The 128,495-nt window shown below is 54.7% G+C and overlaps 1 protein-coding gene and 1 pseudogene across 4 annotated transcripts; both read right to left on the bottom strand.

Moving 5' to 3' along the window:
- Window positions 1-46,287: 46,287 nt before the first annotated feature.
- Window positions 46,288-50,432, bottom strand: LOC114234840 (ERBB receptor feedback inhibitor 1-like; annotated as a pseudogene).
- A 5,451-nt stretch (window positions 50,433-55,883) lies between these two features.
- Window positions 55,884-116,166, bottom strand: PTPRS (protein tyrosine phosphatase receptor type S). Of its 4 annotated transcripts, XM_054717480.1 has the most exons (32): window positions 115,994-116,166; window positions 109,858-110,003; window positions 109,124-109,265; window positions 106,125-106,313; window positions 100,682-100,792; window positions 89,511-89,780; window positions 87,476-88,057; window positions 86,447-86,580; window positions 85,834-85,978; window positions 79,043-79,348; window positions 77,695-77,888; window positions 75,280-75,397; window positions 72,911-73,519; window positions 72,407-72,504; window positions 71,827-72,080; window positions 71,135-71,228; window positions 70,815-71,030; window positions 70,245-70,402; window positions 69,405-69,517; window positions 68,155-68,202; window positions 66,332-66,429; window positions 66,126-66,249; window positions 65,407-65,582; window positions 65,207-65,326; window positions 62,469-62,623; window positions 61,947-62,232; window positions 61,601-61,779; window positions 60,477-60,603; window positions 60,232-60,357; window positions 57,939-58,093; window positions 57,655-57,790; window positions 55,884-57,068 (listed from the first exon to the last, which is right to left on the bottom strand). In XM_054717480.1, the coding sequence occupies exons 1-32, from the start codon at window positions 116,082-116,084 to the stop codon at window positions 57,000-57,002; spliced, it is 5,769 nt and encodes a 1,922-aa protein (XP_054573455.1). In that variant the 5' UTR covers window positions 116,085-116,166; the 3' UTR covers window positions 55,884-56,999. The 4 variants fall into 4 exon arrangements, with proteins under 4 accessions (XP_054573455.1, XP_028015000.2, XP_054573456.1 ...); XM_028159199.2 differs by lacking the exon at window positions 68,155-68,202; XM_054717481.1 differs by lacking the exons at window positions 72,911-73,519; window positions 75,280-75,397; window positions 77,695-77,888; window positions 79,043-79,348.
- Window positions 116,167-128,495: the final 12,329 nt, after the last annotated feature.

The raw sequence follows: 128,495 nt of genomic DNA, 5'->3' as shown, positions 1-128,495 counted from the left end.
GGCCAAATCTAGCCCTCCATTTGTTTTTGTTTTCATCCTTACCGAGTATTTCTAGAGAAAGGGGAAGGGAGGTAGGAGGGGGTCAGGGGGAAGAGAGAGAAACAGCCGTGTGCGAGAGACACATCGATTGGTTGCCTCCCACACGTGACTTTGACTGGGAATTGAACCCAAGACCTTCTGTCTGTGCGCCACTGCTCTAACCACCGAGAAAAACCAGTCAGGGCCTCCACTTGTTTTTTATAAATAAACCTTTATTAGCACAGCCACACCCACTCAATTAGCATCATCTATGGCGGCTTCCACTCTACAACAGCAGAGCTGAGCAGTAGCGACTGAGACCCCTTGGCCCCAAAAGTCAGACATGTTTAGCATCTGGCCCTTTACAGAACAAACATGGTCCTCATCCCAGACCTAGAGTAAGTGGGAGGTGGCTGCCTCCACGCCTACTGGGTGCCTCTGACAACATCCTCCTCCCATGGGGCAGCCCTCATGCCCAGACCCACCTCATCTCTCAAAGCTCCCTAATTCCTAGCACACTCCTCTCCTCCCCCCGTAGGAAGCATGGCAGAGAGAGAAGACTGACCAGGGACCCTCCACTCATCCGTCACCCATCCTCTGGGGCTCTGCCCTCCACAGCTCCGCCACCTCAGCTGGTCCTGCTCACCGTTGGCAAGAGAACCAAACTTGTCAGGTGTCCCAGCCCCGCAGGCTACCCCACCCCCAAGTGACCACCGCCGGCCCGCGCAGAAAAGGATTCGGGCCTCGGTTAGCCTCGGCAGGCCCGGTGTCCGTGGCTCTTACGCTGCTGACATGTGTGTGTCTGCTCCCACCCCCTCCCCCTCACCAGCTGTGCCTCCCGTCCCCAGGGCACCCTGTCCCCGTGAGACCGTGGGGAGCTCTGGCACCCTCCCCAGGGAGCGTTAATTTGTGGATTAGATTTACTTAGCACTTTGGCTGTTAATGGAGAAAATAAGAATTATTTGCTGTCACGGGCAGCATGAGGGGTGACACACGGCCCAGGCGAGGCAGGGAAGAGTGAGTATCTGGGTGCCTGCTGCTCCCCAGGGGACGGACAGATGCCTCCCAGCAGTTTCCTGGGGCGATGGGGGAGGGGCCTCTCCCCCCAGTCACCCCCCACTAGCTGCAGCAGTCTGTTTACTTTAAAAGCGCAAAGTGGGGCGTTTGGAAAGGGTTTATGTGGCACTGGCCCTTCTTAGTGGCCTCCGCCGACCCCCAAACACTGCTCTGTTGCCCCCATATTTATTTCAAAGGACCACAAGCTGGTGGCTTAACACAGCAGACATTCTCTCCCCGTCCTGGAGGCCAGAAGTCCCGAGATCCAGGTGTCTGGGCTGCACGCCTCCAGAGGCGCCAGGAGAGGGTCCTTCTGCCTCTTCCAGCTGCTGGTGGCCCCGGTGGCCTTGGCTGGTGGCCGCATCACTGCGTGTCTGCCTTCCCCACCTGGCCATCTCCCCGAGTCTCTGTCTTTTCTCTGTCTCCAGTGTCTCTCAGCCTTCTTCGTATAAGGACGCCAGTCACTGGATTTAGGGCCTGCCTGAATAATTCAGAATATTCTCTTCGTCGCAAGAACCTTAACTTGATTACATCTGCAAAGACTTTTTTTTTCCAAATAAGATCATAGTCACAGGTTTAGGAATTAGCACCTGGTGTATGTTTTTGGGGCCCCTAGGCCACTCCAGCATCCTTCCCCCATCATGGACCTAATGACCCTGATGTAACTGCCTGGTCCCACGACTGTCCCCTCACTTGGCACGAGCGCCTCGAGCTTAAGGACAAGGTCATAGTCCCCTTGGCATCTGCTGAGCTCTTACACTCACAGTCTTGTTTCACTTTCTTCCAACCGTAACTAACATCAACCAGGGTGTGTGGGAGCCCCCCACGGAAAATAGACAGTAATGTGTGGACCCAACTGTGCCACAAAGAGGGAGAGGAGAGAAAGAAGCTGATCGGTGGGACTTTGGAAAACAGTGTTTTGACCGGATACCGTTAGGCTGCAGACAAAGATACGTATGCAGCAACGCCGAACCCAAGCTAGGAACTGGTTCTCTCCGGGTAGCCACTCCGGAGCTACTTCAGTGAGTCCTGGGGTTGAACAAATGAGTAAATAAATTGTAGGTGATAGAGCCAGGTTCCTCTGAGTCCGAGAAAACAATTTAGGGAATACTAAAAAAAAGGATACAGTCAGTAGAAAAAACACAGGACCCAAACCTCAGCCAAGGCTAGAAAAATTTGAACAAGATAAATTACAGTATTGAATTATAACCAATAGAATAAAATATCCAAATTGCTACAAATAATTGAATTGGTAGGTAAATGGGCTGGGGGAGCCCTGGCTGGGGGGCTCAGTTGGTTGGAGCGTCATTCCGTCTACCAAAAGGTTGCGGGTTTGATCCCCAGTCAGGGCGCGCATACATGAGGCAACTGATCAATGTTTCTTTCTCACATCAATGTTTCTCTTTCTTCCTTCCTCTCTCTCTCTCTAAAAAAAAAAAAAAAAAAGAAAGAAAGAAAGAAAGAAAAGAAAATCAATGAAAACATATTCTTACCCTGGCCAGTGTGTTCAGTGGTTAGGGCATCGGCCCACACACCGGAAGGGCCATGGCTTCAGTTCCCAGTCAAGGGCATGTACCTGAGTTGCAAGTTCACTCCCTGTCCTGGGTCGGGGCACATGTGGGAGACAACCAGTCACTGTGTCTCTCACATCGATGTTTCTCTCTCCTCCCCCCTCCCTTCCACTCTCTCTAAAAAGCAATGGAAAAAAATATCCTCAGGTGAGGATTTACAAAAACAAACAAACAGCATATCCTTGGGTGAGGATTAAGATAAATAGGCTGGGGGAAGGGACAGCCTTTTCTCACAGGTGAATTCTGATGGATAAATGTAGGAGGGAAGAAAGGACAGGAGTTCACATCCAGATCCAGTCACTCAGCAAACGCCGACGGAGCGCTTCGTTGTCCTGGTTCGGTTCAGGGAGCCTGAGCTGCCCGGGGAAGAAGACAGCAAACACTGTCCCTGCCCCGGGGATCTCAGGCCCTCAGGGGAGGCAGACAGGATGAACAGTCCCGCTCTGGAGCTGGTTAGAAGATTGTAAATGTATGTGTCAAAAAGAAAGGGGGTTGGGGTACAATTTTATGTAAGGTGTTCAGGATCTCGCTCAGAAGGTGACATTTGAGCAAAGACCTGAAGGAAGTGAGGGAGTGAGTCAGTGTACATCTGGGAAAAGAGAGCTCCGAGGGGAACGCACAGCCTGTGCAAAGGTCCTGGGGCGGAACCGTGCCTGGGGTTAAAGGAACAGTGAGGAGAGCCGTGGGGCTGGAGCAGGATGAGGAGGGGGGGGAGGGAGGCGGTGAAGGGGTAAAGGGAGCAAGTCATGCAGGGCCTTGTGGGCTGTGGGAAGAGTTTGGGCAGGTGGGAGCCCTGGAGGGCTTATATGCAGGTGCTCACTGTGCCCTCTGGTGGCTGCGCTGGGGGACAGGCTGTATGGGGCAAGGGTAGGAGGGGAGGGAAGGGCTGGCCTGGGTCGAGGGGACTGTGCTGGTCCAGGCAGGCGATGATGGGGGCTGGGCTGGTGGAAGGAAAGAAGAGACCATTCTTTGGGGTTTCTGTGACCCTGAAAAGGGACAGTTAGGGTGGAGCAGGGGAGTGAAGGCCTGGTTGGAGGGGCGTCCACATTTCTGCACACAGAATGGCCCTGTTCTTTGGTAAAAATAATATTCCATTGTATAGATGGACTGTAATTTGTTTAATCAATACCCTATTGGTGGACATTCAAGTTATTTCCAAAATGTCCCAATTAGGGATAATGCTACAGCCAAGCAGTTTTCTTGAATGCATGTTTTTCTAGAATAAATTTCTTTTTAAAAGAGTGTGTGGGGGGTTTGGGTGGAAGCACCTATAGTTTCACTTTGAATTCTTGCAGCCAGATGACACCCCCAATGCCTGTGCCCCGCTGTGCGATGGCGAGAGTGCCACGTGCCCTCACCCTTCAGGACATAAGCTATAACCAGCCTGTGATCTTCGTCTATTGGATTAGCGCAAAGCAGCACCTGATCTTGGTTTAAATGTTCGTTCCTCTTATAAGCTGAGCACCGCTTCATATGATTAAAAGCCCTTTGTCAGGCCATCTTGAAACGAATTATTTAAAAAGTTCCCAGTGCCCATTGCCCATTGATGTGATGTTCAATCCTTCGCCCCCGATCCATCCGGCTCAGTGTCGCTTGCTGAGTCATGAGTCAGGGACCACCCCCAGGCCGACTCTTCTCCTGATTCTGGGAAATTAGAAAAGCCAAGCCCGTGATCACTGGGTAGTGAAAGCAGCGGCAAGCGGCCGGTGACTTCACAGCTGTTCAAACGAAGACCCAGAGCATGCAGGCCTGTCTCGCCAAAGACCCGTGTCCCTGCCATCCCTGGCAGTGGGCTGCAAAGGAGGACCGTCCCGGGGGGGGGGGGGAGGGGGGCGGCCACACGCTGCGCCCTCCTGCGGCTTCCCTAACACTGCGAGCACCCCACAGGTGTCTGCTGAAGCTCTTGGATCCAGGTTTAACGGATGCCCGCGATGCATCTTCCATCTCATCCTCCACCGGGACAAGAGGATCACCTGTGTCACCGAAGGGTCAGACCCCTGGCGACAGCCCCATTTGTGCAAAAGCTCAGTTTTCTTAAGGAAACCCAACTTGCTCTCGGAGGGAGGCATGTCAGCCCAAAGGGACACCCCAGGCTGCCAGAGGGTGCACACCTCCCTGCCACACGCCCAGCGCAGCCCCACGAGCAGCTGTCTGAGATCGTGGCCGTGGACGTGGGTGGAGTGATCGGCGTCACCAAAAAATTATCTCAAAATTGGTTTCAAAATTGCGTGAGCGCCTCTCCCCGGGAGCGCCTGCTTCCCTCAGCAAACAGAGCGAAGGAGGGTGCGGGGCCTGTCGCCATGATCACCCTGCGCTTCGTCGCCGGGTCCCAGAAGGGACATCGCAGGGCTGGCCCCTCCGGGTGTGCAAAGCTGCGCGCAGGCTGTGGCTGGCGCCCACCTTGGGTTTGTGCAGCGGTGGCTCCTCCCGGTTGTCCCCACGCTGACGGGCCTCCAGGACTGACTCCCCCCCTCCTTCCCCAGGCTCCTCGCAGCTCACAGAGCTCCACTGGGAAGACCCTCTTCCTCGGAGAAAAGGTTTCTGGCAACTAAACAGGGCAGATGCTCTGGCAGGAAAAGCCAACAGACACCCCTAACTGCTTCTGCTTCATTCTCTTCCTCTACGTTAAAGGCTGGGAAACCAAACCCTTGCCTTCCCCAACTCCCTTACAGCTAGCTACGCACGGTCATCGACATGTTCTGGCAATGAGACCTAAGTGATTGGGAAATTCTGGGCAAGTGTTTTTATTTCCTCATGGAAGGGACAGTGAGGGCTGGTGCCACCCCTTTTCCCATTCCTCTTACCGCTCCCTCCCATATGGGACGTGGGCGTGATGGCTGGAGCCACAGCAGCCATTTTACAATCATAAAAGCCAGAGCCTGAGAGATGTCTGACATCATTCATTCATTCATTCATTCATTGGATGGGTGGTGTTTTCCTGTTTCCATGGTGTAAATACTCCCACCAGGCAGACTTCCAGCCGCTCACATGTCACTGAGTGCAGAATTCAAAAGCGAAGCAGGGACGCACAGCATTATAAAATGTTTCCACCAAACAGATACAGTGAATATAAAGAAAACCTCAAGAGCATAGATAATAGCAAACTGCAGTAAAATAATTAGCAAACAATGAGTTTTGAATACTTAGCTTCAGTTTTAATACAATTTATTTAATTGTAAGCTTTTAGAATTTATTTTTCGTAATGGCTGTTTGACAACCTGTTTGCAAAATTCCCGAAAACCCAATGATTGACCCTTGCCAGCTGGGAGGAGCTGGCCCCTGCGCACACCAGTGACGTGAGCCGGCGTGTGTGTGAGCAGCACCGTGTGGAATGGGGCCTGGAATCAGGTTGACTTCGGTCCCTAGCAATCAAGTCTGTTCATTCGATACCGGAATTGCACCTTTGGCTGAGCCCAGAGGTCCCTGTGTTTAGTGGGCGAAGTGCTGTGTGGGGTTCTGTTATATTTGTGGCAGCTCAGACTGCCAGTGACCCCATGTCACCTGTTAGGAGCACCTCCCAACCATCGGCTCACCAAGAATGGGGCTGGCGTGGCTACCGATCTGATAAACGCAGCCTTGTCTCTGCACCCTCCGTTCACACTCTCTCCAGCGCTTGCCAGGATCCTCACGCTCACAGCTTGACGGGTCCCAGCGTGCACAGACCCTCTGCTTCCCACCGGGCTGACCTGTGGCCATCGCTCACGCGTACAGCCTGTTTCTAGGTTGAGTATTTACCCAGGTGGCTTATCAACTACAGACACAGTAAGTCCTCACTTAAGGTGGCTGGTAGGTTCTGCAACTTTAAGCAAAACCATGTATTATGGAACCAGGTCACCATCGATGATTGATATAAACAAGAGTTAAGTTCCTGTGGTACCTCCTCAACGTTATAATTGAACAAAATGCCGTTACTCGAGGGCCTGCTGTATTTCTCACGGTTCTGCAGGCTGGCAGTCCAAGACCAAGGCGCCAGCAGGTGCCTGCTGAGAGCGCTCCTGGTTCACCGACGCTGTCTTTTCACTGTGTCCTCACGTGGCAGAAGGGGCAAGCGAGCTCTCTGGGCTCTGTTCTAAGGGCGCTAATCCCATCCATGGAGGCTCCACCCTCTTGACCTAATTACCTCCCAATGGCCCCACCTCCATACACCATCGCGTTGGGTGTAGGATTCAATTGAATTTTGGGGTGACAAACATTCAGTCCGCAGCAGAGGTGTCTGTAATACGTGCCGTATGAAGTCATCTGGCTGTGACTGTCTTTGGGAACCGTGTGGAACTTAACTGTACACTGTGGACACTTTTCATCTCATTCAATATTCATGCTTCCCGTTTTAATGCCAATCTAATATTTCCAAATTTTTTATTGAGCCACAGTTTAGATTTCATAAACATACATTAAGTGGTACAGCCCCATAAATTTGGCAAGTGCACACCCTTGAATAACTACTGCCCCAAACAAAATATAGAGCATTTGCCTCCATCCAGAATATTCCCTTCGGCTCAGAGGCAACCGCTGACCTGCTTTCTGTCACTGGCTTAGTGCTGCCGCCCTAGAACGTCCTGTATATGGGACTGTCAGAATCCAGTCGCTGTGTGTGGCTTCCCTCCCTCAGCGCGGTGCACGCGAGACCCCCGTGCTGCTCCCTGCTGTGCAGTGCACTCCTTTCTCGCCGCCGTGAGGTGTTGCATCGCCCGGCTGGGTCCCAGCTCGTTAGTTGCTCACTAGTTGATGACCATTTGGTGATGGAAGTAAAGCCGCTATCGCCCGGCCGGCGCGGCTCAGCGGTTGAGCATGGCCCTATGAACCAGGAGGTCCCGGCTTGATTCCATGCCAGGGCACATGCCTGGGTTGCGGGCTCCATCCCCACTGTGGGGTGTGCAGGAGGCAGCTGGCCAATGATTCCCTCTCATCATTTCTATTTCTCTCTCCCTCTCTCCCTTCCTGTCTGAAATCAAGTAAAGCCACTGTGAACTCATTTATACGCACGGGTGTTTGTGGATATTTGTCCTGCTGGGGGGACTCATTGAAGTGGTTTCTGAAGAACATTGGGACAATGGTCCCTGCACTTAGCTGTGGAGCAGAGGAGAGACAAAGCCTGGAAGGTCAGGGCATTGCCGGCAGCCAGTAGCAACAGTGGGAGCAGGACCTGGAGGGGCCAAGGATCCAGGGGAGAGCTTTGCTTTTGTGCATTTTTCTGGAACAGCGTGGGGAGCACGGGGAGGATGCAGAGTGGGGAAACATTAGGACCCGTCCAGGGTTTGTTCTGGGGGACAGGAGTGGAAGGCAGGGGACCCTGCCATCTCCTGAAGGGCCACAGCGATGGAACCAGGTGGGGCTGACGGCCCACCTGCACTGGGGCCCCAGCTGGAGTGAGCGCTGCTGACATCAGGGCCACGGCCATCTGATAATGGAGTCTGTTCGCAACAGCTGCCTGGTGACAAGTATAATAAAGTGTATTAATGAGGCCATTATTACTCCCTAATTAAAAGCTAATAACTAAGAGTTAATTGCCTTTAAAAGATGAAGCTAGTCTGGGCTGGGATTTATATCTGTTTGCCTTTGCTTGCCTGGATAGGCTGATATTTGGGGACTAATTAATTGAATCAAATCTTACAGAAAACGAAATCTCCGTGTGCTGTTTGGGCCATTGAATTAAAAAGTGTTTGCAGCAGGTAAGGTGTCCTGGGCCCTCTGCTCCTGTGGGAGGAGGTGGGGGTTGGCAAGGCAAAGTGGGGGGTCTGGGTACTGCTTGCCGCCCTGATTCTTGGTCATTCTTGGCTGGTCGGGGCTAAGGTGTCCATTCAGGCCCGGAGTCAGGCCACCCAGAGGCCGTTCTAGGGATCCGACAGGCCCAGCTGAACCTCAGATCCACTTTCATCATCATCATCATCATCATCATCATCATCATCATCACCACCTTTTATTTAGAAATAGCTTAAGACTCACAAGAAATTGCAAAAAAAATAGTACAGATAAGTCCTGTGTACCCCCCACCCAACCTCCCCCAATAATTGTATTTTATACAACCACAGTATCTATTAAAATCAGGGAACTGGTATAATGCAATTAACTCAGACATAGCCTTATACAGACTTTACCATTTTCTTTTTAAATATTTTTTAATCTGTATTCTTTTTAAAAAATTTGGGATATATGTCACGTACCAGAAAGTTCAGCCAATTCAGTGGCTTTTATTGTGTTCACAAGACTGTGCAGCCAGGATTACCCAATTCCAGAACACACCGTCACCCACGAGAATCCTCGGCCCCGGGCAGTCACCCCATCTCCCCAGCCCAGGTAACCACCAGCCCACTTCCTGCCCCTGGACGTGCCTGTCCGGGACGTGTCACATGAATGGAATCACACGGTGTGGCCTTTGTGCCTGGCTTCTCTCACTGAGCATCGTGTGTTCAAGGTCCCTCCGTGTTGTAGCGAGTGTCAGTGCTACCCTCCATTCTGTGTGCAAGTTTTTGTGTGCACACGTTTCCGTTCTCTGTTTGCGCAAACACAAGGCTCAGCTGCCCCTGAACACTGAGCAAAGCAACGTCTTCTCCCCCTCCCGCCCTCCCGCCCTCCTGCCTTCCTGCCCTGCCTGGACCCTCCTCTCGAGAGGAGGACGCGCCACGCCTGTGGGGCCTCCTACACGCTGCTCTGTGTTTATCGACGTCTCCGTGTCCCCACGGGAATGCACACAGCGTCTCAGGCTTGTTTTCTCGAAGATGAAATCTCAGTTCTAACGAAATCTGGCCGTGCTCCTTGTTGTTTTCTAGAAAATCCCCATAGATTTACCTCCTTCGTTTTTCTTTCCTTTTGCTCTTACAAATTGAGTCACAACAAATGCAAACAGTGCTCTAACCGTAGGAGTGCAACTTGAATGATTTTGGGACATATATATATCTATATATCATTGGGATCCCCAAAGCAGGATATGTATGGTTACCACCACCCTAAAAATGTAGAACAGAGATCAGCAAACTCTGGCCCACCAAGAGACTAAGAATGTTTTTACATTTTTAAGTGGATTTTTAAAAATCAAAAGAAGACAAGTATCTCACCACACATGAAAATAGAATGAAATGCAAATTTCTGTGCCATAAAGTTTTATTGGAACACAGCCTCAGCCATTCGTTTTCCTAATGTCTGTGTCTCTGTTCACACCACAGGGTCAGCGCTGAGCACTGGGGACAGAGACCCTCCAGCCCACATGGCCTAAAGTATTTGTTCTCTGGCCCTTTATAGAAAACTAGAAGCCCGATGCACGAAGATTCATGCTAGAATGGGCTTTCCTTTCCCTGGCTGCCAGCACCACCTTTCCACTCCGGCCCAGCCCCTTTCCACTCAGGCCCCGGAGCCGCCTCTTTCTGCTCCGGGAGCCGCCTCTTTCCACTCCGGCCCCGCCTTCCCACGCTGCCCAGAGGCCCTGAGAGATTGGGGTGGGGCATCATCACCATTTCGACCACGCAAGCATCCCGCCCTCGTCACTCAGCACCCGTGTATGCAAATTAACTGCCATCTTTGTTGGGATAATTTGCATATCACTCCTGATTGGCTGGTGGCATAGCAGAAGTACGGTCAATTTACATGTTTGTCTATTATTAGGTAAGACTGGAGGCCCGGTGCACAAAATTCGTGCACAGGTATGGTCCCTAGACCTGGCCGGTGATCAGGGCCAATCGGGGCCTTCCTTCCCCCGGCTGCTGGCTGGGGCCTTCCTTTGTTTTGTGCTGCCCCCTGGTGGTCAGAGTATGTCATAGTGAGCAGTCAAACTCCCGGTTGGTCGAACTCCCGAGGGGACAATTTGCAGGTTAGCCTTTTATCATATAGGATGTTTGCTCACACCAGTTCTACTTGCACTGAGACTCCAAGAGGTTAAGAGCTGTGCTCAAGGTCACATAGCAAATACCCTTCTCCTTGGCTCTCACTGGATCATATTCAAACTTTTTGCTCAGTCATTTCTTTATGTAACAGATATTTAATGCTGTCACCTATGCCCTTCCTGTGCTGGTTGAAACCGGGGCCTCAGAGACAAACCAGAACCAGACACCCGTAGTCCTGTGGGGTCAGAGCTGGAGGAGGCCAGGGTGGGCGGCAGTGGAGCCCCCAGAAAGCTGCCAGTCTTTGGAGGAGGAGGAGGAGGAGGAGGAGTTCTCTGGGGAGAAGGGTGTCAGCAGGTACAAAGACACCACGATGCAAGGTGGGGCGTGGCGATCAGAGCCAGCAGACCTCTTGGTGCACGGATGACGTGCAACCACTGAGCCACACTGCCGGGCATTTCTCGCTTCTTTTCCTGCTGTCCTTCTGTGTGTTTTGATGTCTTTTGGTACCGGTATCCTTTTCCTGTTCCTTTGTGAAGTTATTCAGGATTTTCTCTTGTGGTGACCACGAGGCGCACATAAGTTCCTTAAAATGATACGTCCCTACTTTAAACTAATAACAACTTAACTTCGATCATGTTCCTAAACTTGACTTTTACTTCTCCCCTTCACATTTCAAGCTACCGATGTTACAGTTTATGTATGTTTTTATATTGTGTACCTACTAACAGATTATGGTAGCTATGGTTATTTTTACTACGTTTGCTTTCTAACTTTTAAACTAGAGTTGTGTGGCAATTATGCACCATTATCTTATTACAGAATCTTTGACATATACAGGGCGGGGCAAAACTAGGTTTTCAGCTGTTCTTATGGGAAATAATAATTAATAAATAATAATACAGAATAAACTCTGTTTTGTGTATTCAACTGTAACCCTACTTTTGCCCCACTCTGTATTCACCAGGCCCAGTGAGTGTTATGCCACTTGCTTATGTATTTACTAGAGGCCTGGTGCATGAAATTTGTGCACTTCGGGGCGGGGGGTTCCTCAGCCTGGCCTGTGCCCTCTCGCAGTCTGGGAGCCCTCGGGGGAGTGGGCCTAAGCCAGCAGTCAGACATCCTTAGCGCTGCCGTGAGCCCAGCTTCTGGCTGAGTGGCGCTCCCCCTGCGGGAGTGCACTGACTACCAAGGGGTAGCTCCTGCGTTGAGCATCTGCCCCCTGGTGGTCAGTGCGCGTCATAGCGACTGGTCGTTCTGCCATTTGGTCCATTTGCATTTTAGCCTTTTATTATATAGGATGATGCTGCTTAATGTCCCTTTACTTTCACTCAAAGAACTCCCTGTGCCTTTCTTGTAAGGCAGGTCTAGTGTTGATGAACGCCCTCGGCTGTTGTTTGTCCAGGAAAGCCTTTATCTCCTCTTCATTTCCGAAGGACAGCTTTGCCAGATACACAATGCTTGCTTGACAATTTTTTCCTTTCAGTATTTTGAATATATCATCTCACGCTCTTCTGGCCTGAAAAGTTTCTCTTGAGAAATCTGCTGATAGTTTTATGAGGGTTCCCTTGTGTGTGACATGTCGATTTTCTGCTCTCAGGGTCTATTTTTGGGTAAGACCATTGCCTGAGCTGAGAGGTCAGGGGGCGGGGTGCCACTGGCAGAGAACGGTTGGACAGGACGACTGGCTCAGTTCCCTGCCCAAGGAAGCCTGGGGTGGGCTCTGCAGCTGCCTGGCTCTCTGGTCAGACTGCCGTTTCCCCTGGGACTGGGTACCGTACTCGGCAGTAGGCGGAGCTATGAACTAGCTTCTCTGTCCTAACTGGGCAGCAGGTCGGGCCCTGAGGCCTGCAGAGGGGACCCAAATCAGGCCCGACTGTGCACCGAGTTCCCTGACAGATGGGGCCGCTGGTTTTGCTCTGTTCAAGTGCTACCGTAAGCTGGGCTATTGGATGGCCCATGCGGCCTCCCACGCGCTCTGGGCAGGTGCCCTGGCCAGGTGGGCTGAGCTATGAATTAGTTTTCCTTCCAGGTGGAGCAGGAGAACTGGCTCCAAGGCCGGCACTGATCACTGTGGTCTTGACTTAAGCCCAGCCACGCCCCAAGTTTCCTGGCTGAACAGGCTGCGGGCTTTGCTCTGTGGACGATCAGCTCCTCGTGCCAGACTCTGGGCTCCATCCTGGCTGGACCACATGGCTTTCCAGGTGCTCCCAGCCGGTCTCTCTGGCCAGGTGGGCGGGGAGCTAGCGCAGTGGGCAGGGCTGTGAGCGAGGGCCCTGCCTGGAGGGCCACGTGCCAGCAGCCTCCCAGGTGCGGCCAGTCGAGCTTTCAGGGAGGGGCCGGGCCTCCTTGCAGGTGAGTGGGCTGTACATCAGCTCCTCTGCTTGGGCAGGGGGCGGCCAGGCCAGGCCGCAGGGCCCGCCGACCTGCACCCCTGGCCCGGCCCGGCCAGCCTGGGCCGCTGCCGTGGCTCTGCAGGCGAGCAAAGCTGCTGGTGCTTCCCTGCTCCTCGGACTCTGCAGGTAGGAACGGGGTCTGCGAGACCACAGCACTGGTGCTTCCACGCCCCTCCCCCTTCACCGGCCTGTTCCCAGGGTCAAGCCCCACAGACTCCCCGGGGGTTGAGACCAGAGTGGGGGCTCCCAGGAAGTGAACCAGAGCGTGAGGTGCGCTGGATGTCCGTGTTCCCCCTGGAGGGACCACGGGCTCAGGGAGACCCCGGCGTGGTGCTGCCGGCTGGGGGAGGGGCGGTGCGGTCAGCCTGTGCTTGCTTTTCTTACCCTTTGGATGTGGTTTGCTTGGTCTCTGTGGTGAGGTGGGTGCTTCGGGCTCACCCCGTGCCCTAGGGTTTTCTCTGTGGGTTCTGAAAACATTGGGAATGTTGGTGGCGTCCTCCCTGATCCTCTGCTTTCACACCCCAGGCATGGCTGTTTGCAGGTGCCCAGACTCACCTCCTCCGGCCTTCGCACGCGCTGTGCCCTCTGCATGGGCACTGGCTCATCGTGTTTACCCCCCCCCCCTCTCCTGTTTATTCTTCGGCTCCCAGTTTGGGTGTCACCCCCTCCAGGAAGCCTTCTCTGCTTCCTGATTTTATGTGTTACGTACCGTCTCCCGGGGAGCCCTGGTTGCCAAGGACAGCCGTGTTTACGGCTTAGGTCTGGAGCTGCGGATGTGGTTTTGAGTGTGCGAGAGTTGTCTGAACTTTCAGAGGATTCACGGAGTCTTTGGAGGATTCCTGGAGAGAGGACGATGGATTTGTAAACTGGGATGAAAACCAGAAAAGGGCTGGGCAGGACAAGACAAAGAAAAAGGGCTCTCGGCAGAAGGACCAGGCCGAGCAAAGGCCGGGAGACAGCCTCACCAGCATCAGCCCGAGGGGGAGCGGTCCCACCTCTCTTCCTCTGGGCCCAGCACAGGTGGATGTGCTCTCCACGCCGCTTCGCCTGCCATGCATCTGTGCGCCGTGGCCACCTGCCAGGGCCCAGAGTGTCGAGAACAACTGGCAAGTGATGGACTGTGCTTCCGCTCGCCTTGTTGGCAAGGTTGGTTTAAACATAGCCTCTGCCAGGGTCGGGGCAACGCATGAGGTGGTGTGTCCCAGCTCTCAGCCCCGTGAAATTCACATGTACCCATTCTATGTAGGCGAGCCCCGCAGAGTCCGCCCCCTGAGTTGGCGCGTTCTTCATGATGGGTCTCCCAGGAAATCAATTGATCTGCACCGAGGCTCTGCTGTGGGAAGGCTGGTCATGTGGAAGGCTGGTCATGTAGAAGGCTGGTCATGTGGAAGGCTGGTCATGTAGAAGGCTGGTCATGTGGAAGGCTGGTCTGTAGAAGGCTGGTCATGTGGAAGGCTGGTCATGTGGAAGGCTGGTCATGTAGAAGGCTGGTCATGTGGAAGGCTGGTCATGTAGAAGACCGGTCATATGGAAGGCTGGTCATGTGGAAGGCTGGTCTGTAGAAGGCTGGTCATATGAAAGGCTGGTCATGTAGACGGCTAGTCATATGGAAGGCTGGTCATATGGAAGGCTGGTCATGTAGAAGGCTGGTCATGTAGAAGGCTGGTCATGTAGAAGGCTGGTCATATGGAAGGCTGGTCATGTAGAAGGCTGGTCATGTAGAAGGCTGGTCATATGGAAGGCAGGTCATATGGAAGGCTGGTCTGTAGAAGGCTGGTCATATGGAAGGCTGGTCTGTAGAAGGCTGGTCTGTAGAAGGCTGGTCATATGGAAGGCTGGTCATGTGGAAGGCTGGTCATGTAGAAGGCTGGTCATGTAGAAGGCTGGTCATATGGAAGGCTGGTCATATGGAAGGATGATCATGTAGAAGGCTGGTCATGTACGAGGCTGGTCATATGGAAGGCTGGTCATGTAGAAGGATGGTCAAGTAGAAGGCTGGTCATATGGAAGGCTGGTCATGTAGAAGGCTGGTCATGTAGAAGGCTGGTCATGTAGAAGGCTGGTCATGTGGAAGGCTGGTCATATGGAAGGCTGGTCATGTAGAAGGCTGGTCATGTAGAAGGCTGGTCATGTAGAAGGCTGGTCATATGGAAGGCTGGTCATGTAGAAGGCTGGTCATGTACGAGGCTGGTCATATGGAAGACTGGTCATGTAGAAGGGTGGTCATGTAGAAGGCTGGTCATATGGAAGGCTGATCATGTAGAAGGGTGGTCATGTAGAAGGCTGGTCATATGGAAGGCTGGTCATGTAGAAGGCTGGTCATATGGAAGACTGGTCATATGGAAGGCTGGTCATGTAGAAGGCTGGTCATGTGGAAGGCTGGTCATATGGAAGGCTGGTCAAGTAGAAGGCTGGTCATGTGGAAGGCTGGTCATGTGGAAGGCTGGTCATGTGGAAGGCTGGTCATGTGGAAGGCTGGTCATATGGAAGGCTGGTCATGTAGAAGGCTGGTCATATGGAAGGCTGGTCAAGTAGAAGGCTGGTCATGTGGAAGGCTGGTCATGTGGAAGGCTGGTCATGTAGAAGGCTGGTCATGTGGAAGGCTGGTCATGTGGAAGGCTAGTCATATGGAAGGCTGGTCATTAGCAGTACAATGCTTTTTATACATAAGCATATGTATAAATGTATGTAAATGCTTTTTATACAATGCTTTTTATTAGCAGTACAATGCTTTTTATACATAAGACACTAAGCAGGGAATCACTCACAAGGAAAACATTCTTTGTTTCTCTAAAATCACTACTGGGGGGATAAGTTGAAGGACAGGTTTCTTGTTACAATAAATCTCACTAGTTGGATACATATTTCTTGGTAAGCCATGAAAGTAGCTCTTATCCTACTGATAGCAGTCACATAAACAAACCTGGGAAAGCTCTGTAGACAGGGGCTGCTCTCGTTGTACTGATCAGTTGCCATCCAAACAGGCCTGGGAAATCTGTGCGGGTGGGTGCCAGCCTTGCTAGCCCCTACAGGTGCAAGGACCGGGTCAACTTATATCTGGCTCCCACCCGTTCCCACCCGCAGAGCCTGGGAGCTGGCTTCTCTGTCTCAGAGCATCTTTATCTCCAGCCAGGCTTTTCCTGGAAGCCCACGTCCCAGGCGTTGGGGAGAGGGGGTTCCTGGGCCTCAAAGGAAGCTTTTGGAAGAGGAGAAGGCGTGGCTCGGTGTTCTACTCTCCCCGGCACCTCCTGTGGACTGGATGTTGTCTCTTCACCCCGCTCCCCCCTCCCCACCTCCCCGGGGCCCCGGCCGCTTTATGTTGAAGTCCCAACCCCCCACGTGCCAGTATGTGGAGGGGCCTCTTGAGGTCATTGGGTTTGGATGAGGCTAGAGCCCCCACGAGGGGATAGGGGTCCCCGTGGGAGGCGGAAGGGAGCAGGCGCTCTCCGTGTGTGTCATGGGAGGACACAGGAGAACTGGTCATATGGAAGGCTGGTCATATGGAAGGCTGGTCATGTAGAAGGCCACAGATGTCAGTCCATCTTTTTTTTTTAAGTTCTTATTTTGAAGTAATTCTAGATTCATAGGCAGTTACAAAGGTAATACAGAGAGAAACGGTATGTGCTTCACCCAGCTTCCTCCAATGGCTACATCTTATGTGGTTAGTACGACATCAAAACCATGAAACTGACGGTGGTACGACATGCCTAATTCTATGCAGTGTTATCATGTGTGTAGTTTCGTGTGACCACCCGTGCAGTCCAGACACAGACCTGATTATCACCACAAAGCTCTGCCTGGCGCGGGCTCTTCGTTGTCACTGCGCTCCTCACCCGCAGCCGCGGAGCCCCCATCGCTGTGACACAGGAGACCGCCCCCTCTTCAAACCGCCCAGGGCTCTCACTGGAACCGGCCCTGGTGGCGGCCTCCAGCCTCCAGATCCGTGAGGGTATGTCCGCGTCTCAGCCACCCGCCGATGGGATTTTGTCACGGCAGCCTGAGCCGCCGATGGCAGCTTGGAGGGCGCCCAGCCGTGGCGCTGAGCCTCCCCGAGCTTCTGGGATCAAAGATGCACCGGGCAGGAAACCCGCCCAGATCAGGCGCCAGAGTTTGAAGCGGTCGTTGGAGGGGTTCAGCGACGAGGACGTGATCTTCCAAAACAAGCTCGCGCCTTGCTGCCGGCTCTCCTCTGGTCCTCACGGTGGAACTCACCGTGGCGTGGCGGCTCCGGGCACATCATCCGCATCACAAACCGCAGGTGTTTGGAGGGCAGTCTGGGCATGTTTCCTCCCAACAATTGTCACGCTCCGACCCTTTGGCGGCGCCGTGTGAATACTCAGCCACAGGGACACTCTGGGGAAGAAATGGAGGCTCCATTCGTTCCCCCGAAAGCCTCTCTCCTAATTCGTTACCAGACAGATCTTTCTCTCTTGGTCTTCTAATGTTTAACTTTGACATAATTATAGACTTCCAGGAAGTTACAAAAATAGCAGGTAGTCCCATGTAGCTTTCCCCAACGGCCCCCGTGGTGACATCTGTGGCTATAGGGCGGCATCGAAACGGGGAAATGACCGTGTGACAGGACTGCCAGTTTCTAAAACCTGCGTTCGCGCATGTGCACGTGTGTGTGGTTCCACGCAGTCTTATCCACGTGTGACTTCATGGACCCACCGCCGTCATCAAACCACAGAACTGCTCCCCCCGCAGAGTCATCCTCTCGCGCTGTTTCTCCCCGTTCACCTGCCTCCACGCCCTTGTCCCCGGGAAACCACCGCCCGCTCTCCGCCTCTATCGCTTCCTCCTTTCGAGGATGCTGTGTACAAAGGCAGGCAGCGTGCGGCCCCCGAGCCCGCCTGCGGCCACGCTGCCCCGCCAGGCTGCCGCGTGCAACCACCGTTTCCTTTTTATGGCCAAGTGATAGTCCAGGCACTGCTTGGCCGGAGATGGTCCCGCAGCCAATCCCTCAGGACGCCGGGTGCCCAGTGTTTGGCTGTTGCGATGGGAGCTGTGGCGAACACTGTGTGCGCTGTTTTGCAGGAGCATATGTTTTCGTGTCTCTGGGATGCATGCCCAGGGATGCCTTCGCTGGGGGTATGGCAGCTCCATGTTTACTTTGCAGAAGCTGAGGCGCCGTGTTCCAGAGCGGCTCTACCCCTTCCCGGCCCCGCCAGCCCGGCACGAGAGCCAGCTTCCCTCATCCTCCCCGGCGCGGGCGCCGTCTCGTTCTGTTGTGAGCTCTCCTCAGAGCTGTGGGGTGGTACCTCACTGTGGGTTGGGTTTGCGTTCCGGGGCGGCTGATGGTGTTGGACATCATTTCTTGAGCTTATTTGGTGTCAGGTCACTTGTTCTCTTTTGAAGTATGATTGAGCCCTGTCCGGTGTGGCTCAGCTGGTTGGAGCGTCCTCTTGCACACTGAAGGGTGGGGGATTTGATCCCCCGTCAGGGCACATGTCCAGGTTGTGAGTTTGATTCCTGGTCGGGGTGCATACAGGAGGCAGCCGATCGATGCTTCTCTCTCATCAACGTTTCTCTCCCTCTCCCTTCCTCTTTCTCTCTCTCTCAAATATCAATAAAAACATATTTTTAAAAAATGATCTATGTCTTTACATACCATACAGTAAAGAACATATATCTTTAGTGCATATCTCAATGAATTTTTACATGCGTGTAGCGCAAGCCTGTCAAACTCAAAGGCTAGCACGGGCCAAATAAACAAGTTTAAGTTTCTGTGGGCCGCGAAAAACAAAAGCTTCAGTTTTCATAGAAACGTAGGTTCATTTCGATAGAGACATGCTGAATACAAAGGGCTGAAATTAATGAGTAATCGTTAACATAAAATGAGAACATTTTAGCAAAAATTGATCTTTTTTCTTGAACATTAACTTACCAGACACTGAATAACTGCACAAATTAATAAGCGTAACGCAAATAAACCTATTTTTCTTGTTCTCCGAAAGTGAAACATTTCCTGTTGCGCACACCAAACAAGTCAGTCCAAGACTAATGACGTGTCAATCGGCTGCTAAAATATTCGCTGCTAGTATTAGTGGAGAGATGGTGCGCCTGCGTGTAAGGCGCGTAAGGGGAATGAATGCAACACGATTATAGTGATCAGTCATTAGCAAATGTTGTGGTTTGTTATTAATAATGATGTATAACAGGATATTGTAAAAATTAAGTTACAAAATTTTTATTAAAACGTTTCTTACATGCTGTTACGTCGGCTGGGCCACAAAAATATTCATCGTGGGCCGCGAGTTTGACGTGCTTGGTGTAGAGTGTTGTGACCACGCAGATCAAGACACGAAATGTAGCCGGCATCAGAGGCTCCCTGATGTCCCCCTGCCGGCTGTTTCCCGCCCCTCGCAGTCCCAGCGATCTGATTCAGTGTTTCAGTTTGTACAGAATGAGACCCCCTCCTCCCCCCACCCCCAGAGATGTCTGCAGCCTGGTCCCCGGGACCTGTGACTATGTTAGATTATGTGGCAAAGGGCAGTTAGGTTTCAGATGGACTGAAGGTTGCTAGTCAGCGACCTTAGCATAGAGAGATTATCGTGGATTATCAGGTAGACTTAAGGTGATCACCAAGGTTCTCAGAGTGGAAAAGGGAGGCAGAGAGATGAGATTTGAGCAGCCTGGACCCGCCATTGCTGGGTGTGAGGATGGAGGAAGGGGCCGTCACCAAGAGATCTGGAGCCAGAAAAGACAGACCCAGAGTCTCCCTGAGGGAAGCAGCCCTGCAGACACTGATTTTAGCTCCGTGAGACCCTCTGACCCTCTGACCCTCTGACCTCCAGAATTCTGAAAGAATATATCTGTGCTGTTTTAAGCCACTAAGTTTTGGGTAACACATTACAGCAGCAACAAGAAACCAGTACAGTGCTACAGCTGAGTTTGTTCTGTTCTTGAACGTTATATAAATGCAATCACAAAGAATGTCACCTTTGGCATCTAGCTTCTTTTAACATAATGTTTTGGAAATTCATCCATACTATGTGAATATTTTATTCATCTTTATTGATAAATGGTGCTCCATTTTATAGATGGACTAGTTTGATTATCTGTTAATTCACTTGTCAGTGGATGATTGGGTCTTTCAGGTTTGGGGCTATCCTATATAATAAAAGGCTAATATGCAAATAGACCAAAATGGCGGAACAACCGAACAACGGGTTGCTCTGACGTGTGCTGACCACCAGGGGGTGTGCATGGAACATGGCGGGCATCAGCTGCAGCAGGATGGTGGAGCAGGTGAGCAGGGGGTGCCAGACCAAGGCGGGGTGCGGTCGCTGTCATTGGGGCGAGCCTCTGGTGGTTACTGAAAATTCTTTGCTCCTGTGCACCACGGTCCCGCCCGGTGCTCATACCTGCTGCCGGCGCCAGAGCTGCCACTCACACCCACTGCCAGCGCCCAGTGCCCAGGGCCCAGCGCCCAGTGCCGGCCCTGATCACTCGGTGCCATCAGCGGGTGCGAGCTGCAGCTGCCGGCCCAGATCGCCCCTCCGGGCTTCTCCACCTCCCCCTGCTCCTGAGGGGAGATCAGGGCTGGCAGCCACCTCTTGCACCCACTGCCGGTGACGGCCCCGCTCACACCCACTGCCAGCACTGGCCCCACTTGCACCTGCAGCCGGTGCCAGAGCCGCTGCTCACACCCACTGCCGGTGCCCGGCACCGGTCCCGATTGCTTGGCACCATTAGTGGGTGTGAGCGGCGGCTGCTGACCCTGATCACCCCTGAGGGCTTCTTTACTTCCCCCTGCTCCTGAGGGGCAATCGGGGCAGCAGCTGCCACTCGCACCCGCTGATGGCGCCGGCCCTAATTGCTCTGCACCTTCAGCGGGTGTGAGCGGGGCCAGCACCATCAGCGTGTGGGAGCAGCGGTGGCGGGAGTGGGGCTGCCAGCAGACGGAGAACCAGGGGCCGTGGCGGCGGGAGGGGCCGGGCGGGGGTGTGGAGGATGGGCCGAGATCCGCCCCTGTGCCCACCGCAGCCTTGCAGCCCACAGTTCCTTTCAAGGTGCACGAATTCATGCACTGGTCCCCTAGTTATAAATAAGGCCACTGTAAACACTTGTCTGTTGGTTTTCATGTAAACACATGCTTTCCTTCCTCTTGAGTAAATACCTAGGAGTAGAGTGTATAAGTCCTAACTAAGCAAGTAATGAATTTTATAAAAGTCTGCTAAGCCAGTTCCAAAGTGGTTTCGCCACATTTCGCGCGCACACACACACACACACACACACACACACACACACCACCCCCCAGCAATGGCTGCATTTCAGCTGCTTCCCATCCTCACCAACGCTTGATGTGGTCCACCTTTTTAGGTATTCTAGAGCTGCACTGCCCAACACAGAAGCCACTAGCCACACGGGGCTATTTAAATTCAGGTGAAATAAAACAAAAGAAAGTCCAGCTCTTCAGTCATGCTGGTCCAATAGCCACGTCTAGGTAGCGGCCGCCACGTCGAACAGCACAGATGAAGACCGCGTTCATCGTCACAGAAAGGTCTGTTGTGATCTGCTAGTGGGTACGAGGAGGTGTCGCGTTATGGCTTTCATTCTCACTTCTCAGTGTCATTTCGTAAATCTCCCTTTTTCCTTAAAACCATCCACAGCTGGACTCTGTCACTGTTGGTCAAATCCCTGCCAATAGCATTTTCCATGAGGAGGAGAGACCAGCGTTGGTGATCCCTCCATCAAGCCTTCCCAGAGCATGTGCTCACATGCTTTGCTGTCATGCGCATGCGTGTGAGGGGGCAGGCAGAGGCTTGGGCATGGCCCACTTCCCTCCTCCTCTTTGGGCCACGACCTGGGATCCCAGTCTCCCTTGCCACCCTTATAACCAGCCCCGGCCACATCCTTCCTCCCTGGTAACTGCTCCTGCTCCCTGCTGCCAGCCCCCACCTCCTTCAGTACTTTCTCCAGGCAAAAGCCAAAGTGATGTTTTAAAAATATAAATCTGATCATATATCTCTGTGGCTAGAACGTCAGCTTCTTTGAAGGCAAAGATTTTGCTCTGATTTGCTGGATATCAAGTGCCTAGTATACAGTAGGTGCTCAATAAATGTTGATTGAATGAATAAATAGCTTACAACCATGACAGCAGAGATTGTAGGTGGCCCACCCAAAAACCATTTTCCCTCACTTCTTTAGTCAGAGAATCCTGGCTTTATTTGAGGTATCAACACATTAATTAAAAGACTAGATCCCTGAAAATGGGAACACAACAATCCAAAATCTATGGGGCACAGCAAAAGCAGTCCTAAGAGGAAAATTCATAGCATTGCAGCCCTACCTCAAGAAACAAGAAAAATCCTAAATAATCTAACTTTACACTTAAAAGTACTGGAAAAAGAACAACAAACAAAGCTCAAAGTGAGTAGGAGACAGTTAATAAAGATCAGAGCAGAAATAAATGTAATATAGAGTCTTAAAAAATAAAAAGATCAATGAAACCAAGAGCTGGTTCTTTGAAAAGATAAACAAGATTGACTCATCAAGAGAAACAGAGAGAGGACCCAAATAAATGAAATCAGAAATAAAAGAAGAAAATAAATAACTGATACCAAAGAAATACAAAGGGTTATAAGAAAATACTACAAACAACTATATGCCAACAAATTGGACAATCTGGGTGACATGGATAAATTCCTAGAAACACACATTCTTCCAAAACTGAATCAGAAAGAATCAGAGAATTGAAATAGATTACAACTAGTGAATGTGAAGCTGTAATAAAAAATCTCCCAACAAACAAAAGTCCTGGACTGGTGGCTGCACAGGTGAATTTTACCAAATAGTCAAAGAACTAACACCTCTCCTTCTCGAACTGCCCCCAAAAATTCAAGAGGAGCCAGCATTATCCTAATTCCAAGACCAGATAAAGACACTATAAAGAAAGAACATTATAGGCCAATATCTCTGATGAATATAGGCTAAAATCCTCAACAAAATATTAGCAAACTGGATGTAGCAATACATTAAAAAGATCACACACCATGGCTAAGTAGGATTTATTCCAGAGATTCAAGGTTGGTACAATATCTGCAAATCAATAAATATTATTGAAGGATAAACAAAATGAAGGATAAAAATCACATGATCATATCAATAGATGCAGAAAAAGTACCTGATAAAATCCAGCATCCATTGTACCTAATAAAGAGGGAATATGCTAATTGACTGCCATGCCCTCAAAGATGGTGGTGCCCACAGCCACAAGATGGCGACCCAGTCCCCTCAGCCCTGCTGGGGTGGCAGGTGCGTGGCAAGGCCGGGCCCGCCCCTGCCGCGTGCCTGCCTCCGGAGTCCCCCAGTCCTCTCAGCCCCCCAGCCGCCCAGTGCAAGCCTCGGCCGGCCCAAGGCGCAGGCAAGCCTTGGATGGCGGCTGCCCAGCCATCCAGGGCCACCTGAGGCTCAAGTAACCAGGGCCGGCCAAGGCTTGTGCTGACGGCAGTGGCAGCAGCAGAGGTGTGATGGGACGTTGCCTTCCCCTGATTGCTGGTTCGCCTCCTGCCCCTGAGAGCTCCTGGACTGTAAGAGGGGGCAGGCTGGGCTGAGGGACCCCCTTCCTGTGCATGAATTTTCATGCACCGGGCCTCTAGTTTATGATAAAAACACTCAGCCAAGTGGGAATAGAGGGAATATGCTGCGACACAATAAAGGCCATATATGACAAACCCACAACCAACATCATATTCAATGGGTAAAAATTAAAAGTGTTTCCCTTAAGATCAAAAACAAGATAGGGATGTCTGCTTTCGCCGCTCTTATAGTCCTGGAAGTCCTAGCCACAATGATTAGACAAGAAGAAGAAATAAAAGACATCCAAACAAAAGAGAAACAGATTCATAGATACAGAGAACAGACAGACAACTGTCAGAAGGGCGGGGACTGAGGGACTAGGTAAAAAAGGTGAAAGGATTGAACAAACTCATGGACACAGACGCCAGTATGGTGATCCCCAGGGGGGAGGGAGATGGGGAAGGTAAGAAAAGGTGAAGGGGGGATAAATGGGGAGGAAAGACTTGACTTTGGGTGGTGAACACCCATACAATATACAGATGATGTACCAGGTGTACCGGTTAATAATGCGGATTTTTTTTCAATAGATGGAGTTACACATATGTTGATATATATACGATTTGATATGTATGCTATTTTGTTGTATTGACAGCAAGCTTCAACACTTCATATGTCAAATTTGTTGAAGGTGTTAACATCATAGATATTTTTACACTTAAAAATGTCGAATTTCTTGCCAAAAAAGCATTTGTGGGAAGTTTTAATTCATTATTTTGAAGAAAAGTGCTGCTGAATACTTTGGGAAGCTTATGGTGAACATGCTCCATCTCAAGATACTTGTGAACGCTGGTTGAAACGCTTTAAAAGTGATGATTTCGATGTGAAAGACAAAGAATGTCCAGGTCAACCAAAAAAGTTTGAAGACCAACAATTACAAGCCTTATTGGGTGAAGATGCAGGTCAAACTAAAAAACAACTTGCAGAAAGATTAAACATTGCTCAGCAAACAATTTCTGATTGTTTACAAGCAATGGAAAAGATTTTAAAGGAAGGAAAATGGATGCCACATCAACTGAATGAAAGACAAATGGAAAACCGAAAAGTAATCAGTAAAATGTTGCTTCAACGGCATGAAAGAAAGTCTTTTTTGCATCGAATTGTGACTGGCGATGAAAAGTGGATTTATTTTGAGAATCCCAAACGCACAAAATCATGGGTTGAGCCAGGTCAACCATCAACACCGACTGCAAGGCCAAATCGCTTCGGAAAGAAGACAATGCTCTGCATTTGGTGGGATCAGGAAGGCGTGGTGTATTACGAGCTTCTAAAACCAGGTGAAACTGTTAATACTGATCACTATTGACAACAAATAATCAATGTGAACCACACTTCGATCGTGAAACGACCAGAATGGGCCAGAAGACACAGCAAAGTAATTTTGCTTCATGATGATGCACTATCACACACTTCAAAACCAGTTAAAGACACGTTAAAAGATCTTGCCTGGGAAGTATTAACCCACCCGCTGTTTTCACCAGACCTTGCTCCTTCAGATTACCACTTGTTCCGATCAATGGCACACGCACTTTCTGAGCAGCACTTCAAAACGTACGAAGAAGTGGAAAATTGGGTCTCTGAATGGTTTGCCTCAAAACAAGAAAAGTTCTATTGGGACAGTATCCAAAAATTACCTGAAAGATGGAGGAAATGTGTAGCTAGCGATGGACATTACTTTGAATAAAGCACTTTTGATGTTTCTCTTGAAATTATCGTGTTTTCTTTGATTACAAAATCTGCATTATTAACCAATACACCTACTATTATAGAACTGTACACTTGAAACATATAATTTTATTAACCAATGTCACCCCAATAAATTCAATAAAAATTAAACCCCTCCAACATATGCAACAAAGATGAGAATAACTGCAAAAAAGAAAGACTATATTTCCCAGTCTCTCCTGCAAGTAGATGTGAACTTTTCACTATGTTCTGGCCAATGAGATCCTAGCAGAAGTTTTATGTGGGGTTTCTAGGAAATCTCCTGTAAAAGAACCTGATTCAGATGAAACACACCATTTTTATCCTTCCCTCGTTTCTCCTTCCTGCGGTCTGGAATGTGGGTGTGATGGCTGGAGCTCTGGCAGCCACCTTGGGTCCTGAGGTGACTCTGAAAAATGTGGAGAGAAGAAGCCTGGGACCCTAATGCCACGGACGTGCTCACTTCAGATACCTGTTTCTCTTGTTTGAAGCACTATCACTTTGACATTTACTATTTATCTTAGTTTGGTTCCCCAAAAGGAGATCCTGAAACAAGGATTTGGGGGCAAGCGGTTTACATGAGAGGTGATCCTAGGAAGCTGGGGGGTGGGGGCGGGGGTGGCAAAGTGAGTTGGGGAAGGAAAGGAGCCAATACAGAATGCGTTTATGAGCAGGTGTGGGTAACGGGGGCTCAGTCCCACCTGAAGGGTGAGAGCTGGGGTTTTCCATCTACCAAATCCTGCCGTCCCGAGTGAGGGGTAAGTGAGCTTCAGGTTGCGGCCAGCAAATCCCCAGCACCCCTGGCTCACGCTGCACGGGCTGAGCTTGCTCCTGCAGCCAGAAAAAAATCCCCAAGATGGAGCTGGGCGTTTGCAATCAGCAGCTTTTGGTGTTGAGAGGAGCGTGGGGGTGTGAGCTGCATCTACTCACTTCACAGTGGCCGAGGCGTCTTCAGGGCTTCCCACTGCTCCCAGGACAACCTCCTCAACCTGGGTCTCCAAGTCCTGCCGCCCTGGCTCCCACATCCCGGACCTCGCTTCACGCTCCACTTCCCACCCCACATCCTTCGGATGACCAAGCCCTTCCGCCCCACAGGCCCCTGCTCAGGCTGCTCCCCAGAGCGCCTTTCACCCCTTCTCCTCCTGGCCAACTCCTACTTGTCCTCTGGGTCGCAGGTCAAACCACCTCCTCCAGGAAGCCTCCCCGGGTGCCATCCTGCAGTTTGATGGCTTCCATCGCTCTCCAGATTCCCACACCGTTCTGTGCTCACCTTTGGAGAACTTCTCACAGTCACGTTTATACGATGATTTGTAGAGGATAGCGTTTTGTCTCACCCACCTGCTCCCCTCAGGACAGAACACCCACCTGGCTGCATCTGAGGCACCCAGCCAGGGACCCGGTACACAGCAGGTGTTCAATATCTACAGGGAAACTCAAGGCTGCAGGTCGCGGCCAGGGCAGTGAAGTCACACACACAGCCAGCCCTCGTGCGTCCTTCCTAAGCTTCCACAGCGCCCCCTAGGGGCCCCTTCGCCCTTTCCCCCAGAACTCCCGTCATTGAAAGCAAATGTTCCTTCCAGAAGTTTACCCTATCTGTGCTCATCTTCTGTGCGGGCTAATTTTATTAAAGTTCCCCAAAGAGAGAATTGTAAATTCATTAGCACGCATCTTGGACCAGACCCTCCTGTACGCCGGGTAAAAGGAGATTAGAAGTCAGCTGGGCCCGACGATAATGAAACAGAAGACGCCGAGACATAATTCTTAATTAAACTGTAATGAGATAAGAAGTTGTCGCCGGCTTGCGGCCTGGCCCGAGTTACCCGTGTTCTCGCCATAATGCTGTGATTTACGATTCTCCTCCCTCCAAGATGTAATTAGTTTTTTCTTCCTTCTTAAAAAAACAAACAAACAACAAAACCCTAAACATTATTTAGATTATTAGAAAAAAAAAACACCGAAAAACCTGGACAACTATTGGGGATTGTTTTTATCCTAGTGGAATATTAACTTCAATTTAGAAAAAGCGGGTGTGGGAGGCTGAGGAGGAGGTTCAAGATGAGAAACCGGAAGGTGGTGGCAGGAGACTGTCCGGTTCTGTCCCGAGCCAGCCCCCTGCACCTGAGTCACTCAGGGGTCCCGCCTCCCTCAGAGCCTCCAGACCAGCCTGGCCTGAGGCCCGTGTGGCACTGCGGCGGGACGTGGGCCCCGGGGTGCAGCAGTATTTGGGTTGCAGTTGAGTTCTGCCTCCGGGTCACTGGACCCTGTGCTCAGGACACGCTCGTCTCTCGTGGGATTTTCCATTCGGTCGCTCACGCGCTCCTTCACTTGCTTATTCAACAAGTATTTACCGAGCACCTACTATGTGCCAGGCCCGTGTTGGGAACTCAGGGGTGACAGAAACCACGTCTAGCTGTCTTGGAGGGGAAGGGATTCCGCGGGAGGATGGGAGGGGGACGCACAGAATGGGAATGGGGGACAGTTAGCTTGACGCATGGCCTCTTGCCATCTCCCTCCCCTCATGTCACTGATACCAGCTTCATAGCCAGTCTAAAGAGTGACCCAGACTAACCCCTGACTGCCCCTCATGCTGACTGGCATGAGATGAGGGGAGGACCAGCCTCTTCATTAACAGAGGGTGCCATGGTACCTGCAAAGCCACGTGCGGTAAGAGCCTCCCTAAAACAGAACCCATGTGCGAGGGATACGGTGCTTGGACTCCACGTGGTGGTTGTCTGTAGGACTAAATGTAGTCTGTTTGAAGACAAGGGTGTGTGTGGGATCTGGGTCCCCACTAGGACATCTCATTCCTCTGGAGGTGACTCACAAGGTCCATCTGGACAGCCTACCCCATGTGAGGAGTAATTAAAACCACTAACATTTGCTGAACCCCTCTCTGCCCCCGACACAGTGGTCAAGCATTGTATCAGTCAGCTATTGCTGCATAACAAGTAATCCCAAAATGTAACAGCGTCAAACAACATTTATTCACACAGTTTCTGGGGGCCTGAACTCTGGGTGCAGCTTTGGTGGATCCCCTGCTTGAAGATTTCTCAGGCCATGACAAGGTTTTGGCAAGGGCTGCACCCTCCTTTGAAGGCTCATCTGCTCCCAAGCACACTCCTGTGGCTGTGGGCAGGAGTTAGTCCTTGTTGGCTGTTGGCTGTTGGCTGGGGTGGGGCGGGAATACCCTCTTTCCTTGTGACATGAACATTCCGTGCGGTTGTTCTCTTCACCACAGCAAGCAAACGAGTGGGCCAGAGAGTGTGAACAAGACAGAAGTCCTAGAAATTTATAACTTCATCTCAGAATGACAGTTCATCACTTTTGTCTTATTCTGTTTGTTTGAAGTCAGCCACAAGGTCCCATCCACACACAAGGGATGGGGATCACATAAAGGCAGAGATCAGGGGCCATGTCGGAAGCTGCCCAACCATACTCTATTGTCCTCTATGCCCAGTATTGTTCACTGCTGCGCCCTCATACCCAGCACAGTGCCTGGCACACACGTGTATGTCGAGTCAATGAATGGTCACCAGACTTCCAGATTCATTTACTCCTTCATTTTTCATTTGCCTATTCAACAAATATTTACTGAGCAACAGCTGTGTGCCAGGCCTGTGCTGCGGACTCAGGGGTGACCGAGAGGGACCAGATCCCTGCCTTTGGGGACCTTACAGTTAGTGGGAGGAAACCGGCATTTAATAAACAACCACACACAAAAATACAAAATCACAACTGTGATCGACGTTGAGAAGGAACAGGGAGCGAGGAGGATGTTTTAAGGGGGCTTGACTCGGGTTGTGGGGGGAGGAAGTGCAGTCCATGAAGAAGTCTGGGAGAAGTTTGAGCTGGGACCTGAAGGCTGGTGGGAAATGCAGAGCCGGGCAGGGGAGGGGAGGTGCTCCCGGCAGAGGGAACAGCCTAGGCAAAGGCTGTGAGTGGGACAGCAGGAGGGACGGGGGGTCGGGGGGGGGGGGGGTGGTGGGGAGGCTGGCAGGGAAGAGCCTGCCTGGGGCAGCCCTGAAAGGTTACAAAAGGGCTTTAAATTCAGGTAATTTACGGAGTATACCCTCCAATACCCTCCAGTGGTTTTTAGCACATCCACGGAGCTGTGCAACTATCATTAGTATCTAATTTCAGAACATTCTCCTCACCCCAAAAGAAACCCCACCCCCATTAGCAGTCACCCCCAATTCTCCCCGCCCCAGCCTCTGCCAACCACAAACCCACTTCCTGTCCATGTGGACGTGCCTGACCCGGACAGGTCACATGGATGGAACCACACACGTGTGGCCTGTGGTGTCTGGCTTCTCTCTCTGAGCGTCCTGTGTTCAAGGTCCATCCGCACTGGGTCAGTGCCTCACTCCTTTTCACGGCTGAGTGCTATCCCGGCGTGTGGGTGGGCACATCTTGCGACACACGTGACCTCGATGGACCTGTGGGTGGTTTCCGCGTGTGGCTATTGCGAATCATGCTGCCCTAACATCTGCCTACAAGTTCTTGCACAAACACGTCTTCAACGCCCAGGAGTGGCACGGCCGGGTGATGTGTTGACTCTGCGTTTCACCGTCTGAGGACCTTTCCAACGGTCCAAAGCGGCTGCACAATTTTAACCCCCCCAGCAGCAAACAAGGGGCTTGTTGTGTTTCTTTTGCAAGGGAGCCGCCCGAAGGCACTGGGTGTGGAGGCGCTGGCTGGGGTCTCGCCGCTTATTCACCGGGAGGGACGGGGCCTCGGAAGACGCTGGGGAGAGAGCTCAGACCTGGAGAGAGTGAGTGGGCGCCCGGGGAGGCGATGACCAGGGCCCGGCTCTGCCACTCTCCTGCCCAGGGTCCCCTACGAGGGCGCCCGGGGCGGGAGGGAGGGGGTTAAGCCAACCCAGTCATTCCAGACCTGGGAACCTTCCGCAGGGCGCCGGGCAAGGTTGGCTATTCAGAGGGTTTATTCAGCCGTGGCCCCCTCCCACTCCTTCCCAAAGGGCCGCCAAAGAGGTGGGAGCCGGGCACCACTTGGGAACAAAGCTCCCGGACGCAGGGCCCCTCTGGGGGGCGGCGGGGCCCAGTGGCTTCAGCTGCCCATTGTCCGCCCTGATTGAAATGCAAAGAGAAAATTGGAATTCGCCCTCTTCCTTTCTCCTCTTTCTTCTGGATTTTAATGAATTCCGTGGTTACAGGCAGAGCAGGTGAAGAAGTGGCTTTTGAGATGTTTTATAAAAGAAGGTTTTTCAATTCCAGGCTGGGCCCCACCCCCACCCCTACCCCCACCCCCCAGGTGGCGTGGATCTGGAAGGCGCTCTCTCCCCGCTTCTGGCTGTTCTGCCAGGGCCTCCACCAACCCGCTTCTCCTTTGGATCGTCCAGGAGACTTTACAGAGCCACACGTGTCACTCGTGTAACCAGACAGATCGTCACGAAAGTAAATACCTGGGAGAACATGTTTGCAGAAGATACCTCTGACAAAGGACCGTTGTCCAAAATACACAAAGAACTCGCAAAACTCAACAGTCCGCTCACATCAGACTCCACCGTGAGAAGCTAAAACCAGGGCCGCCTTTTCGTGTGGCCAACAGGACAAGGCCCACCCTCTCCGTCTCTATCCAGCGTAGTCCCAGGCGTCCCAGCAGAGCAATCAGGCAAGGAAGGGAAGTAGAAGCCACCCTAGGTGGAAAGGAGGGAGGGACATTGTCCGTTGGCGAGTGACCTTGATACTTACTCCGCATGGCAAGCTGGGACTCTCCTCAGGGTGCTTGTCCTACGAAGTTTGAAGAATAAAATTCGCGAACTAAAAGATTTTCAGCAAAAAGTGTGAAAGTTTATTGTAAGCGTATACACACTCCCCCTGGAGAGGGGTCCCCATAATGGGAGAGCCCCCACCCCTCTCTAAAAATGGGAAGGAAAAAAACAGTCCTGTGAGTTTCCTTGTCTACGGGTTTATAAATGCTGGTAGTTTCTTTGTCTGTTCATCCTACCTTGTAATTGGACCCTTCCTCATTTAATGTCCCCCGTGCTTTCCTAATTGGCCACTGTCTCCCTTTTCCCTACATGGTGTCAGTTTCAAAGCTTCCACGCTCACCCGGTGCCCCCTCTTCTTCTTCCCCTTACCTTTTTTTTTTTTTTTTTTTTTTTAACATACTAGTATTTTCATTGATTTCAGAGAGGAAGGGAGAGGGAGAGAGAGATAGAAACATCAATGATGAGAGAGAATCATTGATCTGCTGCCTCCTGCACGCCCCCTACTGGGGATTGAGCCCGCAACCCAGGCATGCGCCCTTGACTGGAATCAAACCTGGGACCCTTCAGTCCGCAGGCCGACGCTCTATCCACTGAGCCAAACCAGCTGGGGCTCTTCCCCTCACCTTGTAACATTCTTGTAAACAGTGTGGCGGCTTGGAGCTGTCTCTGCTGGCATGTGTGCATTCCTCTCCCATGGAGCCCCTTCCCTAAAACTGCCTCTCCTGTTTCTAAAAATCCTTTCATCAGGATACTATGCAGTAAAAACCCTAGAGACTCCACCAAAATAATGGTTAAAGCTAATAATAAGTGAATTCAGTACAGTTGTAGGATACAGAAATCAAAATACAGAAATCAGTTGTGTTTCTATATTAGTACCCTACCAATGAACGATCTGAATAAGAAATTAAGAAAACGTCCCATTGGCAATAGCATAAAAAAGAATGAATAAACCTAACCAAGAAGGTGAAAGACGTGTTCACTGAAAACTATAAACCACTGATGAAAAAACTGAGGAAGATACAAGTAAACAAATACTTTGTGTTCATGACTGGGGAGAGTTCATGTTACTTGTATGTCCGTATAACCCAAGCTGATCTATAGATTCAGTGCAACCCCTGTCAAAATCCCAACGGTACTTCTCAGAGAAATAGAGAAAAACAATCCTAGAATTCACAGGGAGCCAGAAAAGCCCTGGCTCTGGCCGGTGTGCTCAGCGGTTAGAGCGCCAGCCCCCACACACCAAAGGGTTGCAGGTTCGATTCCCAGTCAAAAGGGCGTGGCCTCGATTGCAGGTGCGATCCCTGGCCCCCGTCAGGGTACGCGCAGGAGGCAACCAATCGATGTGTCTCATGTGGATGTTGTGTTGTTGTGTTTTTATCTCTCTCTCCCTCCTCCTCTATCCCTCCCTCCCTTCCGCTCTCTCTAAAAAGCAACGGGGAAAATATCCTCAGATGAGGATTAACAACAACAACAAAAAGACCCTGGACAGTCAAAGCAATCTTGAACAAGAACAAAACTAAAGCTATCCTCTTCCTGACTTCAAACCATATTGCAAAGCTACCGTAATCAAACACCGTGGCATTGACACTGTCCTGGGGATTTGCTGAGAGGGCAGGTCTTACGTGTTCTCAGCGCACGCACGCCAGGGCGCTGTGTGAGGTGCTGGGCGTGTGCATTAGCTCGACTGTGGTGATGGCTTCAGTGTCACGGATATCAAACCCCGGGCGGTACCCCTTCGCTGTGGACAGTCTCTACGTGTCAGTTATGTCTCGGCCAGGCTGGCGGTGGAGACAGTCAGAACACAAACAGCCGAAGGCCAGAACAGCACTCCCCAGAGGGGAGACACGGATGGCAAATAAACATGTGAAGGAGGCCCCGCGGCACACGTCGTCAGGGGAAGAAATGCAAATTAAACCGCACCGAGCTGCCGCCACACGCCTGCCAGAGCGGCCAGAGTCCCAGACACCCGCACCAGCAAGTGCTGGCGAGGCCGTGGAGCCACAGGGACTCGCACTTGTGGCTGCCAGAGGGCGCGGCCGCGTGGGGAGACAGTCTGGCAATTTCCTACAGAACTGACCTACGTCTACCACACGTCCCAGCAACCCGGGCCCCTTGGTGTTCACCCAAAGGAGTTGAGAACGACTAGTCTGTCCACATGAAACCTGCGCGTCCATATTCACGGCAGCTTTACTCGCCATCGTCAACACCTGGACGCAGCCCCGTCCTCCGGTCGGTGGGGGATGAACGGACAGTGGGGCCTTCAGACAAAGGGCTGGTCCTCGGGGCTACAGAGAAATGAGCTCTCCAGCTGCAAAAAGACCTGAGGAAACTGTAACTGTATGGAACTGCGTGAAGGAAGCCAGCGTGGAAAAGCTACAAGTGCCGAAACCGGTTTGGCTCAGTGGATAGAGCTTCGGCCTGCGGACTCAAGGGTCCCGGGTTCGATTCCAGTCAAGGCATGTACCTTGGTTGCGTAGGGGGTGTGCAAGAGGCAGCTGATCGATGTTTCTCTCTCATCGATGTTTCTGGCTCTCTATCCCTCTCTCTTCCTCTCTGTAAAAAAAAAAAAAAAATCAATAAAATATATTTAAAAAAAAAAAAAAAAAGAAAAGCTACAAGTTACATGATTCCAACTCTATGACATTCTGGAAAAGGGGAAGCCATGGAGACAGCAGAGGGATCAGGGCTTGCCAGAGGGAGGGGGGTGCCTAAGCGGATCACAGAGGAATTTTAGGGCAGCGAACCTACTCTGTGTGACACTGTACATTTGTCCAAACCCACAAAATGTACAACCCCAAGAGCGAACCCTCATGTCAGCGATGGGCTCTGGGTGAGGGCGTCTCAGTGTTCGCTCAGCGCCTGAACACACGCCTCTCTCTGTGGGACACGTCCGTTGTGGGGGAGGCTGCGCATGCCTGGGGGCAGGGAGCTCGGGGAAATCTGTACCTTCCACTCAATTTTGCTGTGAACCTAAAACGTCTCTAAAAAATAAAATGTATTTAAATATATATATAAAGGAGCCTGGCCAGGGTGGCTCAGTTGGTTGAGTATCATCCTTTCTACTGTTTGATTCCCAGTCAGGGCACAGGTCCAGGTTCCAGATCTGATTCCCCATCAGGGCATGTGCAGAAGGCAACAATCGATGTTTCTCTCTCACATAGATGTTTTTCTCTATCTTTCCCTTCCTCTCTCTAAGCATATCCTATTTTTTCATATGTATGAAAAAGTTATGTGAATAAAATTTTTCCTGCCCAGGGACTTGAACGCCAGACCTGATGTCCTTTAAAAAAAGAAATAGGAGATTGGAGGATCCAACAATCCCACTCCTGGCTGGCTCTTTTTCATTGCTGTATAGTATTCCATCATCTTATGGAATACATATTCCATGATATTCCACATCTTTGTACAAGAATATTCACAGCAGCTTTGTTCCTAAACTAGAAGCAGCCCAATGCTCAGCAACAGCAGAATTGATAATCCAACCACAGAATATTATGTACGCAGCAACGAGAAAGAGGGAATCATGTGACAGAAGCAACACATATCACATGCGTGATAGAAGCCCGACCCCAAAGAGAACATGTTTCATGATTTCATTCCTATGAAGCTCAAGAAGAGGGAAGATTGCCATAGCCAGTTTGGCTCAGTGGATAGAGCATCAGCCTGTGGACTGAAGGGTCCCAGGTTTGATTCCGGTCAAGGGCACATGCTGGGGTTGCGGCCTCGGTCCCCAGTAGGGGGCGTGCAGGAGGCAGCCGATCAGTGATTCTCTCTCATTGTTGATGTTTCTATCTTTCTCTTCCTCTCCCTTCCTCTCTGAAATCAATAAAAATAGACTTAAAAAGAAGAGGGAAGATTAATTCATGGTGATGGAAATCAGAACCATAGTTCTCTCTGGGGGAGGGGGAGACATTGACTAAGAGGGGGCACCAGCGAGCTTTCGAGGGGGGGCTGCTGTGACAGAATATGAGATGAGGAGGCTTATAAACAACAGACACTTATTTCCCATAGTTCCGGAGGCTGGAGGCCCAAGGTCAAGGTGCAGCAGATTCTACGTCTGGTTTATAGACGGCACCTTCTCGCCGTATCCTCCTGTGGCCGAGGGGCGAGGGAGCTTGCGGGGGTCTCTTTTATCAGGACACTCATCCCAGTCAAGGGGCTCCACCCTGGCGACCTAATCACCCCCAAACGTGCCACCTCCTGACCCAGCACGTTGGGAGGTGGGATTTCAATGCACAGTTGGCCCTTGAACAACATGGGCTTGAGCTGCGTGTATCCACTCAGACATGGACCTGTTTTCCCAGTAAATACTCATAAATGTGTTTTCTCTGCCTTGTCATTTTCTTAATAATGCTTTCTTTTCTCTGGCTCACTTTATTGTAAGAATACAGTACATAATGCATAGAACATACGAAATATGTGTTCATGGACTGTTTATATTATAGGCAACGCTTCCTTCCGGTCAGCTGTAGACTATAGATTTTGGAGGAGTCTAAAGTTATGTGTGGGTTTTTGACTGTGCAGGAGCCACGCCCCAATGCTTTGCGTTATTCAAGGGGCCACTGTATACATTTTGAGGAGATACATTCATGGCACAGCAGGCTGGAAGCATCCTATTATCTTCACCCAACGGGTAAACAGATGTAAAAATTCATCCGATTGTACACAAATATGTGGCCTTTGACGACATGTAAATTATGCCTCCATTTTTTCAAAGGGGAGGGGAGGTTAGCAAGGTTAGGTGTTATGCAGTAGCACACGACTGAGTCTTTGAGCCTGGGCCCACACGGGAGAATTTTGAGAGAATTGAAACGGAACAGCCTCACTTGTGATCAGAGTTACTTGGCGCCACCCCTGTGCCGTCTGAAATCGCCGATTCCATTTGCCTCCTGAGAGGCTGGGAGGCCGCGGTCAGGGTGAAGGCAGGTTGGTTCCTCGCGAGCCCTCCCTCCTTGGCGTGCAGATGGCCATCCCCTCCTGTGTCCTCACATGCCGTCCCTCTGCGAGTCCGTGTCCTGGTCTCCTCCTCCTCAAAGGGCGCCGGTCACACTGGGTCAGGACCCACCCCCATGGCCTCATGGTCACTGGTCATCTCGGGGCAGACCCGATCCCCAAACCCAGTCACCTCTGAGGTCCCGGTAACAACACGGGTTTGGGAGGACACACTCAGCCCGTGAGACCTGGGCCACCTCAGTGCGGAACCGAAAGGAAAACTCAGCTCCCGGCGAAGCCCTGGGCGGGGCGTGTCCACGTGGGGACGCTATTGCGCTGCAGGTCTTCCCTCCCAGCAGCGCGCCCCTCGGTTCCGCTTTCGGTGGTTGTAGCCATCCATGGGCAGCTGTGGTCCGAAAAGATCAAGTGGAAAGTTCCAGAAAGAAACAATTCATAATTTTTTAAAATATATATTTTTATTGATTTAGAGAGAGAAAGAGAGAGAGAGACAGAGACAGACATCGATGTGAGAGTACAGCATCCACTGGCTGCCTCCCGAAACCTCCTGGTGCCTGGGACGACGCCCGACCCCCTGAGCCACGCGGCCAGGGCCGCAGTCGACCCGTTTGAGGCGGCACAGCGTTCTGAGTTACGGGACGACATCGGTTCCGCCCCAGGCGGGAAGTGAACCTTCCCTTTGTCTGGCGTCTCCACGGGGTGACGCTCCTGGTCCATTAGCCACCGAGTAGCGTCTAGGTGGCCAGATGGACCGCCCGGTGTCACCGGGCCTGGTCTCATCAGCCTTCTTTGACTCCGTCATGCCACGCTCACACAACTTACAGAGCCCTCATCACAGCTCCCGGTGATTGTGTCATTACTGCTACTCTCTCACGGTGCCTATTTACAAACTAAGCCCTAACATAGGTGTGTGTCTGCAGGAAAAACAGCCTCTCTAGGGTTCGGTACTGTCCACAGCTTCAGGCACCCACGTGGGTCCTGGGACTCGGGAGAGAGGCGGCCCCCCAGAACTGGCTCACACGGCTCCTTCTTCTCCCAAGGACCCATGTGGTGGGAGAGCCGACAATTTGGGTGGAACAGGGTTGCCGGGACAACAGGTGCCAGCGGGACACAGCCTGCAGCCTTCTCTCCCCGCCCCCCCCCCCGCCCCCCAGGTGCCGGGCCAGCCCCCACCGTCCCGCTCTGAGCTGCATGGACGTTAAACTGCCCTTCGGAGAGGAGGGCCCACGTCAACCAATAAAAGTGAGTTGAATGATGGGGCCAGTTTGCATCTGTCCAGGGTGCCCCCAGGTGCCGGGCTCTCTCACTGATCTTTACGGGAGCTGTGCCTCTTCCAGGCACACCCTTCCCCTCCCCTCTCCCACCAGGAAGAAGTGAAAATCTTAAAACCCTACTTACCCTCGCATGGCTGGGAGCTTTTCCTGACACCCTCAGTCTATGTGCCCATGATCCCTTGGGTTCCTCCCAGCACAACAGGGCAGAAATTCCCTGCTTCCAGTTCTGTCTCCCCCACTCGTCAACAAACCCCGTGAAGGTGGGGGTGGGCTGTGTGTTGCTCGCTCTTGAACATCCAGTGCCGGGCACGGTGCTTACTCAATTTTGTGAACACTCTGGGTCCAGGAGGTCCAGGTTCAAGTCTTGGCTCTGTCATTGTCTGGCTGTGTGACCTTGGGCAAGTTACTTAACGTCTCTGTGCCTCACTTTTCTCACTTGCAAATTGAGGAAGATAATACTATGTTATCACAGTGTGTGAAATACCACAATGCCTCTCGATCAACGGGAGCTGTTTGTTTTGTTTTGTTTTCATATATATATATTTTATATATAATAAGTATTTTATTTCAGAGAGGAAGGAAGAAGGAGGGAGGGATAAAAACATCAGTGATGAGAGAGAATCACTGATCAGCTGCCTCCTGCACGCCCCACACTGGGGATCAAACCCGCAACCCAGACACGTGACTAAGAATCAAACCGTGACCTCCTGGTTCATGGGTCGACACTCAACCACTGAGCCACGCTGGTTGGGCAGAAGAGCTGCTGTTTTTTGTGACAGTGACAGGGCCTGGGGAGGACACGGCACGATTTACTGTGCCCTCATTTTTGTGGGCTGTGCCCTCTGCTCACCATAAGCTAAGTCTCTGATAGCTGATAATGGATGAAAGGGCTTTGTTTCTTTAAATTCATTTTTAATCACACCATTACTGCATAAATGCATTTTCCATCTTCGAAACAGAAGTGTTACTGTAAGAACTGAAGTTCAGTCATTTCTCATCCTGGTCTCATCTTTGCCCTCTGACCCACTTTCCATTCCACACAACCTTCACCCCAGATTTCAAGCTGTGAGCGCCGATCATTTCGTTACGCTCACTCGTGGGCCCTGATCCCGTGCGTCGTCCCGGGGATCCGGTGCGGTGGGGACACCTGTTTCCATTGGGTGAGGTCTGGGCGTCAGTGAGGACGCGGGGACTGCAGACCAGGGCACCTGTCGTGGCCTCTCGTGTGGCTGGGGCTCCCTCCCAGTACGGCTGGGCGGGCGAGAGCATCCTGAGAGAGCGAGAGCCTTTTATGACCTCACCTTGGGGGTCACTTAGCGCCACTTCCCCTCTTTGCTGTGGGTCCTGACGGTCACAGGCCTGCCCAGTTTCAAGGGGAGGGGACGGGGACCCCACCTCTCAATGACAGAGCATCGAAGAGTTTGTGTCAGGTTTTAAAATGGCCATATCTCACCCCGGCTGGGTAGCTCGGTGGGTTGGAACATCATCCCGATACACCAAGGTTGCAGGTTCAATCCCCGGTCAGGGCACATATAAGAATCAACCAATGAATGCATGAATAAGTGAGACAACAAATCTCTCTCTCTCTTTCTCTCTCTCTCCATGTTTCCCTCTCCCTGTCCCCCTCTCTCCCTTCCTCTCTAAAATTAATCAGTCATACAAAAATTAAATAAAAAAATAAATTGGCCATATCTCTCTCACCAGAGGTATGCTGTCAGCTTAGATGTATAGCTTTCCAATATCTTTGTCCTACCCATATATATAAAAGCCTATGCGACCGTTACTATGATGCACACTGACCACCAGGGGGCAGACGCTCAATGCAGGAGCTGCCCCCTGGTGGTCAGTGCGCTCTCACAGCCAACTTCCCATGGCTGGCCAACCTCCCACGGTCCTTTCGCCTGATGGGCCCTGATCAGGACTGGGCAAGATGGCCCAGATCTGCTCCAGTCGCCAGCCAGGCAGGGAGACCCACCTGTGCACATATTCGTGCACCGGGCCTCTAGTGTGTTTATAATCACACATGTGTCCCCAAGATTAGACGTAGTGTCTTTTTTTTTTTGAGGTGGATACTCTTATAATCTTTCTTTCTTTTTCTTCTTTTATTGTAAAATACATATAACATTTACCGTCTTAACCATTTTTAAAAATATATATTTTTATTGATTTCAGAGAGGAAAAGAGAGGGAGAGAGAGAGAAACATCAATGATGAGAGAGAATCATTGATCAGCTGCCTCCTGCACACCCCCTACTGGGGATTGAGCCTGCAACCCAAGCATGTGCCCTTGACTGGGAATCGAACCTGGGACCCTTCAGTCTGCAGGCTGACACTCTATCCACTGAGCCAAACCGGCTAGGGCGCCATCTTAACCATTTTTAAGTGGACAGTTCAGTGGCATTCAATACATTCACACTGTTATGCAGCCATCACCACCATCCATCCATAGCCCCTTTCATCTTGTAAATCTGAACCCCTCACCCCATGAAACACCTCTTCCCACCACCCCCTCCTCCCAGGACCCTGGCACCCACTGTTAGGATCTAGTGTCCTATATATTTACAGTTTCTCACTGGCTATTGTTGTTGTTACAATGAGCCGATGACTTTAAACATTATTATAACTTTCTATTTTGAAACAATTTTAGACCCGCAGAGAAATTACAAAAATAATACAGAGAGTGCCTCACCCAGCGGCTCCTCAGGTGAGCGTCTTACACGCACAGCCCTTTCCCGAGGCCGGACCCCGACGCGATCCCACACCCGGCACCCACCTACAGCGGCGCCTCTGCCCAGGCCCAGGATCCAATCCAGGACCCCGCGTCCCAGTGACTCATCACGTTTCCTCGTCTCCTCTGGTCCGTGATAGATTTTCGTTCTTTGTCCTTTACGGTCTTGACCCCCTAAAGGGCACTGGCCAGATCAGTGTCCCCCAACTTGAGTTCAGTGTTTACTCGTCATTAGATGGAGACTGTGCCTTTGAGGCAGGAGAACCACAGAGCGAGGCTGTCTTCCTCAGGCGCTGCCCCAGGAGCAGGTGCCACTGGCACGTGTCGTGCGTCCCTGGCACGTTTCTCCCTGGAAAGTCACTCCTTTTCTCTTTGAAAGAAAAAGGATCTTGTGTGGAGAAACCCCAAGACTGCCAATATCCCGTTTTTCCATCCTTTTTTCTATTTTTTTTTCCTCTATCCCCACCCCTTCCCCCTCGGGCAGCCATCAGCTTGTTCCCTGTATCTGTGGGTCTGCTTCTGTTCTGTGTGTTGTTGGTTTAGTTTGGGATTCCACCGATGAGTAAAATCGCATGGTATTTGTCTTTCTCTGGGTAACTGTTTTCACTTAGCATCATGCCGATACCCTCTCGGTCCATCCAGGCTGTCGCAAATGCAAGAGTTCGTTCTTTTTTATTGCTGAGTAATGGCCCGTTGTGTGTATGTCCCACTTTTTTACCCACTCATGTATCGGTGGACATCTAAATTGCTTTTGTATCCTGGCTAGCGATGCTGCAAGGAACAGAGGAGTGCGTGTATCCGTTTGAATTCGTGGTTTTGTTTTCTTCAGGTAAATACCCAGAAGTGAAATTGCTGGGTCCTAGGGCAGTTCCATTTTTAATTTTTTTTTAGGAACCTCCATACTGTGTTCCACAGTGGCTGCACCAGCTTGCGATCCACCCGCAGTGCACGAGGGTCCCCTTTTCTCCACGGCCTCACCAGCACTTGCTTGCGGGTTTGTTGCTGGTAGCCATTCTGACGGGTGTGGGGTGAGAGCTCACTGCGGCTTTATTCTGCATCTCTCTGGGGTGTCATGACACTGCCTATCTTCTCATGTCTGTTGGCCATTTGCATCTCCCCATTTTCGAATCAATTTGTTTTTATTTCTTCAGTGTTAAGTTACATGAGCTCCTTATGTGTTTTGGATATTAACCCCTTAGTGGATGTATCATTGGTGAATGCCTTCTCCCATTCAGTAGTTTGTCTTTTAGTGTTGTTGATGCTTTCCTTCGCTGGATAAAAACTTTCTCGTCTCATGTCGTCTCATTTGTTTGTTATTTGTTGCCCTTGCCCAAGGAGACATGTCCAAAAACATATTGCTAAGGGCAATCTCAGAGATTTTACTGCCTATGTTTTCTTCTAGGAGTTTTATGCCTTAAATTTAAGTCTTTAATCCATTTTGAGTTTATTTTTTTAAAGATATTTTATTGATTTTTTACAGAGAGGAAGGGAGAGGGACAGAGAGTCAGAAACATTGATGAGAGAGAAACATCGATCAGCTGCCTCCTGCACACCCCCCACTGGGAATGTGCCTGCAACCAAGGCACACGCCCCTGACCGGAATCGAACCCAGGACCCTTCAGTCCACAAGCCTACGCTCTATCCACTGAGCCAAACCGGTTTCGGCCATTTTGAGTTTATTTTTATATATGGTAAGAAAAAGTGGTCCAATTGTCTTTTTTTTTTTTTTTTCCACCTACTAATTTTACTACTGTTACTATCATCATCCTCATCTCCTTCCTTCTTTGCTTTGGTCTTGCTTAAAAAAAATAAAAAAGATATTTTTATTGATTTGAGAGAGAAAAGAAGGGAGAAGAAAGGAGAAAGAAACATTGATGTGAGAGAGAAACATCGATCAGTTGCCTCCTGTATGCACCCCAACTGGGGATCAAACCCGAAACGTGGAATCAAACTGGCCAGGGCTGTACTTCGGTCCTTTCTGACACGTTATGGTTCACAGTTAACTTGTACCAGGTAACACTGTGCATATCCTAGTGATACAAAGAGTGACTTTCAAAAAATCCCTTCTCTTAAATAAGTAATTGAACTCAGAGAGAGACTGTACTGCACAAGGGTGGGGAAGAGCCAGTGACCGGGCCTGGCTTTGCCCAGACAGGGAGAGTTGGGATCAAATGCCGTGTGGGAGGGGGGTGGGCCTCTCTTTTCGGTGGAAAATGGCATTTTTGTCTGGCCTGTGAGCACATGATCGTACATCTGAGTGTGCTGAGTGCTTGACAAGGACTTGGACCAGAGCTATCTATGGCTGGAAATGTTCTCTGTTGAGCTGCACCAGCTTCAGAAACAGGCCAATGACTTTTTATGGCGGCTTTGCAGCATAGTATATTGGGTTTTCTCATCTTCAGTACAACTGAAGCCAATTCCAGGTGTCCAGGTAGGCAATCGCTTCTTCTGCAACAATGAACGTTTTGTCTAACTAGTCTAGCTGACTGGCTGCGAGAGACTTGCTGGCCTGCAAAGCCTAAAACACTTACATCCGGTTCTTTATAGAAAACTGTTGCCAACTTCTGAAGTTCCTGCAACATCAAGGTAATTTATCAAGTTATGGAACAGTTTATTTTTAATCAAATGCTTTGGGGTGATATTTCTCCCCTTTTCCTTTGATAGATGTATTATTTTATTACTCCAGTTACGCAAAAGCGACATAATGGACGCCAGATCCTTCACACCCAACTCAATGAGTAAAACACTACCCGTCTCGTTGGGGTCACTGGGAGCTGTGCACTCTTTGCTGATGCATCCCCCCTTCCTCCTGCCCAGAGGAAACACTACCCTGAGTTTGTTTGTCATATGCTTTTCTAGTTTTTTTGTTTTTGTTTTTTTAGAAATAAAAGACAAAGATTTATTCATAGTTCTTAGAGCTGGCAAACTGGAAACACATCCGGGCAAAACCAGAAGTGTTCCAAAGAAGAACGAAAATTTAAGAGTTATTATACTATTACACCAAAAAAATTAAGATACCTAGGAATAAGCTTAGCTAAGGAGGTAAAGGACCTGTACTCAGAAAACTACAGGACTCTGAAAAAAGAGATAGAGGAAGACATAAACAGATGGAATAACATACCGTGCTCATGGATTGGTAGAACCAACATCATTAAAATGTCCATACTACCCAAAGCAATCTACAGATTCAATGCACTCCCCATTAAAATACCAATGGCATATTTCACAGACCTAGAACGAACTCTCCAAAAATTCACCTGGAATTAAAAAAGACCCCGAATAGCTGCAGCAATCCTGAGAAAGAAGAACAAAGTTGGAGGGATCACAATACCAGATATCAAGCTGTATTACAAGGCCACTGTTCTCAAAACTGCCTGGTACTGGCACAAGAACAGACATATAGACCAATGGAACAAAACAGAGAACCCAGAAATTGACCCAAGCCATTATGCTCAATTAATATTTGACAAAGGAGGCAAGAGCATACAATGGAGTCAAGACAGTCTCCTCAATAAATGGTGTTGGGAAAATTGGACAGATACACGCAAAAAAATGAAACTGGATCACCAACTTACACCATACACAAAAATAAACTCAAAATGGATAATGGACTTAAACGTAAGACGGGAAGCCATAAAAATCCTAGAGGAATCCACAGGCAGCAAAATCTCAGACATATGCCAAAGCAATATCTTTACCGACACAGCTCCTAGGGCAATGGAAACTAAAGAAAAAATAAACAGATGGGACTACATCAAAATAAAATGCTTCTGCACAGCGAAAGAAACCATCAACAAAACAAGAAAGCCCATTGCATGGGAGAACATATTTGCCAATGTTACATCCAATAAGGGTTTAATCTCCAAAATTTACAGGGAACTCATACAACTTAACAAAAGGGAGATAAACAACCCAATCAAAAAATGGGCAACGGACCTAAATAGATACTTTTCGAAAGAAGACAGAAGGAAGGCCAACAGACATATGAAAACATGTTCAAAGTCACACTAATCATCCGAGAGATGAAAATCAAAACGACAATGAGGCACCATCTCAGAATGGCTATCATCAACAAATCAACAAATGACAAGTGCTGGCGAGGATGCAGAGAAAAAGAAACCCTCGTGCACTGCTGGTGGGAATGCAGACTGGTGCAGCCACTGTGGAGAACAGTATGGAGTTTCCTCAAAAAATTAAAAATGGAACTCCCGTTTGACCCAGTGATCCCACTTCTAGGACTATATCCCAAGAAACCAGAAACACCAATCAGAAAGGATATATGCACCTCTATGTTCATGACAGCACAATTCACCATAGCTAAGACTTGGAAACAATCTAAGTGCCCATCAGCAAATGAGTGGATTAAAAAACTGTGGTACATCTACACAATGGAATACTACGCTGCTGTAAAAAGGAAGGAACTCCTACCATTTGCAACAGCATGGATGAACCTGGAGAGCATTATGCTAAGCGAAATAAGCCAGTCAGTAAAAGATAAATATCACATGATCTCACTCATTTGTGGAATATAATTAACAACATAAACTGATGAACAAAAACAGATCCAGAGACAGAGAAGCATCGATCAGATGCTCAAACCTCAGAGGGAAGGTAGGAGAGGGTGGGGGTAAGGGGGAGAGATCAACCAAAGGACTTGTATGCATGCATATAAGCCTAACCGATGGGCACAGCCACCAGGGGGGTGAGGGCATGAGTGGGGGGACCGTGGGGGGGGGGGTGAGGAGACATATGTAATACCTTAATCAATAAAGAAAGAAAAAAGGAGTTATTATAGTAAAAAATGCACTCTTGAGAATAATCCGTTCTGTATTCTTAGCCCAAGATTGGTCCGGGATGGCCAGGAGTCAGGTATCAGGTGGTCTGGAGGACAGGTGCCAACCGGTCTGGTCACAGCCTGGGTCCTTTAGGGTGTCCAGAGGGTTATAGGTAAATAGCTGTTCAGGTGTGGACATGGGACTGGATGGTTCAAAAGCTTACGTCCCAAGGCTAGTCTAAGACAAGAAAAGGAATTGTCTTCTTATGGCTCCACCTTCCTAATGTTAATCATTTAGCAGTTTGGTTAAAGTCACTCCATTTTGTATTTTCCCCATCTTCACTCTTTACATCTGAATCAAACATCAACTATTTATTCTCTCTCACAGTTTATGCAGATCAGGAATCTGAGAACAATGTAGCTGTCGACTCTGGCTCTCTCCTAGGTTTCAGCCAGAGCGAAGGCTTGCCTGGGGGCGGGGCTGGGAGATCCGCTTCTAAATGCACACGTAGGGCTGTTGGCAGGAGGCTCCGTTCCTGGCCACGTGGGCCGCGCCGTGCCACCGGGCAGCTGGCTTCCCCCAGAGTGAGGGGCTGTTCCGTCCAAGGGAAGAGTCGGAGGGAGCTGATTATATTGCTCTCAACTTCTGTGTAGAAAATTGAAATTCTACACAAAAATGTTCACTTTTTTTAAATTTAAGAAAGCATTTAGTTATTTGCATTCTTGGTATTTTGAAGTGGCGTATCCACATATTTCTGTCACCAAATGTCGGTCCGTTCCGATGAAGACATCCCTCCACCACAGGGACAGGCGGCGCGGCACCGCCTCGGCCGGCTGCCGAGTTTTCCTGGTTTGATCAGGTCGCTCTGACACGCAGGTCTCCGACCCACTTTGAGCTGATTTTCGCATGTGATGTGAGGCACGGGCCCACTTCCCTCCTTTTGCCTGTGGCTGTCCAGCGGTCCCCGCGCTCTTTGTGGACGAGACCATGCCTTCTCCATCGAATGGTCTTGGCGTCCTTGTAAACAAATCACTGGCCATAGATGCATGTGTTTATTTCTGGGCTTGCAGTTCTGTGCCGGTGACCTATCTGCCTACCCTGATGCCGACATCACAGCGTGTTGATTACGACAAGTTTTGTAATTGGGGCGTGGGAGTCCTCCAACGCCACCGATCAGTTTAAAGGTTGTACTGTCTATCCTGGGCCCCTTGCAATGCCATTGGAACTCGGGGATCGGCTTGACCACTACTGAAAAAAGATGGTTGTGATTTTTTTTTTTTTTAATAAGTAAGTATTGCCCTGGCCGGTTTGGCTCAGTGGATAGAGCGTCGGCCTGCAGACTCAAGGGTCCCAGGTTCGATTCCGGTCAAGGGCATGTACCTTGGTTGCGGGCACATCCCCAGTAGGAGGTGTGCAGGAGGCAGCTGATCGATGTTTCTCTCTCATCGATGTTTCTAACTCTCTCTCCCTCTCCCTTCCTCTCTGTAAAAAAAAATCAATAAAATATACTTAAAAAATAATAAGTATTGTAACTTAATTAAAATGAAAAGACAATATTCAAAATAATGCAACAAAAATGAATAAAATCCTTTGTCCAATACTGTACACATAATGCAGAAATCAGTGCATTTTCCTAACGCACGTTTTAACCTGCATTTAGTTCAGACCAGCACATCAGCGTTGCATAGCTAAGTCACTCAGCAGTGGAACTGTGAACAGCTGGTTTAACGGTTGTGAGAGCACCGCGGTAATGCTCCTTCTCCTTGGGGCCTAACTGCGGGGGAGCAGCGGGGGCTGTGGCAGGGCAGTGGGAGCGCGGCGCGGCCAGCTGTGGGACTGACTGAAAGCAGACGGTGCTGATGGGACTCTCCAGTTAAGACATAGTCGCTCTTGGTCAGAAGGCTTTACTTCAAAAGCAAGCAATCCCCAGGAAATGCTGAGTAGGAACCAGCAACACAAGGCCAGCTTGTGTTGTATTTATTAATAGTCTAAAAAAAAAACCTCCATGCTGAAACCGGTTTGGCTCAGTGGATAGAGCGTCGGCCTGCGGACTGAAGGGTCCCGGGTTCGATTCCGGTCAAGGGCACGTACCTTGGTTGCGGGCACATCCCCAGTGGGGGGTGTGCAGGAGGCAGCTGATCGATGTTTCTCTCTCATCGATGTTTCTAGCTCTCTATCTCGCTCCCTTCCTCTCTAAAAAATCAATAAAATATATTTTTTTTAAAAAGAAGAGAGATTAAAAAAAAAAACACCCAAAACACATATTCCCACACAGCAACTCTCAATCACACAGCTGTGTTTCATTATTGCTTAAAAGCGAACTGTTTGCGCTGTTTCTGTGAGGCAGTGCGACAGTGGCCGTTGGCCCGAGGGGGGTCGGGGCGGGGGCCGAGGGGGTGGCGGGGTGGAACAAAGCAGGAGCTGTAAGGAAAATGTTCTACTACCTTCTTATTTTTCAAGAAGTGAGGCAGTACAGGTGGAAGTATGGTTGCCAGGTAAACTGCTAGTCCTCCCCGCAGCGACAGGAAGTGAAATCTGCACGTCTTCAGGTCTCGGGCGATTTTTACACTAGGTAGGTACAGCCACAGTAAGAACACCCCCCACTCCCCATGGGAAAGGCTGCAAAAATACATCAAACAAAAGTCAGAAGTCTTCAAACTTACTCAGCAAAAGTAATTCTTTTTTTTATTGTCTAAAGTTTTACATATGCCTCCTTTTTCCCCAATTGACTCCCCCGCGCGCCCCCCCCCCCCCCCGCCCCCACAGCTATTCCCACACCGGGCAAGCTCCCTCCCCCGCAGTGTCTGTGTCCATTGTGCATGCATACAAGTCCTTTGGTTGCTCTCTAACCCTCCTCCCCCAACCTACCCCCCGCCATTTGTCTCTGGATCTATTCTTGTTCATCAAATTATGTTGATCATTATATCCCACATATGAGTGAGATCATGTGATATTTATCTTTCTCCGACTGGCTTATCTCGCTTAGCATAACTCTCCAGGTCCATCCATGCTGTTGCAAATGGTAAAAGTTCCTTCTTTTTTATAGTGGCATAGTATTCCATTGTGTAGATGTACCACAGTTGTTTAATCCACTCATCTGCTGACGGGCACCTAGGCTGTTTCCAAATCTTAGCTATTGTAAATTGTGCTGCTATGAACATAGGGGTGCATATATCCTTTCTGATTGGTGTTTCTGTTTTCTTGGATATATTCCTAGAAGTGGGATCACTGGGTCAGATGGGAGTTCCATTTTCAGTTTTTTGAGGACACTCCATACTGTTCTCCACAGTGGCTGCACCAGTCTGCATTCCCACCAGCAGTGCACGAGGGTTCCTTTTTCTCCGCATCCTCGCCATCACTTGTCTTTGTTGATTTGTTGATGATAGCCATTCTGACAGGTGTGAGGTGGTACCTCATTGTCGTTTTGATTTTCATCTCTCGGATGATTAGTGACTTTGAGCATGTTTTCATGTGTCTCTCGGCCTTCTGTATGTCCTCTTTCGAAAAGTGTCTATTTAGGTCCTTTGCCCATTTTTTGATTGGATCGTTTATCTCCCTTTTGTTAAGTTGTATGAATTCTCTGTAAATTTTGGAGATTAAACCCTTATTGGAAACATCATTGGCAAATCTGTTCTCCCATGCAGTGGGAAAAGCAATTCTTTATGATTCTAAATACTGTGCTGTCTCCCGTTGGCTCAGTTTCCAGTCTATCAGGAGTCCTAGTCCAGCGTGAGTTTTATGCTGAATGCATATCACGAAGATAGTAACTAACTGGTCAACCGGCTGCTGCTGGACCGCGAGTTTACGTAGAGGTCCATCTTTATGGACTGGGACAGACTCTTCTCCAAGGCCAAGGAAATCTGGGGTCCCCAGCATGACAGCACCTCTCACCCTCTCTTTACAGGGTTCACGTTCATTCTGCACCTGAAACATTTCCCGGTGAGCCTCAGTCAAACTGGAAAACTGCCTGAGAACCCTTTGCTCCCGAGGACCCTCGGCCGGACCGGATCCGTGCTGTGGAGAAACCACGCAGGACAAGTGTTCAGCTTCACGTGGCCGCCCACATCCCCTTGGTCCCGGGGTGCAGCTTCTCCGTGGCTGAGACGGCACTGCCGCCAGCAGGTAAGGGCTGCGTTTGGGCGCCGCCTTCGCTTCCTCTGCTTCCGTGAAAACCTTCCTGTCTGTCCGGGTGCGGCCTCTCTCGGGCAGTAGGCGCCTGTGTGTGGAGCTGACCTCCTGCCCACGCTCAGTGATGGGCAGGACGCGGGGGGCAGCGGGCAGGGCCTTCGCTGTGCTGTCTTTGCAGAGCTTTGCTGCTGACGAACTTGGGGGCCTGGGCAAAGCTCTGCGTGGGGGCAGGGCCGCGTGGAGGTAAGACGGAAGGCTCTCGGGACTCGAGGTGCGGGAGTTGCTCCGTGACGAGGGCTCCCTGGGTGGCACTTTGGGGGACCCGACTTCGTCGCTGTAGGTGCTGGAAGTGACCTCCACCGACCACCTTCTGTAATCGGGCTTCACGGGCCGCGGAGGGATGGGGACCCTCGGGGGGGACCTCAGGGTTTGGGGAAGCTCTGTGGACGGTGCTGTGCATCTTTATGGCGGCTGTGGAAGGACCCGGCGGGCCGACTGAGCCGCCTGAGCCTGAGGGCTGCCCCGCTGCGTCCTGCTGGGGCGGGGACTGGCGGGGCGGGGGGCAGGTTGGCGGAGGTCCCCCACAGAGACAGTCGGGGTTTGGAAATAGGCAGAGTTGAACCGCCTGCACCCGCGGAAGCTCCGCCTGCCGGCACCCTGTACTTGGAGTCGGAGGGCGTGCCGTCTCCCGAGAGGAAGCCCCTGTCTGAGCAGGCGAAGTCCACCTGCCGTCTGTCCGCGCCGTCCGGGCTGGCTCCGCCCCGGCCGGGGGCCGCGCCGCGCAGGCGCCTGGCTGCACCGCTTGCTCCTGCAGGCACCGGGCCTCGGTTGTGACTTTGATAGGGCTTGCATTGAATCTGTAGATTGCTTTCAGTAATGTTGCGACCTAAATGAGTTATTATATATTGACTGCTCATCTGTTTATTCCTCACGGCTCTATATTTGCTTTATGTGTTCTAAAATATTCTATAATGAAACCACACGATCTTTTCTGCTTGCTGCCTGCTTGTTTTGGTCAGTGTTTGAGGTTTACTCAGGTTGTAGGGCAGTGTTCTAATAGCTCATGTTCACTGCTGTATAGTATTCCATGGTATGATCACACAGAATTCTTCATACATTTTCCTGCTGGTGGATATTTAAGTTGGTTCCAATTTTTATAAAATAAAAAATGGGTTCCAATTAAAAATTGTTTATCATAAAAATATATTATACTTTATATCTTTTTTTTAAAACAACAACAACAACAACAACAAATACTTCTACTCTAGATGCACCTGTATGTCTCCTTGGGCACATCTGCAAGAGTCCACAGAGTGAGGCAAAGCTTATGTCCATCTTCAGCTTACTAGATACTCTCAAGTTGGTCTCCAATGTGGCAATTTATTTAAGTCTAACTTCAGTAGGTTTTCTCATGTTAAACTGTCCTTGCATTCCATAATCCCTTCCCTATTGTGTTATAACTTCCTGTGCTTTTAAGATGCTGGATTTGCATAGTGGGTATTTTGGAAGCCTTTTTGCACCTTGACATGTAAGAGGGATGTGCTACTCCCGCCGCAGGTTGTCCTCGTACAGAGTACTACCTATTTTCCCTTTATAAGCTGACAGTTTATCAAAGATGCAAATCAGTCCTTCATTGAAGATTTGGCAAAGCTCACCTGGAAAACCATCTGTGAAGGTGTTTTGTATGGGGGATGAATCCTTGACCGTCATCTCAATGATTTCTAAGATTATTCACTTTTTAATGACTTGATTTAATTTTGATTTCTTAAATTTTTTTCTATTTTATCCTTTTACAGATTTAGTGGTATATACACCCTTTAAAATCTCTCCTCTGTAAGAGTAGTTGGTCCTCATCATCCCTAATATTGTTTGTGCCTTCTTTCGTCCTGCCAAAGGTCTGCCTCTTTTATGGGTGTTCCTAAAGATTCAGCTTTTTATATTCTTACTAGAGGCCCGTTGCACAAAATTCGTGCACTGGGTGTGTGTGTGGGGGGGGATCCTCAGCCTGGCCTGCACTCTCTCACAGTCAGGGACCCCTCGGGGGATGCCGGCAGTCAGACATCCCTCTCGCAATCTGGGATCCCTCGCTCCTTACCGCCCGCCTGCTTGCTCCTTACTGCTCAGCTCACTGCTCCTTAGCGCTACTGCAGAGGCGGGAGAGGCTCCCGCCACTGCCATTGTGCTCACCAGCCGTGATCCTAGCTTCTGGCTGAGCCTCCGCTCCATCTGTGGGCACGCACTGACCACCAGGGGGCAGCTCCTGCATTGAGCATCTGCCCCTAGTGGTCAGTGCACATCATAGTGACCAGTCATTCCTGTTGTTCCGCTGTAAGGGTTGCTTAGGCTTTTATTATATAGACTAGAGGCCCGGTGCACGAAATTCATGCACGGAGTGGGCGGGGGTCCCTCAGCCCAGCCTGCACCCTCTCCAATCTGGGACCCCTCAAGGGATGTCCGACTGCCCATTTAAGCCCAATCCTGGGTGGGATTGGGCCTAAATGGGCAGTCGGACATCCCTCTCACAATCCAGGACTGTTGGCTCCCAACCGCTCGCTTGCCTGCCTGCCTGATTTCCTCTAACTGCTTCTGCCTGCCAGCCTGATCACCCCCTAACCACTCCCCTGCCAGCCTGATCGGCGCCTAACTGCTCCCCTGCTGGCCCGATTGCCCCTAACTGCCCTCCCCTGCCAGCCCAATCGCTCCTACCTGCCCTCCCCTGCTAGCCTGGTCACCCCTAACTTCCCTCCCTTGCCAGCCTGGTTGCCCCTAACTTCCCTCCCCTGCCAGCCCGATTGCCCCTAACTGCCTTCCCCTGCCGGCCTGGTCACCCCTAACTGCCCTCCCCTGCCGGCCTGATCACCACTAACTGCCCTCCCCTGTAGGCCTGGTCCCCTACAACTTCCCTCCCCTGCAGCCCCAGTCACCCCCAACTGCCCTTTCCTGCAGGCCCGGTTACCCTAACTGCCCTCCCCTGCTGGCCTGTCACCCCTAACTGCCCTTCCCTGCTGGCCTGGTCACCCTAACTGCCCTCCCCTGCTGCCCTCCCCTTGCCAGCCTGGTTGCCCCTAACTGCCCTCCCCTGCTGGCCCAATTGCCCCAACTGCCCTCCTCTGCAGGCCTGATCGCTCCCAACTGTCCTCCCCTGCACCCCAGTCACCCCTAACTGCCCTCCCCTGCTGGCCCAGTCACCCCTAACTGCCCTCCCCTGCTGGCCTGGTCACCCCTTGCCAGCCTGGTCACCCCTAACTGCCCTCCCCTGCAGGACTGGTCCCCTCCAACTGCCCTTCCCTTCAGGCCCGGTCAACCTAACTGCCCTCCCCTGCTGGCCTGGTCTCCCCCAACTGCCCTCCCCTGCAGGCCTTGTCCCCTCCAACTGCCCTCCTCTGCAGGCCTGATTGCCCCCAACTGCCCTCCCCTGCAGCCCAAGTCACCCCTAACTGCCCTCCCCTGCAGGCCCAGTTCCCCACAACTTCCCTCCCCTGCAGCCCCAGTCACCCCTAACTGCCCTCCTCTGCAGGCCTGATTGCCCCCAACTGCCCTTCCCTGCAGGCCTGGTCACCCCTAACTGCCCTCCTCTGCTGGCCTGATCGCCCACAACTGCCCTCCCCTGCTGGCCATCTTGTGTCCATATGGGGTGGCCATCTTTGACCACATGGGGGCAGCCATCTTGTGTGTTGGAGTGATGGTCAATTTGCATATTATACGTTATTAGATAGGATTTTCTTGTTGCTGCCATAGTTTCCCATCTATTGATTTCTGGTTGTCTTATTAATATTTTCCCTTGACTTACCTTGGGGTTTGTTCTTTTTGTATATGTTTAGTTGAAAGCTTTAGTTTATTTTCAGGTATTTTCCTCATAAATTCATATAAGGCTATATATTTGCCTCTGAATACTTCTTTGGCTGCTTATTTCATTTATATTCTGTGATCTTCCTCCCCCCATAAAAACAGTTGACTTTATACCTCCGAGTACATCTTTGGTTGCATTGCCCTGGTTTTTATTGGCAACAGTCTCCTCATTCAGTTTTAAATACTTTATAGCTTACATAATTTATCTTTAATTCATTATTTGTTTTAATACTTCCAATTATGTGGATTCCAGGAGCTAGATATCACTGATTTATAATTTTACTAGAGGCCCGATGCGAGAAATTCGTGCAAGGGGCTCGCCCTCAGCCCCGGCTGCCTCACAGTCCTGCCCACTGGTCGTTCCGCTGTCCGGTCTAATTAGCATATTAGCTCTATATTATACAGGATTGCATTGTGGCTATTAAGTCTGACTGTTGAGTTTCCCTTTATGACCTAATACATGTTCTGTTTTCATAATAGCTCTGTGTTTGGGCACAATGTACATTATTTATTGGGCATAAAGACCTGTACGTATGTTTGATCACATTTGCTATTACATTATTCATCAAGATCCTTATTTTGAGGACTTGATCTTTCTGTTCCTGAGTTAGGTTCAGTCTCTAGCACCACTGTGATTCTTTCCATTCCTCCTTGTGGGTGTTTTTGCTTTAAACTTTTTAAATTGTTGTTGTTAGAGATAAAGTGTGTATTTAGGGCATTTGCATTTAACAGAGCACTACAGTGCTGTGGCTCCTGCCAGATCCAGGGTGATGGGAGGTGGGCTCCGTCCTTCCCAGCCTGGGGCTGTGGTGTGTGTGGCTGATACTGACCACGGGCCGGCAGAGCTCATAGATGCCTTGAACGCCTTCACATGACCACGGGAAATGGGCAGACCTGGACCCACGTCCAATTCTACTACTTACCATCTGCATCGTCGTGGGTAAGAGACCTGACCTCTTAGCGCCTGTTTTCTGGTCTGTCCATTATCAGAAGGATTTGGCAAGTATACACTAAGTGCTCAATAAATGGGGGTGCATGTTATGGTATCCTGTGGCAGGGCCAAGATAGCTGGGGATATTTAGTGTCTTGGTGGTCATGCCTGTTGGTTAAGACAATTCCTAAGGGTCCTCCTCTTCCAGGAAGCCCTCAGATAAATTCCTGCCCGCCACCACCTACTTTGAAACACAGCCATGAGCATCTCAAGGGCTGAACCACAGAACTGAGGGTCACACATATTAATTTTCCCTGAAGATCCTCTTCATCCAGTTTCCAGTAAGGAGGGCAAGATAGATCCTATTTAGACACTTCAGAGTCGTGGGCTTGGGAGACCAGAGGGGCTTTTAGAATGGGGCTTTGAGGACCGAGTGGGAGTTATCTGGGCAGAGTAATCATCTTAGATGATTCGGCTAAGAAATTTCAATCGTTGTCCTGTTGATATTTGGCTCTGTTGACTAATGAGTTTGCCGACCACTGGGCTAGGACCAAACTTAGGTAAGAGTCTGACGTTTCTGTTCATTTTGTCCCACAATCTGTCACTAAGAAAAGGATCCCTCTCCTTACTGAATTCAGAAGTCAGGAGCTAAACTTTTTTTAATACAAAAGTACCTCAAAAATTCCCAGTTAATTTCACTTTCACTTTTATTTCTTATTAGGATTACTCTCTAGTTATTTGAATTGAAAGCTTGGAACATGTTTTTTAAGTTCACTAAGTTTCTGAATTTATTGTTTTCTGAACCATGAGTTCAAGGCTATATATTTTCCTCTGGGCACCTCTTTGGCTGCAATCCAAAGGTTTCATTACATAACTAGTACTTCTTTATATTTTCTTTAAACCCATGCTTTATTTAGAAATGTGTTTTAAAATTTCCCACATTAGGCCTTTTGGGGGAGGCAGACTTTAATTATCACTTACATAATCTACTCCTTGATGCCAAGATCAGGTTATTTCATCTAATATTTGTTTCTTGGAATTTGTAAAGATGTCCACTGCTGCCCTGGCCAGGTGGCTCAGTTGGTTGGAGCACCATTCAGTGCATTGAAAGGTTGCAGGTTTGGATTCCCGGTCAGGGCACGTGCCCAGGTTGTGGATTCGATCCCGTCAGGGTGCATGCAGGAGGCAGCCAATTGATCTCTCTCACATTGATATGTCTCTCTCCCTTCCTATCTCTCTAAAAACCAATCAAAACATGATCTTGGGTAAGGATTAAAAAAAAAAAATCCACTGCTGGTTTTTCTAAATGCTGATTTTTCATAGATGGTCCATGAATATTTGCGAATTTGGGGAATATAGAATTTGATCAACTTGATATGTTTACGAATGGTGTTGTCACAGCTTTTATATATTTTTGAATACTGGACCTGATAGTTTCTAAAAGGGATGACCCCACCCTTTCCTACCTAACCTGGGCCCGTCCTCACCAAGACCACCCTTCTCATCCCTGGAGCCTCCGTGTGACCAAGACGGCTGCTAAGCGACTGACGGGCGGGGAGTCGGGGAGCGTATACAGCGCTGACACGCCGGGCGAAGGGTGTCAAGGTACAGACAGGAAATGGCTCCCCTGCACCCCCCGGGGCCGGACCCTGGCTCTGAGTATGGGCCCACTCACTGGCTAAGAACAGTGTCCCTAACCCAATACGGCCTTCTGTGAGCTCAGCTCCATCACCGGCCCTTCTGGAGAAGGCAGCGTGGCTGGAGATGAGACTGACCAGGAATCCCAGCTCCAGCTTCTGTTTGTGTGACTTTGGGTTAGTGCCTGCCCCTCTTTGAACCTCAGTTTCCCCATCTGTAAATTGGGCTGATGATGCCCATCTCAGAGAACTGGCTCCTGGTAGGTGCTCAATGGTAGTCACACTATAATCAACAAGAATAACTATCATCAAGGAGGCCGCCCCTGTAAGACCAGACTTGGGTTCTAGGTTCTTATCCCAGCCCCTTAGACACTGTGTCATCTCAGACCAGTGGTCGGCAAACTGCAGCTCTGTTGACTAATGAGTTTGCCGACCACTGATCTAGACTCTCGATTCCAATAATTACAGGCTGTTGTTGTTCCTTGTGATTAAGCCCCTATTCCAGTGGTCGCAAACTCATTAGTCAACAGAGCGGCAAATCGCGGCTCATGAGCCACATGTGGCTCGCAAGCCGCAGTTTGCCGACCACTGTCTTAGACCAGCAACACCACCTCTCTGGGCCCCGCCCCTCGTTGGACTGTCACACGACGGAATGAGAACACAGCTTTTCCAGGCCCCCGCCAGCCCAGGACAAGATGGGACAGACAGGGCACGACAAAGATGCCACCCACGGCCGGGTTCAGACGATCTTCCTTTAATACAAAGTCGATATATCTACATACACAGAGGTGGGAAAGCCACCCAGCTGCTTCCGTTTGAATAAACAGTGTCGGGAGCAGCGGCAGATCTGCTCTTGTACAAAGAGGAAAACTCACTTGCCCAGGGGTGGGGGATACCGTCCTTTCTGCTTTTGCCCCGGAACTGCCCCATGGTCCCAGGGGAAGGCGCCCTGAACGGGGCAGCACGCAGCCTCTCTGTCCCCGAAAAGGCAGCATCTCCCGTTCTGTCCGTTCTTCCTCCTCGGGGGCGAGGGATGGGAGGTTCAGGCTGCAGTGCCCACCCCTCCACGCCCCACCCTCAGAACTGTCCTTGATATGTCTGAGAATTTAATCATTAAAAAAAGAGAGAGAGAAAAAAAAAAAAAGGAAAAAAGAAACCAGGAGCAAAAGGGCGTCCTATTCGTGAGGGAGGCCGGGCTCCTGAGGGCAGGAAAAAGGAAGACGCCAGCCACGGGCCAGCTGAGGGCGCACGGCGGACGCAGCCGCCACACAAGACCGTCTCCTGCTGTGAAAAAACAGACTGCGAAGAGAACAGGAATAAGCAATGCTTTTCTTTTTAAATTCATTGACTGCAAGTCACTTTTTTTTTTTCAGTTTGTTTCTTCTTTAAAAAAAAAAAAAAAACGGGGAAAAAAATACGTTATTTTAAAAAAAAGGAAATGTCACTGGATAGTTAACAAGGAGAAAAGAAAGCTGAACTCCGCCCTCCCCTCCCAGCCCGCCGCCCCCAGAGTGCAGGCTGGAAGGAAGGCTATCTGGGGGGGGGGAGGCAAGGGGTCTAGTTCATGGCCCCTGCCCTCCTCTGGTTCTGGGGAGAACCCCCATTTGCTCACCATCCCCCCACCCCCCACCCCGGAATTGCTCATTTTGGAATCGGAAGGAAACGAGGAATGTGGCAAGTATTTGAAGGCAGCGGCCGTGCCAGGGAGGTTGCTGGGGGCCGCATGGGGGGGCTCGAGGGGCCGCGTCGTTCCCAGAGACCGTGTAGAAATGCTGCCGCCGGGGCCCAGGCCTCCCGGCCCCACCCAGCGCGGGCAGAGGCCTCTGGAGCCGGTGGAGTCAGGCCAGGGCGACCATGGCTTTAGGTTGCATAGTGGTCAAAGCTTCCCAGGTACTCCAGGGCGGCCTGGTAGCAGAACTGGTACTCGTCCTGCAGGAGGGAACAGGGGCTCAGCCGGGGCTCTCCTGCCCCGACGCCTCCCAGGGCTCCCCAGGGCAGCCCCCCTCCTCGGCCTGGCGTGTCCCTCGCATGGGCTGACTCTCCACCCGAACGCCCCCCCCCTTCTCTGCCTACAGGTCATGTACATCTTTTAAGACATGGTTGCTCAGCCGCCCCGCCACCTGCCCCTTCAGGCTAGGGGTCTGTGCCCCTGGCCGTGTCTCTCCAGGAGTTTGGGGTCACTGTTAAAACGCCCCGTGTGAATGCGATCGAAGGGAAGACCCTTCCCACTCTGGTGTTTCCCCATCTGGGGAGGGTGGGATGTTAGAATCCGGGGCCTGTGGCTGAGCCATAAACTTGCTGTGACTCGGGGACCAGAGCGGACCCCTCTGCATCCACTTCACTTCTTGGCTCTGGACTTCAACCTGCTCTCGTGTCGAGAGCCGACCAGTCCCCTCCAGCCCAAAGCAGGAGCACTGAGGACCACCCCTTCACAGCGAGCCCACCTCACAGAGAGGAAACGGAGGCTCGCGAGACAGAGTTGCAAGGCCGGGGCGTCTCCCCGTCCCCGCCTCACCTCCGTCTGCACCATGGCTGGCCTCTGGGTCCGCAGCATCTTCACCGTCTGGAAGATGTCGACCACACCTTCGTACCGCATCCGCTCCAGCACGATGCTGAGCGTGATGAAGACGCCAGTCCTGCCCACGCCGGCGCTGTGGGGGGAAGGGCAGCTCAGGGCAGGGGCTCTGGGGCCCCCAGCTCCCCCGGCATGAAAATAGCTCAGACTGGGGCTGATGGTTATCCTCCCGGGGCCTCAGTTTCCCCAGCCAGAAAACGGGCTGGGGCTCGGGAGCAGCGCACCTGCAGTGGACGGAGATGGGGCCGTCCTGGCCGAACTGCTCCTTGGTCTTGTGCACTTGGCCGATGAAGTCAATGAAGCCCTCCCCCGACTTCGGCACGCCCTGCTCCGGCCAGTCTGTGAACTGGAACTGCCGGACGGTCCGGGACTGGCCGTCCTGGAAAAGGAGAAGAGCCCCATCTCGCTGTTGAGGGGAGCGGTGGCACGGCTGTCTCCCGTCCCACCCCCATCCTCCCCGCCCACCCTGAGGACTGTCGGCCATCTTTCACCGAGATGCTCCAGTCTCACTGCCAACAACACCTCCCTCCACATCTTCCAGGTTGCCATCCAGTGACGCCAGCTCCCAGGGACACTGTCCACTCCCCACCGCCCAGCTGCTCCTCCCTCCACACGGCCATCCCATCCCCCACAACCAGAGCGACACCCAGCACCGCCACGCCCGGCCAGCCCCCCTCCCGCACCACCCCTCCCACCCATCTCCATGTCCTCGGCCCTCCTGCGCGGCTCCGAGCACCTCCCCACACCATCGCCTTCCATCCTTCACCACCCGGCAGTGCCACCTTCCACCATCCACCGCTCCAACTCCTCACTTCCTGCCCGAGCCGTCCCACCCCTCACCACCCACCCGAGGGCAGCAGCCCCTCCCTCATCTGCGGTTTTGGTTCCCACACTTTCAGTTACCCGCAGTCAACTAGGGTCCAAAATAGGAATTGTTTATTCCTGGAATTTCCCATTTAGCAAGTTTTAAATGGTGTGACGTCGAGGAGTGTGATGAAACCTCACACCCCCTGCCCTGCCTGGTACGAGGCATCCCTTCGCCCGGGGTGGGGTGTCGGCGCTGGCGGCACCGCAGAGCTCACGTTCCAGTGACCCAAGTTTTACTTCATGTGGCCCCAGAGCCACGCACACAGCTTTTGTTACAGCGTCTTGTTCCAGCTGTTCTATTTCCTCCTTAGTGGTTGTTAGCTACTGTTGCTAATCCCCTCCTGTGCCTAGTTTATAAATCAAACCTGGTAACTGTACGAATGTACAGGAAACCATAGTCTATCCGGGGCTCGGTGCCATCTCCGGTTCAGGCTTCCACTGTGGTCCTGAGCACACCCCCCGCAGTAAGCGGGGACCCCGTGCCGCCACCCTCCATCACTAAGAGCGCCACCAACCCCTCCTGTCTTACCCACTGGCAACTGGCCCTGACCACCAATGAGGTCACCTTCCACTGACTCCCTCCCCACCCCCATCATCCTTCCCTCCCATCGGCCTTCCTACACCCAGCGGCGCCGTCCGCGTCTTCACGCTGCCACCCTCCATTCTTCACGACCCAACGGCACCTTTTCCCACAGCCCATCACTCCGGGTTCACCCTGGAGGGGACCCACCTTCCACTGACCTCTCACCGCCTCACCCGTCACCGGCTCCCTCCAGCCCCATCCTCCTCCGTCTGTACCCCGCACGGCACTGTCTACTGAACGCTCATCATTCTCGACTTCTAGAGCCATTTCCCATCGATTTTCTTCACCATCATCATCCCCTCCTCCCCGCCCGGCTGTTCTCCAATCTCCCTCCATCCACTGCTGATAACACATCACCCTCACGGGCCACGCTCTCCATCCCGTTATCCACACGTTCCATCCTCCAGTCCCGTCTTCCTCCCACCCAGCACTGTCCTCCCGTCCAACAGCACAGCCTTCCACTGATTCTCCAACCCCATCCCACCAACCCCCTGGCCCCATCTTACACCAGCACCACGACCAAGGATGCTGCTCCTTCAATCCGGCTTCCCCAGCCACTGGCAGCACCCGCCTGCCCTTCCCCAGCCCCCACCCCCACCCCTGCCAACATCCCCTCTGCCTGTCGTTTCTCCCTACCGGGTGGTGCCAACTCCCAGCACCGAATCCCGTGGTTCACCACCCTTTTCCTTCCCACGGCACCAGCTGTATCCGATCCCCACCAGCTCCCAGCCCCTCACACTCTCCACTGGCTGCTGCTTCCAGGGGACACCCCCTCGCTCCCTTTCACATGACCCCTTGGGCCGTGTTCCCTAGTGAGGGGTCACACATGCTCAGATGGGGACGCTATGGGGTCAGCACAGGGGCACGCACGGTCCTCCTCCACCCACCTGGTGGCAGGAGCGATTGGTCAGCTCCCTCTCTCCTCCCAACCCCCAACCCCCCGTGCTTATTCCTGTCCCTGGGCCTTTGCTTCTACCCCGCACTGGGGAGCCATCTCCAGACCACCAGGGCACCAGTGAGCTCGGCCTGGGTTCTAGTCCCTGCCGCCAATGCGTCCCCGCACTCACCCGGGCGTCCGTGACCTTGAATTCCCTCAGGATGTACTGTGGCATGTTGTACTCCGCCATGGGATCCACCACAAAGTACTGGTAGCGGGCGGAGCGCTCAGCCGGCCAATACTGATGACATTTTTCCTGTCGAGGGGATGGCATCAGAGGTCAGCCCTGTCCGGGTCCGCCGGCCCTGCCCTGCCCGCCACGGGGCCTCCCCCCCCACCCCGTAGCCCCCGCCCGGCCCTCCTCGCCCCGCGTACCCGGCCCATCTCCCGCAGCTTGGTGAGCATCACCACGATGGTGGAGTTGTTCTCCCACAGCATGCGCCAGAAGTCCTCCGTGGTCTCCGCCAGCGGCCCCTGCGTGGCGATGTAGGCCTTCTGCTGCCTGCGGGGTGGGGTGTGTGAGTCCAGGCTGACGGGGGGCCCCGGGCCAGGGCCTGGCACTGGCGTGATTCTGCCCGATGGGTCAGGAGCAAAGCAGGACCACGGCAGCCGCACCTGCCACGTGCCCGCCTCCTTGGGAACGGCTGACCGTGGACCGCCTCCCTGGCGAATTGGGCCCTCCCAGCCACCCCCTTCTGCACACAGGGAAGCCATCGGCCTCAGGATACACGCCAGCTCGCACAACTGCCCACTGGCCTCTCCTGCCTGCCCGCGCCACCTCCCTCAAGTGGCAAACTACTTGGGTGTCTGCACAGGCCACGTCCTCTCTCCCAGCCAGGCCTTGGCACAAGTGGTACCTTCTGCCCAGACAACCTCCCTTGGCCACGGTTTCTCAACGTCAGCAGGACTGACCTTCAAGGCTGGCTCACTCTGTGATGGGCACTGTTCTGGGCAAAATCCCTGGCCTCCACCCACTATATGCCAGTAGTAGCCACCTCTCCCCTCCACACGTACTCAAATCACAACAACCAAAAACGTCCTTAGCCCAGCCCGTGTGGCTCAGTGGTTGAACGTCAACCTATGACCCAGGCGGTCAGGGTTCGACTCCTGGTCAGGGCACATGCCCAGGTTGCAGTTGTGGGCTCCATCCCTGGTGGGGGGAATGCGGGGGGGCAACCGATTAAGGATTCTCTCTCATCATCGACGTTTCTATTTCTCTCCCCCTCTCCCTTCCTCTCCAAAATCAATAAAAGTATAAATGTTCTTAAAAAGTCCCTAGACTTTGCCAAATTTCCCCTGGGGGACAGAATTGCTCAGACAGAACCACGAGCGCAGAAGGAAAGACGGACCCGTCAGGAACGGCAGCCCTCAGCTAACAGCCTGGACGATGCCCTCCCTCCGCCTCAGCTGTGCCTGGCGACTCCCAAGCGAGAACGGAGGCCCCCCAGGGACCAGGCTGGGACCTCCGGGGCCGAGGATTGCCAGGCAAAGGCGGGTACCTGTAGCCGTCAATGGAGCTGGCGTTGATGTAGTCGGAGCCCTCCACGCCCCGGATGGGCTGCAGGCAGACCCGCGTGCTCTCATACGGCATGATGTTGACCAGGCGGTTCTTGAACTTGTTACAAGGCAGATTGGCGCTGATGAAGCGGGACGTGTGGGCTTTGGAGTTGGCCAGCCGCTGCGGGGCGAGGAGGCAGGGCCGCCATCAGAACCGCCTCCAGCCGGGGCCCCGAGGGCCCGCGGTCGGCAGGGATCGCCACCCACACCCGGCCCCCATCGCTGGGGGCGACGTCCGTCTCCGCGCCTCGGCCCCTCCCCGCCCCCAGCAGCTCCCGCCCTTCCCACCTTGAACTCGAGCTCCATGCCCGTGACGTGCTCGCCGGGCTCCACCTGGGCCAGCTTCTGGATGTAGGCGTAGAGGCTGCGGGCGGGCACCTCCGTGTTGCCGCAGCCCACGGCCTCCAGCAGCGCCTCGTGGATGAAGCTGTACTGGTCCTCGGTCTGCACCATGTAGTTGCGCTGGGACCGCATGAGCGTCACGTGGCCGTACACGTCCACCGTCTTCTCCGGCTTGATGCGCTCCAGCATGGCGTCGATGACGATGAAGCAGCCGGTGCGGCCCACCCCGGCGCTGCGGGGACAGGGGGCGCCCGGGGTCCTCAGGAGAGGGGAGAGCGAGCGGGGCGCGCAGGTGGGAGCGGGGTGCGGGGACAGGGGGCGACCGGGGTCCTCAGGAGAGGGGAGAGCGAGCGGGGCGCGCAGGTGGGAGCGGGGTGCGGGGACAGGGGGCGCCCGGGGTCCTCAGGAGAGGGGAGAGCGAGCGGGGCACGCAGGTGGGAGCGGGGCGCGGGGACAGAACCCGCCTACCTGCAGTGGACCACGACGGGGCCGGCGTCGGGGGGATTGCAGGTCTTGACTCTCCGTAGGAAAGCCAGGAATGGGGTGGGGTACTCGGGCACCCCGTGGTCCGGCCACGCTGTGAACTGGAACTGGCGGACTTCACGCTTCTCGCTGGAGCCGTTCTGGGAGCCACAGGGACACGCCTGTCACCACAGCCCGCCACCCACACGCAGAGGACACCCAACGCACGCCTCCGACCCCTGCGCCCATGTCTGACTCGGGGGTCCAACTGCCCCCTGACCCAGAGGGGTCCCCACAGGAAAGTGTCGTGTCTGTCTCACACAACGGGGCCAACACTGTGCCCCCACTCTCGCCCTCCACCTGCTCCCTCCACCCCAGCTGATGGCGGTCCCATCCTTCCAGGTGCTCTGACCAGAACGTAAATGTCACCCTCGACGTGACTCCCTTTCTACACCCAACAAACCGGCCAACACTATCACGGCCTTCAAAGTCTATCCCAAACCTGCCCACTTCTCACCCCCCACGGCAGTCACCACGGTCCTCCCCATCAGAATCCTGGCTCCTCCAGTCTGCCGGTGCCACCCCCACAGAAGCCAGAGAGCGCCTGTGAGCATGAGTCAGGGCCCGTGCCTCCTGTGCCTACAGCCCTGAGGGCTCCCACCTCCCTTGGGGTAAAAGCCCAAGTCCTCCCCATGGCCATAGGCCCTGCACAACCTTCCCCATGCCCTCCCTGTCCTCATCTCCTCTCTCCCCCGGCACTGTTCACTCAGCCCCAGCCACGTGGCCTTCTCACTGTTCTTCCAACACGCCAGGCACGGTCCTGCCCCAGGGCCTTTGCACTAGCTGTGCCTTCTGCCTGGAATGCTATTTCCCCACATCTCATGGCTCCCTTCCTCCAGGTCCCCTAGTACACATTCTATTCCTCTCCTCTGCTTTATTTTCATCCTACACATGAGATTTCCTGTCGTGTATGGACCTTGGTCTCAGAGGGTTTTTGTGAACTTGACCTCCCCTCCCCTAAAGGCAAGAGAAATAAAAGAAAAAAATAAATGAATGGGACTGCGTCAAGCTAAAAAGCTTCTGCACAGCAAGAGAAACCATCAACAAAACAAAAAGGCAACCGACTAAATGGGAGAACATATTTGCAAGTGGTATTCCAATACAGGGCTAATATCCAAAAAATATAAAGAATTCATACAACTCAACAACAACAAAACCATCTGATTAAAATATGGGCAGGGGACCTGAACAATTTTCCAAGACATACAGATGCTCAACTTCATTAGCGACCAGGGAAACGTAAATCAAAACCACAAGGGGGTGCCACCTCACACCTGTCAAAATGGCTATTACCAACAAGACGAGTAATAACAAGTGTTGGAGAGGTTGTGGAGAAAAGGGAACCCTCTCACAGCTGGTGGGAACGTAAACGGGCACAGCCACTATGGAGGCTCCCCCAAAATTCACAGTAACCCATATGGCCCAGCAATCCCTCTCCTGGGTATCTCCCTGAAAGACTTGAAAACACACATAAAGATCTATGTACCCCGATGTTCACTGCAACATTATTCATGGTGGCCAAAGACACGGAAACAACCGCAGTGTCCTCTGAAGGACGAATGGGTAAAGAGGATGTGGTCCGAATACACAACGGAATGCTGCTCAGCCAAAGGCCAAGACAGAATACCGCCATTGGTGACAACGTGAATGGACCTTGAGAATATGACGCTACGTGAAGTCAGACGGAAAAGAACAGGAAGCAACACATGAACACACTCGTATGTACAGACAACAGAATGGTGGTTACCAGAGGGGAAAGGGGGGGGTGGAGGACGAGGATAAAGGGGGTCAAATACACAGTGACAGGAGGAGACTGGACTCGGCGGTGAGCACACAATGCAGTACAGAGATGTCATATTCCCAAGACAGACACCCTAAGCGTATTATCGACCAATGCATTTAATAAAGAAGGACTCGTTATTGGCATGTCTCTTGTCCGTGTCTTGTCCACTAGACTAAGCCCCACAAGGTCAGGATATTCCGTCTGTCTTGGTCCCTGCTGTGTCCTGGTGCTGGGTCAGGGCCTGACACACAGCAAGTGCTGGACGTGTGTGAATGAGCCAAGAACCCTTTCTGCCTCCTCCTGTCCATCCACTCCGCTTTCTGATGTGCGGGCCAGGCCTGTGCTTCATGCTGAGAGAGGACCTGACTGAGTCGAGGGAGTGTCGTGGTGCCGGTAAGCACCTCCTCTCCCCTCTGGATTGCAAACTGCTGCAATGGAGAACCACGGATGTGGGACAGGTGGAGCCGTACTATGGAGAGCAGCCTTCAGTTAAATAACTTATCTGAAGGTTACCTTTGGCCCAGCCCTGACTGCCCAAGGCCTGCGGGGTCCCTCCAGCTCTGTTCCACCCAAGACTTAAGCTCCCTTAAGGGCAGGGCTTAGCCTCTGCCAGGACCCGTCCGAGGCCCAGGAGGATAACAGATTCACTGCTCAACTGGGTTCTGCTGGTTTCGTTCTCTTGCTGTGGCCAGGGACACGAGGTGCCCCACTCCGAGCCTCAGTTTCCCCATCCATAAAATGGGCTTCATGAGGATGTGGTCAGCCTGGGTCAATGCCTGGTTATCTCTGCCTGATGGGGAGCTTCCAGGGCAGAAGCTGGGCCCATCTTCCTCCTCTGCCTCCCCGCCCTCCCTTCTCCCCGCCTCAGCCTCAGCCTCCAGCCTGGCCTGGCCTGGCCTACCTTGTGCAGGGAGAAGGTCCGCACGCAGAACGTGGCCAGCTCGATGGTGTCCAGCAGCGTGACCTGGATGAAGCCGTAGGTCTCCGTGCCCCTGTTGGGCCAGTACTGGTCACATTTGATCTGTGCCGGAAAGGAGAACGGAGGTGAGTGTGAGCCTGGGCTGGCTGGGGACTCTGGGGGGGGCGGGGTCCAGGCCTCACCCGCGATTTCTCCTCTAGCCGGGTCATCATGACGATGGTGGCCGAGCGCTGCTCCCACACCATACGCCAGAAGTCCCCGAAGGTCTCGGGCAGCGGCCCCTGCGTGGCGATGTACGCGTTCTGCCGTCGGTAGCCGTCCACATAGTTGGCGTTGATGTAATCGCTGCCCACAATGCCTGCGGCCGGGCGAGAAGCCGAGATCAGTGGGGGCGCCCCGTCCTTTCAGGCTGGCTCCATGAGCCCAACTGGAAGCCCTCTTGGAGCGCCCCGATCTGTCCCCCAGGAATCGTGGGCAGACGTTAGGATCCCACCTCAGCACGGCTGCCACGCGGGGCCGGACCGTGCGCTGTGGGGCCGTCCTGGGCACGGCAGGGTGTGGGGCAGCATCCCCGGCCCCACCCTCCAGCTGTCACTAGAACCCCCTCCTCCAACCGGGGACCACAGAAGTGTCCCCAGACACTGCCCTACGTCCGTGGGTGGCAGAACGGCTCCCTCTGAGAGCCAGTGATGCAGAGAGGCCGGCGGAAACACGTGAGGGATAGCAGCCATCACTTAAATACACATCTGACCACTCCCAGTGGTTCCTGGTGCTGGACCAGGCCTGAGCCCAGAATCAGCCTCTTCCCCATCCGACCCCTGGCTTGTCGATGCTGGCCTGCCCTGTGGCCTGGAGGCGGGGCGGGGCTGTGGGCACTCGGGGAAGGAGGAGGGCAGGATACCTTCGATGGGCTGGAGGATGACGCGGGAGTGGTCGTAGGCAATGACGTTGGCGTAGCGGTTCTTGGGCTTGTTCACTTCCAGGTTGGAATGCTCCCACGTGAACTGCTGGCCCGGGTCAATGGACTGCGGGGAAGGGGAGGTGGGGGTGTCAGGTGGCCATCGGAGGGCCGGGGCGGGGGGAGCCTGGGGGGAGGGCTCAGCTCACCTCGTACTCCTGGGAGAGCTTGAGGCTGTCATTAGCCTTGAGGCGCTCCGTGTGCTCCGCCATGTCTGAGATGGGGATCGGCGGGTGGCTAAGCATGCCTGCGGGGAGAGCAGACCCCGCGGTGCGGGCCGGTCATGGGGGGCCAGCCCGAGGCCGGGGGGTGGGGGTGCTCTACAGTGTGAGTCTGCGATGGACGAGCTGTGGTTAGAGGGCCTGGCGGGTGCGGGGACCCTGGCCCGAGGGTCTGAGTGGAGCAGCAGGGGCTGCAGCCCCGGCCACGCCCGGCACCCCTGCTCACACGGTCCTCCCACTCTGTCCCCACCCAGCCGGGGGAGGGGCGCCCTGGAGGACTTCAAGCTCCCAGTGCCTCGTGGCAGGAAGCAGGCGGGTGACACAGAAATGGAGAAGCAGACGGCAGCTGGCTGTTCCCCGGGGTGGGAGGCACACTCCTTCCTGCCCCTCTGGGGTCCGAGGGCCTACGAGTCCCCTGCCAGGAGAGCTGGGGGCCTGCGGGCAGTGTCTCCGCCCAGCTGGGACAGACACTGCACCCCTCACTCTGCAGCCGTTTCCTCATCCTGTACACGGGCCATCCTGTACACGGACCATCCTGTACACGGGCCATCCTGTACACGGACCATCCTGTACACGGGTCATCCTGTACACGGGCCATCCTGTACACGGACCATCCTGTACACGGGCCATCCTGTACACGGGCCATCCTGTACACGGGCCATCCTGTACACGGGCCATCCTGTACACGGACCATCCTGTACACGGGTCATCCTGTACACGGGCCATCCTGTACACGGGCCATCCTGTACACGGGCCATCCTGTACACGGGCCATCCTGTACACGGGCCATCCTGTACACGGGCCATCCTGTACACGGGTCATCCTGTACACGGACCATCCTGTACACGGGCCATCCTGTACACGGGCCATCCTGTACACGGGCCATCCTGTACACGGGTCATCCTGTACAAGGACCATCCTGTACACGGGCCATCCTGTACACGGGCCATCCTGTACACGGGTCATCCTGTACAAGGACCATCCTGTACACGGACCATCCTGTACACGGGCCATCCTGTACACGGGCCATCCTGTACACGGGCCATCCTGTACACGAGTCATCCTGTACACGGGCCATCCTGTACACGGGCCATCCTGTACACGGACCATCCTGTACACGGACCATCCTGTACACGGACCATCCTGTACACGGGCCATCCTGTACACGGGCCATCCTGTACACGGACCATCCTGTACACGGGTCATCTGTACACGGACCATCCTGTACACGGGTCATCCTGTACACGGACCATCCTGTACACGGACCATCCTGTACACGGGTCATCCTGTACACGGACCATCCTGTACACGGATCATCCTGTACACGGATCGGTGACAGCCCTGATCTTCGAGCCCCTGGGTGTGGTAGTGACTGGAGATAGGGGGGTGGGTCTGGCTCTTTCTCCCTGGTACCTGGGTCTGCCAGACCCGTCTCCACGCCCGGGCCAGGCCGGCTGGTAAACAGCTGTTGTTCTGGTGGGGTCCCCGGGGTCTCCCAGGAGCCCACCCCTATGGAGTCCGAGGCGGGTGTCCATCTGCCTGTCACAGGGGTGGCTCCTGCTCTCCTGTATGTGTGTCTCCCTGCATCCCTGTCCCCACCCCCACACAGTCACAACCAGCAGACCCCTTCCCCCTGAAGCCAGCACAGGACAGGCGGGCAGAGAGAGGTGGCGGGATGGAGAAACCAAAGATGAAAACAAACAGGGGCGGGTGGGGAAGGGAGCCGAGAACAGAAAGACACAGGAACTAACTTTCAAAGTGAAACCCCGGCTCCCTGAGGGGGCTGCTGAGGCCCGAATCTGCAGAAACAGCAAACAATAAATAAATGAAAACACGCGGGGCGCGGCCTCCCCCACCCCGTGCTGGGTGCACGCACACGGCTGCCGACAGACGCAGGGCAGAGCACTTCAGCAGTGAGGGGCGCGTGCTGCGGCCCGACCCCAGGACCTGGAGCGGCGGCTGCTTCCTCTGCCTGGCGTTTAGCCACGCGTCTGGGAGGGTCCCAACGTTTTAGTTTCTTCCGTCAACGTCACCCACACCCATCTGGCCTTGGGTGCCCGTGTGGGTCATTGCGGGGTTTGGAGACTGCAGGATGGTGAGGGAGAACTGAGGGTGGAGGAAGGGCAGGGGCCGATGCCATGAACTTTGAGAGGACGTCAGCCATCAGTTAAACACACAAGTTGAAAGGCCTCACTTGGATGGAAACAACTGCCATAGGAGAGCTAAGAGAAGGAGTACATTCGAGGTGCCACATGGAGGCCTCCCACGATTCCTACGGAGGACGGCAGCCATCAGTTAAATACGTTTAAAATCTCTATTTGGTTGGGAACTGACTTAATATGAACCAGTTCAGAAAGAGAAAGCAGATTCCAGAGTGCAGGTGGAGGGAACGAGGGAACCACGTTAAGAACAGCCACCATCAGTTACATTAAAAATCCCTTATTTGGTTAGAAGCAGCTGGCACGAGCCTGGTAAGAGGGAGGAGGCGGGAGTGCGTGGTTCCTGTACATGAAGAGGATCACGGACAAGGCTGATTCAGTTTCCCACCAGGCGTGGCGGTGACCTAAACTGCACCTTATTCATCTACAGGGAGCTGTTCGGAGGCAGAAGGCGCACGAGCATCTGTGGCCGTGGAGGGGAGATGCAGGCCACGTGGGAGGTATAATTAGTGTCTTGCTAGGGGCACATCCCAGGGAGTGTGGAAAAGGCCAAGCGGTCTTAAGACTAGAGGTGTGAACAGAAGCATAGCTCTTTCTGCCAGAAGAAAGGAGGAGGGCTTTGTGGTTTTTACACGTCCTTTAAGCTCCCCACAGAAGACAGCAAAAGCCTCATGTGGTTGTAAGCAGAACCAACCCACGTGAGTGCCAAGCCTGAACAGGTAGGAAGCTGAGAATCGGGAATTGACTGCACCAAGCACAGTGTGGCGAGGCAGGGGAGGTCGCCGCAGGCAGCGTCCTCTCCCCGGGCAGTGCTGTCCCTGGTACCTGGGGTAAGCACATACCTGGTGTCTGGAAGTTAATGCGCCTCATTTCCACGGGGTCCTTGGGGTGGTGGGGGGCGAGGTCGGCGTTGTTCAGCAGGCATTTGGTGCGGGGCTCCGAGTCCTTGCGTTTACTTTGGAGGAGAAAAAGAAGAATCGGTGAGTGCCAGCATGTGCCCACAGACGTGTATGCACGTGTGAACACACTCCAGGCCCTGTGTATACGCACGACTGGGGTTCCCAGGGTCATGTGTACACACGTGTGCAACTATAGGAGTAGCCAGCCCCGCCCCCCATTCCCCCTCCTCGGCCTCCTTGGGCCTCTAGAGGGCAGGGCCAGTTCTTACCTGTCAGGTTTGCTGCTCCCAAAAGCAGGCGCAGGATAGGAGGGAAAGAAGACAGGTGAGGGGGTGTGGCCACGTGGGCCTGCTCTGTAACGGTGGGTGGCTTTCCTAACCTCTCTGAGCCTTGGTCTCACCCAGGACACGGGGCTCATCCTGGTTGCCAGGCCCACCACCCTCCCTGTCTAAGCTGAGACAGGGCCCACGTGGCCGCTAGGAGCACTATCGCCAGTAAACTGGACAGACAGCCTCTGCCCCTCATCCTCTCCCCCAGGGCACTGTGAGGCCTACGAGGAGTCAAGCCGCTGGCCGGTGTGAGCCCCAGTCCTGCCACTCCCCGAGCTGTGTGACTTCGATCAAGCAGCTTAACCTCTGGGCTCAGTCTCCCCATCGATACCATAGAGGGCTCCCGTGCTGATCTTCTGAGATGGCCGCCCCCAGACACCCTCCTGTTCCAGGAACCGTGTCCCCCCCCCCGCCCCCCCGCCCCTCTTCCGTCAAGGGGAGTGCCGGGCCTCACTTCTTGTAGAGCAGGATGGCGATCACGATGCAGATGATGAAAACCACCGCCAGCACGGGCCCGATCACCCAGATGAGCCCCTCCTCGCCGTCCACAATGGGCTGGGGGTCCGGGTTGTCCAACTGGAAGGGGTCTGAGAAGGGACTGGCTGCGAACGTCTGCGTACACAGGTGGAGAGAGCCTCCGTCAGCCTCCCTCCGCCTCACGCCCCGCTGCCCCTCCCAGGCTCCACACCCCCCTGTGGCCCCCGAGAACACCGGCCCAGGTCCCCGCCTGCCACTCGGAACTCCTTTCCGTTCCTCGTGCCTCCAGACCTTTGCACGTGCAGACCCTGCGGTGCCTTTTCGGTTGAACTCCTACACATCCAGCCAAAGCCCCGATCCCCAAGCTCCTTCCTCTGAAACGCCTTCCTCTTGGGATTCCCCCCACTTCGAGTCCTTCCCTGGGCCCAGGAAGCTGGGAGGATCGGTGTCTGGCTCTGGGGTCAGGGCCCTGGGGGCCGAGGCCACGTTGGGGCCGGCCTCACCGAGCGGGCGCGGCTGGGTGTGGGCGACAGCCCTGGGGACTTACGGGCTCGCTCTTCTGCAGCACGGCGAGCACGAAGAGAACGTAGCGGTGGCCGGGCTCCAGGCCCCTGTTGTCAAAGCCGCCGTACTGCTTCTGGTCCCCGGGCTGGAAGGTGGGCGGCAGCACGGAGAAGCGGGCGGCGATGTAGGGCCGGGGCGCCTCGAGCTGGCGCGAGTGCCGCAGGCTGCGCCTCTGCAGCCGGGAGACGTCCTGGATGAGCTACGGACACAGAGGCGTGGGCCGCTCAGAGCCCGGCTGGGACCCACGGGGCTCGGGACAGCGGGGACGCGTCCGCCCCCGGCAGGCTGGGCGCTGGCCCTCACCTCCTCCAGGTCCATGTCCTCTGGGCTGCCCAGGGGGGTCAGGAACTGGCCGCCACGAGACTTGCGCAGCGGCACCATCACAATGAAGTAGTTCCTGTCAGGAGGCGGAGCGTCAGAGGGGCGCTGTCTGTCGGCACGCCCGGACAGAGCCGCTCTCTGCGGGGTGAGCGGGGAGCCTCCCTTTCTGAATCTTCCCTTCCGCTCCCACAATGGGGTCTGCTGCCCTGCAGCCCCAGCCAGGCCGCTGATCACGCGGACTTCTGCCTACAGAGTCTTTCCCACGCAGTTGTATTTCTTGAATTCCTACGCACCCTGCAAAAGCCCCAGCTTCCAGGCCCACAGTTTTGGAGCCCTTAATTCTTCTCTGCCCTTCACTGCCACACCCAGGGGCTGGGAGTCTGTGTAGAGCGGCCTCCCCACCAATCTGGGAACCCCAAACCAGTACAAGGTCAGGCACACAGGGTGTCAGAAAACGGAGAAGCAGACACAGGCCACAGTTCGGGACGCTTCCTGTGAGCAGCACTGGACCTTCGTGGGGACCACACCGTTGGGGCTGGCGGAATCCCCATTATCAACAGCACCCCAACACGCCTCGGCTCCGGACCTAGCCCTAACCCGGGCCGAGGCACGGAGGCTCAGAAGGGTCGGGTGGCTGGCTAACGGGGGCGAGGGGCCCTGGGGTGTCGGCATACTGGACGGGCACGGGGCTCTGGCCGTCGGGAAGGTACACCATGATGAAGCCGTCGGTGTTGGGCTTGGGGGCCACGCTGGGCTTGCCGCTGAGCAGGTTGAAGGCGGTCCAGGCCGTGACCGTCTGCTGGAGGCCGCCCAGGCTGCTGCCGCGGTTGGTCAGCACGAAGTTGTAGAAGGTGTTGGGCTTGAGATGCGTGATGAGCTTCTTGGTGGTGCGGCCATCCACGTCCAGTGTGAGCCCGTTGTACTGGATCTGCGGGCCGGGGCTGGCTGAGTGGGGTCTGGGCTGACCTCTGACCCTGACTAAACCTAGATCCCGGCTGAGCCCTAACCCTAGGCTGAGCCCCAATCCTTACTGAGCCCGAATCCCAGGTTAAACTTCAATCCCAGCCGAGTCCCAACTTTTGAGACCTAATCCCCGAGTGAACCCCAACCCCAGGCTGAGCCTCAATCCCCAGTGAAGCCCAATCCCACTCAGCCCCGCGTCCAGCGGAACCCCAACAAGCCCCGACTCCAGACCCAGCCCTCACCCTGGCCAAGCTCTACAGCCTGACCCGCCCACCGCCTGCGGGGCCACACCTTGTAGGGGGTGGGCGAGTTGTAGTTGTCGGGGAACTCCCAGCTGAGCAGGACTGACGTCTTCATGATCATCTTCACCTTGAAGTTCTTGGGGGAGACTGCCAGGCAGCAGTCCAGCGGGAGAGAGCAGAAGAGAAGCCCCGTGAGTGCCAGGGAGGGCCGGGCGGGCGGGGGTGGGGCGGCCCAGGCATTCCCTGTTGTCCGCTGTGCCCACGGCCTTCCTGCCTGGCCCTGGCCCGGCCCTGCCTGGCCCTGTCCCCAGACCCTGCGGGGGAGACGGCGCGGCTGCAGGGAGAAGGCAGAGGAGAAGAGGGGGGGGGGATGGCGGTGCCACCAGGCACGTCCCACCTTTGCCAACGCCAGAGCCTCGGGGTCCGGACTCGCCTCGAGCAGCACGAGGAAGCAGAAAAGTGACCACTTACCTGGCGGGGGGAGGGAGGGGGCTGGGGTGGGGGTGGGCACGAGGCCCGGTCCGGCTCTGGTGCGGGGTCTCCGCGCGCCTACCTTGGTCCCGCAGGAACGTCCGGTAGCGGACAGGGGGGCTGTATGGGCCGGGGCCCCGGCGCGTGTGGGCCCGCACTTGGAGGTCATAGGCCGTGTCGGGCTTGAGGCCCTGCAGCGTGAGCACGTTCTCGGCACCCGGCTCGGCCGCTGCCAGCAGCTCCGTCTCCCGGGCGGGGCCCGGGGCGCCGGCCTCCCGGACCGCCACCGTGTACTTGACGATGGCGCCGTTGCGCTCCGCAGGCACGGGTGGCAGCCAGCGCAGCAGGACAGTGCCAGCCGAGGCGTTGCCCGCCGCCTCGAGGATCTGCGGGTGGCCACGGGGCGTGTCCTCCGGGATGCTCAGGACCTCCGCCGCCTCCTCGCCCAGGCCACCTCGGCTCCGGGCTGCCAGCCGGAACACGTACGTGGCCCCCTTGTGCACGCCTGATGCCGTGTAGTGGTCCTCGGTGGGCAGGAACTCCAGCGTGGCCAGGGGCGACGAGTCCTCGCGGCCGAACTGCAGGCGGTAGCCCAGGACCTGGTCCTCGGTGGTGCCAGCTGGGGGCTCCCAGCGTGCCAGCAGGCTGCCCTCGGGGGTCTGCTGCACCGACAGGGTGGGGCGGCCCAGCACTGTGGGGACACAGGGCCAGCATCAGTGACCGCCCGCCAGGCAGTCAGGGAGCACGGGGCAGGGCTGCCGTTTTAAAAAGTGGGTCTCAGAGAGGCCTCCCTGAGAAACAACAACTTGAAGAAGGCAAGGTAGGGCCCCAGCTGGTTGGGCTCAGTGGATAGAGCGTCAGCCTGCGGACTGAAGGGTCCCAGGTTCAATTCCGGTCAAGGGCACATGCCTGGGTTGTGGGCTCAATCCCCAGTCGGGGGCGTGCAGGAGGCAGTCAATGATTCTCTCTCATCATTGATGTTTCTCTCTCTCCCTCTCCCTTCCTCTCTGAAATCAATAAAAACACATATTTTTTTAAAAAAGAAGGCAAGGTAGGGAGCCGCAGGGAGGTCTAGGAGGAACAGTGTTCCAGGCAGAGGGAACCTCAGTGCAAAGGCCCTGAGGCAGGCCTGTGCTGGATGAGGGTAAGGAACAGCAAGGAGAACCCAATAAAGGAAAACACCCACAGACGCCACAGGGACCTCATCTGGGTGTCTCCTCCCTCAGTCAGGAAGTCACACGTTTCTTGCCTTGTTCACTTGCCCCTCGCTGGCACCTGATTAATATCCATGGGACACAGCAGTGCCCAAATCCTGCACATGCCTTATGGTTTGCACAGTCTGAGTAGCAATGAATGTGCCAAAAGAGGTTTTGGGGTCAGGTAAAGCAGGGGGAAAGCTGGGCTCTGCAAAGGAAACCAAGCTTCTTCACTGCAGGCCTTATCAGGACCTTTAATGGACTGTGCTACGAGCGGTCACAGTGTGTGCAGTGGGTTTAGCTTAGCAAGCACAGCTCTAATGCAATGTCCCTGAGAGGAGGGAGAGACCATAGGAGGCTCCTCGGAGGATGGCGGTGCCACCAGGCACGTCCCTCCCCCCTCTTCTCCTCTGACTTGGGCACTGGACGCTGGAGGATATACAGACTAACCCAGGCTCAGGCAACAGCACGAGCAGGGCTGGCAGCAAAGTAGAGAGGGGCTGTGTCCAGCCTGAACGTCAGACTATGTGGTCAGAGGTGTGGCATCGAGTGTCCCGGAGAGAGGAATGGGTGTGGGGCGTGGGATGGAGGCCTTTCGACTGTTTCTCAAACACACTCCGAGCCTCTGCCTGGGCTGCACCCTCTGCTGGGGACATCCCCCCCTTGCATTTTCACAGCGATGGCTCTCTCCTCACGCAGCTCAATGGTGGCTGGGGCAAAAACAGAACCTCGAGACTGATGGGAGGAGCCAGAAGGGGAAACTGAGGCAGGGCTGCCAGGAGAGGAGGCTTCCTGGTGCATTTGAGGACACCTGGGGTGATCAGAGCCATGACGGGGGAATGACAGGGTGCTGGGGGGCCCCAGAGAGGCATCGGACCAAGACTGTGGGATAGGGGTGGGGTGGGGAAGGCTTCCTGATGAGGTAGAGACGAAGCAAAGACCTAAAGGATGGGGAGGAGACAGCCGGGAAGAGAAGGGATTCTGAGCAGAGGGAGCAGCCGGGGCCAGCCAGGAGGGTGAGGGCGTTAGCCGTGGCTGTTCACTGTTTGCATCCGGATGGAGCCCAGTAACTATGGAAGAGAGTGATGACGAGGAGATGGGGCTGGGCCTTGCTGGGCCTTAAATGCCCCTTGAGCAGCCCCCACCCCATCTGCTCTGGCAGCGCCCCTGCCCAGTAGACCCTTCCCCCACATGGGCTCAAGAACGCTGCAGGGATGCCAGGGGCAAAGGAGCCGTGGGGGGAGGGGTCTCATACCTGCTCCCTTGGTCACTACCACCTTGGGTTTGCTGCGCGCGCCATCGCCTTTCATAGTGTAGGCGGCTACAGTGATGGAGTAGGTGGTCTCAGGCTGCAGGTTTGAGATGATCATCTCCTGCAGGCAGGGGTGGGGTCAGTGAGGGACGCAGGGTGAGGCCGGCCCTGTCCACCCTCCCTCCAGGGCTGGGCTCAAACAGCGTGGCTGTGGGGCCTGGTCCTCAGACAAAGACGTGCACACGACCTCATGCGGAGACCCCGACAGGGAGCAGGTCCATGCTGAGATGGGCACATGCAGCCTCCCTGGAACAGGGAGTTGCCCCTGCCCTGGTCATCAGGCTCCCAACCCATCCCCGGAGCCTGTCCTCACTGCAGCAGCCACCAGAGGGTGCCTGTGAGCATCGGAGTAGGTCCCATCCCTCCTCTGCCCACAGCTCTCCAGGTTTCCCACCTCCCTTGGGGTAAAATCCCAAGTCTTCCCTATGGCCTACAAGGCCCTGCCCTGCCTGCCCTACCTCCTCCCCACTCTCACCTCCTTCTGTTCCCCTCACCCACTCCGCTCCAGCTACAAGGACCTCCTTTCTGCTCCTCCAACACGCCCGTCACGGTCCTGCCCCAGGACCTTTGCACGGGCTCTTCCCTCTGCCTCCACTACGACCATTGGTGCGCTGGAATTTCCTATCCCAGCTCACGAGAGCCGATATTTAAATTTTCAGGAATTGTGTGAGCCAGTTAGTAAACACCGCCAATACTAAGAAGTAAATTATGTAAACTTACAATTAAATGGAAATTTAAAAAGCGCAGCGGTATTAAATACTCAGTACCCCCCTCCTAGTCATTCTACTATGTTTACACTAGGTTATCCGGTCACTTGTCCCTTGTGGCAGAAAACTACACAACAACTGACATGGTGGGAGTGCCGACCCCACGCAAATGCTACAGTCAGGGCTGCCCCACCCACCCATCCGGAGAGCTGACATTTACACCACTGTCTCCACCCGCCTCCACCAGCGCTGTAACGATACACATGCTCATATCTTTCCCCGTTAACGTCCCTCTCCCACACGGGACTGGGATCCCAGGAGGGCAGGCTCAGAGCTCTGTCTCCGTCAGGGTCATTTCCGCTGCACCTCCCTCAGGGCCTAGCCTACAGTAGGTGCTCAGTAAATGACTGCTTGTTCAACAAATGCCAGAGCACCCTGGCTTGCACACACACCCACGAACACCATCACACATGTGTCCATGTTCCCACACATGCACACCACAAACACATCCAGCATGCCTGGGAGTTGAGGGGGGGCGGTCCCCAGGTCAAGAGCATGGGGGAGGAGGAGCAGGGATGCATGAACAGAGGGTCTCCTGCCCCTGAGCCTCACCGTTAGGCCCGCCCAGGGTCTTGGGGGAGGGGGAGGCTGAAACTTCCCTATGGAAGGGGGCAGGGCGTGTCCATTTAGCATCAGGCCTGGGGCTCTCAGAAGAGCCTGTGGCCTCCACAGGAAAGGCAGAAAGACAGCCCAGAGGGGCAGCGACCGGCCCCAAGTCACACAGCAATCCCAGCCCTGGCTCAGGGCCTCCGGAACACGCGTGGGAGGATGAAGACAGTGGTGCTACAGGCCTTCTTCCTAACCCCGGGCCCCTGCCCCCTCCCTCGCTCAAGGGCCAGACTGAAGTGGACACTTGGAACAGAGAGAGAAGTTTCTAGGTCAGGGAAGGCGGCGGCAGGTGACAGAAGGGTCAGGCTGCGTTGGAAAGTGGCCCAGCTCTGGTCTGGGTCCGACAGGGGAGGCGGTGGGGTGGAGGGGTGGGTGGGCACTGTAGGAAAGGCATCCCAGGCCTCAGGGACAGTTTGTGCAAAGGCTTGGTGGTGAAGACGGCCAGTGGTGTGTGTGTGTGTGTGCGCATGTGTGTGTGTGTGTGCGTGCGTGTGTGTGTGCGTGCGCGTGAGTGTGTGTGTGAGAGAGAAACTGGGATCCAGGGGCTTCCCAGGTAAGAAGGAAGGGATGACCTGTCTTGTGTCCAGGTCACTCCTCTGGGGTCCCCCGCAGGTGCCCCTGGGGCGGCTGTGCCCATTTGCCCGATGTGAAAACTGAGACTGCTAGCTCCAAGAGGGGTGCATCGGGGACCCAGGGGAGGAGACCCTTTGACAAGGGGCGTGCAGGGGTGGGTGTCACAGAACAGCAAGGCACGGCCCCAGGCAAGAGCACGCCAGTGGCCAGAGCGCACTACTTACATATTCGGCCGTGTCATCCGTCTCCCACTGAGCGTGGGAGGAGGCGGCAGGGGAGAGAGGAGGAGATGAGCGGGGCGGCCAGAGAGAGAAGCAGCGAGAGGGCAGGAGCGCAGGGGTGGGGCACATCCCCACCCCCCCCCCCCGGAACGCCACCCTCCCAGGCCCTGCCCCAGCGCCCCGCCCACCTGGGCATCAGCCAGCATGATGTCCTTGATGCGCGGCGGCCCCCGGGCCTCAGCGCCCTCCATGCGCACGTAGTGGACCTGGTAGCCGCGGATCTGGCCATGCTGCCGGCCTGGCAAGGGTGAGCGCCACAGCACGCGGATGGCCGTGGCGTTGAGCGCCTCCGCCTCCACCTTCCGCGGCGGCGCGCTGGGCACTGGCAGGGGGAGGAGGGAGGCAGGAACGAAGGGGAGGGTGGGGGGTGGCGTTACTGGGGCGCCCGGCCTTGCCCCGGGCAGCTGCCCGATGCCGGGGTGACAAGTGGCTGCTGATTAACTGGGCGCCCTGAGCGCACACCACCATTTACAGACGGGCAACTGCGCAGCCCAGTGCCCATGGCTACCTCCCAGGGCCGCCTGACGTGAGAGGGCACCCACGCCTCGTTCTAAGAACCGCAGGCGGACTCCACCATCCCCACAGCACGCCTGCCACATGGGGCTCTATCCCCGTTTACAGACGGGGAACCCGAGGCCCAGCGAGTGGAGTCCATGGTCCCGGGGTTAGAAAGAGGCAAAGCAGGGTCCGACCCCAGGCAGTGCAGCTGCCCACTGGGTACCAGAGCTCTTTCTCAGCCAGCCCCCAGATCGGGGCGCACCCCCCCACACACACTCCCCTCCTGAAGAGCTGCTTCCGACACAATGTGGGGCTGCCAACCCGACCGTCCAGGGCCATGGCTCGGAAAGCAAACCAGGGGCTCAAAGGGGCTCCATTTTACTGGGGAAGCTCCCCGCTTCATTCAGCCCCAGGCCCTCAGCATCCATCTCACTGTGCAGCTTAAAACTTTCTACCTCGCAACGGGCCGCGGCAGGAACACTGACACCCCGGAATTTGACCAACGGTACAAATCGGTCTCTCTGTCTCCCAATAGCTGGTGGCTAAATGTTATCAGCACACAGTCAGCCTACACTTAGGTAGGAGGGGTCAGACCCAGGAAGCCGCAGATCCGGGCTCATCCCAAGAGAAGTCTGAATGGTAGGTTTCTGGGGTGAGGGACCTTAGGTTTTTTGCAAGTGCTACTTGCTGCTGCTTACACTTTGGTTCCGTGGTTTCTACCATTGGACCAAGTGCCGGGGGTGCCAGCTCCACTTCCCAGGCACAAGGCTCAGGGAGCCGATGGCGCCCAAAGGGCTAGAACAGAGAATTCCAAGCCCAGGAGCCAGGGTTTCTCGGGGTGAGAGCTGGCTTCGCGTCTCCCTCTTGAGACAGTGGCTTCTACCTTTGGGCCACCAGCCAGCCCAGTTTTCCGGACAGGAGGCTCCGAGGCGGGCGGGCGGGGGCCTGCAGGGGTCCCCAGGCCAGGGCGGTGCTTACCGTCCTCGTCGGTGCGGACGACCACGGGCGAGCTCTCGGGCCCTGGTCCCACCTCTGTGTGAGCGACAGTCGTGATGCGGTACTCCGTCCACTTGTCCAGTGCCTCCAGCAGGATCTGAGTGGTGGTCGGGGGGATGCCGTTCACCTCCTTGGGTTGCGGGTCCTCCGAGCCCAGCGGTCGGTAGCGGACGCTATAGCTCACCAGGGCCCCGTTGTGTGTTTCCGGCGGTGGCGGGCGCCAACTTACCAAAATGGCCGTGGAGCGTGTGCTGACACACTTAACATCTTGAGGGGGGGCAGACGGTTCTATTGGAGGGGGAAGAACGTGGGGGTGGGGAAGGGAGCGGGATGGGCAGGGAGGGGACGGGGAAACAAAAGATGGGAAAGAGAAAATAAAAAAGAAGATGATAACAAACAAAACAGGACCAAAGCAAAGAGAAGTCGAACCCAAAAGAAGCGGGTGTCAACCAAAGGTGAGATGGGTGGGTGGGGGTGGGGGCTGGGAGGGCTGGCCAAGAACACTGCACTCACCTCACGTGGCTGAACCTATCTGACACATAGTAGGTCTTAGGTAGTGGGCCGCCACAGTCCCTGTGGAGCACACGTGTGTGCCAGGCATTGTGATGAGAGGAACAGCCATAAAAGCCCCATTTATTGGGTACACACTATGTGTCAGGCACCTCGCCAAGTGGAATAGCAATAAAAGCCCCATTTACTAGGCACCTACTGTGTGCCAGGCATGGTGCCAAGGGCTTCACAGAATACCAGCAAAAGCTTCTATTTATTGCCTTGGCTGGGTGGCTCAGTTGGTTGGAACGTTATACACCGAAAAGGTTGTGGGTTTGATTCCCAGTTGGGACACATGCCTAGGTTGCAGGTTCGATCCCCAGTCAAGGCGAGTGTGAGAAGCAACCGATTGGTGCTTCTCTCTCACATGGACCCCTCCCCCTTCCTTTCTCTCTAAAATCAGTAAAGACATATCCTCGAATGAGGATTTAAAAAAACAACCTATTTACTGAATCCCCATATTATACCAAGCATCATGCCAAATGCTTCATAGAATAGTAAATGTACTTTTTAAAAAATATGTTTTTATTGATTTCAGAGAGAGAAAGGAGAGGAAGAGAGAGACAGAAACATCAATGATGAGAATCATCGATTGGCTGCCTCCTGCACGTCCCTTCCCGGGATCCAGCCCACAACCTACTGTGTGTCAGGCACTGTGCTGCAGGCTTTATTGGATAACGGTAATAGTCCCTGTGTGCCCTGACCGGGAATCGAACCGTGACCTCCTGGTTCATGGGTCAATGCTAAACCACTTAGCCACACCGGCCAGGCTAAATGTACTTTTTAATCAAACATCTACTATGTGCTAGATATTTTGCCAGAGGAAAAACAATAAAAGCCCCATTTTCTGGGCACCTACTGTGCGCCAGCCACCATACCAAGTGGAAAAGCAATAAAGTCCCACTTATTAGGTAACTACTATGTGCCAAGGGCTTCACAGAATAACAGTAAAATGTTTATTGAACACCTACTGTGTTGCTAGGCACTGTGCCAGAAGAATAGCAAAAACTCCATTTACCGGGTACCTATTGTGTGCCAGGCGCACCACCAGGGATGGTATAACAGTAAACACATTAATTTACTGAACACCTACTGTGGGTCAGAGGAACAGCAATAAAAGCCCCATTTATTAGACACCAACTGTGTGCTAGGCACCTATGGTGCTAAGAGCTTCATCAGATAACAGTAAATGCATTTATTTACTGAATACCAACTGTGTGCCAGGGGATACCACTGCCAGGGAATAGCAATAAAAGCCCTGTTTATTGAGCACTTACAGTGTGGCAGCCACCGTGCCAAGTGGAAATGCAATAAAAGCCCTGGCCAGTAGGGCTCAGTTGGTTGGAGTGTCGTCCCATACACCAAAAGGTCTCGGGTTCGATTCCCAGTCAGGGCACATGCCCAGGCTGCAGTTCAATCCTTGGTCAGGGCGCATGTGGGAGGAAACCTATCAATGCTTCACTCTCACATCCATGTTTCTTTCTCTCTTTCTCCCTTCTCCTTTCCTCTCTCCCTAAAATCAATTAAGAGCATGTCCTCGAGTGGGAATAATAATAAAAAAAGAAAGACCCATTAGGTAATTACTGTGTGCCAAGCACCATGCCAAGGGCTTCACAGAGTGACAGCAAAATACTTATTTATTGAACACCTACTGTGCGCCAGGTACTATGCTAGGTAACACAATAAAAGCCACATTTATTGGGCACCTACTATGTGCTAGGCATTGTGCTAGAGCTTCGTAGGATAATAGTAACCACATTTATTTACTGAACACCTACTGTATGCCAGGAGAATAATACTGCCAGGGAATAGCAGTAAAAGCCCCATTTCCACTTATTGGGTACCTACTATGTGCTAGGCATGGTGCTAAGTGCTTCATGGGTTAACAGTAAAAGCATCTATTTACTGAACACCTGTTCTCCCAGAGACTCTAGAGGCTACCCCCATGGCTTACAGCAACCAGGATCACTGTCTCGGCCTCACTTGAAAATGATTGATGCCAATGTCTTAAGCAAACTATTGTGTACCAGTTCGCCTGCCAAGGACTACACCGGAGTAATGCAAGTGCCTACTGTGTTGATCCTAGGTTCAGGGCTTTATAGAGAACACAGCCCATATTTAGCACCTACTGTGTGCCAAGGTCTTTACAGATCAGAGTTCTGTTCTGAGCCCCTACTGTGCATCTGGCACTACACTAAGCATTACAGATCAACAGTAAGTCTTATTTACTGAGCACCTACTACGGGTGGGGCATCATAACAGCCCTCTAAAGATAAAAATAGCAGTTGCCTTTTATGCAGCACCTACTGTGTGCCAGGCATTGTGCTAGGAGGCTAACTGACAAACAGTAACAATTCCCTTATATTAAACACTTACCATGTGCTAGGCACTGTACTAAGGGCCTTGTAGAAGATTAATAGTTCTCACTTCTTAGGCACCTACTGTGTGCCACGAACTGTTAATGCAGTAACGGTAGTCCCCATACATTAAGTACCTACTGTATGTCAGGCACTCTGCTGAGGGCTTTATTGGATAACGGCAGTAGTTCCCATGTATTAAGCACACCTACTGTGTGCCAGACACTATGCCGAGGGCCTTATATAAAAGCGGAAATAGTTCTTACTGAGCGCTTACTGTTTGTGCACACGATGCCGAGGGCTGTGCAGATAGTGACCCCACGTTTTGAGCAAAACCTGTGCTCCAGCACCGTGTTAGGCCCTTTCAGGCTGACAATGGCTTCCATCTGAGCACCTACTTCGTGCCCAGCACCAGGCCCACCTCTTTTAAGAAAGTGCCACTTGCCCTAGATGGTTTTGCTCAGTGGATAGAGCATCCGCCTGTGAACTAAAAGGTCCCAGGTTCAATTCCGGTCAAGGGCACATACCTGTGTTGCAGGCTCGATCCCCTGTAGGGGGTGTGCAGGAGGCAGCCGATCAATGATTCTCTCTCATCATTGATGTTTATATTTCTCTCTCCCTTCCTCTCTGAAATCAATAAAAATATATATTTTTTAAAAAGAAAGCACCACTTATTGAGCAGATTGTATGCCAGACATTGTGTCAAACAAAGGCTTTGCAGAATAGTAGCCTCCATGTTTTGAGTACCTACTGTGCACCTGGCATGAGGTTAACCTTGTGACAAACTGCTAATACCATCCATTCATTGAATGCCAACTATATGCCCACCACTGTGACAATCCGTGTTTAGATTTAAAACAGCATCTGCATATATGAAGCATCTACTGTGTGCTAGGCAATGTACTACAGTGACAGTTCCCACATATTAAGCACCTACTGTGTGTTAAAAGGCTTTATGAAATAACAGTAATAGTCTTCATGGGTTGAGCACCTACAATGGGCCAGGCCCTGTGTTATGGGCATTACTGATAATAAACCTCAAGTTCTATGCACCTTTTTTGCCCACGCAGCACCCTAAGTCTTCTATAGACTCAAAATGCATCCTACTGATCATACCTCATTTAATACTCATGACTCTCCTAGGGAGCCAGATCTATCACCCCCATAGCCCTACCCCATGTTACAGATGGAGAAAGCAGGTTCAAAACACAGCTGCTTGGTTTTCCATTATCACTGATTGAGTACCTACTGTGTACACAGCCAGGCCCCCACCCATACTGGTGCTTTTTATAGATCACCTCCCATTTTGCAGATGAAAAAACTGAGACCAAAAAATAGCAAGTTGCCTGCCCAAGGTTACATGGCAAGGATCTAAATCTGAGCTCAGCTGTTCTCCACGGACTCTCTCAGCTTAAGGCTGGGGAGACTGACCTCAGCCTGTACCTCCTATCAGCTCAGGCCAGTTGAGGGTGGCTGGAGCCACACTCCCTCGGCTGCCCAGGACTCAAGAGTCAGCCTTGCTAGAGGGAGGCCCCGAAAGTCACTGGCCTCGCACCGAGCACCTTCCCCATCATGCCAGCCTCCCTGTTCACTGGACATGCGTTTATGGAGCATCGACTACAGGCACACCCTGTGCTCGACCCGGGGATCCAGAGATGAGTTGGAAGCCCCATCTTCAAAGCCACCAGGCTGTGAGAGAACCAGTGACTGGCTTCAACCAGAATCACCCTCCAGCCTCCCTTAAAGTGAAATACCAGAACTAGACACTTGGGGGTCCCTCCTTCAAAAATAGACACTTAGGGTCCCCTCCCCCATTTCTTGACCAGCCACCCCAACCAAAAATGCCCAAGGGAATCATCGGGCAAGAGCGAAAAAAACCACTCAAGGAATGTGCCGGGAGGAATGGATTCACTGAGAAAGGGGGAGGAAAAATAAAACCAAAACCATAATAAAATACAAAACAACAGTGATAGTGATGATGATGATGATGAGGAAAACCATAATAAAAGAAGGACTCCTTCCAGAGCACTCCCAGTCTGGTTACCTACCTTCCACTCTTCAACTGCTAACCTACAAGACTTTCTTACGAGGGAGGGAATGGCGACCGCTGAGCTACCAGGCGAGACCCAGCTCTGGGTGGGTCTCCAGACGCAAGCGGGCCTACAGCCCTGCTCCGGCCCCAGTGCGGCCGCGGCAGCTCCGGACAGGCGCCGACGAGGCAGGCAGGCGGGACGGTGTCTGGGGAGACCCACGGCTGAGTGGTCTGGCCTCCACCTACCCTTGAGTTCAGCCTAAGCAGCCCGCAGCCCCCGGGATACGCCTGGCCCTGAGTCTCGGCTGTCGTTCTCTCAGGCCCCACCCGTCTCAGGGCGAGAAGTGGAGTCCCTTCTCCCCCAGTCCCTGGTCCCTGTCCTGGGCCGCCCCCGAGGTCCGCAATGCTGGGCCAAAGCCGCTTTGTCGACGACCCTGGAGGCCGCCTCCTTCACAATCCGGCCCAACCTGCACAGCATCTTGGGAGCGGGTGGGTGTGGACAGAAACACAAACACGGGACTCCGGGCGTCATAAAGACAGAAACAGCAGAGGCCTTTGACGCAGCATCCACTGTGTGCCAGGCACTGTGCGAGGCGGGTAACGAAAAGCAGTAAGATGTCTGAGCAGGCATGCTTCTTGGCTGTGGGGTGGATTGGGGGGGGGGGGGGGTGAATTTGGGCTCTGGACTGTCCGTGCAGCCCAGAGCGGCGGGGCAGGTGGGGAGCACACAGGGTGGGCCGTCTTTGTGAACCTGCTTGAGACCAGCGCGTACTCACCTTCGCGGCACCCGTGCCGGTCTCTCACGTGGCCACCCGAGCCACAGGACACCCTCACTGATCGCCTCACGCACAAACACGCCCAGACGCCTGTGACCTGCAGAGCGCTCGGCTCGGCACGGAGGGGGGTTGGGGGGAGGAGGGAAGGCTGTGTGTGGGGGTGCATCTCCAAGGCCCCTGATCCCAGCGGCTGACGCCCTGGCCCGAGTTGCTGTCATTCTCGACTGACCCGAGACTTCGCCCGGGTGCACACACCTAGGCGGGCTGGAACGTCAGAGCAGGGAGGCCGCGGCCAGCACAAGGCCTGGGTGGCTAACGCGACTGACTGAGAAGTGGGAGGGGAGGAGGGCCTCCTCGACGAAGGCCGCAGCGGCGGAGGCCACGCCAGAGGCCACACCAGGCCACGCTGAGCAGAGAGGAGAGAGCAGAGGAAAGAGAGGGAGGCAGGGACGCAGCAGGAGGGGCATGTGGAGGTCCTGGGTTCGGAGGAGGCAGGGAGGGCGGTGCCGGGGCCACGGTGTGGCCCAGAGCCAGCTCCCGGCTGCAGGGTCCTGGCCAGAAGGGAACTGGCTTATGACAGGAAGGCCGGGCAGGCACAGCAAAGAACGCTGGGAATCTGAGAGCCCTGTAGTGGGCCCTGTGCTATCCCTGGCTCTGGCTCCCACCACCCCGTCCTCGGTCATGAAGACCCTGTGTTGCGGGAAGGGCCACCTGGGGTGCGAGCTGTTACAGCCACATGCACCCCTCTCATTAGTCCCAGATCAGGGAGAGGAAGGGAAAGAGGTGCCGTCAGCAACTCCTCCCAAACGAAGGGCAAAACCACAAAACTGGTCCCAGAGACACAGCAGCCAGAGCCTGTAGGACCCCCTGGCCTGGCGGGGAAAGCGAGGGCAGCGCCCGTGGACATGTCTGAGGTCGAGGAGCCAGGAGGGGATGAGCCAGAGGCGCCCCCCCCACACCCCTACAGCAGGATCCTTCCTCCTGGGTCAATGCACAGGGGCCATCTGCGTCGGCCGAGGTCCCCCCAGAAGACGAGGGCGGGGTCCGCGAGACACCTACTGGACTGCAGCGTGCGCTGCCGCACCACCGAGGTGAAGGCGCCCAGGCCCTGTGGGGAGCGTGCCGCCAGGCGGAAGGCATACTCCGTGTCGGGCTTGAGGTCGTCCACCACGAACGCTGTGGCCGGGTCGAAGGTCCTCCCGACCTGGGAGCAGGGGCAGGGGCCGGGGCAGAGAGAGACACCGGAGAAATGGAGACATACACAGAGAGAGAGACACAGAGAATCAGACAAAGAAATGCCAACAGAGACATAAACGGACACACACAGAGACACAGAGAGGGAAACAGACAGAACAGACAGAGGTGACGAACGAGACAGAAACCCAAAAAGACAAGAAAAGGGAAATGGAGAGGCACAGAGACAGACACCAATGCATTACAGAGTGAGACACAGGAGAGGAGAGAGAGACAAGGGGGCAGAGGGGCGGGGGAAGAGACAGACACGGAGACGGAGAGACAGAAAGGAGAGAGGAGGGAAAATGAGCGACACGGGGGGCAGAGGGCAGGGGGAAGAGAGACACCCAGACGTCAGGGGGACACGGGAGGAAGCGCCAGCAGGCGAGGGGGCCCAGTGAGCGCCCTGCCGCCTCGCCCCCCGCGGGCCTCCAGGTACCTCTCTGCCGTGGTCGCCTTCCCGGAACAGGAGCTCATACTTGACGATGCTCTCCTGCCTTGGGGGGCTCCACGAGAGGCCGATGCTCGTCTCAGACTTGGCCTCGGCCCGGAGGTTCATGGGCTGGCCAGGCACTGGGGGAGGCAGAGGAGCCGAGATGGGGGAGGCTGGGGAGGGGCTCACCCCGGGGACCTGGCCTGCCGGGTGCCCGCATTCCCCTCAGAGCCCCGTGGAGCTCAGGCTGCTTGTCTCCGAATGCTTCCAGAATGTTCTCCCACTGTTCTTACTCCTCCTGTGTTCCCAGGAGCCCCTACTGCCCTCTTGTTGTCAGCTGTCCACCTCAACTCTCCCACCCTCTCTGCGTCCAATGGAAAAAACATTTACAAACCCCCTTTTCAAACCTTCCCCGTCCCCCAAATTAAGTGACAGAGAAGGTGGTGGGGACGCTACTGGGAACGTGCAGCTCCATCCTTTCCTCTGTGGGGGGCAGAGTCCCAACCCTCCCGTCCCTTCGCGTGGGTTGCCTCAGTCTTCCTGGATTTGGGGTTCAGAAAGCCTGAGCCCACGAGGAAAGGACGGGAAACCGGCCGAGAGCTGGGGTCCCACACACCCAGATGCCCCCCGCGCCCGACCCCGCCGTCCTTCCATCTGAGAGGCCGGAGCCCAGCCCACTGCCTCTGCGCTATTTCGAGACGGCGGCATGCAGCTCTCCAGTGAGAGCAGCGGCCGGGGCTCTCCGACGACTGGAAACGGCGGGGAGCTGTCTGGGTGTCTGACTGCAGCCCCGCGGGCTGGCCAAACTAGCCTTTCCAAGGGAAGCCAGAAATTGGGGTTTTCTAGGACAACCTCCTGCTGTGAAACGCTGGCACGAAGGTATTTTAAAGCGCCGTGTGGGACAGACACACCCCTTTGTGGCGTCCAGGCGGGATCAGCCAGCTGCCTGCCACCGCGGCACCGCGGCCTCTCCCTCTGCCGGGGACCCCGAACCCTGCTCCCCCACGGGAGCCACACCTCCTGCAGGCGCCTCACCTCCCTGCTGCGTCTTGACCTGGATGGGGTCCGAGAGGGGCCCGTCGCCCACGGAGGTGAAGGCCAGCACGCGCACCGTGTAGGTCTCGTCCTCCAGCAGGCTGCCCACCGTGGTCAGCAGGCTGTCGTCCACGTTGTGCTTCTGCCAGTTGCCCACGGGGTGCTCGGGCTCCATGGTGTAGTAGATCCTGTAGCCCCGGATCAGGCCGTTGGGCTCCACGGGCTCCTCCCACTGGATGATCATGGTGGTGGCGCTCAGCATGCGGGCCTGCACGTTCCGCGGCGCACTGGCCGGGGCCTGCTCGCCCGTGCGGGTGACGACCGACTCGCTGGGGGGGCCCTGGCCGATGGAGTTGACGGCTGACACCCAGATCTCGTACTCGGAGTTGGGGCTCAGGCCCCCGATGCTGTACCGCGTCGTGGTGATGTCCTCCTTGATCTGGTACGGCCCGTCTTGGCTCTTGGATTTATACTCGATGACGTAGTAGGACACGGGGTCTGGGTTACCCGAGTCCCACGTGATGGTGATGCTCGTCGCCGTGTTCTCTGTCACCACCGGAGTGCCGGGGGCTTTGGGGAGAGCTGTGGGTGGGGGGCATGGTCATGGGCTGTTCCCTACGGGCCCGGAACGCTGTGTGACTCTCAGCTACACCACTGCTCTCTCTGAGCCTTGGTTCCCTCGGCAGTGACATCGGGCCCAGGGACCCCTGTCCCATCACCTGTAGCCGGGTCAGCACACGCCGGTCCAAAGGCTGGCACCTGCTTTCGTAAATACCGTTCTATTGGAGCGGCACTTCCTTACGGCCAATGGCCACTATTCCACTGGGACGGGAGAAAGGAGTGGCTGCAGCAGAGGCTAGATGGCCCATAAAGCTGAAAACACTTACTTTAAAAGAATATTTGCTGTTTTAAGAAAAATATTTACGTTTGAAGGAAACACAGGCGGTCCCTAGTCCACAGCTCTCTCTCTGGTTCACTCTGCTCAGCCACAGGGCCCTTCTGTCTGTTCCCATTCACACTTGCTGTTCCAGTACCTGGAATGCCCAGATGGCCACATGGCCAGCTCCTTCTAAATCCATTCCTTAAGCCTTCACTCACCACCTCGGCTAGAAGCTACCTTGCCCAGTTCCTATCACCACATAGGTTATCTCATTTTCACATGTGTCTGTCCACCCCACCAGTAGGGTCCAAGTATTGTTTACAGCTGTGTCTCAGCACCTGGATAATTGTGGCTTTCTCCACACCGGCCTCAGGAAGCATTCACCAAGAGTTCAACTCCTCGGCAAAATGACCAACAAACCAGCTGACCTAGGGCTCATTAAACTTTTCCTGCAAAAGCTCAGACAGTAAATACTTTTAGCTTTGCAGGCCTTTGTTGAGACTAAGCTCTGCTTTTGTAGCCAGAAAGCTTCCATAGACAAGGCATGAACAAACAGGTGTGTGCCAATAAAACTTTATTTATAAAAACAAGTTGAGGGCCGGATTCAGCCTGAGGGCTGCAGTTTGCTGGCCCCTGTTCTAAAGCTAGAAAAATATTTGTGGGTACCTTCCTCTGAATCTCACCACAAACTTGAGACATAGGGAGAATCTGCCGTCCTCACACCTTACCCTCCCGATCTCTCTGAGTCTTTGCGTAAGCTGTTCCTTTTCTTAAAACTATGCTCCATCTCCTTTGGCTTATTCCCTTTCAATTTAAAGTCTTTCCCTGACCTCACTTTCCTGGGAAATGGGACCTTTACTCTGGGGGTGAGAATGGCGCTATGTGGCCCCCATCACAGCCCTAACCAGCCTGTATCATAGCTACATGGCTACACAGGTGTTTCCCGCTTTGGACTGTGAGGTCCACAGAGCAAGACCATGCCTCATTCCATGAGGGCAGACCCAGAATAATTTATAAGCAATAAACATATGACCACAGAACTATCCCCTTCAAAGCCAAGAACATCCAAAGCCAAAACTCAGAGGTGTTCTACCTGTACCCCATCACCTGCACCAGGATCAGGGGGCCACCTGCCTCCCCACGCCCCCTGCTTACATTTCACTGTGATCTGGGCCACAGCCTCGATGACGCCCAGGCTGGACATGGCTACACATGTGTAGTTGGCAGAGTCCTTGACATCCGTGAGTTCCAGCACATTCCGACCCACGGGCATGTCATCTTCGGGTGTCAGGTCCTCAGCCCCCTGCATCCACTTGACATATGGCATGGGCGAGCCCACGGCTACACAGGTGATGTTCACGTTGCCCCCTGGCATGATCTCGTGGCTCATGGGCAAGATGGAGAACCGAGGAGCCACGCGGCGGACTGGGGGCAGGAGGGAGATGAGTGGGGTTGGGTGTTGGGGGGAAGACAGAATGCAGAGGGAAAAAGAAAGAAAAGCAAGAAGAAAGATAGAAAGGAAGGAAGGAAAGAAAGAAAAAAAAAGGGGGAAAAAGTGGAAAACAATTTAAATATAAACAGGGCTGTTTCCTTTTCCCCAGTTGAATTTTTTAAAATTCCAAATGAAAAGAAAACAAAGAAACCAAATTAAAAAACCAAATTCCAACACAAAGAAACCAAAACTTCAAAGGAAGGTACTTCACAAACAATAGAGATATATCGATATATAATCAGAGACATGAAGCATTATTTCATAGCAACAGGGTTTCAGAGACCAGAGGACTGGTCACAGCACAGTTACGAACACAAAAATTTATCAGCTGTTTCTCATCTTTGATGACAGATGTGGCTTCAGGGAGTTGACCCTCAACTCGCTCTCCCAGGTGGGGAGCTTCGGAGGGTCCTGGCTGCATGTGGGGGGCTCTGGGAAGGACAGGATGAAGAGGGGAGGTCAGGGGAAGAGTTGGAACCCGGCGGCACAGGGGGCTGGGAATCTCAGCCCCCGCCCTTCCCCCTGGTGACAAGGGCCCCGCCCACTTCCCCGGGGGCCCTCCAGGAAAAGATGAGAAACTCTAATGAAATTTTTGTGGTTTTTGGGTATAGAAACCCTTCTAAAAGCTTCTGTCGGATCTCACAAGTTTCCATTGATAAATGCAGCTCTCAGAGTCACAAACAGCATGCAAAAGAGATTGGTTGAGAGAAGGAGAAAGAGAGAGAGAAAAAAGAGAGAGAGAGGCAGGAAGAGGAATGGAGAGAGAGCTAATGCATGGGAGAGGCCTGGATCTCAGGGGCCTTAGTGCATACTCCTGTGGGTGCCAGAGAGAAGAGACAGGGGAGGCAAGAGAAAGAGAGAACACAGGGAGAGGGACAGAGAGAGGGAGGGAGAGACAGAGAGAGGAGGAGGAGGGAGGGGGCCCACTTCAATGCTGCATATTAATTCTAGCGGATGTGACCCAATGTGACATGCACATTGTCACATCGCAGCCCTGGCAGAATACAACAACAACGATAATAATAATAATAATAATAATAATAATAATAATAATAATAATAAACGTGGGGAATGAACTTGAACGCTGAGAAAAACAGGGACATGTTCTGTGCATTTCTTAGCAGGGAAGCGGATGCAGCCTTCGGTCCCCATCGCGCAGACCACGAAGGCGGCAGGACACATTTCGGGGGCTCCATTTTCAGAAGTTGGACAGGTTTCTGGGCTGGGGTGTGGGAGAAGGAAGGGGCTCATGCTCACAGGCACCTGAACTCCCACATGGCTTGCTGCCCCTTGGGGAGGCATACGCCGTGGGAAGGACTGAGGCTAGCCTGGTAAATCCTTCCAGCCAGAAAGAGCTTACCCCTGGCTAAGACCTGGGACCTCAGGAAGCCACGTGGGCAGGTCCCCAGCCCTGGGTGGGCCAAGGAGTCTGGTCTCTAACTGTGGGGAGGACAGAATGGAGTCTCCAAAGGCAGCACAGGGCCACGTGACTGTCCGCGTTCCAACCTGCCTCTCATTTCCACAGGGTGAAGGGGTACAGCTGCACCCTAAGAGGGTGCTGGTAGGGGGTGTGGTCTGCTCTACAGAGGAGGGGGCTATAGGGGGTAAAGGGAGGCAGCCTGGTTCCTGCTCTTGCAGCCTGGGTTCCCAGTGGAAACCCCAACCTCTGTTTTCTGAACCCCTGAATGGAGGCAGAGAGAGGGGGGAGCTCCATGGGGAGAGCTCCATGGGGGGAGGAAGGAGGGCCAAGATGCTGGCAACCCTTCGGAAAAGGAAGCCCCACGAAAAGTCCAGAGTCACACTGGAGACAGGATGGAGGACGTGGAAGGCACCCCCGGAGGGAAGGAGTGGGGGCAGGGCAGGGAGGGGAGACAGAGGGGCCATGCTGACAGACAGACGGGGGTGTGATGGGCGGGGCTCTGAGATGGGGGGCAGCTTTCTGGCAGGGCTGGGTGGAGGGTGAGGGGAGTTGGAAGAAGAAAATGGGGTCCGGCCAGCCAGCGGACGTGGTCCAGGCCAGCCACCGCCACCAGCATCCACAGCGAGGCATACGAGTGGGATGCCCGATGCTGCGTTGTCATGGAAACGGAACACGATGGGGGAATGAGCGCGGGGAGCTAATTAATCAAGGACAGAAAACAGCATCGACGTCCAAACCAGGAGAAACTAATGAAGAAACAAAGCGGAAAAAAAGGAGAAATCCAAAACACCAACCAAACAAAAAATCCTTCCAAAACAAAACACCCAAAAGCAAGAAGAAAAACAACAACAACAACAACAACATGGAATGGGTGTGGGGCTGAAAATCGGGGTCTGAAAGGAGGAGGGCTGTGGCTTCCCCAGGGAGGTGCCCCCCCACCCCTGGCAGAACACAGGGTCTGGCCCCCCTACCCAGCACCCAAGAGCCTCAGCGCCACAGAGGTGACATCCTCGCAGAGAAAGAACCTTCGGGGCAAACCAGCCCGGCCCCACCGGGGTCCCCTCTAGGCCCACTTCTCCTTTAGGGCTGAGCAAACAGGACCAGACACCAATGGCACAAGAAGACCCACTCCTCGAGGCCTGTCTGGGCAGAGGTGGGGGCACTGCGGTGGCTGCAGAGCCCTGTGGCCTTGGGAAGACCCCTCGTCCTCCCGGAGCCTCAGTTTCCCCATCTGCAACGTGGAGACAACCTGTGACATCCTGAGGCCACTAGGCTGCCTGGGGCAGTGCCTAGGACAGAGCTCAGCCGAGCGCAGGACGAGTGCCGTTTCCTGCTGGACTTCCGGGCTGCTGGGAAGACCAATCCGATTCTCTGCTTTAGGAGAGTTGGGGGATGGACTGGAATTAAAGCCTTTAAAAAGGGAAATAGTAAGAATTGCTATTGAATCCCTATCTCGCTGGATCCCCAACCACACTGAGAGGCAAATGTTCTGATGCCCGGCTGTGGACGAGGGAGCGGAGGCTCGGAGAGGGGCCAGGGCTAAGCTGGGAGACACAAAGGAAGTGGCGGGGCCAGAGATCAAAGCCAGGAATGCCCGGCCCCTGCCTCGGATAAAGCGATAAAGTGAGCCTTCTCTTCTGTCCCCGTGGGAGGCAGCAGAATCGTAGCCAGGTGTCCCTTCTTGGCATTTGGCTCTTTGAACCTTGTGTGTCCTTACCCACTGAGGACACCGAAGATGGGACAGTACCCGTCCCCTATGCACAGCTGTCCACTGGGTAGTGCCCAGCCACCACCAGTTGGATAATAACCAACAACCATCATAATAAATGCCCAGAGCCTTCAGTAAAAGGCTTACACGGGAAGGGATTGCTGGGACATCAAAGGGCGCTAAGCGCTAGCTTTAGAATTTAAAGATTAAGTGTGAGCCCAATTTATCCCTCGGTAAGGCTCAACATCCCGCCCAGAAGACCCTGCTCACATCTGATCTTAAAATACCTCCCCTCACGCCCAGCTGGCGTGGCGCAGAGGTTGAGCATCGACCTATGAACCAGGACACGGTTCGATTCCCGGTCGGGGCACCTGCGTGGGTTGCAGGCTCGATCCCCAGTATGGGGCATGCAGGAGGCAGCCAATCAATGATTCTCTCTCAGCACTGATGCTTCTCTCTCTCCCTCCCTGTCCCTTCCTCTCTGAAATCAATAAAAAAAAAAAATTTTTTTTTTAAATCTTCCCTCAGGAAGTATCACAATTTGGAAAGCACCTTTTTTTCAGAAGTAGAGACAAGGCATACATCTTGAATATGTAAAAGACTTGCTGTGTGAGGCTGTTAACTGTAAGTCAGTTAAATGTGGGAGGGCATTTATCAACCACAGTAATTTTAGTGCCTAGGATCCCCACCATGGCCGGCAGCCATCAGTGAGACGGATCTGCCAATAGCTGTAAAAGCTGACGCCTAAGACACGTTGCCCACTTGCTTTCTCACCACCCCATCCTCTTCTAAGGGTGGGCCGTGGGAAGAGGGCTGGTTTGCCGCGAGTCTGGGGAGGACTCTGCCCTTTGGCACCAGGTGACGCAGACCCTGTGTTCTGCCCAGTTTGGTGCTGACACCCACCCGCGTCATCTTTCCACCCCCGGCTGCGAGACTGAGGTGCGGGTGAGAAAGTAAGGTGGGCGCGGAGCCCACGGGACAGAGTGGCCCCGCGGGACCCCCGCCCCCAATTACCGACCTGAATGGAGGGTCCAGGCGGGTTATAAGGGGACCACACCAGCCTTGGTCCTCAGCACGCTCCAGCTGGCTCTCGTTTCCAGCTCTTCTCATCACCGAGTAGCCGGGGGTCCCAGCGGGGGGGACCCGCGTGGGTGAGGGGTCAGGAAGGTGGGCGGTGGGGGGGGTGGGTGGCGGGTTTGGGAGGGGGTGGGTCGCTTCAAACCCCGATTCACATGGAAAAACAACTCAAAAACCATCAAAGCAACCGGGAGACGACCCCTCCCCCAAGCAGGAAGAGGCAGAAACTCAAAAACCAAAAGTGGGGTTCAGGGGGGAAGGGTGGGGGAGAGGGGAAGGGGAGAAACTCAAAAGTGAGGTGATCTGGTTGAAGCACTAGGTAAGGGAACTCGACAGTGTCAGACATCTCAATGGTTCAGCAAGCCGCAGCTCCGAGGGGTGGGGGTGGGGCTCTGCTGGGCATTTTGGGGTGAGAGAAGCTACTGGCTGCTCCTCTGGACTCCAAAATGAGGATGAGGGTGGGGAGGGCAGGGGAGAGATGCCCAAAGTTCTGCAGCCTCCACGGGTTGAAGCTTAGATTACACCTGTCAGGGGGAGGGAGGGGCTCCGAGGCCTAATTTCAAACCCCGCTTCTCAGCCTCTCCACTGACCCTCAGCCTGTAGCCCAGGGAGGGTGGGTACGGCCTGCCCTATGCCTCTCCGCCCCACAAGCCCCACCTTCCTGCCTCCCTCCTCCCTCCACCAGCTCCCTCCGCCATCAGGCAGCATGCGAGGCCTGGAGGGACCTGGCTGGACCCTTGGCCCACGGGCTGACCAGCGAGCGGCCTTGGCTTGGCATTTTGAGCTGGACATTTTGCTGCACTGTAGATTTCTCTATTGGTGTTTATCCTTTAATACCCTCTCTCTCCCCATGTTTTCTTGCTGTTGTGTTCTAGCGGAAAATGAGATGAGATCTGGCCAATCGACGGACTCCCTGGCCCCTTGGCTGCAGCTGGGACGCGGGCTTTCCAGATGACGAGGTGTAATCTAATGTTCCCCTCACCCCCACCAAAAACAGAGGAAACAGCGATGCAAAGAGTGTGAGGCAGGCAGCAGGCGAGAGGTGTCTAGAGCTCAGTGTTCCTGCAGAGCGCCTCCCTCCCGCCGCCCGCCAAGCCCACCCTGGAGCCCCCTCTCTCCTAGGGAAAGGGTGGGATGAGGAGAAGGGCTGGGTCCTGATCGGCCATCGCCTACCCCCAGGGTCAAGTCCGGGCCCTTGGGGGCAGCGTGGCTGGGTATAATCGGCAGACCTGGGGAGCTGGCCAACACTCCCCACTGGAAGTCTTTCTGGAGATATAGGAGGGGAGAGGGGTTCCCGGCCCGATATCTTCAACTACTCCTGTTTCGGGGGTGGGGGGGCCAAGAGATAAGGGGAGCCCTTAGAGGTCATGTCCACTAATTATATGGCTTGAGTGCCAGAAATTTAATTTTAAAAACAATCTGTCCTATAAAGTTCCATACTATGAGTTGATATGAAAAGACCGGGGGACAGGTCTCAAAGGAAAGGTTCTGAAGAACGCCTTGGAATTGGGCAATCTAGATCTCCCTCTGGTGATGGGCATCGAGTCCCAGGTGCTCAGCTCAGCATTCGAGACCGGCGTGAGTGACGCCAGCCCCACATGGCCTCCTCCAAAACCCTCATCATAAGTCCCTGGAAAGTGAGTTATTCCCCATGTCTCCAGCGGCTCTGAGTTCTCCCTGTGTGTCTGTCCCCACAACGGAGGTGTGTGGCACACCGTTTACTGGGTCCTGTGCATCGTGGTTCAATGAGGCTCCGTTGCTAGACCAAGCGGGAAAGACACCATCTTTGGCCACTAATTCATCCCTTAACGGCTTACAATTTTAAAGACAAAAAACAGCTTTAACAGCCAGGGAGTATATAATCTGGTCACCTTCCCACCTTGTCAAAAGCCGTGGCTGCACCTCCCCAGGGGGCTTCTGGGAGCGTAGCTGCCAGCTGCATTACAAAACGGGCTTGGTTTTGACTCTGGTCCTTTGGATCTCAGAGATGAAGTTCAGGGGAAGGGCAAGTCTGAATATCCCACCCCCTAAACAACCCAGGATCAGCAAAGCTCGTGATGGTGAGTTGAAAAAAAAGAGTTAGCAGATTTGGAAACTCTTTGCAATTAACCCCCAGGGCTGGCTGCTCTGGCAACAATGTAAATGCTTGTAGCGTTGAAGGCAGAACAAACGTGCCAGGTGGCCCATATCTCGTGGGGGTGGGCTGGTTCTTATCTGCAAGGGTAGCCTAGCACCCAAACTGGGCCTTTTTTGCCCCCTTCTGATACTGTGGCCACAGAACTGCCTAAGGGAATGACAGGGCACAAGGGGAGAGACGTGGCTCTGGGGAGGCCACTGATCTCACGGGGATGGGTTTGGAGCCAGGAGAAAATGAGATCATGAAATGGCCTCAGAAAAGCACTAGCAAAAAATGAGATCTGAGCAAACGAATTAGCTTCTGCCCTTCTTTTCCAAGCACTTTCCCATCAGCCTTATTCTTCAAACAGGGGATCTGTGAAGTGCGTAACAGGGAAACCGAGGTCCCCAAACAAGGCCAGTGCCTAGTCCAGATCATTTGCTTGAAGTCTTGACTTCCCTGTTCTACCACAATCCCACCGGCCATTTCTGTTGTGCCATGAACGACACAGGGCACTTGAGGAGCGTTCACTAGCTTGATGGAATCCTCCCAACACCCTGTGAGCGAGACATACTGACGACCCTTCCTGTTTAGATGAGGAAATGGTGACTAGCCAAAGCCACACGGCCAAGAAGCAGAGGCAGGGTTTGAACCCTGGTCTGCTGGAGCACAGAGTCTGTGCTCTCACCACTAGGCAACACTGCCCCCAAAGTCCAAGTGGTCTTCAGAGACCCTCACCTCCAATTCACTGGGACATGATTTTGGTAGAGGGGCTGGGAGACCCCTCCCTTCCATCTTTTGGAACTTCCTTGAGGGTCAGCCTGATGCTCTCACAGTGGATTAAAAAAGACAAGAGAAACACATCTCCTCTTTTTGCATCCAAACTCCTCTTGCCAACTTGGCCCTAGGCTTAATAACTGGGAGTTACGTAAAGGGACGAGGGGGGGGAAAGGTGACCCCAGAGAGGCTGGCTCTGCCCTCGGTGACCCTCTATGCTGGGCAGAGGCTGGGGGCTGGAGATTAGAAATCTAAATGGGTATTACTGGAGACTGGTTTGGGGGGTGGCGTGGGACTCTCGAGGGCTTGCCATTATTCAAGGGAGGGAGCAAATGATGGGAGCATGCATCTCTGAAGGTCTGCGGGAGTGAGAGAGACACAGAGAGAAAGAGAGCCGACAGAGAGAAAGGCAGAGAGAATCGGGGAGGCAGAGAGAGGGGCGGAGAGGCTGTGTCCAAAGTTCCCTTGGGTTTTCTCCAGAATTCCACAGTTCTGATGCTCAGGGACTCAGAAAGTGACCGTGCTGTATTTCTGGGCAAAACACACCTGTGACTAGACCCAGAGCCTGCGAGGTGGTGGGGGCATCGGCCGACGCTGCTGGGAAGGCCAAGGCATGACGCGGAAGGCCAGGATAGCTGGCGAAGTACTTCCGAAGTCTGCCATGCTACGTTTTCTGATGGGCGGTTCCGTCTCTGTGCCCAGCCAGGCCCCACAAAGTCACACACCAGCTGCCATTCCGAATGCTGTCAAGCATGCATCATTTTGGGAGGATGGTCCAGTTTAAGGTAGCCACTTCCCACATGTGGACGTGTCACTATATTGAACAAGAACTCAAAATGCCGACGGCCCATTCGGCTGTACTTCAAATGCCTGTTTTTGGGGGGGTTGTTTGGGAGCGTGGGAGGTGGTCTCACGCTGAGGCAGAGGACGGGAACCTGCCTGCTTAAGTCCCCTTCCCACATTGCTGCCTGGCAAGGCTGAGGTGCCAGATCTGGGTAAAAGGGGGCTGGCTGGGGAGGGTCAGGCAAATTGGGCTGCTCATCCCACACACCCCACCAACTTATGACCACCTCCCATCATCTGTCTGCCCTCCCCGCCTTGAACCCGGGCGGTCACTTTCTGCCCAGCATCCCAGCTGTGGGACTTCCACCCTCCCCGATGGTAGTTGGGACAGGAACACTGGCTTTTAAGTCACAATGCGCTTGGAGAACAACCACAGAACAGCTCAGCCCAAGAAACCGAAATCAAACAGCACAGAAACACAAGACAGAACCAAAGACAAAATGCTTTGGAGGAGGAGGGGACCGGGTGAAAGGGATGGGAGGGGGGAAAAATAACGAACTGATCGGTTTTTCCCCCCCCAAAATGAAACAAAACGAAACCAAAAATACCTCATAATTAAATAAAAGGAATAAAGAAAGAAAAATGAAGAAAACCAAAAGAGAAAAACGGAACGGGAGACGAGAAACACTCCAACAGAAGGCGTTGGGAATTCACCAAACCGAACCGACAAGAGTGGCATGCAGAGAAATTTTTACATTCTCCCAGCATGCATCAGGCCCAAGTTACCATGACGACGAGGAGTGCAAAAAACTTAGCAACAACATTACCAACAGGATGCATAGAGGCGACCACAATGCAAGCATCGCATGTGTGCGGCCTGCCCTAGGCCGGGCTGGGCGCGGCTGAGATTTTCGTGTCTTTCTGGATTTTTGCTCACGCTTGGCGGTTTTTTTGTTTTGTTTTGTTTGCTTTGCGCTTATTATTCGTATTCCGTTCTTTTTTTTTTTTTTTAGTTCATTTATCATTTTCCACGTGCGTGTCTGTGTGTGTCCATGTGCGTGTCTGTGTGTATTTCATGTGTGTGCGTGTGTGTGTGTGTGTCACTTTCAGAATGTAAAAATGTGGGTAAAGAAAGTAAAAAAGAAAAAAACACACCAACCTTCTCGAAGCTCTGAGGGATGTAAAGGGGGTTTGATGCAGAACACAATGACATGGGGAGGAGAGAAAAAATAGGGGAGATACAGAGAGTAAAAAGAGGACTTCCCAAGGCTAAAAGCTGCAATCGTTTGTTGTTTTCTTTTCTTTAAACCAAAAAATAAAAATAAAATTAAAAAATAAAGAAGAACAGCAATGACCTTTTTCCTGTCCTCCACTCCTTCCTGACAAACACAATCTATACTTGCCTTCCACAATTCTTTTTTAAGTTCAATTATGGAGCATCTGAGACCCAGGCAAAGATTGGGAGGCTGGATACCCCCCCCAAAGGAAGGAGGCACATGCCGGGGACCCCACCTCTGGGGGGCTGAGGACACGAAGGCCCCTCTCCCTTGTCATAGCCTGGCTAGAGGCCCGCCCCCACCCTGCTTGACCTCTGCCAGACTTCCACACCCCATCCCAGGTGTTTGCAGAAAAATGAGCAGGTTCGACAAAGACCAGTCAGTTGGAGCCATGGACGCACTATAACTCACCAGAGGGGCCGTGGCAGCGGGTCAAATGCGTGCCCCCTGCCCGCCCGCCCGCCCGCCCGCGTCCCCGTCCCCGCCCTCCGTGCAGCCTCCTCCTCAGAGAACAGATGCAAAACCCAAGGTGCAGAACCAAGGAGCGGCTTCCGGGCCGGTGGGCTGTGTGCTCGGTAGGGCTATGCTGGGTGGGCTGTGGGTGAGGGAGGAGCCGCCCCCCTCCCGGGTGAAGAATGGCAGGGGCCTGGTGTGTCAAATGGGGAAACTGAGGCCTGGAGGAGGGCTGTGATGGCGTCAAGTGCACAGAGCCCGTGGGGACAGCCCTGAGGCAGGCAGAAGCTGCTTCTACCACAAATCTGCTCAGAAACACCCGTGGGGAGGCGGGAGGCGGAGGAACAAAATCAGTGGAGGAGGCGGGTTAAACTTTCTGAAAGGACCGAAGAGAAGCAGCATAGGGATAGGGGCCGCAGACACACCTGGGGGCAGGGGAGCCCCCAGGGTCTTTGAGGGGACCAAGGGACCCCAAAGAAAGTATGTGTAGATGCTTCCGGGGGCTTCCTTGCGGGGAGGGGGCTGGGGCAAGAGCCCCATGCCGCGGGCGGGAGAAGCCTGGCTGGCGTGACAGAACCCGGAGCTGGGGGCAGGTGCCGGCTGTGCCCTGGTCTCGCTCTGGCCCCCACGAGTCCTTTCTGAGGGTGACTGGGAGAGAGAGCACTGGACTCCAGGAAGGCTGAGGGCCAGCAGTGGGGGGCACCCTCGAAGACCCCTCCCCAACTCTTAGATGGAGGGCGCTGGAGGGGGGGGCGGTGAGGCGAGCTACGAGGCCACGGATTTTGGAGAAGCGAAGCGAGCACATGACAAGGGAGGCACGCACGACACACCACAGAAGAAGCTGACTGGGGTGGGCGGGCGGGTTGGGGCAGAGGCCTGCAGACTCCCCCGGCCCTGTAGGCTCAAGGCTGACCTGACCCCCCCCACCCCCCCACCAGGCCCTGCCCTGTTCCCTCCTGCTACCCTCCTCCACGTCTGGTACTCCACTCGGGCGTCCATCCCAAGGCACAGGGGTGGGCACTTAAACTGCCCCATTTTATAGGCGAGGAAACTGAGATCTGGAGAGGGACGCCACCTGGCCCAAGGTGCTGCCTCGACTGGGCACGGGTGCCCTCCTGCTCAGGTCTGCAGGGGACAGGGGAGCCCAGAGGCTGTGAGCCCCAGGAGGAGGAGGATGGGATGGGGCGGGTCCCTGCCTTCGACCTGGATACGGCGTTCCCTACCTCGCACGTAGAGGTTGGCAGGCGAGGAGTAGCGCACGCCGGCGCTGTTGGTGGCCACACACTCGTATTTGCCCTGGTCGGTCTCCTCGCTGCTCTCAATCTGCAGAGCCCCTGTGTGGAGAGGGGAGAAAGTTTGCCCAGTCAGGGGGGACCCAGGGGTGCTCGGAGGGCTCTCCCAGAGCCCCATCTGGCCCGGCTCTTGTTCCGGCTGGGCCGGAGAGGCAGACGAAAGAGTTGAGTTAGCCTGGAAGCCCCAGCTGGGTCGGCGCCCCCACTGGCTCATCTCCCCCCGCACCCCCCCAACTCCCAACCCCGCGCCTGGCCCCTACCATCCTGAACACACCACGCTCCCCAGAAAGCCTCCGCTGTCACCGTAAACGCAGCCGGTCACGGGGCTGGGGCTCCATACACGGCCGCCAACGTGAACTACGTGCCGGGGGAGCGTGTGCCACGAAGGCGTGTTTGCAAAAGCAGGGAGCGATGCTGTCCCGGCAAAGGGAGAGACGGGGCGAGCATTCGTAACCCGCGGCGGTCATGCCGAGACCCTGGGCACCCGACGGGCCACCCTGGTGATGTGTGAACCAGGGAGCTGGGGGTGCTGTGCTGGTGTTACACAGTGCCCGTGTGGAGGGGAACATACTAGTAGGTCTGGGTTCCTCACACGTGTCTGCAATCACGGGCCCCAGAGCCCACAGTGCCATTAGTCAACAGAGGCAGGGGTGTCATTCTCTAAGGTTTTGAACAAAACTTCAGGACTGGGTCACCCCTGCCGACAGCTAAAGCAAAGGATGTTGAGAACAATATACCTCAAGGATGTTTGAAACCACAGGCCTGACTCTAAGGATTTGCTGGTCACGAGCGAATAGAGATTTAAAGGGGCCGGTTTTCTCAAGCACGCTTACAACCACAGGCCCAAATCACAGCTCTTCGTGCCCTCGAGGCCAGAGAACACAGGGCCGAGTTCCCCTCAGCGTGTTAGAAAGCACAGGCCCAAAGCAGACGTCACTTCCCATGAACCCAGAAGAATGAATGAAACTTCTCAAAAATACGTGAAAGCACAGGCTGCGATCAAGCACTACAGTGCCCATGAGCAAATGGAAATGAGCCCAGGACTTCCCCAAGGACACCTGGAATCAAGCCCTAGGGCGCACACCCTCACTTCCACACGTCAGTAAAGACGCGTGAACCTCTCTGAGCGTGCCTGAATCACGGGCCTGGACCCGAGTGCTTGTTAACCTGTAAATAAAGACGGGTGAGGATCTCCAAGTGGGTTAGAATCGCAGGCTTCCATCAGAGTCCCTGGCACCAAGAGTCCGGAAATCCAGGGAGCAGTAGGTATCTCAGCAGACCCCGCCTCCTAGCCTTGTTTGAGGCTGTCCCAGGGGAGTGACGTGGGACATGTCACGTGGGAGGTGGAGGAGGGTCGGTCTGCCCCATTAACATTCCTACTTTCCCCAACTTCCAGGCTCTGGGAAGCAGGAATGCAAGTGTTACTACAGAGGCCCAGAGAGGGCAGAGAGGCTGCCCAGTCACACTGCATTTCGTAGAAACACCGAACTGGACGCGGACTCTTTCCTAGGGCTCCTATCCAGGCCCATTCTAGTCCGCTCTCTGGGGCAGTACCCAGGGGCCAACGTCAGACCTTGGAGACTGCCGGTCTCCCGGATCCCTCAGGCTGGAACCCCCAGATCAAAGCTGCAGAGCTGGGAGACCCCTCTGTACACTCACTTTACCGATGGGAAGATGGAGGCTGGAGATGGACAAGGGCTGCATACAGAGCCATGGTCACCAACCTGGCTCCTCGCACTCTGGGTGGGCATGGGAGGCGCTGCCCCTGCCTGAGCAGGAGGCGGCCCCACGCCTGCAGCCCGGTGGCCTGAGGAGCCACCATGGCCGGACTCAGCCCTCGAGCAACAGATAGCAACATAGACACAGAGAATGGAAGAGCTCTGGGCAGGGGGTCGAGGGGAAGACATGTGGAGGGGGCCTGAGGCAGCCCCCCATGGAGCCTGGGGGCTGGGTGGGCGGCAAGAGAGCATGAGTGGGTGGGTGGGTGAGTCGAGAGCCTCTTACCTCGGATCGGAGTGCTTTCTGAAAGGGAAGCAGAGAGAGTCAGGTGAACGACAGGAGGCAGTCCTGGGGGCCAGGGGCCCCAGGGAGGTCAGGCCAGGCCATGAGCCGAGCCAGCCTGGGCCTAAGGACCTTGCAGACCCCGCCGAGGAGCGGAGGCAAGGCTCCCAGGAGCAGGGTGGGTTGGAGGGCTTGTCAGTCAGGAGGGCTTCCCCAGGCGGGCAGGCACTCCTGGGGAAGGAGGGCATCGAGCGCCAGGGAGGTCTACGCCGGCCAGGCCTGATGGCTGCCTTCCCTCTGGGTGGAGGGAGGGAGGTCAAGGACCTCTCTTCCTTTTTTCCTTCTTGGGAGGGATCGGGAGCAGGAGGGATCTCAGGAATCGTGTTAGCGACGGTGGGAGACGGGTTAGTGCCCCAGGGCCGGGCATTAATAAAGCAAAGGGAAGGTGTTACAGACAGGCCAAGTAGGACAGACCGGGGAGGGGAGTGAAGGGGGTCAAAGGGAGAGGGAGGGCCCTGCAGTCTCCTTTACTTCCAAAAGGAAAAGAGGAAAAAAGGGCTATGTGTGTGCCCACGTGGGTACGGGGGCAGAGACAGCTCAGGGGACAGGAAAAGGAGGTCCCGGACTAGAGTGTCACCCTCTGCTCATCTTCTGGGGGGGGGAGTATCTCCCCAACTCCCCCGATGATAGCTCATAACCCTGCTGAGGACAAGGGGACCACAAGGCCAGGGCAGAGATGTTGAGGGTGAAAAAAAACACCAGCTCCTTTGCATGGCCCAGGCCCATTTTACAGACAGACAAACTGAGGCCCAGAGGGGCCAGGGAATTGTCACACCATGAGTCAAAGGCAGGGGGCGCCTTGAACTCAGCTATCCAGCCTATCAGGTTGGGGGCTCTCTAACCTGAACTTTTTGGGAACACCGTGTTATCTCTTAAAAAATCCTCAACCTGACAAGGCCACCCTCTCCTCTTTACAGAGAAGAAATGAGAACTTGCCTAAGGCTGCAATGTGGAGAACTAGAATCTAGGGCAGTTGGGAGTCTAGGTCAGCCCTTGCTTTGGGCTATTTCACTACACATAGATGATGATGGTAGAAGCTAGAGGCTAGCGAACAGGACTGCTTCCCAGATGCCCAAATAGACCGTGGCCACTGTAGTGAGAGGAAAAAGATGTAGCCAAGGAAACAGAAGAAGGAAAAATCATGGGCCGCTACCAGTCATTCTCACCTTAGTAAGAATTAGCCCAGCAACTGGTTTCGGGCTGGATGCTGGGAAAAGAGGATGATGAGCAGTGCCCATGATCAATCAGCCCAGTTAGAAAACTCCCGTCTCACTCCAGCCCCAGCCCCAGCCCCCAGACTTCTGTAACTTCACCCCTTTCCAGCAGAGTCAAGGCCCAGAATGGGGCCGGTGGATTGTTATATGCAAAGCTCCCGATTTCCCCTCAGCACCCCATCTGGGGTTGGAATGGCCCCGTGTGGCCTTGCCTTTTTTCCTCTTTGCCTTCTGGGCTCCTCTCTCTGCAGCTCCCGCTGCCTGGCTGGGGAGGGCAGGGTTAGTAAACATGCCACGCGGAGTGGGTCACAGTTACCGTCACGGTGGCTGTTAGTCTGAGGGGAAGGGACAGGGGGACAGAGAGGGAATGTTAGTTGTTGACATGGTGAAGAAATGAGACTTACCAAAGGTTTCTGAACGTTTACAACAGAGGGACAAGAAAAAGAGAACAGGATCGTTAACGGGTGGTTATGCAGACGCCTGTACACTCATGGTGCGGGGTGCGGAGGGAAAGTCAGAGTAATCAGATTTATCAGGATTCACAAAGCAGCTTACGTTCCCTGAGCACCTATTAGGGGCCAGGCGGTCCGTCCTGGGCCCCACAATCACGCCAGGGACCGAGGCCCAGAGAGGACCTGCTCTAGGGCACCGCTGACATCTGACCCCGGCACCAGGTCCTGAGGTCCATGCTCTTGATCATTTCACTATACTGGGGAGACGATGGTGGAAGCCAACAGGGAAGCAACTGGATTCCCAGGATTGCCATCATTCCCCCAGCTGAACCCCCAAAGCTGCAAATATCTCCAGACAGGTCGGGAGGGTCAGGCTCTCTCTCTCCCAGGTGCGGAAATTCTGGTCTTCATGTCCGCCCTTTTTCAGGGCCTGGGTCTTCCTTGGGGAGGGAAACTGAAAGCAGAGGGTGGGCAGACAGTCTCCCGGGAAGATGTGGCCGGGCAGTGAGTAAGGGGCACTGAGAACCATTAGGAGGCCTCGGGCACGGGTGGCTCCCAGGTGGAGTCCTCAGAGGAAGGGGAGAGAAAGCAGAAAGGTGTGTTCCAACGTGTGTACTCACAATGGACTGAAACATGTGTGAGTGCACACGGGCACATCCCTACCACCGGGTCTGCACACACAAGTGCTAGGGGGCTGTGGCCTGAGATGCGTGCACGTGGGGGGACTGTCCTGGGTACGGGTGCACGGAAGGGACTGTAACATGGGTACACGTGTGGCTGAGATGCGCACAGACAAGCTCTGCCCTGGCAGGGAGAAGGCGAACCATGTGCTGATGGCATGGCTGCACGTGCCACAGACCAGATCACACAGGGAGCCCAGACAAACACATGGACATGTCGTGAAGCAGGGGAAAACGGACACAAGACACACACAGCCCCCAGACACATGGACTCACAGATGGGGCACGTGGGTGCTATGCCGAGGCAACTGCGCTCCATCCCGGAGGTGACCAAGGCATTGTGCTCTGCCCCCAGGTCCCCCAGCCCAGCCAGGGCCTACACAAGCAGGCGAGGCTGCCTGTCCGTGCCCCATAAAGACAAACCTCCACCACCGTCCTCTGCCTGCCTTTGCCCGTAACTTCCTTACGGCTTCCGCCTTGGAGACACTATGCCTGCAGCTCTCCCCGGTCCCCACACCTTCCCTGTCTGTGCCTCTCTCTCTCCTCTGGGGACGCCCACTACTTCAGCATAGAAGAACCTCTCCCCATGCCACCTTCCATGGCTCCCATCATCTCTGCCTGTCTGTCCCCCTCGGTGTCCCCACTGCTGGGCACTGCAGACAGCCACCATCCTCTGTGCCTCGATGGGAACTCACTGTGCAAAACTGGCCCATGATGTGCCCACTCCGCATTAAAGAACTCTCCTCCTATCATCCACCACAGCTCCATCGCCCCTGCCAGTCTGTGCCCCATTATATCCCCACTGGTCCAGCTCGGAAGACACACCCCATCATCAATGCCCTCCACGGCTTTGCCCTCCATCTCCGCCTTTCCATCCCCCATCAGCCCACAGGGCCTGGGCTCAGGAGATGCTACCCTCCCCCTGCTGCCCTGTGGCTCCCAGATCCTCCTGGCCACCTGCACTCACCTGATCTCAGCTGCTTGATGCGCCCATTGCTGGCACTGGGGTCCACGGGCAGGAAGTCCTTGAACCAGGTGATCTCGGGGTCAGGGTTGCCGCTGGCAGCACACAGCATCGTAGCCGTCCGCGTCCGCTCCACCACCTTCAGCTGGGGGCCCATGTCGATGTTGGGGAAACCAGGGGGCAACTGGTCCTCTGAGGACAGAGAGGGGAAAACAGGGCAAAGGCCCAGTTATCACACGCCACCCCTCCAGGGTAGGGCTTGGCACAGCCACCCTCGACGGGAGCCACATCACCCTATTCCCTCAGGGGAACAGAGGGCTGTGGTTGCGGCCCATGCAGGGAGGGCAAGTGGCCCCAGTCCCAAGTCCTGAACGCTAACGACGTGCCAGGCTCTGCGTAGGTACCTTCCTGTGCCCTCCTCAGAGAGGGGGCCTATTTCAGAGGGGGAAACTGAGGCTCCGACAGACACACACCTGTGCCAGGTCATACAGACAGGACACGGCAAGCCTGGGGTTAGCACCTAAGCCTGGCTGAGCCTGGAGGAGGCTGGGATGGCAGCTGCAGAACCCCCAAACCAGGCCTGGACCTACTGGGGTCTGAGGGAGCAGTAGGACCCTGTCTGAGGTGCTTCAGGCCCCGAAGCCTGAATGACCAAGAAGATGGTTCTCATTAGAACCCATAACCGCATCAGAGGCTGATGCCCAAACAACAGGGCCTCAAGTCTTGGCGCTCGGAGCTGGCCTGTGCATGAGGGAGGCTGGTCTGCCTGCAGCCCTCTGTGCTCCTGTTTCCATATGTCTGCATGCATGTTCACACGTGTATGCAGCCGCACCCACACCTGTCCACATGTTAGCACTTCCCATGTGCATGCAGCTCTGCTGGGGTCCCCGTGAGCATGTGTGGGTGGCAGCCAGCCACGGTGGGAGCAGGCACGTGGGTGCCGGGGAAGGCCGCGGCCGCCTGACGTTACTGCGAGCTCCTAATTAAACAAAATTGTTCATCACGCACCACATTGTGCCCTATTCCTCGGAGTTTAATTAAAACAACGGCGTGGGAGGCGTGAGTGGAGTCCACAATCAGATAGCGGGGAGGGAGGGAGGGAGAGGCAGGGAATGCCGGGCCCAGCAGCTCAGATGTTCCATGCTCAGTGTGTGTGTGTGTGGCGGCGGGGGGGGGGGGGGGGGAGGGGGGGGAGGGGGGAGAGGGGGCCTGGGGCTGGGGAGGCCAGGTTCCTGGGTCAATCACCCGGGCTGGGTGCCCAGCCAAGCTCGCGTCCTTCTAGCAGCCGGAGCACAGAGATTCCAGGGAGGCCTTGACGGGGGCGGGGAGTGGAGACGTAGCCTTCCCAGACGCCCAGGGCACTTAATAGATTCACAGCTTGTTCTTTTAACTCTCTGAGAGCTTACAATGGAGGCTGGCACTGGGCACGGGGAGGCAGGCTGTTCCCGCTATGCCCGGGAAAGGTCAGGGCAAAAATATCTGCCGGGAGGAGCAAGGCGGGCCAGGCCTCTGACTCCTCCCTCCTCCCTCCTCCCTCCATCCCTGCAGGACAGGCTCCAGGACCCATGCAACATGAAAGGATGGGGCCTCTAGTGAAAAAGTTATTAAGGATTTCCAGATGGTCACAGCAGAGCTTCTGAGCGCGGGACCCTGCAGAGGTCACACACCGGGGTCAGGGACCAAGTGCCCTGGGGCCGATGGGATGCCTCCTCCCAGGGCTCCAAGCTGACCACAGCTCTGTGCCCTGGAGGACGCTGGAAGAACACCACCCGGGGGCCACATGTGGGCCACCTCCCACCTAACTGCCGACTGTGGCTCGTACTTATGGGTCAGAGAGGGCCAGGGTATCCCTGCAGGGGCAGGAGCAACCCACCCACCTGAGAGCTGCAGAATGGCTGGTGGCCAAGCTGGCTTGTTCAAACGAGAATAACAACAATGACAACAATAATAATATCAGGCAGACAGACTCGATCGAGTGTTCATTCCCTGCGTAGCAATGCATGAGCCTCTCACTTGTAAGGACCACTCATCTGATCCATGAAACCATCCCTTGTGCTGAGCATCATTATTATCCCACTCTGGAGATGAGGAAACTGCAGCCCAGAGAGGTTCATTAACTTAGGCAAGGCCACACAGCTTCAGAGTGGCAGTGCCAGGATTTGAACTCAGGTTGCAGGCCCCCCGGGCTAAAACCACCTTGCAATAGAGAAGGCAGTAGAGAACAGCTGGGCAGGGACTTGTGGCAAGGCTGTCTGAATGCTGCTGGTTTATAATGAGGAAGCAATTTTCTTGTGCCCCACCCCAGCCCACCTGAAAGACCAGCAAATGGTCTCCTGAAGGAGTGTTACCAAAGGATTCGTGTGAATGTATGAGGAAGTGGGGGGGCGGGGGGCAGCTGTTTCTGCCTGTCTAAGGGACTGACACACCCTCGACTCCAGGGAGAGCTCTGCCATTCGGAGTCCTCTGTCCCTCCAGCCATAGTCACTGGCTCAGGCATGGGCAAGCTGGGCCAGAGTGCACCAGTCCTGGGCTATTTGGCCCTCCCTTTTGGGTGGGGGCTTGGAAGCCTGGAGTTACTGAGGCATCTGAGGATACGTGTAGAAGAAAATAAGCCCTGAGGCAGAGAGTGAGCTCTGAGAACACTTGTATGAGCTCCTGGATCCAGCTGAACCTGAAGCTGGACGCACACATTTTAATTACATGAACCAATGAATTCTTTCTCTTACTTGAACCAGTTTGGGTTCAGTCAGCCCCTTGTAATCAGAAGAGCGTGACTGAGATAAAAAAGGAGGATGGCTCTAGTCTCTGAAGACGCCTCTTTGCTGCAAATGCTTACTAAATCCTATCAGTAGGCTCTGGGCTCGGTGGTATTAGGGGCTAGAGAAGAGAGAGCAAGGTCTCCCAAAGAGAAAAGCCAAAGCAAGACCTTCACAGATGCTTTTGGTGTTTGTCCCCAAAGCCTAGGGCCCGTGCCTCCCCGCCGACACGGGGGAACCCAGTACCTCGGAGGACAGTGAGCTTGGCATGGACCGTGATCTCCCCAACGGAGTTCTGGGCCACGCACTCATACACGTTCTCATCCCGAGGCGTCCGCAGCGGCTGGATCCTCAGCACGGCCCCCGCACTCCCGTCAAACTCGATCGTCTGCCGTGGGCAGGGAAGAAAGGTCAGGGCAGGCTGGGGTCCCAGGGGTCCAGGGGTCCAGGGAGAGGAGCTGGGGCTGTACACACCTGTGTGAGGATGTCCTACGTGTATACACTAAAGGCAGAAAACTGGGCCTGGGTATGTACAAGGAAAGAGTGTTAAGTGTACATGGGTGTGTGCCATGCACATTAAGCATGTGTGACTGGCATGTGAAGGTGTGTTGGATGTGGAAACATGCATGTCTAATCATGTGCATGTGTCCAGATTCCTTCCTGTGAGCAGTGGTGTTGGATGTGAGTCTGTGTGTCAGATAAGGCTCAGAGAGGGCAAGGCCCTGCTCGAGGCCACACAGCATGAAGGTGGCAGAGCAAGCCAGCCTGGCAGGGCCCTTACAGAGCAGGCGGGTGGGGCCACATGGCGGGGAGCGAGGGGGAGAAGGGTCCCGCTGGAGAGGGTGCCCAGCCAGGCTTGCCCGGCCCTGGCTGCCCACGTTACGTCTGGGGAACATCTCTGTGACATCTGCCACGACGGAGCCGCTATGGCCCGATCTGGGGCACCGGCCCCAGGCTACCTCCCCACACCCCCAACTCACCTCAAAGCGCTGCGAGTTGACTTTTTTCCCCTTCTTGTTCCAGGTCACCCGTGGCTTGGGGTCACCCGTGGCCTGACACACAAAGGAGGCCACACCTCCCGACACGCCGATCTGGTCTTTGGGCTCTTTGATGAACCTGGGGGGCTCTGGGGAGAGAGCAGGAAGAAGAGGGGCTCCAGTGGGCCCAGGTAAGCGGCCGGGACCTCATGGGGCCATGCAAACATGCCCCCTCAGCCCCCCTGCCTGGCCATGGAGTTACCACATGAGCTCAACAGGAAGGCTGGAGAGAGGAGGAAGATGAAGAAACGCTGCCACTGATTGCCCCCCGCTCCCCCTCACCAAGGTACCTGTGGGTACCCCGGGGTCTGCACAGCCCAGCCTCACCAACCACCACCTGGATCAACACCACACACACACTTGTATGTGGACACAGCCTCATGTGGGCTTACCCGCTCAGTGCCACAGGGGAGGGTCGAAGGGGAGACCCCTGAGATTCTGAGGCCCCCAAATTCAGCACCTGGAGCCCCCCCAGTGGTGACTAGCCAAACCCTGAAGGGTCTTTTGTCTGGAAAAGACTTGGCAGGAGATAACTGGGTCTAATCCCCTAGTGAGACATGTGGGGAAACTGAGGCACCAAGCAGGTTAGTAACATCTAAGATGAGTGCCACCTAATCCTCCTGACAGTGCTGAGGGGCAAGGCCATCATAATTCACACATGAGAAAACCGAGGCACTGACCAGACAAGACACTCGCTTCAGACCACGCAGCCAGCCAGCAGCTGAGGAGGGGTGTGAACCAGGCTGGCTCCTGTGCCCACAAGGTTTGCCCCTCACGATGATCGGACACAGTCCCTCCACGAAAATGTCACGTGGGGACCACGACGTCTTTAGCATCCTTAGAAGCCTCAACTCTGTACCCAGGACAGGCTGCAGTTTCCAGCCAGAGTTTAATAACATTGTTTCCTTTTTATTGACTTTTCACAGTAACCTCTGAATTGCCCAAAGGGATACTGAATTCCCATTCACAGTCCAACTACAAGGTACCTCATAAAATGAATTCAGTTACTTCTGAGATCTTTACCAGCAGACTCAAGGACTGCACGTACAAGGTCCTGAGGGGAATAATCTATCCATCCAACCAAAGGGGAGTGATGAAATGAATACTGGGCTCAGCATGAAGTGGAATACTATGCAGCTGCAAAAAAGAAACAAGGATGCTTTTCAAATGAACTATTAGGGGAAAAACAGCAAGACACATCATGAAACGAGAAAAAAAAGGGCTAAAAAAGTGCAGTGAATGCTATTGTTTGTGTGAGAAGAAAAATGAAAAGGGGAAAAAGAGAGAGAGGGAGAGAGAAGAGAGAGAGAATTTAGAAACAGTGGCGACCTCCAGGGACAAAAACCACAGGAGGAAGGAGGTACCTTTTTTAGACTTAGAACTATTTAAAGATAAATTTTAAAAGTTTTAAAGGGTTGAATAAAAAGGTAAGCTAATTAAAGAAAACTATTAAGTAAAAGTTTGGGGTCTGAGGAGAGGCAGAAAGGGGCTGAACAACTCCAACTGCAGCAGCACTGGGCCTCTGAGCCCTCAAAATCAGCCGAGAGGGCCGAGGGCCGCCGGTTTCCGCCGGAAACGTCTAGCTGCTCGGAAGCACCAAAAAGCTCAAGGAAGCGTCAGGTTCCACGTCCGGGTGCCGTTTATCCCAGTCACGGCTCAGGCGAGGCTCGAACAAAGCAGAGTGCCCGTCAGTGACCTGACTGCCTCACCTCCCTCACTCAAGGCTCTGTCCCTTCGGTGTGACAGGTGTCTACACTGGCCATCTCTCTGGAAAACGGGCAGACCCACCGCACGTGGCAAGTGTGGCCTCATTCACCTCCTGTGTGTCCCTCTGAGGCAGTGACTGGTAATCCCACTGTACAGATGGGACGATACCGACTCAGAAAGGTCCACACCCTTGCACAGGGTCACACAGCTCAGAAATGAGAGCCCCTGGATTTGAACCGGGGCCTCTCTGTCCCCAAGACATCTGATGCTCCTATCACCTCCAGGCCTTGCCCCTGACTTCGATGTTTTGCTCCACACTGAGCCCTGGGCTGGGCCCGCCTCCCTGGCTCTGGCTGCTGGCTGCCCCTCCTCTGAGCCTCAGGAATGGCGACGGGGGCCATATGGGTCCCCAGCCAAGGTCACGGGGAAAATCACTGCGGCCAGGTCAGGAATCTTACTTCTGGGAAAATCCTCCCTCAGAGCCGCTGGACGGAAGGGCAGAGCAGCTGCGGGAGGCACAGCTGTTTATCAGAGCTGGGGACACCCCCCTACACCCACCAACCCGGGGAAGGAGACACAGGGGGAGCACTGCTCTCCCACCCCCTGGAGTCCCTTCCCCCTCTCCTCCCTTCATCTGGCAGCTCCAACCTCAACTGGGCCAGCACCTACCCCGGGAGCCTTCTCAGATTACAGCAGGCCGGGTCAAGAACCCCTCTGTCCCCACCACGGCCTGGATGTCCCCATCACAGCCCTGATCCCACGGGGCTGAAATACCCGGCTCTGTGCCACAGGGCAGGGTGGGTACGGGCAGCCCACTCTCCGGGACCCCATCATACCTCCTCTCTGTGTCCAGTGACCCCTGAGAAAATGGGTCTCTTTGAAGCCCATTAACACCAGGCCCGGTGAAGCTGCCTACTCGCTCCTGGGCTCCCCCTCCCTGCCACAGTGGCCTTCTCGGCCTCTCCCGGTGGCTCCAAGATCCCAGCCGGCCCAGGAGAGCTCTCTACCCACTGCACCCACCACTAGAAAATTCCTTGTGGATGCTCGGATTCTCTCAATCTCGCCCCTCCTCTTCTTGGCAAAGGAGCCCGGGACACAAGAAATATGCACTGAGTACAGCCGCAGTTTGTGCCAGCAAGCGCTCATTTTGTGCTAGACCTGGTGGGGCTCAGCACTATTCTACTACCCATCTCACAGATGGGCAAAACTGAGGCTCAGAAAGGGTGAGTGACCTGCCTGGGGTCACCCAGCTCGTGATGGGCAAAGAGATTGGATTCCAACCCGGCCCTATCTGGCTCCCAAGCCCTGCAAACAGCAGGCTTGATAAATGGGACTTGGGGTCATTGTTACTGAGAGCACTCCAGAGGCCCCGTTTCTTAGATGAAGAGACTGAGGTTCCGAGTGGTGATGCCAACAGCGCGGAGGCTGGGAAAGGCCCGATTTCTGTTTTTCCACTTCAGATTCTGCAGAGAAGAAACTGGTGCCAGATCCAGAGACCCACCCACTGTCCTCTTCAACTCGGCCTGGGCCGGCCCACAGCATCCTGGGAAGGTCCCACCGGACCAGGAGCCATTTCCACAGCAGAAACCACTCCTCCTGGCGCTGGCTGCCCCGCCCCCCCCCGCCCCAGGCTCTGTGCAGCCTGACAGCCCCACCTCAAATCTCTCCCTGAGGACGTCGGCCAATCCCTGAAGCTGGCAGTGCCAATCTTGGTGCCCGTCACCCCCCCTGCAGGGCCCCAGATGGCAGGGCTCCTGCTAAACAGGCCCACCTACTGGGGTCGAGATGTCCCAGCCCTGAAGATGGAGACCTGGGTTTGAATCTAGCCCACTACCAACACCTAAAGTCATCCAGTAATCATAACTAAGGGCTCACAAAGGGAACACCCACTGAGCCAGGTCCTGCTACATGCCAGGTGCTGACATCCTGGGTCACACCCATCATCGCCCACCTGGTCCCTCAGCTCCTAAGGTTGCTCACAATGGTCTGTCCTCCCCACAGGAGCCACCAGAGGGTGTCAGTGAGTCAGATGCGGCCCCTCCTCTACCCACAGCCCTCCAGGGCTTCCACCTCCCTAGAGATAAAGCCCAGTCCTCCCCAAGCCCACACAGCTTGGCACAACCTCTCCCTCCTCTCCCCCTCTCACTTCCTCTCTCGGCTCCAGCCACACAGACCTCCTGGCTGTTTCTCCAACAAACCAGGCCGGGTCCTGCCTCAGGCCTTTGCACATGCTATTCCCTCTGCTTGGGGCACTTCCCCAGACACCTGTGAGGCTGCACTCCTCAGCTCCTTTAAGCCTCTGCACAGATGACACCTACTCACTGTGGCCTCCCCCTGGCCCTCCCCCATGCCCTCATCTCCCTGCTTATCTTGCTCCTGGGCATTGTCCACCATCCTCTCTCCCTCCCCCGATTAGCTGCTCCCAAAGGGAGTGAGATGTTTGCTTTGTCTTCTGTGTCTAACCCGGTGCCTGACACAGGGTAGGTGCTTATGTGAATGAGAACACAGTCCCTCCCATGTCACATGATCGAGCCAGGATTCGAGCCCAGGACTAGAAGTCTGTGATCTCCATCCCTCAACACAATGGCCCCTTTGTGGCCTCAGTTTCCCCACCTGAAAAGGGGATGAGCTCAGCTCCACCAAGGCCAAGGCTGGCAATTATCAGTGGAGCAAAATGGCGAGCAGTAAATACGTATTTATTCAACCAGTGTAGTTAAATCAGTGGTTCTCAACTGGGGGGAGGGGACACTTTTGTCTGCAGACATCTGTAGTTGTCACATTGGGGGTGCTCCTGACATGGAGTGGGTGGGGCCAGGAATGCTGCTCAACTCCCCACAGTGGCCAGGACAGCCCCCCCCCCCCAAAGAATGACCAGGCCTCCGTGTCAGCAGTGCCCACAGGGAGAAACCCTGTTAAATAATGAATGAAAAACTAAAAATTCTTAGGGCCGTTGGGTGATGATTAGGTCATGAGGATGGAGCCCTCCTGAATGGAATTAGTGCCCTGATAACAGAGGCCATTCCCACTGCAGGGAATAGGGCCCAGGAAGGCGCAGGCCCTGCCCTGGCGGGGACTGGACACCTCACAGCCCAGCCACGCCCGGACTTTGGACTGGAGGCAGTTTCATACCAAGGTGGGGAACCCAGCCTCTGGGGCCAGGCAGCCCAGGTTCAAATCTGAGCACGGCCACTTCTTGGCTGTACTGTAACCTGGCTGTGCCTCAGTTTCCCCATCTGTACAACCGGGATGGTGATGACAGCATTCATCTCATCAGATTATGGTGGTTGATCTGATGTGTTAGGCACTTACTAAAAAACAATGTGAAGACGAGAAAAAGCACCAACGGACGCGACAGCTGTGTGTGTCTCCGGTGTTCTTACCTAGCAGCAGTAACTACTATGCTTGTGGCAACGTGGGATTGTGGGCCTACTATGTGCCAGGCAGCATACAGGGGCTTATCATGTGTCTTTGTCACAAGAATGCTGGGACAGGGATAATGTTATGAGCCTCATTAAATCAAGGAGGAAATGGCAGCTGAGTCACCAGCCCAAGGTCACACAGCAGGTCTTCAGCAAAACCAGCTTGATCAAAGATCCGTTTCTTTCCCTTCTGGCCTGACACTGTGTCCCCGTGGGTCTGAGTGATGCCTCCTCTAGACGCTTCATAGTGGGTCTGATCTTGGTGCTGGGCCCACAACTGACTCTCATCTTATTCATGTTACTGCCAGAAACATAGCCTTGCCCATCTCCAAACTGCACCTACCTCTTTCCTCACCTTCATGTGTTAACACCTTCACCAGGAATGCCCTTTCCACCAGCGAACTCCTACAAACCCACAAAGCCCCACTTCCAATGCCCTCTCTTTCCTAAGAAGCCTCCCCTGTCTCTGCCTGGAAAGGTTTGGAGGCCTGTGTGTCTGCCACCTGGGTGCTGGTGTTTCTACCTGCAGCAAGGGAAGGTAACTCTTTGGCTCACTCAGGAGTGAGGGACTTCAATTAAGTCCCTGCCTACTCTGAGCCTTCGGTTTCCCTCATTGGAAAATATGGAAGGTAACAGAATTAGCATGCTGGGTTTTGAGAGGCTGGAGGGAGATGAAGCAGGTAAGTCTGTATTTAGCTCTGGGCTTGGTGCAGAGTTGATGCTGGGGAAGCAGACATTATCATCGTTACTGTTATTGCTTTAATAATACCATCGTTATTATTTACCTCTGAATCTCTCAGGACTCGGTGCATAGTAGCCATTTTACTCAGTAACATTCATGGAGCACAGAGGCTCCACTTGGCAAAACCAGGAGCCCCGGGGAGGACCAGTGTTCCCACAGGCACCCATAAATGCGTACCCAAACACCCGCACACCCTGCGCCAGGCTCTTACCTTCTGCTGCGCAGCCTCCGACCAGCAAGACCGCAAGGAGTCCCACGGTACCAATCACAGACGCCACACCAGGGCCCCAGGCAGGCGCCATGCTTGGCAGTGACCTGCAACCTCCAACCTCCACCCTGGAGGGGGGGATGGCCCCCGTCCCTCGCAGAGAGGACTCGAGCCGAGCCAATCGTCAGATGAGGCAGCGTCTGCAGAGACAAGGGAGGGGCCGTGAGAGGGGAGCAGGGGAATCTGGGAGGCCTTCCTGGAGGAGGCAGCAGGAGGAAGGGGGCAGCGGAAGGGTCACAGGATGGGGAAGACAGGATTACAGGACAATGGGGGAGGGTCAAAGGGTGGTGACGGGTGGAGAGAAAGTGCTGAGCCCCAACTACAGAGGAATGTTTGTGTCCCTGCCCCAAAGGCATGTTGGAATCCTAACCCGCAATGTGATGGTATTAGGAGGCAGGGCCTTTGGGTGAAGATTAGGTCATGAGGGTGGAGCCCACCTGAATGGGATTAGTGCCCTGATGCCAGAGGCCCCAGAGAGCTCCCTCACCCCTTCCACTCTGTGAGGACACAGCAAGAAGCCAATGTCTATGAACCAGGAACTGGACTCTCACCAGACACCAGACCTGCCGGCACCTTGACTTGGCACTTCCAGCTCCCAGAACGGTGAGAAATAAATGTCTGTTGTTTATAAGCCACCCGGTCTCTGGTGTTGTTATAGCAGCCCAAACCGCAATAGCCCCCACACCCAGCGGAGTCCCAATACCAGACTGAACCCCAAATCCGGACAGAAGCCCTGACTCCTGCCAAGCCCCAAACCAGAATTGAACACCAGCTCTAGCATTTGCTCTGAACACCCAATTTCTCCCCCACATAGCCTGGAACTCCGGAAGGATGAGGTTCCGGCTAACACTGCCGACTGTCCCACAACCCGGCCCGTTCGGCCGCCAGTCAGATCCCCCAGCACACACCTGTTGGTCCTGCCCCGCTTTCACACCTGCTGTGGCTCCCGCCGCCTCCGGAGGAAGCCGCCCCTGCTGACAGCCACCCAGCCTGAGCTGTCTCCCCGACAAGCCTCTGCCCTGCTGTGCCCTCTGCCAGAAATGCTGTCCCCTCCCTCCCAACACATGACAAGTCTCAGCTCAGTTGTCACTTCCTCTGGAACCCTCCTTGCCCCTCCAAGGTCAGCCCCCCACCCCATTCCACATCCCACGGCCTCAGAAATGACTAAGATCATCCTCCACAACATATACCCTAGTTTGTAAATTAAATGGAATGTTAATCACTCAGATTCTGTTTCTCCCACAAGAATCTAAACTCTTCTAAAGGCAGAAGGGTCCCTTGTTGCAAGAGCAGAACCCCGGCTGGCCCCCTCCCCAGTCTCCACTTTGGCCAGAGTCGGGACAGGGGGTTGGGGGGGGCAGGGAGAGACCCAAGGATAAGGCCCTTTGGCCAGGGCAACCCTGCACCCACCCCAGGCCGTACTCTGGGTGTGTCTGGGCCATGGCCACAGGGTCGAGTGCCACATAATGATGGGGCAGCCCCTATCATCTGGCTCCCAAAATACCCTGCTGCGGTCACCTCGCCCAGCCATGGAGCGGCCCCAGGGGAGACTGGGTGGTGGCAGGTCATGACCCAGGGTAGAGGGTGAGGAAGCTGGGATTGGGGGTTGGGGGGTTGGGTGGAGGTAGGGGGGCGCCTCAAGCTTTGAGTCAGAACAGACTCAAAGAAGGAATCTGCCCGGTCAAACCATAGACAGGCACTCAGTCGGACCACAGACCGACAGGGAGACCAGAAACAGCCACAGATGTATGCACAGTCAGGCAACAGAGATGGGGCCACACGCAAAGTCAGGCAAATAAAATGTGCGCATAGTCAGACCACGAACACAGGCAGGCACAAAATTAGATGTCAGACACTCACAGTCAGATACAATACACACACAGCATCACAGTGGGGCAGGGAATACGCGTACATGGCCAGGCCACCGGCACAGGCAGATCAGAGATGCACAGGTCCACACAGAGGCCACAGACACACAGCAGACAAGAAACTCACACCGGGTCACAGGCAGGCAAATAAAACTCGCACACAGTCAGACCACAAACACAGACAGGTACAAAATCAGACCTCCGACAAACACAGTCAGAGAAAATACGCACGTAGGGTCACGGTGGGGCAGACAACACACATACACCGTCAGACCACTAGCACAGTCAGATCGGAGACACAGCCAGACAAGAGACACACAGGGCCACAGTCAGGCAGGCAATACAGGTATATGGCTGGGCTGCAGCGAAGTATAAGTACGGAATCAGGTCAGAGATCTGCGGTGCACAGGAAGGTAAACTTAACACACGGACCCCAGACTGAGATGCGTGCACACCGTCAGGCTACAGAGACAGGCCACACAGCACACCACACTTCCACCCAGCCAGACAATCATCCAGACATACAAAGCCAGATCCCCTCATCCGCACATACGTGCAGACGGGCATGTACACAGACTACAATGCACACTCAGACACAACCAGCTGGGGAAACTGGAACTCGAGCACAGCCCCTCACGCTGTACCCCGGCCATGGGGCCTTTAAGAGTAAAAGTGGCCGATGAGGAAGGTGGAGGCCCGGCTGAGGCCAGGGCGACCACAGCAGCTGGCCCCACCCACAGATGCACATCTGCTTGACCACATCTGGGGAAGAGGGCTCCGGCCCAGACCACTTTGGTTAGCTGGGTGGGCCCTCAGCAAGCCTCTGGGGAAACCAAGGCAGCACAGCAAGCCTGCAGCCCGGAGGGGCTCAAATCCAGGGCTGCCCAGCCTACCATGGGCCCCCAGGGGAGTGACACCCCTACTCCAGCCTCAGTCTCCTCACCTAGGAAACCAGCTGGCGAGGGAGGGGCCACCTGCATGAAAGGCCTGGTGTAGGGGAGGCCCGAGCTACAGCTGCTTCCCCCACTCTCCACAGCCCACGGGAGCCAGGGGTAGCAGCGCCTTCTAAACAAGGCAGCTCCCAGTTACCCCCTGGCTCCTGCAGCCCCGGCCTTGCTGGGCCCATGCCTTCTTGATGTCCGGGCAGGATGGGGCTACTCCAGGTACAGGCGGGCCGGGCCATGAGCTCCCGACTCCCTCAAACCCAGCCTGCTGGGGTCCGGTGTGGGGAGGGAGAGGACACAGTGTTAGGATGATGACGTTGGAATGAGGGTGGGAGCACAGGACAGAATCGTAGAGGAGAGGGTCAGTCACCACTCACGAGAGAGAAAGGGACAGTGTCTCTTCAGCCCCCATAAACTCTGGAGGAACTTGCTATGACAGAGGCTAAGACCCCGCAAAGCCCACGACCTTCCTGCTTTCTAAGAGTCCCCGAGTGTGGGTCCATTTGCAAGGGACCTGGGGAGAATATAAAAAAGTCCTGTCAGCTCTGCCTTCAAAACCGACCCCAAATATGCCCACTGTTACTTTTGCCTCTTCCTGGTCCAGCTCCATCATCACCCACCTGGGCCAATGCACTCCCACCCTCACCCCCCATAGTCTGTCCTCACCCCAAGGGCAAAGGACCCCTGTGAGCACCGGGATCACATCCCATCCCTCCTCTGTCCACGGCCTTTACCTTGGGGTAAAAGCCCAAGTCCTCCCCTCCCTCAACCCATAAGGTCCTGCAGGACCTGCCCCTGCCCCTCCCTGCCCTCTCCCGACTCGCTCACCTGCTCCAACCACAATGGCCTCCTCACTATTTCTCCAACAAGCAGGTATGGTCCTGCCCCAGGACCTTTGCACTGGCTGTTCCCTTGCCTGGATCTCTCTGCCTCCAGATTTAGTGTTAATATTATTTCTTGGCTAAGAACTAAAAGGTGAATGGAAATGGGGGTGGGTGTCACCCAACAAGAAACAGCAAGAAGCAGTACCTAGAGGCCTAGGAGAGAGATGGGAAGAGATTAGGGCAGAAACACAGGACAGCAAGGAGCCCTAGGCAGCTCTGGGCAGGAAGAGACGTGGCCAGGCTGGCAGCCAGCCAAGTCTCCCTGCGCCTCCTTCAGGAAAGCAGCCTGGGACACCAGCCCTGCCACTGTCAAGAAAGGGAAACCGAGGCAGGAACACTGGGGCTGCAGGATACCACAATCCCCTGTTCCTGGAAGATGGTGTGGCTGTTTAGAAGGGAACAGCCTCCCGTGGGAGTTGTAGGAAATAACGGGCAGCAAATGAGGCTCGGCCAGGGCTGGAGAGGAAGGAAAGGAGCAGCCCCGGGACCTGGAGGGTCCTGCCCTGCTGTCAGCTGAGAGCTCTCTGTGCCAGGTGCTGAGCTGTCCACCATTTGCTCCCAGCAGCCAGTTTTGGGGGGAAGAGGTATGCCCTCCTTTCAAAGATGAGGAAACTGAGGCTCACAGAGGAGTCCCTAGCGACGTGCCCCCAGGTCCCCAGCTGGGTCCTGGGTCCTCTGGACCTTGGGTCCAGAGCCCACATTTAATCACATGACTGTCCTTCCTTGGCCACTGGGATCTCAGGAAAGGGAACGACCCTCTCATGGCCTCATACAGTCTGCTGGGCAGCCACTGGGGGACCCCAGACAGTGCTACTGGGGGACGAGTGGGCGCCCATTCCAGCCAGGCGCCGGGGCGTGGGTCACGCGATCCATGAGCCGGCCTTGCGTACCCACGCAGAGCACGGAGCATAAAGGGGTGATTATGACCCAGGACTGCGAAATGCACAGGCTCTATGCCACCCTCCGAGGCGGGGTCTCCTGGGGCCTGAGGATGCCCAGGGCCTCTCTGCCCCACCTGAGTGTTCATCCAGCGCAACTCTGACCCTCAGGAGACTTCCCACGGCCTAGGGCCAGGGAAGGGAAGGCTGGGGATGCTAGCAGCGGGCCGAGGACACCTGGTGCTGGACCCCCTCTCCGCCCTCACACCCACCCCCTACACTTCTCCCTCCCCACCGCCTCCCTTCTGGGCCGGAGACTTTCCTCAGGACAAAGCCCCAAAGTCCCCCAAGGGCAGGAGCTGGGCCTCGCTGGCTAACTGTGCCCCCAAAGTGCCCAGCAGGGTCCAAGCTCTAGCTCTGAGTCACGGGTGGGCCTCCACGCCCCCCTGGGAAACGCTCAGGGTTAGGCCGGCCCCACCACCCTCCCAAAACTGGGGCGGGGGAGCTGCCTTGAACTGACTATGGATTTGCATTAGGGGCTGTCCCAAGAATAGGAGCCGAAGGGCGAGCAGACAGGGAGCCAGCCCCAGAGCGGGGAATCGGTACCCCAGCTAGATGTCCCTGTGTGCCAAGCCCTCTGACCTGCTCCTTGAGCTTCCTTCTGTTTGACAGATGAGGCCACTGAAGCGCAGAGAGGGGCTGCTGCTTGCCAAGGCTCACCCAGCATGGAAGGGGCTAGGCTGGGGTTCGAAGTCTGAGACTGGTTCTCATTCGAACCCAGAGCCTGCACTCCCCGAAGGCCCAGGCTGCCAGGCTCGCTCCTAACCAGCACGTCCCCTGTCTTCAGAGAGGAGCTTGAGATACCAAGATCTTGGCGCACCCCTACCCTCCAGGGCTCCCCAGCTCCTCTGCTCAGCGTTCTGGGACCTTCCCAAAGGTTACCACTGTTCCCAGAATGCAGTGGTCTGCCTGCGGCCTCTGGGCCTTTCTTAACTGAGTCCCTCTAACAGGTACACCCTTCCCCAGTGGTCCACCTGTCAACTCATCCTTGAAGCGGAAGCCACAGGTCCCCCCACCCCGGGACCCTTCCTCCGCTCCGCTCTGACCCACACCCCTGCAGCTGGGAGTGGCTGTGTCTGCTCTAAAACCTCCCCTGGGTCTCATCTCCGTCCATTAAAATCCAGAACTGCTGACCCCATCAGGTTGCACCCCAGTGCCTTGCTTGCCCCACTGCCCTCCTCACTGGCCTCTGGTTCACACAGGGGTATTTGTGTATGCTGTTCCTTTCCCCAGCACATCCTTCCTCCTCCCCCATCAAACCTCAGCCTTCACACTTATCATCAGGTCTCAGCTGAGCTGTCACCTCCTCCAGGAAGCCCTCCTGAACGCCCCAGGCTGGATCAGGACCCACTCTGGGCTTCTCCAGGACCCTGTGTCCTCCCTCACAGCTCTGCTCCCGTCATGGGCCTGTCATCCTCCAGGATGGGAGCCTTCTCCCCACCCTGAGAACGTGGCAAGGCCCCGGCATATACTGGATGCCTACTGCGTGCCTGGCCCCACCTGGCACTTTACCCACATCATTCTTGTGGTCACGTCCATTGCAGAAGTGGAAACTGAGGTAAGAGGGAGACACTGCAGGCAGGGGAGGCCAACACAAACATGCCGCCAGCTGCAACTTACATCTGCTCTGTCAACTTGAGCCTTAAGGGGTAGAAGTGAGACTCAAGGAGGGGCAGGCAGGACATGGCGGGGGGGAGGGGGGGCGTTGGGCCCCTGGAGGGAGAGTTGCAGGAAGTTCCTCTGAAGAGTGGCCCAGGACTAAGAAGAACCTTGGGAAGCAGGATTCCCAGGCAATAAAAGGGATTGCTGAGGCATAGGTTTGGTCGTCCGATAATGGGAGGTACAAAGGCATGGAGCTTGGGGTCAGGAATGGGAGGTGAGAAGGTGGGTGCTGATGTGCTTGCCCTGACCCCCCAGTTTATTAAAGCCCCAACAAGACACAGTGTCAACCTGGGATCCACAGGCCAGAAGGGCGCAGGGACAGATGGAGAAACTTTCCGTGAGTTTTAGGGGTGACTACGAGCAGAGATCTCAGTCACATATCCCCCCACCCCACCCCCATGGTCCAGCCGCCTCCTCCAAGGTCCAGGTCCCCGAGGAAGGATGCAGAAGCCCCCCAGCAAACAGCCGTGGGCTGGCAGCTAAGGCTGCCCAGCCTGGCTCCGCCCCCGGGAGGTGGGGGAGGAGAAAGGGCTGGGGGCCAGTCGGGGGAGGGGACCCTGCGGAGCATAACGGTCAGGAGTTTTCCAAAGTGAGAGGGACAGGCCTGAATGGGGGCGCACCAGGCAGTGTGGGCTGGAGCTGTCTCTGGGGCTTGGCTGGGCCAGGCCCGTGCGGGAGGGGGTGAGTGAGGAACGCGAGAGTACCCCCTCCCCTCCCGGGAGCCTAGAGGGGGGGGACAGGGAGGGAAACAAAGCCCAGCGCAGACTGGCCCTAGAGGTGGAAGAGAATCCCAGGTGCACTCACCCCGCGGCTCGGCTCAGAGATCGGGGTGCCCCGCTGCAGCCGGTCTCCCGGCCCCGCGTCCACTCTGAGCGGCGTCCACTCTGAGCGCTAGCGCCGCGCGCGCAGGGAGAGGCCGCGGCCCTAAGAGCTCGGCCTGGGGGCGGGGCCGGGGGTGGGGCTCCGGACGGAAGTGGGGCGGGGGACCAGAGGGGGAGCCCCATCAGGGGGCCCTGGAAGCCTCCAAGGGGTTCCTGTGTGCGGAAAGCCAAGAGGGTACTATGCACCCCCACATGCACATGCATGAGAGAACACCCTGAGACACCCTCCCCTTTGGAAACCTGATGACAGAGGGAACCCCTATCCTGCTCCCCCTCCCCTTCCAGGTGCTGATCGTGGCCATGGCAACGGATGAAGGGACTGGAAGCCCGAAACAGCAGAGGGCTCCCCAAACACACCCAAATACTGGAGGTCGGATAAGGGGCAGAAAGAGCCCCACCCAGTCTGATTTGGATGGCAGAGGCCGCGCCCCCACATACACAGAAAGCCCCAGAGGGTGGGGGAGGGGTGCAGGCACAAAGAGGCTGCCCCCCTGGTTGGGGTCTGGGGGGGATGAATGGGGACACGGTGGCAGAGGCCCCCCACCTTAGGCACAACCCTGAGGAAGGGGCGGAGAGCGCAGGCCCAGATTGGAAACAGATGGGGCCACCGTGCCAGGCCGGAGACACCCGATCCACAGGGAGGGGTGGGTGGGAAGGAGGGGGAGAGGGAGGGGCGGCCCCTCCCAGGCAGCCAATCCCGGCCGTGCTGCTGCCCCCGTGCGGGTTTGAAAACTCCAGGGCTGAGACGGGGAACGCGGGAGGCCCCTGGGGTTCTGGGAGCTAGGAGAGGCGTTTGGAGAGGGGCGGAGACCCTAAAGGAGAGCCGAGGGCCCCCGCAGGGGGCTGGCTCCCCATCTGCTCCCACCCCTGGCCCCGGGCGAAAAAGCCTGGTTCCACCATCAGTGCTCAGGATAGCTAACAGGTATTGAGCTCCTGGTGTATACTAAGTGCTGTGCCTGCTCACCCCACCCAACATCACCCTCATTTTCCAAAGGGGTTAGCGGAGAAATAGAGATTAATTGTCCAAGGTCAAAAAGAGCAGGGACTGAAACCAAGGTTTGGGTCCAGAGCATGAGCCCTTACCCACAATGCTGCAGGAGGCCTGAAGTGGCGGAGGGTTGGGGAGGAGAAATGGACAAGTTGCTACAAATTTAAAGCGTCCAGGGACACAGCAGTGTTGGACAGAGACGGCCCCACCCTCAATAAGCTCACTGCACAGTGGGGCAAAGGACGGCTGTGATGGTGACACGCAGGCAGCTGCGGGCGCTCAGGAGGCCCTGATAAGGGTTCAGGGACAATTCACTTCCCAAGGTGGCCTATCCATGCCCTGCTATGGCTGCCTTAGAGGGTCCATTCCCCACCTCTCCTGGGTAACCTGACCCTTTCCCATCCTGTGCCTCAGTTCTCCCATCTGCAAAATGGAGTGAATGATGCCACCTCCCCCAGCACTGGGAAGGCCTGCACTGGAGTTCCCAAAGCCCCGAGCGCACAGTAGGTTCTCTGTGAATGTCTGGATGTGGACTCTATACAGAACACATAGTAGGTGCTGCTAAACACAAGATACTCCAATATCTCCTCCCCCCCCCCCACAGCCCAACTATGAAATGCACACAGTAGGTACTTTATGAGGTGCTACACTTGGCACCTCAGCGCCCCATGGCGCACACAGGAGGTGCTCTGTGTCAACGTGGATGTGAAATCATGCAGTGTAACCTCCTCCTGCTTGGCAGGGTGCACAGTGGGCCCGCAGGAAATGCCACCAGGAGTATGGTGGGCGCTTTGCTTGCATTTGCAGACTGATGGCCCAGGCACAGGGCTCATACACACTCAGGAATGAACCCAAGCTCGCCCATGTGACCTCAAGGAAGAACCTGTTTTCCCAGCTTTATTAAGAACCAGGCCCACAACAGGCGCCCAATGAATCGAGATGTCAGGGCGCCTGAGGCAGAAGTGCAGGTCTCTGGGTCATCCAGGCCCCAGGGGATGGTGGCTGAAGACCTGCCACGCCCTCCCCAGCCAGTCCTGCCCTCTCTGGGCCTCCTGCCCATGTCTCCTTGGAGATGACCTCTTGCCTCCATGCATGGCAGTGACCACATGGGCTGGGAACACAGCCACCTTCGAGGTAAGGGTGGGAGAGATCTGGGCGAGGAATGAGGCCTGCCTCTGGTCTACCCCAGCGGGGTGACTCCATCCACACAGCAACCTGAATGTCCCCATCACAGCTCTAATCACCCCGTTCTTTAACTGCCTGGCCCCGGGCCTGCCTCTGCCACCAGACAGACCGCCGAGGGCAGGGCAGGGTCTCTGTCTTGATCAGAGCACACACCCTGTACTGGGTCCCCAGCATCCAGGCCTGCGTGGAACAGCAGGTTCTCAGCAAACCTTCACATGAACAGCCAGGACCCTCCTCGCCCAGGAGAACCCGCTCCAACCTTATTCTCCCCAGGGGCCACCGGGCACAGCACCCTCGTCACAAGCAGGCATCTTCACCCACCTTCTTTTTTTATTTTTATTTTTTCACCCACCCTTTTAAAACAAAAACTTCTGAGCACCTACTGTAATAAGCCGTGACTGGTTTGAGGCACTAGGGACATAGCAGTGACTAAGTCTGACAAAGATCCCTGCCTTCATGGAGCTGATGTTCTAGCGAGGGCAATGGAAGGGAAAGAGAAGAAATAAAATACACCAAGATTCAGTGAGCAGTAAGTGCTATGAAGATGGACAAAGTTGGGGGAGGGGGGATTTCAGTCTTAAACACGGTCAGGGAGTAAGGAAGTGACATTCCACCAAAGATGTGAAGGAAGTGAGAGACTGTGAAAGAGGTAAGGATGCTTGGAGGAAGTGCGATAGGGGAGGGCACAGCACATGCAAAGGTCCTGGGACAGGACCATGCGTGGCTGGTGGAGGAACAGGGAGGAGGAGGCGTGTGTGGCTGGAGCAGAGTGAGTGAGGGGGGGGATAGAGGGAGGAGGTGAGGGCAGGGAGGGGACAGGGGCAGGGATACAGGGCCTTGTGGGCCCCCAGGGAGGACTTGGGCTTCCCCCCCCCCCCGGGGGAGCCCTGGAGGGATATGGACAAAGGAGGAGCAGACCTAACTCAGTGCTCACAGGAGGCCTCTGTCCATTGCAAAGACATACAGTAGGAGGTTAGGGGGGGTCCAGAGGGGAGGTGACTGCACATATTCAGGCCAGCAATGAGGGGCTGAATCAGCTGGAAGCACAGGAAGGGAGCAGGGGAGGAGTGGGCACGTTCTGGATAGACTGAGAAGGCAGAGCCACCAGAATTTTCTGAAGGACTAGTTGTGGGGCATAAATTAAAGCAGGGACGCAAGGACAACTCCAGGGTTTTGGGCCTGAGCAGCATGAAGGTTAAGAGCTGCCACCTCAGGGAAGCCCTCCCTGACTGCTTTGCCCTCCCGGTGCTCTTGAGGGCTGACCCCAGGAGCTCCCGAATGCTCGGTTATGTCCTCTATGTACACCCAGGAGGAACTGCCCTTGGGGAGAAGCATGGGGCCTGATCACGTCAGCCCCTGCAGCTGCATTTGGGGGGGTAATTTTTTTTTTTCAAAATAACTTTTCTTCTAATTATAAAATAGGCGCGCGCAGCAGAAAATTTAGAGAAAATCAGCATAAAGAAGAATATAAAAATTGCCCACATTGCACGCCTCTCCTGGAGAGAAAATGTGAGCATGTGGTCATTTTCATTCACTCTTTCCACAAACATGTACTGAGTCCCTACTGTGTGCCAAGCCAGTGGGGACACAGCAGTGGGCATGACAGAGCCAGCTCCCCTGCCCTCAAGACAAGTGAGGAAGACAGACACTCCTAGGGAAACCAACACTGTCAGTAGCAAAATGCTGGTCAGCGCTGAGAGATCCCAACAACAACAACAAACGCACAGGGAGGCTCTAGACGCCTGGAGGGGCCCAGGGGACTTCTCAGAGGACCTGGTGAAGTCAGCAAATCAGACATACAAGCACCTATGGAACAGACTTTCAGGCAGGAGAAACAGCAAGTGCAAAGGTCCTGCGGCCAACTGTGTCCTTCCAGTCTCCTATGTGTGCAAGCTGGTACTTCCTTTTGAAAATGGAGATCACCGTTATAAGACCATTTATTTATCTGTGTCCAACCCACGGAGTTCAACCAGTTCCTACTTGTTCTACATGACAAACAACACAGAGAGGGACATCCACATATGAACCCGTGGCCTGTGGCTTCCTGCACAAAAGTTCCAACCAATAAGTATCTCTGTTGGGATGTCCTACAGCCTTTGACACCCACCCTGATGTGGGGCCCTCAGGCAAAACCACACACACCTCGGTAGGACCCCCCTACCCCCCCCTCCACACACACTCCTACCCCTCTCCCAATCTGCCCCATTGTCCTCACATTTGGAGCCAAAATCCCTCAAAGTTTCACTTACAGGCAACCGACAAACTCCACACTCTTGGGATCCAGAGTGAGGGAGAAACTGGTTGGGCAGCTTCCTCTCCCAGCACAGTATCCATGACCTGGGGCAGTGAGCGTGTGCCAACCAGCCAGGAGCCTACTTCACCCACACTCGCATCACGGTCCTGGCGCCATCTCTGCCTGCTAGCTGCACCGCAGTGGGCACACTGCCCACGACAGGCATGTCCCAGCTCCTCAGCTGCCTTTTTCACCGGCAGGTTCCCCAGGCCCAGCTCCCGCCCTCTCCCTCCAGAGAAATCCAGGATGCCTTCAGGTGCAGCTGGATCCAGATGCACCTGCTCTCCCCATGTTCTCCCCTCTCAGCTGATGGCAGCTCCATCCTTCCAGAGGCTCCGGCTGGAGCCCAGGGGCCAGCTCGACTCTTCTCCCCTCATCTGCTCTGCACACACTGCTGGTCTGCAAATAACTACTCCCAAGTCTCCCTCTTCCATTTCTTATGAACTTGTCCATCCGTCTCCATGTGCCTTCTTTGTCTAGTCCCCATTACTGCCTGCCTGGACCTAAGTCACCTCCACCCTGGTCCTCCAGCTCATGCCTCACTCCCCACAGTCTGTCCTTCCCGCAGGAGCCAGAGGTGCCGAGTCAGGTCCTGGGTCCTGTCCCTCCTCTGCCCACAGCCCCCCAGGGCTCCCACCTCCTTCCAGGTAAAAGCCCAAGCCCACCCCACAGCCCACAAGGCCCTGAACAATCTGCCCCATCCCCTCCCCCGTCACCCTTTCCCCTTTGCTCACTACATTCCAGCCACACGGCCTTCTCTCTGCTCCTCCAACATGCCAGCCACAGTCCTGCCTCAGGGCCA

Source organism: Eptesicus fuscus, chromosome 6 (genome assembly GCF_027574615.1).
Source record: "Eptesicus fuscus isolate TK198812 chromosome 6, DD_ASM_mEF_20220401, whole genome shotgun sequence".
NCBI classification, from domain to species: Eukaryota; Metazoa; Chordata; class Mammalia; order Chiroptera; family Vespertilionidae; genus Eptesicus; species Eptesicus fuscus.
This window is presented reverse-complemented; position numbering and strand designations above follow the sequence as displayed.

Coding starts and splice junctions, on each gene's coding strand:
- PTPRS (XM_054717480.1), bottom strand. CDS start 116,084: ATGGCGCCTGCCTGGGGCCCTGGTGTGGCGTCTGTGATTGGTACCGTG. Junction 100,793..106,124: donor CATCAAGCAGCTGAGATCAG/GTGAGTGCAGGT, acceptor CTCTCCACACAG/GGGCTCTGCAGATTGAGAGC. Junction 60,358..60,476: donor AGCTGCGGGAGATGGGCCGG/GTACGCGGGGCG, acceptor TCCCCTCGACAG/GAAAAATGTCATCAGTATTG.